We start from the raw sequence: 144,179 nt of genomic DNA on the forward strand, positions 1-144,179 counted from the left end.
TGACTTGGCCATTGCATAACATTCCACTTTTTAGCCTTAAAAAACTCTTTGGTTGCTTTTGCAGTATGCTTTGGGTCATTGTCCATCTGCACTGTGAATCGCCGTCCAATGAGTTCTGAAGCATTTGACTGAATATGAGCATATAATATTGCCCGAAACACTTCGAATTCATTCTGCTGCTTTTGTCAGCAGTCACATCATCAATAAATACAAGGGAACCAGTTCCATTGGCAGCCATACATGCCCACACCATGACACTACCACCACCATGCTTCACTGATGAGGTGGTATGTTTTGGATCATGAGCAGTTCCTTTCCTTCTCCATACTCTTCTCTTCCCATCACTCAGGTACAAGTTGATCTTTGTCTCATCTGTCAATAGGATGTTGTTCCAGAACTGTAATGGCTTTTTTAGATGTTGTTTGGCAAACTCTAATCTGGTCTTCCTGTTTTTGTGGCTCACCAATGGTTTACATCTTGTGGTGAACCCTCTATATTCACTCTTGTGAAGTGTTCTCTTAATTGTTGACTTTGACACATATACACCTACCTCCTGGAGAGTGTTTTTGATTTGGCCAACTGCTGTGAAGGGGTTTTTCTTCACCAGGGAAATAATTCTTCTGTCATCCACCACAGTTGTTTTCCGTGGTCTTCCGGGTCTGTTGTTGTTGCTGAGCTCTCCGGTGCATTCTTTCCATTTAAGAATGTTCCAAACAGTTGATTTGGCCACACCTAATGTTTTTGCTATCTCTCTGATGGGTTTGTTTTGATTTTTCAGCCTAATGATGGCTTGCTTCACTGATAGTGACAGCTCTTTGGATCTCATATTGAGAGTCGACAGCAACTGATTCCAAATGCAAATGTCACACCTAGAATCAACTCCAGACCTTTTACCTGCTTAATTGATAATGAAATAACGAGAGAATAGCCCACACCTGTCCATGAAATAGTTTTTGAGTTGATAGTCCCATTACTTTTGGCCCCTTAAAAAGTGGGAGGCACATATAGAAACCATTGTAATTCCTACACCGTTCACCTGATTTGGATGTAATTACCCTCAAATTAAATCTGAAAGTCTGCAGTTAAAGCACATCTTGTTTGTTTCATTTCAAAGCCATTGTGGTGGTGAATAGAGGCCAAAATATGAAAATTCTGTCAATGTCCCAATATTTATGCACCTGACTGTAATAAGAAACTGTGGCTTTGGGAAGAGTAAACTGTGTTCTCTTGCCAATATGGGCATGGCACTTAAGACAGAGCGTACACACCCATATACACTGCTCCACGGGGTTTGAACCTCAGCTATATGTCAGTAGCCTTCGTCGGGAAGGCCACGTTAGGAAGGAGAAAACATCATTAGTTAAGAGAGCAAGGTATTGCTTAGATATAATACTCCGGAGAGTCTGACAGCTGTAAAACACTTAACATCTGAGCTATTTGCTCCTGATGGGGCGTCCCCTCAGGTTCCATTAACTAGAGGGAGCAGGCCAAAACCAATAAGGTAACTAGAGATCTGACTCAGTAAGCTGGGTCTAGGGGTTTCTGCCCATTTATTTTCCTGTTAGTGTTTAATAAGGATGCACCCAGGGAAGGTTAATCTACACAGTAAGTAGCCATAGAGAGGGTTCAACCGCTTTTAAGGCCTTAATGGTAACTGGACAAGGCTGATCCATCTTCAGAAATTTAGGGACATATGGACAATCATCCTTCTCTAGGAAGAAGATTCTGGACTCTGACTGCCTATGTATGCTGTTGAACTTCAGAGACCAGCATCTGCTGTAGGAAGGTGGACACCTGGGCTAGACCTAGTACTGGCTGGGAAAAGCCCTGTAGCCCTAGTGGGGCTTGCAAATGGAGTCGGTTAGAGGCACCTGCAGAACTAATAACTGATGGAGCCTGTCTAGACAAAGGCACTTTTATACAAGTTTGAACATGGTCTAGGATGGAAGTCCATGTCAGAGGCTGAGCCACTGGGGAGCATGCATCACAGGGATCAGTAATTTGTATAGGAGAGGGAGTTATGCACTAATGTTCCTTACACTGGGAAGCTCCAATGCACAGACATAATGTGAGCGTGTAAAGAGATTCGAGCAGAGGGCGTGTACAGTGGCCTGAGAGGAAGACTGTTCAATGAACCGTAAAGCTCATGCTATATGTGGCTTCAGTATATCTGAGGGAAGCTGCCTGTATGGTGAGTAACTACCAAAAAGAAGGCACTTTATCCAAAAGTATACAAAAATAAGAGTTATGGCATACTTACCTTTGTTAACTCTTTATCACCAGGTCCATAGGGTCCACAGGGATTCCATGGGGAAAATGTGGTTGGAGTGATCCAGGCACCAAACAGTTAAGCTTTCAGCTTCTAGGATGCCTCAGGTGCTGCTCCATCTATACCCCACCTGTAGACATAGGCCTTCAGTTTTGTTAACAGGAAAGAGGAAGGAAAGAGAAGGAAGATCAATCGTACACTCTTACACAAGATGAGGGAATCCATGAGCGAAAGAAAAACAATTACCCATGCAGCCAGATGCATCAGGGTGGGTGCCATGTGGACCCTTTGGACCTCGAAGAAAAGGAGTTATCAAGGTAAGTCTACCATAACTCTAATTTTCTTCTTCAGATTCTATAGGGATCCACAGGGATACCATGGGGATATCCTAAAGCAGTACCCCTAGGGTGGGGGAGCCTGTAGCTCCTTAAGAACCAAAGATAAATCCCACTGTGCTACTGGTGGAACAAAAAGAGCCTGAACTCTCAGAACTCCTTGAAAAAAAATTCTAACACCTGGTAATGAGGCAATCTTCCTCTGCAACCAGACTGCTAGTGCAGAAACCTGCGCTCTCATAGCGGCCAGGCATAGACCCCAGTCTATACCTGTATGGAGAAAAACCAGTACCCTGGAAATCCTAAACACCTTAGGATCATATTTTCTGTAGGAACACCATTGACCAAAAGTATGCCAAACCCTGTAATAGAGGCAGGCTTCTGTGCCCTAAGCATTTTCTGAATTACAGAACTCAAAAAACACTTTACTCTTAAAATAGAAGATTCAAGAGCCACGCCATCAAAGCCAGATAAGGTAAGTCCGGATGTCGGCAAGGCCCCTGTGTTAGCAGATCCAGCCATAGAGGAAGAGGATACGGACTGTCTATGGATAGATTCTGTATGTCGGTGAACCAATGATGTCTGGGTCAAGCCAGAGCCACCAGTATTGCTGTTCCGCCTTCCTGCTTGAATTTCCTGAGAACTCTTGGGAGGAGGGAAATCAGAGAAAAGAGATATGCCATCTTACTTCCAGTGTGTCCACAAAGGCTGCTGATAGTTCTCTGGAACTGGACCCATACCTGGGGACCTTGTGGTTGTGACGTGAGGCCATGAGATCTATTTCTAGTAGACCCCATTTTTTTTACCAGGAGCTGAAACACTCCTGGGTGCAAAGACCACTCTCTGGTGTGTATATCCTGGTGACTTAGGAAGTCTGATTCCAAATTGAGTACTCCCAGTATGAATATTGCCAAGATGGCTGGAAGATGATGTTCTGCCCAAATTAGAACCTTTGTCACTTCTTTCATGGCTGAATAACTTCTTGTGACTCCCTAATGGTTGAGATAGGCCACTGTAGTTGCGTTGTCAGACTGGATCTGGACCGGTTTGCCCTGGAGCAGGTCCTCTGCCATGATAAGTGTTTTGTATACTGCTCGCAGTTCCAAAATGTTTATTGGCAGATGACTTTCCTGATTTGTCCATCTCCCCTGAAAGGTGTGATGACCTGTCACTGCCCCCCATCTGTGGTGAGAAGCACTTAATTTGGAATCCAGAATGGGCGCCCTTTGTTCATTTGGTCCTTTTTTTTCAGCCACCACAAGAGGGAGTGATGAACCTCTGGAGTGAGAAGGATCCTCTGGGACCTTACTAGATGATACTGTCCATTCCACCTGAAGAGAATCAATCTTTACAGAGACTTGGAATGGAACTGAGCATACCCCACCATGTTGAAGGTGTATACCCTTCGCTTGAGTAGCAGCTTGTGTATACGGAATGATAGGGCCGCAATCTTGTCCTTTGGCAGAAATACCCTTTGTGCCTGAGAGTCCAGAAGAGCTCCCAGATGTACCATCTGCTGTGTTGGGGAAAGCAATGATTTGTTTAAATTGATGATCCAGCCGTGCTTTTGTAGGCAGGCTATGGCCAGTTGAAGATGGTTTTGTAAAACAATCAGAGTCTGCGCCAATATCAGAAGGTCTGGTGAAACTGGACTGGTGAGGTGGATCTTTACAAAAGACAACACACAAACCATCCTTTTAATTCCTGAGGGGACAAACAGTCCATAAAGGATTTACATGAACCCAGCACAGGGGCCTCCACCTTCTGTTTACCTTTATCTTTTGACATGTTCAAAATAAAGGCAATAAATGCATTGTTATGTGACAGCCTTCATAAATCCTAGTGGATGTGAAGTACCCAAAGAAAACCTCCACCCCACAGGGATGGAGATAAAAACAGTGATAGCTATAATTGACAGACAGACATAAAAGAAAGTATCAATGCAGCAGCTAGCAAACAGTCACATACAATGCATATGTAACACAATTACAATAGACTCTAAATCAGCTACACAAACACCAGGAATAGTAGGATATAAAGCTCTACATACAGTACCTTAACCAAGGGAAAGGTATACAGGGAGACTGACCCAAACCCTCCTAAGACCAAAAGCTACAGCAGCATACCAATAGTGGACTGTTTTTCAGCATCTCATATACACGTGCAGGGTAGGCAGAGCAACCCAGATGCTCAAAAACCTTCGATGGTTCTGCATCTGTTGGCGGAGGAGCTGCTGAGGGAGCACCTACATGCCCTAAGCTGCATCAACCAGCCTCATGGTAGCAGATGCGTCTGCTGCCGATCCTCATCATCAGACAATCGGCTTCTGGTGATTCCATGTGCAATTCCTCATAAGTGGGGAATCACCTTACCTGACATGTCCGTGCATCCGGTTGCAGTCCGGGTCCCAACATCGCTGCTAGCACACTCAGCCGAGACCCGCCGGAATCACCAGCCCTGTTACTGGTAGAGTATGCATCTTAATTCAGAGGCTGAGTACTGCCAACCCAAATATATAAAATAAAACATAAAATAAAAGCTTAGGACTGCCGGAGCAGAAAGGTGCATCTTGATCCTGCCTCACCAAATGAACAACTGAGGGTCTGTGGCTAGGGGCAGAGTATGTATGGAGGAGGACCCAAGGCATCCTGGGAGCTAAAGCTTTAACTGTTTGGTGCCTGGTCTCCAACCAAAATATCTCCCATGGTATCCCTGTGAATCCCTATGTACCCTGAAGATTAAAGAGCATCTGTTTTTCTAAAGCGTTTGTACGATCCACATACAGTAGATACAGAGAGCACGAACAACATCCAGGGAGGCTTCACCTACAGAAAGGTCTGAAGACTGAAAATCTGGAACCACAATCTCTTCATTGACATGAAAATGGGATACTACTTTAGGAAGGTAAACCATCTGGGTACGAAAGACAGCTCTATCCTGGTGAAAAATCAAAAAGGGGAAGCGACCAGGGAGAGCTGCCAAATCAGAGACTCTGCGTGTAGAAGAGATAGCGAGGAGAAAAAGCATCTTCACTGTCAAACACTTCAAATCCACTCAGTCTCGAGGTTCCAATGGGAGAGCTTGTAGCCCCTTGAGAACTAAAGACAAATCCCACTGTGCCAACGGTGGGACAAAGGGTGGCTGTACTTGGAAAACACCCTGAAAAAAAATTGTAACATCCGGCAGAGAAGCAATCTTTAGCTGGAACCAAACTGACAGCATAGAAACCTGTACTCTCAGAGTGGCCAGGTGGAGACTAAGGTCTGGAAAAAAGCAAGTACCCGGGAAACCCTAAATACTTACTGTGGGATCACCATTGACCAAAATAATGCCAAACTCTGTAATAGATGTGGGCAGAGGAAGGCTTTCATGCCCTAAGCATTGTTTGAATTTTAGAGCTGGAGAAACCTTTGGATCTTAAGATGGAAGACTTAAGAGAGCCATGCCGTCAAAGACAGACAAGGTAAGTCCGGACGCAGGCAGGGACCCTGTGCTAACAGATCCGGTCATAGAGGAAGAGGAGAAAGTGTCTATGGATAGATTCCGTATGTTGGTGAACCAATGGTGCCTGAGCCAAGCAGGAGCTAATAGTATTACTGTGCCGCCTTCCTGCTTGAATTTCCTGAGGACCCTTGGGAGGAGGAAAATCAGAGTAAAAAGATATGCCAGCTTGAAGTCCCTCCTCAATTCCAGTGCATCCGTGAAGGTGGCTGAGGGGTCTCTGGTCCTGGACCCATAGCTTGGGAACTTGTGGTTGTGACATGAGGCCATAAGGTCTACGTCTTGTAGACCAGGAGTTGAAGAACCCCTGGGTGGTTAGCCCACTCTCTGGCAGAAGATGATTTTCTGCCCAGATCAGAATGTTGGTCACTTCCCTCATGGCTGCATGACTTCGCGTGCCTCCCTGATGATTGAGATAGACTACTGTGGTTGCATTGTCGGACTGGATCTGGACTGGCTGCCGTGTAGTAGGCCCTGCGCAAAGCTCCAGGATGTTTATGGGCAGGTGACTTTCCAGACTTGTCCATTTTCCCAGAAAGGTATGATGAGCTGTCACTGCCCCTCATCTGCGAAGAATGGCATCCGTGGTGAGGAGCACCCAATTTGGAATCCAGAAAGGGATGACCCTTGTCCAGATGAGCCTTTTGTAGCCACCACAAGAGAGAGAGCCGAACCTCCGGAGTGAGAAGGATCCTCTGGGACTGTATTAGATGATACTTCCTGTCCCACTGGGAGATAATCAATTGTTGCAGGGGCCTGGAGTAGAACTGAGCATATTCCACAATGTCAAAGGTGGATAGCATTGCCCACAGGACCTGCATCACTGATAGATTGGACACCTTTTGCTTGCGTAGCAATTTGCATACTCGCAATAATAGGGACAAAACCTTGTCCTCTGGCAGGAACACCCTTTGTGCCTGAGAATCCAGAAGTGCCCCCAGATGTACCATCTGCTGTATTGGAGAGAGAGAGAGGATTTCTTGGAAGTGATGATCCAGCCGTGTGTCTGTAGGCAGGCAATGATCAGTTGGAGATGGTGTTGTAGAACAGCTGGAGACTGTTCCAATATCAGAAGGTCATCTAGGTATGGGAATATTCTGATTCCCTGACACCTGAGGTAGGCCATCATAACCGCCATTATTTTGGTGAAGACCCAATGGGCCGTTGATAGACCAATGGGCAGTGCCTGAAATTGGTAATGTTGTTGTAGGACGGCAAACCGTTGAAATTGTTGGTGGGGTGGTGTAATAGGCATATGCAGATACACATCCTGAATGTCCAGGGAAGCCATAAAATCCCCAGGTTCAATCGCCAAAATAATTGATTGAAGAGTCTCCATACAGAACTTGGGTACATGGATACACTTTTTGAGGGTTTTCAGATTTAGAATAGAGTGATGAGACCCGTTTGGTTTCTGAACCAAAAATAGATTGGAGTAATAACCGCTTCCTTGTTGAACCACAGGAACTGAGATTATCACCCCTGCCCGCAGCAGGGAGTAAATGGTCTCCTGGAGGGCCAAAGCCTTGATAGAATCTGATGGGGGAGTTGTACAAAAAATCTTCTGGGGAGCGCGCCTCCGTAAAGTGAGGGCATACCCCTGAGAGACCACTTCTCGGACCCAGGCGTCTATTGTTGTTTGATGCCAGTAGTCCGCAAATTGAAGAAGTCGGCCTCCCACCCTTGGATCCACCAGGAAGTCTGCCCCATCAGGCAGAGGGTTTGTCATCCCGCTTAGAGGCTGGATGTCTGACCAGCCAGGACCTCTTCATTTGCTGCCTGGTGGTCCTGCGAGAACTAGACGGTCTGGAGGAAGATAAATCTTTTGCTCTTCCCTGAGGGTGAAAGGACCTAAAAGAAGACTGCAAAGACTTTGATATAGTTGTTGATGGCAGACCTGCAGATTTTGAGACTGCCAGATTAGCCACTATCTTATCAAATTCTGCTTCAAAAAGTATGTTTCCATTTAAAGATAAGGATTCCAGAGCCTTTTTGGATTCCGTACCTGCTTTCCTGGACCTTAACTAAATGCTCTATGAGCAACAACTGAAGCTGCTGATGCTTTAGAAGCCAGGAGAACAGCATCTATTGCAGCTTCTCCCAAATAGGAGGCTGCTTCCCATATGTGGGAGATCTATGTCAGCTGTTCTCTGGTAGCATTCGGTAGAGTATCTTCCAATGCCCCTGTCCTTTCTTCAACAGCCTTGGATATCCAAGCCACGGCCATAGCTGGCCGAGTAACAGCTCCAGACAATGAAAACACTGATTTAAGACATGTTTCAAGTTTTCTAGCTGTAAGATCTTTAAGAGAAGATGTTGATGGTATAGGCAACATAGCACTCCTGACTAAATGTGTCACATGAGCATACACATTAGGAGGGACTTCCCACTTTGTACATTCAGTAGCTGGGAAAGGATACATAGATGCTAATCTTTTTGTAACATGGAACATAGCTAGCCAAGCTATGCTGGTGCCCACCAAAATCACTAGTCCAGTTACTGGTGTTGTGGCGCCGGCAGGGGTAGATGGAGCAGCAGCACAGGTGTCCTTTAGGAAGCCTGGCGCTGCTTGCTCTAAAGTAAAAATAAATAAAATAAAACCTAAAAGAAAAAGCTTGGGACTGCATGAGCAGTCCCCCTGTTATAACAGTGCATCTGAATCCTGCCGCACCAAACTCAAAAACTGAATGCCTGTGGCCAGGGGTGGGGTATATGTGGAGGAGACCTGAGGCATCCTGGGAGCTGAAAGCTTAACTGTTTGGTGCCTGGATCACTCCAACCACATTTTTCCCATGGTATCCCTGTGGATCCCTATGGACCCTGAAGAAGAAATATGCAGTATAAGTATGTACAAACAGGTAGGCAATATATTGTATCTAAAATGTACTACTGTAAAAGCATGATCAAGAACTTGTGACCCTTTGTTGCTGTAACCTGTGCTCTCGTGTATATACAACTAAGAAACAACGGGGTAGGTGAATGAAGCAATGAAAAGAGTGGAGAAGTGTGCCAGTGGAGAAGTTGCCCATGGCAACCTATGATCTTTGAGGTTGTATGTATCAAATGCTTTCTATAAAATAAAATATATTCTTTAAAATGTTGAGTTCAGTCTGCACAAGAAAATCAGTCACCGTCCTATACAGAAGCACCTACATAAGTGAGGTAGGAACAAAGACTATAACCTGGTATCAGTCCGTCACTCCCAGCATGCATGTTGTTGCAAAAAGGGGATGGGCTGCACTAATGGGCAATTTTGGTATCTAAATGGGTCTGCTGCTTTAAGGAAAAAATGGGATCCTCCAATCCCCACAAAGTATAAACACAATCACAATTCCTAACACATAACCATTATCTCACTCAACAATCATAAATTAAAACCCTTTTTGCAAATACACTACAGCTCATTATCAATACACCACTCAAATAGTCAATTTTTTGGAAAGTAATGAACAAAATAAGCTAGTTTGTGATAAAGATATATTTATTTTGGCAAATGAACATGTTTTGTATTCATACACATTTACAATAAATTGATTTTTGATTTTTCTCTCTTCAAAGTATCCACCCTTAGCGGCGATCAGAGAAGGCAAATGCGGGGCATTGTCGGTCACCTTGTCTAAAGTTTCAGCTCTGGATTGCAGCCCACTTGTCTTATAGCAACTCCCAAAGGTGATTTTGGCTTGTTACTTGCACATCTCAAACCCACCTGTCCATATGATCGCAAAGGAGTACAATTGGATTGCAATAAGGAATCTGGGGTGGCCAAAAAATGTTCTTCAGCACCCACTGTCGTTGTTTTGACTGAACATACTTTCTGCAAAGACTGGAGGTATATTTTTGGTCGTTATAAGGCAGGTGCCAGAAAGGATGGCATGGCACGCCAGGATGTTGTGGTAGCATTTGGAGTGCATGATTCCTTCGATTTTTACAAAGTCAACATCAGCACCACTCCAAAACAGCCCCAGACCTTAATGGAACCTCCTCCATGCTTGACTGTGGGCTGAATGCAAGAAGGAAGCATGCGCTCGCCTGTTGCACAATGAACAAACTTGTGCCTCTTAGAACCAAACACCAAACTTTGATTTGTCTTTGAAAAAGAACCTTCTTCCACTGACTAATGGTCCAACTTCTGTGCTTTTTCACCAACAGTAACTTCTTTTTATTTATGGGCCTAAACATTGGTTTTCGGGCTGCAACACATCCCTTCAAGCCACTGGCTACAAGAAAGCGTTTGACGGTTGCAATTGACACGCCTTTTTTCCTCGTTTCCATCAGAGCAGCATAGATCTGACAATCTGTTTTTAATCTGTTCTGTTTGGAACACATACTGATAAATCTGTCCTACTGTTTTATGGTCACTCGAGGGTGTCCAGGTCGTTGGAGATCACATACAGTGTTGTTTACAGTATCTCTCGATAGTATACTACACGCCACCAAGAGAAACCTTCTCCAGGTAAGCAATTTCATGCAAACTATGCACTACATTTGCCAAAGCCACTATGGCAGATCGCTTTTCAGTAAATAACTCCTTTTATTATTTCATTTTATTTATAGGGCACCACAAGTGGACCGCAGTGCCGTACATACAGTACAGGGTGCACAGAAGCTTACTTTACAATACAGTAACCAAAATATAAACAAAGCACAAGTAACAAATAGCAACACAATTCTCCATACACACTACAGCTGGGAAGGTGAAGGCTGTCATTGAAGTGCTTGAGAAGAAGGCTGTGAGACAGTAGGGAGGAGGATCCTGCTCTAAGAGCTTACAATCTAGGAGAGAGGGGAGAAACACAGATGACATGAGGCATGAGAGTGTAGATGGGGACCTGAGTGCAGAAAGTAGGCAAGTTATAGATGGCTGAGGCAGGAGGGAGAGCAACCTGGTGACACAGTTATGTGGTGGAAGGGTATGCTTTGATGAATAGGTGGGTTTTGAGTGCACGTTTGAATCTCTGCAAGGTCAGGGAGAGCCTGATCGAGCAAGGGAGCTCAGGGCCTGATTCAGTCGATGGTGCCCTAGTGCACATGCACGAGACCCGGGGAGCGACGGGGAAGCCGTCGCTCCAGGTCTCGCACCAAAGGGGGCGTGCTGTCGATGTTGACAGCATGCCCCCTTTGGTGGGTGTGCCAGGGGCGTGGCTGTCATGGGAACGCCTACCGTCTGGGTCCGGCCCCACTGACATCACTAGTGATGTCAGTGGGAGTGATTTGGGCTCTGATAGAGCCAAAATCACTCCAGGGCTTGCGGTCACAGAGACCCTACCGCAGGGTCTCGTCACAAGCCCGATGGTTGCGATGGTCATCATCCAAGAGGCCGCTCCAAGTTTAGGTAGGAGGGCCCTGATTCAGAGCGAGCGCTCTGGTCAGAGCGTCCGGCTCTGAATCAGGCCCTCAGTCCAGTGAAGGGGGCCTGCATGGGCAAAAAATATTTGTGTCCATTTGAATTGACCTATGAACTATCCTGTAACAGCAGCACCTTTAAGAAGAACCAATGGAATCATGTCAAACTTGTCTATTGTATTGCCTATTCCTGTAAGAGTATATATGTGCACTCTCTGACCCCAGTCTTGAGTCTTCTAGCTGTGCTGTTGACGGAGGTTTCTAATTCTGATGACAGTATCTGGGCCCAGAGCGCGTGCATATATAACAACTGTACCTTGGGTCTGTATGATTTATTTGCGCTAATTGTCTTTAGATCACAGAGTGTAACCATCTGTTTTCTATTGAATAATAACTTTTTGTGCTTTGGAACCACATTCAAAGTCTGAAAGCATTTATTTACTGTGCGACTCATTACGCTACATAGCGACAATTTTAGCAGGTATAGACAGGATTGCAAAGAGGTTTTAATTAGGTATCCATAAGACATTATCCGGCTGTTAGCATACATCCCTACTTCTTTACCTCAGGAAGAGAAACGGTTGCGCACGGGATGGCATGGCCTCGCTGTTAGGGAATGTCGCACGTGCTTTGCCGGGAATGTCGCACCTGCAAGTCACAGCAGGTGGCCTCATTTTTGTGTAAAACACGTGTATCAAGTTAATCCTTTACAGAGAATCGAAGAATCTGGGGGTGTATTGAAATTAATTAGCTGTAGTGTAGGTATACATGAATAAAAAATATAGGGCCTGATTCAGACCCACTCGCGAGCGGCTGTCCGCTCGCAAGTGGGTCGATGTTATGGACTGAGCATGCGCACGACGGAGGGAGCTCCGTCGTGCGCATGCGCCAGACGCGACGAGCGAAGGAAAGTCCTTCGCTCGTTGTGTCCGATCAAAGGGGGCGTGCTGTCAATGTTGATTGACAGCACGCCCCCTTTGGTGGGCGTGCCGGGGGCGTGCCTCCCTGACGGGGGCGTTCCCACCGGAACGCCTCCCGTCAGAAGCCGGCCCACTGACATCACTAGTGATGTCAGTGGGAGTGATTTTGGCTCTGATAGAGCCAAAATCACTCCGGAGCTTGCGGTTGAAAACCTCAACCGCAGGCTCCGGCTCGCAATTTCGATGGTCGCGATGGTCTCGACCATCGCGGCCATCACAAAGCACGCTCGTATAGCCTGTGGGTGGTGACCCACAGCTATACGAGCGTCCAGGAGGACGCTCCATGAAAATGGAGCCCGGCCCTCATTCAGAGCGTGCGCTCTGCTCAGAGCGTACGGCTCTGAATGAGGGCCATAATACCTATATGCAGGAAGAGTTTCAATTTGTAATTGTAGAGAAATATACTGGAATTGTGATTGTGCATATGTTGTTGCACCATTTAATGGACATATAGGCATTTAAAAACAAGTAGTTATTTGTTCTTTGGAGTGCCACTAAAGCAAAACAAGATGGCATGTTAAAAAGGGATAATATATTTACATTTGCAACGATTTTCTAGTGCAACACCCAAATTATAAAATTAACAAATGAGTAATCTTAGTTATATAGTACTCAAAGGCCAGTGTTATGACTGAAACAGTAGCAATGCACAAAACGGACAGAATGTAATTTGTGTCCCTAACTGGAACCATATAGAAGCAATTGTTATACAAATAATCTCATTACAATATAGTATTTGTATGGCAAATAGTAAAGCTGCATACACACACAACGATTTTGTTACCAACGATTTTATGAACGATTTTCTGTCAGATTATCTGTCAGATTTTTTAATGTGTAATGAACGATTTTTATGAACTACAAATGATTTTTGCATATTCCCTTAATGAAAATCGTTGAGTTGACAAGTCTGACTGAACTACAAACGACAAACGACAAACTACAAACGTGAACGCGCATGAACGATAATCGTTCATCGTTTGACTCAGAAAGTGAACGATTTTTGCAAACGATTATCGTTAAATGATATCGTTTAACGATAATCATTAAAAAAATCATTGTATGTGTATGCAGCTTAAGAGTTATGGTATAACATACCTTAGTTAACTCTTTTTCTTCGAGGTCCATAGGGTCCACAGTATCTACCTTGAGGTATGTAGTCGGAGTGATCCACTGCACCAAACAGCTTACAGCTTTGAAGCTCCCCGCATACATAGGGCCTCCTCCCTATATACCCCACCCCACCCGCAGCCACAGGCATTCAGTTTGTAACTAAGGCTAATGGCAAGAGACGGAAAGTGGAGAAGGAAGTACAATGAATCGGTGATACAAAAATAAAGAACAGATCCCAACTGAGGCCAGGTGTGTCAGGGTGGGTGCCCTGTGGACCTAGAAGAAAGAGTTAACTAAGGTATGTTATACCATAACTCTTATTTTCTTCTTCAGGGTCCATAGGGTCCACAGGATCTACCTTGGGGCCAACCTAAAGCAGTTCCCTTAAGGGTCGGGACGCTCTTGAGCAGAGAGGAGAATCCACTGCCAAAAGGAAGCATCCTGGGAGGCAAAATTATCAAATGTATAGAATTTGATAAAGGTATGGGCAGAAGACCAAGAGGCGCCCACAATGGTTCCACAGACCGAGTACAATGTGCTGTCACCTTGTTCGGGACAGGGAGATCAACCAGTGAATAGACCTGAGAAATAGTCATATGCAACCAGCGAGCCAAAGTCTGTTTGTTAGCTGGCCAGCCTTGTTTGGGAAACCCATATAACACAAATAGCGCATTTGATTTCCTGATGGAGTTGGTACGATCCACGTAGAGCTCGGACCACATCCAGTGAAGCTTCACCCCTAGAAATGTCTGAAGACTGAAAGGCAGGTACTACAATCTCCTCGCTCATATGAAAACGGGATACCACCTTTGGAAGGTAACCCGCTCTAGTACAGAGGACAGCTCTATTTTGATGTAAAATCATATATGGAGAGCGACATGACAGTGCTGCCAAATCAGAAACTCTGCGAGCTGAGGAAATAGCGAGAAGAAAAAGCATCTTCACTGTCAACCATCTAAGGTCCACCTTATCCAAAGGTTCATAGGGAGCAACCTGCAATGCCCTGAAAAACCAAAGATAATTCCACGGTGCCACCGGAGGGACAAACGGAGGTTGCAGATGGAGAACCCCCTGCAAAAATGTTCTAACATCTGGCAGGGGAGTAATTCTGTGCTGGAACCAAACTGACAATGCAGAAACCTGAACTCTTAAGGTAGTCAGGTGAAGACCTAAGTCTAATGGGGGGTATCCACTAAGCGGTTTAAACAAGCGATTGCACGATAACGATGTCTTTATCGTGCAATCGCTTGCAAATCGTGCATGCATCGGGGATGTTTTGGACGGAAGCGACCTGCGATACTCGTGCCCGCGGGTCGCTTCCGACATCGCCCATACATGCAGGTCAACCTGATGATCTCATCAGGTTCTGCATGTGCGGGGATGAGGGATGTGCCAGTACTGAATGAGTGAACGTTCAGTCTAGGCACATCACTAGCTATACAAACGACAGCACGATTGCAATGTCGCAATCGTGCTGTCATTTGTATATTGCTTAGTGGATAACCCCCATAACCCAGCCTGAAGAAAATCAAGCACTTGTGAGACCTTGAAGATCTTAGGGTCATAATTTCTGTGGGAACACCAAAGAAAAAATTAATGCCAAATCCTGTGATAGATGCAAACAGAAGCAGGTTTCCTTGCCCTTAGCATCATCTGGATCACAGAAGTAGAGGAACCCTTCGCCTTTAAGATGGAAGACTCAAGAGCCATACTGTCAAAGCCAGCTGAGGTAAATCCGGATATAGGCAGGGTCCCTGCACTAACAATCCGGTCGCAAAGGCAGTAGAAGTGGATTGTCTATGGATAGACACATCAGATCTGCGAACCAATGTCTCCTGGGCCAGACAGGAGCTATTAGCATTATCCTACCGCCTTCCTGCTTGAACTTTCTGACCAACCTTGGGAGGAGGGAGATTGGAGGAACAGGTATGCCAACCTGAAGTCACTGCCACGAAGGCTGCTGAAGGGTCCCTTGTTCTGGACCCGAACCTGGGGACCTTGTGGTTGACACGTCATGAGGTCTAATCCCCACCTGTCTACCAGGATTTGAAAGACATCCGGATGAAGAGCCCATTCTCCGGCATGTATGTCCTGCCGACTTAGAAAGTCTGCTTCCCAGTTGAGGATTCCTGGGATGAATATTGCCAAGATTGCCAGAAGATGGCATTCTGCCCACAGCAGAATGTTCACCACTTCCCTCATGGCTGCCGGACTTCGTGTGCCTCCTTGATGGTTGATATAGGCCACTGCAGTCACATTTTTGGACTGAATCTGGACAGGCATGCTGTGAAGGAGGTCCTGTGTGTCATGACCAGCTTTTCTCGGCATGGTGGTCGACGGGTAATACCTATGAGGTCACTGTGGCGAGGGGCATTGGCTGCGCGTAGTTCTGTGCGGGCACATTGTCACTCTGGCTGGTGAGGCCTGGCGGTGCTTCCATTCCACTCGGCATGGGTGCCTCCATCTTGCCTCCGGCCATGTGATTCAGTTGTCAAATCCTGGTGGGTCATGTGCTCTCTCCAACCAGTCATGGCGCGGCACTTGGTATTTAGGAAGATCCAGAGCCTTACTTCTTTGCCAGTGCAACGTATCTCAGCAGCAGCTGAGAGTTCCTGAGCTCCTTGCAAACGCTACCTAGCCTGTTACCCTGCCTGCTCTAACTGCTGGACTTTCCCTGCACCCTCCATTTACCTTCCCCCTGCCTGAGTATCTGAGTCTGCTGTCACCCTGCACCTTGCCTCCACTTACACTCTGCTGGACTCACTTCAGCCTGCAGTTCATTTCAGCCTCACCACACCTGCATACTGGACTGTTCCTGCCTGTCACTATCTGGACATTCTCCCATTTGCTTCACACTACAGTTCTCAAGTGCACTTCAGTGCTATACCTGGACTATTTCTTTTGCCATATATGTCTACTAAGTCACTCCACATTTTCATTTAAATCTGCTTTAGTATCTGCTCCTGTCACCACCCCTGGTCCACAACAAAACCAGAACCTCACACTGTGCCAGAATGTGCGCTCTGTGCACTGCACAAAGCTCCAGAATATTTATCTCTAGGTGACTTTCCTGAGTCGTCCATCTTCCCTGAAAGGTGTGATGACCTGTCACAGCTCCCCATCCTTGCAGACTTGCATCCATGGTGAGGAGTACCCAATCTGGGACCCATAATGGGTGACCCTTGTCTAGATGAGTCATCTGCAGCCACCAGGTGAGGGAGAGCCGAGCCTCTGGTAAAATGCGGATCATCTGAGATTTAATCTGATGATACTGACCATCCCAATGAGATAGAATCCATTGCTGCAGGGACCTGGAGTGGAACTGGGCATAAGCCACCATGTCAAATGTGGATACCATGGGGCCCAGCACCTGCATTGCCAAGTGACCTAACACTTCTTGCTTGCAAAGTAGCCTGTGCATACGAGATTGTAGCAACGCAATCTTGTCCTCTAGTAAAAGAATCCTCTGACCCAGAGACTCCAGCAGCACCCCTAAGTGCACCATTTGCTGAGTTGGAGAAAGAGAAGACTTTTTCCAATTGATTATCCAGACGTGCTCTTGTAGGCAGACAATGGTCATCAGAAGATGACATTGTAATATCTCCTGAGATTGTGCTAATATCAGGAGGTTGTCCAAATATGGCAGTATCCTGACTCCTTGTCACCTGAGATAAGCCATCATGACTGCCATTGTCTTGATGAATACCCAAGGGACTGTGGCCAGCCCGAAGGGTAGAGCCTGAAATTGGTAATGGTGATGATCTACCACCAATCTCAGAAATCCTTGGTGAGATTGTGCAATAGGAACATACAGATATGCAACCTTTATGTCCAGGGAGACCGTGAAATCTCCAGGCTCCATTGCCAGCATAATTAACCATAGGGTTTAAATAAACGGAAATTGGGAACATGGATGGATCTGTTGAGAGACTTCAGATTCAGGATAGGGCGATGTGACCCATTTGACTTCTGAATCAAAAACACATTTGAATAACCCCTTCCCTGTTGCATCACAGGAATGGGGATTATGACTCCTGACCTCAAGAGGGCCCCAATATCCTCCCAAAAGGCCAAATGCCTACCAACAAACCTCTGAGGAGGATGCCTGAGGAACGTGATGGCGTAACCATGAGAGACCACCTCTTGAACCCAGGCATCTTCCAGGTTTTTAGCCAAAGGGATCTTCGAGCTGCAACTGAAGTTGCCGATACCCTAGTAGCCAAGATAGCTGCATCAATGACTGCTTCACCCATATACATAGCTGCTTCTTGCATCTGCCTGAGATGAGACAGCTGTTCTCTGGTGGTATTCGGCATGCTATCCTCCAGAGACTTCATCCATTCTTCCATTGCTTTGGCTACCCAAGCTACAGCCATAGCTGGTATGGTAATAGCTCCAGATAATGAAAACACTGATTTTAAATAGTTATCAAGTTTTCTATCTGTAACCTCTTTCAATGAAGATGCTGCTGGAATGGGTAATTTAGAGCTCTTGATCAATCTAGTTACATGAGCATCTACCAATGGAGGAACTTCCCATTTGTTACATTCACCAAGTGCAAATGGGTATCGAGAGGTTAAATTCCTTGTAGCATGGAAATGCTTATATGGAGTACACCATGCTTCAGACATGAGATTCGTCAGTTGTTCAGACTAAGGAAAATAATCTCTAGCCACCTTCTGATGCCTAAAGACTGGAGTCTTAGATTATGGCAGAACCTCCTTTTCCTCTATACTGAGGACAGATCTAACCGCTCTCACCAGAGAGGGGACAGCCACAGAGGATTGATGGTCTTCTTCCACTGAGTAAGACCCCGAACTCTGAGTATCAGAGTGTGATGAGGAGGTTGAGTCAGAATCCTGAGGCACCATCTGAAGAGAACCTTTCTTATGACCCTGCTTTACTGCCACTGGTCTATGCGCTGAGGGGCTATAGACGGCAGCATACTCTGACTAGTGTGAGCAGAAGAATCAAACCAACAGGGCTTCATGGGGGAGATCTATATATATATATATATATATATATATATATAGATGCAAATGCTGTGGGAACCCCATAGCAGGAGGCAGTATTGTGGCAGGAGCACGGGATGCTGCAGCCCAGTCCACCAAATGTGACAAAACCTGAGACCAAGAAGCCACCCAGGTGCAGGAGTACAAGATAAAAAAGGTGGCTGTTTACAACAGACACTACACAACCCATATTGCACAAAATCCTGCTCAGACAGGCCTGCCAAACAGGATTTACATGACTTCAGCACAAATTGGCACATCCTTCTCTCCTTTACCTTTAGACATGGCAATGTGTAACAAGTGTAAGGATAAAAGTATAAATGCAGTGTGACTTAACACTGAAAATCCCCACACAGCTTCAGAGGGATGAGGAGAAACACATTGATAGCTATATCTGACAGCTTTGAAAAAAAAGGCAGTATAAATACAGCAGCTAGCATTACAGTCACATACAATGCATAAATATAATCAAATGCTAATGCAAATGGATTCTGAATCAACTGAGCAGCCCCACAGGAATATTGGTAGGATATAGAGTGCTATATACACCTGACCCAGGGGAGAGGTATACAGGGAGACAGACATAACCTCTGAGACCAACAGTTTTCAGCAGCGCGCCAAGATGGTGAACACTCTAAAAGAGAATATGAAAATGAACACAGCAGGCCTGTCCATTGTCACAACAAGACCTGCAGATTTCTTTTTTTTTTTTTTTTTTTCAGGTATCTCACTATAAGCTGTTCAATCCTCTCGGAACAAGCTCACGAGCGACAGGTCCACACTATCAGCCTGGTCTCCGACTTGTTTCTCCACTGGTTGATTGACCTTTTTGCAGTGAGTGGAATGGACCCAGGTATCTCTCTCTGTCAACTTCAAAGATGTAGTACTCGTCAGAAGCACCTGGTATGGACCTTCCCACCGATCAGTCAAACAACCTGAACCTCAAGAAATTTCTGATCATTACATATTCTCCTGGTTCAACATCATGACAGTTAGTTTCAGGCATATCATTAGACAACAATTTCAGTTTCTGCTGCTGTTCCTTTAACTGCTTACTAATTGATATAAGATACTTTACAGTTACCTCGTTGTTACCCTTCAGGTCTTCCTGTGGACTTATTGTTCGGTAGACAACCTAATTTGATTATATTGCAAATGGGGACAGATTCAGAGGTCTAGGAGTGGTCCTTATGCTATGTAGGACCAAAGGTAACGCTTTTGGCCAGCCTAGTCCAGTCTCTGCCATGATTTTACTTAACGTATTTCTAATAGTCCCGTTCATCCTCTCTACCTTGGCACTGGCTTGCAGTCGGTAGGGGGTATGAAGTCGGCTATTAATACCCATCAGCTTACACATATTTTGAAAAACATCACCTGTGAAATGAGTACCCCTATCACTCTCGATGATTTTAGGGATACCGTACCTGCATACAAATTCCTGAACTATTTTCTTGGCAGTAAACGCAGCAGTATTAGTGGCCGCTAGGTAGGCCTCAACCCAGTTAGAAAATACGTCTGTGCACACTAATACATACTTAAGGTTCCTGCAGGGTGGTAATTGGATGAAAACAATTTGTATCACCTGGAAAGGTCCATCAGTCGGTGGAATGTGGGACGGTTCGGTAGGGATCGCTTTCCCTATGTTCTTTGTCAAGCAGGTCAGACAGGACATTGTTATCTTTTCTGCTTGTGAAGAAAAACCTGGTGCGCACCAGTATGCCCTCACCAACTTGCACATACCCTGTTTACCCAGATGAGTCAGGCCATGTGCTGCCTCAGCCAGGCTGGGGTAATATGCCTTGGGGGCTACTGCCTTACCATGTCGGTCCCTCCAGAGCCCAGAGGACTCTTGCCCACATCCCTTGGACTTCCAAATGGATTTTTCCTGAATTGAACACAAATTTTGCATCTCAATTAATTTCAGCATATCAATTGTTTGGAGTGACATAATTGTTTCAGTTGGAGAAAACATTTTTAACCCTGCTGCCCATTTTGCAGCTTCATCAGCTCTCACATGTATGGGCTTTGCATTTAATTACTGCCACCGCTTTGGGCAGTTGGATTGCTTCTAAAAGATGTTTTATGTGTCGGGAATGTGCAACTGGTGTGCCTGCTGCTGTCATAAAATTTCTCAGACGCCATAGAGCCCCGAAATCGTGCACCACCCTGAACGCGTACCTCGAGTCAGTGTAAATGTTAGCAGATTTACCTGCTGCTAATTCACACGCTCTAGTTAGTGCTACTAACTCTGCTACCTGGGCTGAGTGAGGAGGACCAAGAGGTTTAGCTTCTATGATGTCTGTGTCATTTACAACAGCATAACCTGTACATAATTCACCTGTGTCTGTTTGTCTATGACAACTCCCATCCATATAAAATGTTACATCCACATTCTCTAAAGGTGCGTCATGTATGTCAGGTTTAGCAATAAAAGTCTGATTCAGATATGTCATACAATCATGCGTATCATTATGTCTGCCAAACTCACCTCCCGCCAGCAACTCCTCTCCTTCCACCCTTTGTACATCATGTTGTACATATGGTAGGTATGTTGCTATATTCAGCGTACTGCAACGTTTAACAGTAATATTTGCAGGAGCGATTAGAGCTAGTTCCCATTTGGTGAACCTAGCCGAGGAGACGTGTCTGGTTTGAGCTGAGTTCAACAGAGCAGATACAGCATGGGGAGTGTAGATAATCATATCATGGCCCAATACTACGTCCTCACTTTTACTCACCAATAGAGTGGTAGCTGCTACACTTCTCAAACAGGTGGGGAGTGATCTCGCCACAGTGTCCAATTGGGCACTGTAGTATGCTACGGGCCTACTGGCATCACCATGTTTTTGTGTAAGGACACCTGCAGCCCAACCATCGGCTTCCGTACAATACAAATCAAAAGGTTTTTCATAATCAGGTATTCCCAATGCAGGAGCTCTTGTCAGACTATCCTTAAGATTAAGGAAAGCCTGTTCTGATTCCTCTGTGTGTATGACACGATCGGGCTTTGAGGAAGAGACTAATTCCTGTAAAGGTAAGGCCAAAATAGAAAAACCTGGTATCCACATTCTACAGTATCCACACATTCCCATGAAGGTACGAATTTGCTCTTGATTCTGCGGCAGTGTCATGTTTTGTATGTCCTGGATTCTATCTGTTGTAAGATGTCGTAACCCCTGGGTTAGGCAGTGTCCCACATATTTTACTCTGGATTGGCACGGCTGTAGTTTGTCCTTAGCCACCTTGTGTCCTGTATGCGAGAGATGAAGTAACAAAAGTTTAGTATCATTCAAACATGACAAACGAGAAAGAACATAGCAATAAATCGTCCACATATTGAATTAGAACAGATCCATTGGCAGGTTGAAAAGATTGTAAACAGTCATGCAATGCCTGGGAGAAGATACTGGGGCTGTCTATGAAACCTTGGGGTAGTCGTGTCCATGTGTATTGTAAACCTCTGTATGTAAATGCGAATAGATACTGACAGTCAGGATGGAGAGGCACAGAGAAGAAAGCAGAACAGAGGTCAATGACAGTGAAATGGGTTGCATTTGGTGGGATCTGCATCAAAATGACAGCTGGATTTGGCACTACAGGGAATTGGCTCTCTACTACCTTCTTAACACCTCTAAGGTCTTGTACCAGCCTATAACCCCTCCCACCACTCTTCTTCACCAGGAAGATGGGACTGTTGGCTACACTAGCTGTACGAACTAAAATTCCCTGTTGCAATAATCGCTCAATTATTGGAAAAACCCCTAATTCTACCTCCTGTTTTAGTGGGTACTGGGAAATTTTTGGAGCTTGCCTTCTGCTTTTTAAATATACCATTACTGGGCTTACGTTTGCCATTAATCCAGTGTCCTTTCCATCTTTAGTCCAAAGGGAGTCTGGAATTAGGGACATTTCATTTATCTGAGATGGATTTTCATTTAAACTTGTAGAGTGATACATTATCCTTTGGGGAGTGCCCAACATATCCCGCACCTCGTGTGCCATTCTCTCTGGGATGTCTAAAAATACACCATCAGGGGTGCAATATATGACACATCCCATCTTACATAACAAGTCTCTACCCAGAAGGTTAGTAGGAGCCGCAGCAGTCAGGAGAAAAGAATGCCTGGTATGCAACGGCCCAATAGTAACCTCTGTGGACTATGTTAAAGAATAATGTTCCACTTTACCTGTTACCCCCATTGTTGGTACTGTCTTGTTGGTCACCTGTAAATTAACGGGAAATTTTATCACTGACCTGGTCGCCCCTGTGTCTACAAGAAAAGGATATTCAGTACCAGCTATATCAACCATCATGACCGGTTCTTCCCTAGTACTTCCCATTAACCTATCTGTAGACTACAGGTTTGACCTGACCCCTAGCGTTGGCTACCATTCTCCAATAAAGCATTTACAGCTACAATTGGAGCTGGTGCCTGCTGAACATTTGCTGGCCTCTGTGCATATCCCTTATGGGGATATCCAGGTCTTCCCTGATGTGGGGTCCCTACTCTTTTTACTGTACAGTTTCTACTTTAGTGTCCTGGTTGTTTACAGTTAAAACATGTTTGTATATCAGGTGAAGACATGTGGTGTTGTGAGGTTTGCGCAGAGGGTAAAGGTGGTGGAAATGGGTAAGGATAGGGAGGGTAAGGGTATTGTGGGGGATAAGAAGTTGGTGGGTAGTATGGGACCTGTGGTTGCATCGGGTTAGTGGGATAGAGTTGCATTTGTTGTTGCGTGGGGTTAGTGAGAGCACATACTTGTTCAGAAGTGAGTGTGTGTGCAAGTGTGTCTGCTGGCTGTGATGTTACCGTCATTCCCTCCAGAGCTTGTATACTGACAGCCATTGCTTTTTTCGCTCTGGGCTTCTCTCTTCTTGGAGATGTTTTTATCATGTTCGATGGCTGTTTCCATTGTGAGTCCCCGCCAGCCAGGCTGTGAGGTCTGAACCCGGGTTTTTAAACTCTCCTTCAGACTTTCCACGAGTATCATTCCCCTGTGGTGAGTGCTATCTTTAATATCTTCTATCCCAGTGTACTGGGTGATAGCCTGCAGAGCCCGGTCGCAATAATCTTCTGCAGATTCACTCTCCTTCTGCTTAATGGTGAAAATTTTGTTCCAGTTAACTACTACTGGAAAATATATACCCAATTGAGTTACAATGTGGGAAATGTTACCTTGGTTTACTTGGTCTGTTAAGGGAACATCACTATTGAATACACAATCCGTGATAAATTTTGTCACGTCGGTATTGCGTGGTAGACAGGCCCTTAACACCACACGCCAATCTTTATTAGTGGGTTCATGTGAACTACCCAAATTTCTCAAAAATCTTTGACATTTGGCTAATTCCTTTTTGGGATCGGGGAAATCATTTATGACGGAATTCAGTTCTGCTCTTCTCCAAGGACAGTGCATTACTACTTCCCTCGTGGGCACTATACCGTTTGCATCTGCATTTCCATTTGGAACAGTTATTGTCCGAAAGGGATGCAGACCGGTAGCACTACTACCTTGACCTGATTATCTGGCTGGGGGTTTAGTCTGCTGCTGCTACGTATGGTATGAACAACTTCCTCTACGGGTGCAGAGGGCATTAACACTTCCCTTGCTGTTACTGATGGAGATGGCGGCACCACTCATGATTGTGGTGATGCAGCATCTATCATCTGCACAGCATGGGAAACGGCAGACATTACAATAGGCTCATCATCCACATCATGAACATTTTCTTTATAGTTGCTTAAGAGAGGGTACAAGTTTCTTGTTACATTTTTATGGGTATTTTTGGTAACTGTACTTGCACCTCCATCCACATAAGGTGGGGGAGGTGAGCGTGAACTGCTGGCAATACTCTCCACAACGCTACCTTGCCGCACGGGCGCGCCATTTTGCGGCTCACCCGTATTGCAATTCAGCATCACAGATGTGTTTTCTGGCAATGTGCTCGCGACGCTAGTTTGCAGCGTTTGCACATTTTTAAGCCACGCATCCCCCTCATGCTGCCACAGTTTTAAACATTCAAAATATTTAACCTGTTTCTCTCGGGAGCGCATCAGACTGATGTGATCCCGGACATTATCTAACACATTTTTATCAAAACTACCAATTCTGGGAAACAGTCTAACACGCTTCATCATCATTTTAAACCATACATCACAATACCTTATCGCATAAGTACAGTACTTAGTATGCATAATACGACGAGCCAATGTGATCGACACCTCCATTAGCAGCACATCATTGTCTAACATCTCTACTGTTTCGCGGCTCCCATTCTGAGACAACTCCTACGCTTTTCAATAAAGATTTAAACTGGTGAAAGACAATAGATACTTTCACTTACCTGTGGACTATTTAAGTCGTTGGCGCCCACACACCTGGATAAGATTTGAAAAAGGCAACTTCCACACCTATGGAAGTTTATATGTCGGCCACTTCCACGCAGCTCTCTACAACAACAACATGTACACCTGCTACTGTGTATAGAACGGTAAAGCTGCTTACCGAGCGACTAGCACTTAGCCCTCAAAGGTCATACGGTACCTTTAACTGTAGGGAACAAGTTACCTCTACCAACAAAACACTCACCGTTACACACTTTTTCCTGCGCAGAAAAATACACGTTAACCCAGATATTGGTGATAATTGAAAAATGTAAACCTCAACGGCTTTATCCAAAACACGTGGCATCACAACCGGAAGTACGTATACGCTATTGTGCGACCAGTCGCATACACAGTGTGACTACCACACAACCGTATGACAACCTTTAGCTGCGTACACAAAAGTGCGTCTTTGCTGTGCGCAAACCTGCGACTTAGCCGCGTACTCAGTACTGCGGCACCCCTTAAATGTAAGGTTCTATCAACAGAGGAAAACAAACTTTTTCCTCTCTTGTCCCTGGATTCTAGTCTGCTATCCGTCTCCGTGTGAATCAAGGAAGCTATCTTTCAGCACAAAGCGGTTGCAGGCAAACCCTGCATGTGGCCACTCCACCCTTTGCTGAAATATCGATAGCCGTATGTACCGAGTGAGCAGGTAAGTGACTTCACTACGAGCCCCCAACTAACGATACTAGATCAGAACCTCTATACACACCTTGCTATACCTTCTAATATTCTGCCTATACCTTCTAAGGATAACGCTAATTTGCGTATGCAGTCATACAGTAAATAAAGACTTAGACCTGGAATCTGTGGTTCGAAAGTACAAGTATTATTCAAGTAAAAGTTCAGTTACACGCAATTGATCCAGACACAATTTAGGCGCAAAAGGAATTATACAGACCCAAGTACAGTATACATACGCAGCGCTTCCGATACCAGGTGCTAGGCATCAGCAAGAAACCCCTCGTCTATCAGCATTCGGCACGAAGACTAAAACCCAGTGTTGGAGCACACATATTTATACCCCCCAGGAATAGGTAAAACAATAGAGACGTTTGATGCTGATGCTATTGGTTCCCAAGGGGGATCCATCTGTTACGGAGCATTTAACAGGCTGGTTCAAATAGACTCTCCCTGCCTCTAACAGCTGGGGGTCTCTCCTTTCCCACCCCCTGTAACATCCTAACAGTTAATAAATTTTGTTGCTTGAAGTCTCTGCGATCCATAACTCGAGAATGCATGATGCGATCTCCCCAACGATTACACCGGAATACTGTGGAAAGAGTACGCATCAGTACAAAACCAAACACGGCTTTCTTAGCATGTATAAAACCTTAGTTACCAAATAACTTTATTTCACAGCATTTATATTAACCGAACAAACTTAAATCTTATATCTTAAAGCTAATGGAACCTTGTAAGTGAATATGTAATGTGTGAGTGTACGGGATTTGATATGAAGACGCTAGTTAACTTGGTGCGGATGCAAGCGCATTTAGCTACTAAACGGCATTGTCATTCGGGGTCTTGTGCATTCGCTAATATGCGACTAGTTAACAGCGCTATTATGCGTATTATCGTGTATATGAGAAATGATGGGAGATGCAATCGCATGGTGCTAATAGTATTATCGCCACATGTACTAAAATGTGAGTTTATCTAAAATGGCGCTTAGGTGGCCATTCGCAAAATGGCGTCTTGTGATCTCATTTTCAATATGGCGTCTTGCGGCCAGTCGCAAGATGGCATTGCCGCGATTCAATTTTAAACTGAACTTGTCTTGAATTACTCAGCTTCGACACCGCGCACCAAAAACTGAATGCCTGTGGCTGGGTACTGTGTATAGGGAGGAGGCCCTTTGCATGCTTGTAGCTTCAGAGCTGTAAGCTGTTAGGTGCAATGGATCACTCCAACTACATACCCAAAGGTAGATCCTGTGGACCCGGAAGAAAATTAGGTTTATAAAGAAATAAAGCTCAGTAATTGATGGTAATTTAGGGCCTGGTTCAGAGTTTTACACTATTGCACAGTAGCTGGATCTTTGGACGCAGTTACTGTGCAATAACATGCTAATGCTGCAGGAGTCTTATGTAAATTGACACCTCCTGTGATCCGCAACTGCATCAGAGAATACAGCATTGGATCATGCTGCATGACCATTGGTCATCTGAGTAACCTTCAGGCAACGCGCACCAGTATCCTGGGATGCCGCCCCCCGGCCTGTCAATCTGGCTGCACCATCTAGGCACTGTAAGTGAGCTTGCAGGAGATCGGCGCATGCACAGATTTTCTAACAACGAAGTTGTAAGCAAAACCATAGAGTAGGAAACTGGCCCATAATTCTGATACCATTTGCATTTTTTTTACACGACTAGCCTTATAAAAAAAAAAGTTTTCCCACTTGTCTTTTAGCATATTCCGCCTATAGGATTCATGCTTTCTAGTCAGTCTATCAGAATTCCTATGTTTCCTATACATTAGCGGGGTCCTGTGGCGGATTTTACTTAGGCGAAACTGCAAAGCCTGCCTCGCCCCCAGGTTCTGATTGGCTCACCGGCCAGTCAGTCACAAAACAGGGATGACCATCGGTTGGTGAAACCATTGATGGTCATCCATTAAAGTTTGTAGCCAGCGATGGCTACTTGCTATTTTGACATCAATGATAAAACCACCGATGGCCACCCCTCATGGCTGACAGACTTAAGCCCCTCCTCCCGGTGACATCAGCTGTCAATCATCAGGATAGTAGGGAGAAGAGAACTGCATTGACTGCAGCCTATCATGATGTTGAAAATACTAACCTGTTATAGCACAAATTTGCCAGTAGGACAATGGTTCAAAAATCTTTTGAACTAGCACCTAAATGATATGTTCTCAAAGGGTTACCTAACTTTTAAACAACCCAGCCAAAACATACGTTATTAAAAGTTTTAGTGACTGCATCTTCTACAATGTACTATTCATAATTGTTGCGGTTGTCGAAATTGTATTGCTTAGCCGTCCTTTGTGCGGCCCAAAAATTGCCGAAAAAACATGCCGGAAAACATGGACGGGATACATTCAGAATGCCGATGGCTGAATCCTGATACTTATCAGATTACCGGCACCGGCCCGAAGGTAAGTAGCAGGGTTAGGCACTAAGGGTGTATGGTTAGGTTTAGAGTGCGGGGAGGGGAAGGTTAGGTTTGGGCACTGGCGAGGGAGGTTTCGGGTACCTAATTTACCTAGAGCCATCGGGATTGTAACCTGGTCGGTATCCCGATTCGGACCAAAGGGATCCCATACCCATCCCAACATGGACAGCTATAGATCTGTAACACTAATAATACACCCGTTTTTGTATTGCACTGCTAATCATACCGTCATATTATAATTTTGGTAAAAGTAACAGAAAAAAACCCCTAAAAATAATTAAAAAAAACTTTAGATCAATGTTGGGCAAATTTGCAAGATGTAGTCATGGGCATGTGCAATATTGAAACTGCATGACAAAGGGAACTCATTTTTTTTAGCTGAAAGGCTTGCAATAATTTATTTCTGGCTATTTAATAAAAATATTGTATAATACTTTTGGCAGCTTTATTTTTTTTTCTTTATTTTTATAGTAACGGGATCGACATCTTTGGGAAAAGTCAGAGCTGGAAGCAGAAATGTAGCCTTCGTGCTCCCCTGGCAGGGGTAGATTGGCGAGGCCGTGGTGGCTGCCACGATGCCCATCTAACGCCACAGGAGAGGGAGGTCTGGAGTGGGACCACTGAGATAAAGTCTGTGAGAGACCACAGAGACAGAGCTGGAATGTTGCAGCGTGAGCAGCCCAGTGAAGTGTTTAGCGCCCATGAGAGGGGTAAGAGATGCCAGCATATGTGTTTGAGAGATGGGGAAGAGGAATTTCCTGGGAGCTTTATTGTTAGGGGACAAGATGAGTCCCTTATGTATAAAAGCCCCCCAGCAGCCATTAAAAGGGGGGGGGGGGGGGTCACTGTGGTAGCAGAGTGACTATAGGAGCCATCCCTGTAAGAGAGGGGTGGGCTGCTGCTGAGAGTGTGATAGCTGCAATAGAAAAGTCTGTATACTGCTGTCCCATGTGAAAGAGAAGGGAAGTAGAGAGAGGCAGACTGGGTATGAGACCCTCCGTATATTGTCTAAGAAGAGACGAAGTGGCAGAGTGCAAAAGTTATGCGAGATATGTGTGTAGCTGTGGGACTACAGGCACCAGCCAGCATAGGGCCAGGTGGATCTGCACGTATGAAGTGGAGAACTACAGGCACCAGCCAGCATAGGGCCAGGTGGACCTGCACGTATGAAGTGGAGAGCTACAGGCACCAACCAGCGAAGGGTCAGGTGGACCTGCACATATGAAGTGGAGAACTACAGGCACCAGCCAGCAAAGGGCCAGGTGGACCTGTGTGTGTAAATCGGAAAGCATTTATTGTGACTGTGCTTAAAGACTGCTGGTGAAGAAGAGTGTGATGTAATGTAACCATATCCATAAGATTGTCATATACCATCTGACATGCCAAGTATATGAGCTGGAGGGAGAGAAGCTGCTATAACCATATTCTTGTCCTTTAAAGTCATGTGCAGGAGAGAAATAAAGTGGTATATTTTTATAAGAGAAGGTCTGGCACCCAATTTATTCAACAAGAACTGTTGCTGCATGTGTCTATCTATACTTGTATCTATATATGTGTGACTTATAAAGCCTGCATGGGCAGGAACCCCCTTCTCAGGTATTGCCCACATCCTGGAGAGCTAGCCTGAGGCAATAGGTGAATCACTCCAAATGCACCTATGTCCTATGTACCACACCGCACACACTGAAGGGGGGTTACATATATACATATATATATATATATATATATATATATACATGGACTTGACTATTATGTTGTGACCCTACTCCTAGCATCAGGATTTTGCAACCACCCATTTTGTGTCATCTCTTGTAGGCGTAACCTATTCCACCCAGGGTAATCATACGTAGTGCGCCCAGGACGGCTGCCTCATTTGGTACCTTTTGTCGGTGGAATAAATAACCTATGGAAGTTATTTCCCAAAATGTCTGCACCAACCCTGCAATATTGTGCTCTCTAGGCTTCGGGTGATTTTAATTATGTCGGTGTGGTTTTCTATTTTTTGCAACACCAAATCCTTGTACAATGTACCATGTTTTCTGATGTCTGCAAAGCGACTTTGAGTCCTATGGAAGAAAAGCGCTATATAAATAAAATTATTATTATTATTACTACTACTACCACCACCACCACAGGGATTACCAAACTCGGTCTTCAAGGCACCCCAACAGTCCATATTCTAAGGCTATACATGCTTAACACAAATGGTTTAGTCAAACTGACTGAGGTACTAATTAAGTCCTGTACTTATGCATTGATTTAAAAAAAAAAAAAAAAAACACCCTGGACTGTTATGGAGCCTTGAGCACCAAATTTGGGAAACACTGTACTCTACATGTTGTTTACTACTGGCTAATAGTATACCATATAATCATTTTCGCGCATTAAGGGCCTGATTCAGAGCCGGACGCTATTTGCGAACGGTCGTTCCAAAAAAGGGGCAGTCTATTTAAAATGAGCGCTTGCTCTTTGCGGTTTGTTGACTCCTCTATGTCTGAGCGAGCGAACGAAAAATGCGCTATTTTGTAAAGACGCCCGTTCGCATCACACGTCATCTCCGGTATTTATTAGATTAATCGGGTACATCGAAAGGCATCTGAACTGCCCGCAGTGCTTGTGGTAGGATCTTCTTCCCGCTATCACTACGAGCAGTTCAGGCTAAAAGACAACCAAGCTCCTTTACTAATTATGCACTCCCATTAAACGCCCGTTTTGACCGTTTGGCATGCCTGCGTTCAGATCTCCACTCCCCGTTTTCAAGCACCTTCCCCTATTACCACCCACAAATGGTACATTCTGTCAATCAAATTAGCAGCCCCTCACTGTTTTGCGAGCGCACGATTTCCGACTGTAGTGACTGTTTTGCGCATGCGCATTACGACCCATACGCATGCGCAGTTGTGCGAACATCGATCAGAGCGAACGAGCGGCCGCTTACGAGCGGCTCTGAATCAGGCCCTAAGCTCTCTAAATACTTGCTGTAAACCTCAGATACTACATTTAGTATTGGCTATTATGTGCCCTCTAAAAAAACTCACTTAATGTTACATTGCTGTAAGATGCAAAGGCGTTCATTTAATACCAGGATATAGGACCGATAAAATGAGTGTTATGGTAAAACTTACCTTTGTTAACTCTATTTCTTCGAAGTCCATAGGACCCACAGGGATGTTAGGACAAGACACCAGAGACAGTTAAAGCTGTTGACTCCCAGGATGCACTGGTCCTTCCCCCTATACCCCACCCTAAGCCAGAGGCCCTTCAGTTAGTTAGCAAGCCAATGGCAGGAGGACAGGCGAGAAGAAAAACCGGTACACAGAAGAAACACTCACACAAGGGAGACGGAGACCGGGGGCCAGGAAAACCAACCCAAAGAAGCAAGCCAGGGGCGTCAGGGCAGGCACCTTGTGGACCCTATGGACTTTGAAGAGAGTTAACAAAGGTAAGTTTTACCATAACGTTCATTTTCTTCTTCACGGTCCATAGGAATCCAAACGGATACCTTGGGGATGTCCCAAAGCAGTATTCAAAGGCAGGGACGCTCCTGAGTGGACAGGAGAATCCGATGCCCAAATGAAGCATCCCGAGAGGCAAATGTATCAAAGGGCAGAAGACCATGTGGCCGCCTTACAAAGCTGTTCAGCTGAGGCAACATGGTGAGCTGCCCATGAAGGTCGCACAGAGCGAGTGGGATGAGCAGTGATGGTAGCTGGCACAGGGAGACCCGATTGCAAGTAGGCCTGAGAGATAGCCATGCGAATCCATCTAGCAAGGGTCTGTTTGTTAGCTGGCCAGCCCTTCTTGTGGAATCCATAGAGGACCAATAGAGAATCTGTTTCCTAAAGGAACAGGTACGGTCCACATAGATCCTTAGTTTATGGACCACATCCAAGGAAGCCTCACCAGCCAAAAGATCGGGTAAACAGAAGGCCGGTACTACAATTTCCTCATTGATATTGGAATTTAGAGACACCCATGTTAAGAAAACCAGGGCAAGTACAAAGAACCGTCCTATCTGGATGCAAAATCAGAAATAGGGAGCGACAAGACAATGCCCCCTAGTCTGACGGGGAGAGGCAATAGCCAGAAGATGGTGTTCACTGTTATCCATTTGAGTTCCACTGATTCCAGAGGTTCAAACGGAGGGCCCTGCAAAGCCTGAAGAACCACAGACAAATCCCAAGTAGCCACATGAGGGACAAAGGAAGGTCGAATGCGGAAAACACCCTGTACAAAGGTGTGAACATCCAGCAGTGTAGCAATTTTGCGTTGGAACCAGATAGACAAAGCAGAGACATGAACTTTAAGTGAGACCAGGAGAAGTCCAAGGTCCAATACAGCCTGAAGGAAGGCAAGGATTCTAGAGACCCTAAAAATTTGCAGGTCATAACATCTGGCACTACATCACTGGAAGTATGCTACATTCTGATATATCTTGGCAGAAGCTGGTTTACGTGCCCTGAGCATAGTCTCTACTACTGTTCGAGAAAATACCTTAAGATCTTAAGAGGGATGTCTCAAGAGCCACGTCGTCAAAGATAGGCGACCCAAGTCCGGCTGTAGACAAGGACCCTGAGACAACAGATCCGGTCATTGAGGCAGCAAAAGAGGAGCATCAATGGAGAGGCTCTGATGGTCTGATGTAGTCTGGGCCATGAAGACTCACATCGAGCATAGCATCCCCTATATATGAAGCTGCATCTCTAATATGAGCAACAAGGGAAAGCATGGGTGATGGAGTGTCAGCACAGACGTGTCTTGGACAGTCTGATGCGGAACACTCAGGTGGTAAAATAAGTAAAAACTATTAAATCAAAATAAATAATAGCTTACGGGCTGCCTAAAGCAGCCGACTGTCTAAATGGTGTTCTGACTCCTGCAGACACCAGAACTAACTGAAGGGCCTCTGGCTTAGGGGTACGGTATAGTGGGAAGGACCAGTGCATCCTGGAAGTCAACAGCTTTAACTGTCTGGTCCTAACCTCCACCTAAACCCCAAGGTATCCCTATGGACCCTGAAAAGAAATATGCATATGTAAATGTTTAATCATTCCTTGTAATAGAAGATGATCAATTTGAAGAATACATAGTACAATATATTATAAGGAAATAAAGCAAAGAACCATCTGTGCAGTCCTTTATTATGTATAAACTAAATGTCACCTATTATGGAAAAGCTAAGACCATCCTTCAAACGTTTATAGGAGAAAACTGTCAAAAGGTGCAAATAGTCTTTGAGCAGAATGATTCCGAATAATAGATGGCTTTGAAGGAAAACACGCTACCATAATAGAGACACTAATAACTAATTTCCCAATATACAGAACATACTGTAAATCTATAGTTTTTTTTCAAACACCTATTTTGCAATATTCAGTAGTCACTCTATTTTTAATAGAGCCATTACCATTCTGCTCATAGACCATTTGTACCTTTGGACATTTAAATTTTCCCATAATAAACAAAAAAAAAAAAACCACCACATTATTACTAGAAGTTGAAACAGAAAAAAAAAAAAAAGAGACCAATATTATTTTGCTGCAAAAATAGGATGATATGAACAGCACAGCAGTCTCTTGGATTTGCATGTAAGAGGGAAGGTCACATGGGGTTTTTGCAAAGCATTGAGCATATAGTCCCATCAAAAGTACATTGGACTCCTGAGAGACATCAGTAATTTTAATAATTATCCCTGTTGTTTTTTTTTTTTTGCTTTACAAATAGTGATAGCCACTGGGAAGACCACAGAGCCTTAAAGAAGAGGTAACAGTATGTGCTTCCTAAATTCCACAAATTTCTAAAAAAAATAAAATAAATAAATTGTCCTGTGTGCTATAATAAATATGGAATGAAACTGTGTTACATTCTCAGGACAGGTCACTCACCTGTAATACTGCCTCATGTGATACAGGAGACCATTTTACACAGGTTATACTATACAATATGCCTTGTCCACCACATAGCAAAATACCAGTCTTTGCACAATCCCAGAATGGACTTACCCGGCATTTAGCAACTTCTGTTGCACTTAGTTAGAACAGAATTATTTTCAAACTACAATATTTAAATATCTTCCTGTGAAAAATTGTATTTTATGACGAGCAACATACTGAAAAGATGTAATCCAGCTAGATACAGTAACTTGTTCTTCTAGAAACTTCCATAATTCATTCAGAAATATCCCATGAGCCAAAAAGGAATGGTTTTCTTAAATGCTCACTTACTGTAACTTCAAACTGAGAGTAGACTGGGCAAGAAAAGTAATGTCATTGACTGTATATTTTGGTTTGTTTAATGAGCCCACTTTTATTTCATTGTACAACATTATTCCCCACCATTTAGTTTCTCAGCACACTGATAGTAAAATAGAAATTACGGAGTTGCATGAATACAATGAGATACAGAACATGTGAATTGTTCTGAAAAAAAAAAAAAAGTACTTTTTCTAAGAAAATGTAAAGTGTATTAGCGAGTGGACTAAAACACATTTTGTTAAAAATAAATTCTTTGAAGATCAGGATCGGTTGGACAATTTCTTTGAGAAGCAAAGTTCAGCTTTACAAAAAATAACAAAACAAAAAAACGGATCAAATAACTATTCATATATAACGTAATAGGACTTTCCACAGGCATGAAACATGCATACATTAATAGTTCACAACAATCTCGTAATGGTTGTATTTATCTGACGACTTTATGTGCTGATCCAATGAACATTATCCATCTTCATGCTCAAAAGAAAGGAAAGTTTGCAAAATGTCTAATTGCACCATTCCAAGAGGTCAATTGTTCATATGTCCTGTAATCAGGAGGTTCCTTGTCGTTTTTGCTGCTGACCTCTGATTACATCCAGCTGTTTTTTGCATTGCTGATAATAAGTCGAAAGACTTTTGTTTTCATCTAAAAGCTTTTTGTGTTCTTGTACCAAACGAGATGTGTTTTGTTGGTCTTTTTCATCCTGGTCAAGTTCCGCTATTAGTTCTTGCCTAGAACAAAAAGTTTTAGTAGATCATGTATTATATTATGCAGTGAATTGCTAACAAGTTTTTAGAGGAATATTACAATTATTGCTATCACTTACTAAAAACTCTTAAGGTAGCAGAGAAATGACAATATTAACAGTGCATTTTTTTACAGGTGGGAAAAATGACATTAGGAAGTACTGACATGTAGAAGCCATTTAACGGTCCCAGTAAAAGAGTGTACTCCACATAGATCTACAGAAATTAGTTATGGTGAAAAAGGATCAGAGTGACAATTCTTGACTACCATCTATCAGAGGAGGAATAGGACCTAACCACCAGCCATTTATATAGTTAGGTTGGTATACAGTAACAATTGTAATGGAGATTGGGTAACTCTATTGGAGAACATACCATTTAAAGCAGCATAAGTAATGTGGGAACATAACTTTATAAAAGGCTGGAAGACCCTCCTACATGCTACATGTAAAGTAGAGAAGCAGGACTTAAAAAGAAATGGAGGCAGTTTATAAAGTGGACAACCCTTTAAGGTTATGTTAACAGAACCGGTTACTTCCAGGAAAGTATGCACTTTGGATAAAGCTGCAGTACAGCAAATAAGGAAAGAAATTTGCTGATGCTTTGTTATTTAGAAGGTAAAATCTTCTTTAGAATTATAATTAACATTCATCTATAGTAATAGAGGAAAGATGGATAATTAACAGACAGATTTCACTGACGCACAAAGAGATAAAAGTTTTGCATGATGTCTAATTGTACAATAAGTCTTCTGTTCACTTCTGCATACACACACAGTCAGATAAAAAGGACAATATAAACGATATTGTTTATATTGTCCTTTATTTAGCCCCCTCCAACAACCATCGATGCGCAAGCACGGATGGTCGATATTGACCATCGCCCGTGCATGCAAGCCAACCTGGTCGATATCGACCAGGTTAGCCTGTTTACTATAGGGACCCCCGATCGTTGATCGCGGGTCGTTAAGTCCTTTGGGGGTTGGTGCATGTTGCTGGATGTTTGATATCGAACATCCAGCACATGCAGGACGATCAGACAATGATATCTGATCATTGTCTGATCGTCCAGTGTGTAACTGGCTATGTAAGCAAAATACAGTTTTGCAATGCAAGAAGTCATTCATGTGCGAGTGGGGCTGTAAAAGGTGAAATGGTTTAGTCAGTTTTTTGCTTTGTGTGTTTATATAATTTTGTGTACAGTTTATGTGGAGTCCATTCCTTTTACGTTCCTTAATATTCACCATCAAACTAGTGGTACCAGCACATATTTAGGGGCAGTTTTAATTCAATGCAAGCTGTCGGTGTTGCTTGTTTTTCCAGTTATTAGAAGGTAGGCAGACTTTGCTTGCGCCTCCACAGGCTCCAATCAGAAACTGCCTTCTGTATTTAATACTCAGAAGCCACGGGAACAGGCTCAGAGGCTTCCGCACTTATTTGAATCTGCCCCTATAGGTACTGTGTATATATTTTTTCATCTACACTGGCTACATGTACTAAGACTATATATATAATGAATGTGAACTCCCTTAACGTTTGTCTTGTTTTTTTGTAGTGTGCGTCACTTTACCAATTTCACAATTCTACTTTGCTGCTGATGCACTGATGCTGGGAAAGGTAATCAGTAGCAGGCTAAATACAAACGTTTCAGCAGGAAATTAGGAAAACAGTGCAGATAGAGGGACTTTGCTAGAGACTATATTGCAAAGAAAAGTAGTCTGGTACAGTATTGTTTAGCTTATTTAGACCCATCAGTTTTCACAATAATATATACTCCAATAAAGTTGCAGTTATCCCAGCGGGCTATGATTCAATTACAAAATAGTTTTATAATTAGGTCAATTACTTTCTAATCTGAAATACATTATATTATAAAAAAAGCCATCAGTAACGTACATACAAGTTTTACTACAAATAGAACCTAAATTTTGTAATTGGTACTGTGTCCCCCACCATACACTTACTTTCGTTGCAATAATAACGCAATTTCTGTCTGAACTTTCATATATTCTTGTGCCATTTTGCAATGCTGCTCAAACACAGCCATAGATTCTTTGGAGTTTGGACATGGTGCTAGAGGCTGAAAATAAAGCAGACATAAAAACCAATCAACAGATATCTCTACATATACCCCAGCTAGAATGTGCCGGAAATACTTTTACATCCGTAAGCTTTTAAAAATAAGTGCCCTGGGTTCTAAACTTGACTCAGACCTGGGGTCTGTTGCTAGTGATGTACCAGAGCACATCTGAGATAAAGATTGTACAGAGTGCTTGATACTCATCTATACAGTCCTATTGTCTATAGTATTTTGATCAACACAGAAAACCAAAAACTTAAAATTACCATGGTCTCTTATTGAGAGAATAATTTTGATTCTTGGATGGCTTTTCATGTAATATGGGAACAGACACACTTTTTATAAGGATGGATTATAAAGTGCATGTATTATACACATAGTAATGCACAATTGAGTGTTCCATTAAAAATGAATCAATAGCTCATGCAGGATAAAACAAGATATATTAACGGCTGGCTTAGCTCAACAGCAAATCAGTATACTTCTACAGCAATGTAAACCTACATAAATGTTATTTAGCATGCTTTTTTGCTATTGTACCGTTTTATAACGTAACAAAGTAACTGATTAAATTAGAAAATTAACTGCTCTCTATAGTCAATACCACGAAAGAAGTGGTGCAATAAATTAATATTTATCTGCTAAATGATGAAAAAAATACATTAAAAATAAACTTAGTAAATATGGAGACTGAAAACAAGATAAATTAAGTTGATGTTCTGCTCTAAGTTTATTAGGCTCTAAATCGCCTATTGCAGATTTTGCTTTATCATAAGAGTTACACGGCTTCAAAAATGTACTGGGTGAATCAATTTGTAAAATGAAATTCCCAGTTAAATGTGTATTAACATTTACAAAACGTATTCCTTGATTTTCTTTTTAACTAATGATTCTTTGATTGAATGTCAGGTTACTCTCCAGATCGGGTGTGCATGTTGCGGAATGGCAAGTGGCATATTATTGTAAGACTGGCATGAGACATTTGTATCAGTAGGTATCAAGTGGGAGACACTGGGAGGAGGAAAAATGGTAACCTCTGCTTTGGATAGGTTCAGCCATAGGTAGTGTTAGGGCATCTATGTAGAGAAAGCATAGACAGTGGTGGAGAGGTAGATGAATGAAATAATTAGAAAGATACTGACCTGTAACTGATGATCCAGGGTAAGGTATGCCATTGGTATAGAGTTATCTGATCCATTTGTATCTGAAACAAAACATTGCTATAATTAGTTTATAAACATTACAAATTTATTTTTTTTAATTTTGAACAACAATACCCTACATGGCACACGACAGAGCTCATTAAAGAAAGTTTAAACCAATCCTTAATTACAAAAGGGGTTTGGAATGTCACAATGCAATTCATCATTTAAAAAAAAAAAATTTTCATGACCAAAATCATCTTCAATATTCGTTCAGCTTTAAAAATGGTTCTGAAATCACTAGCTGAGTGCCCAAACATTGGCGCTGATGCAGAGATGAAATGCACCAATTTGCTAGGCATACGTTGCGTGAATGCACAAAACCAGAAAAAGGCACACGCAAGTACAGTGAATTAAATGTTATGGTATCTACCCTCTAAAATCGGCGAGAGGAGGTGTGGGGGTGTGAAGAATGTTCTCACGTAGGCACAGTTTATACAAGCTAAAAAAAACTATTTGTGAATAGAAACACGTGCGCTGAGCAGCCAATGGACCCTTTGAGTGTAGAAGTGTCACCCCACTCCCCAACAAATAGGTTTGGACATATGACGATATTGGCGGATGAGAAAGAGCTTCACCACGTGATAGAAAATGATGTGATCCGCTCCCCCCCATATAGCCAAGTGTCTACCTTTGAATGTAGACCACTAACTCCGGTAGGAAATTCATGATTTGGTTTGCGTTTATTTTCAATTTAGAATTTATTACACTATTGGTGTTTACTTTCTTTTTTTTTTTTTTGGAGTGTTCTTGGTAAAGAAGAAGTTGCAGAACATTTGGATTAGAAGATTCCCCAGTTATTTGATTTGAGTCTAGCGCCGCAGGAACTCTCTGGTGATATCTTTACAAAAAGTTTATACAAAGCCCATGCAGACCTGGATGTAAGCAAATATACCCCTTTTTAGAGAAGTGTTTGACAACTAGTATAACACAGGTGCAAGTACACATTAATTACAATGACCTGTACCAAACCAGGTGCATATGAACAGCACGGTTGGTGTAGTGGTTAGCATTACTGCCTTACAGCACTGAGGTCTTAGGCAGGGTACACACCTGAACGATTTATAATCGTTCCGATTTCCTGTCCAATTTCCCTTGAAGGCAGAACTTCCTAAATTGAGCGTACACACTGTCCAATTTCGCATAAGATTTGACAATTTGTTGAATCGTCAAATCGAATGCGCTGTACAGTGTACAGTGGGCTGATCGTCCGGTTGTCCGTACACACTGTGCGATTGGCACCTTATCGTATGCGTTATCTTATGATTGTCTGTGCTGCACAGACAATCATAAGACGTCGCAAACGACCAGCGGGAGCGCGCAATTGTGCGTACACACTATGCGATTTACACGATTCATCGTTCCAATTACCTTAACCGTGCCGATATCGTCCTGGTGTGTATGCACCCTTAGGTTGCGATCCCACTAAGGCCCTATCTGTGTGGAGTATGTATGTACGTACTCAAATGTTTGCATGGATTTTACCCAGGTGCTCTGGATTCCTCCCACAACCCAAAGACCTTAACCCTAGTTTGTGTCTACATGTAGTAGGGAATATAGATTGCAAGCTCTACTGGGGCAGGAACAGATGTGAATGACTAAAATATTCTCTGTAAAGTGTTGCAGAATGTTAGCGAGCTTTATAAATAACTTAAATAAGCTACACACAAACACACAGATGTGAGTATCTAAGGATGTGTACAGCTCTGCATACAGGCAGATATACACATTTCTTCTGTGCATACCTATGAGTGGCTTTCACTGCATTTTCTTTTAACTCCGCATCAGGCACAGAGTCCCTGTTGCACACAAACATTTTAAAAGTGCATGAATGAGTAAACCTAATATGGGTGTTGTACTGGGAACAGAAACAATGCTAGGATTACCCCTCCAATACTGATTTAATAAAGTATTAGTGTGGTGTCTTAAAGCCAATTAAATTGCTAGTGTATGGCCAGCTATGGGAATTCTCATGCAATTTTTAAGATTGCAGATGAAAAAAAAACATGGTTAAAGCCAATGAGTTCTCTGAGACGGTCTGCCATAACCAAATGGTTTTTTAAGGAACAGAACTGGTCATGAGGTTCTTTTTCTCCAACTCATCTGCCCTAAAGTGATATGTTCAGACACTGGGCACTCCCCCACTATGCATCCAAAGTATTTTTTTTTTTTATAAAAAGAGAGGGTTTGGGTATATATTCAATATCACCATGAAAATTCCCTTTAAAATACCAGACAGATCTAGCCACTCTAGAAAAACAAGAAATGATGATGGGAAATTGGTACCTGAATCATCGGGACCCCATGGAATAACACGTGGCGGCTTGTCAGGGGTTGGTCCTGAGGTAGTGATCATCCTAACGCTAGGACTGGAGGATCTGCTGCTACTTCTACTCTCCTATACACCAGCAAAGAGGTGGGGAAGTAGAAATCATCATAAACTATTAGAAATGGAATGGATGTAGCAGAGGTAATATGTAACAGGTAATCAGATTGTATGTATGTATGTATGTACGTACGTACGTACGTACTTACGTACGTACGTACGTACGTACGTACGTACGTACGTACGTGGAGGGTGAAATGGCAAAGGTGATATGAAGCAGTGGGACATTTAAAACTGCTATGGTGGGAAAGTTGTAAAAAAAAACAAACAAAATAAAACAATAAAAAAGAGCAGAGTGACAACAGCTAAAAAGTGTGTTCCTGATTATGCCAACAACATTTGGATGCCTCTTGCATCTACTTTTAACCAGAGAAACAAATACATTAAACCTGAACCATGAAAACATAATGTCTTTTTTCAAATGATAATTGTAAAGATGGCAAAGTAGAGTAGACTTTTACAGCCGAACAACATATCAAACACATACTATGGGGCATATTTAATTAGCCGCGAGACATCGCTGGTTTTGCATGCGAAAAAGTATCACGCTCGTCCCCGCTTATCCCCGTATTCAACTCCAAATCAGCGGAAACGGAACCCGGCGAATTCTAAACCAGCGAATAGTCCTGTCAGAATTGGGGAAATCAGCTGACACCCCCCAAAAGATGCACTGACATTGTGGATCACCATAGATGCCCTCGAATAGACCTGCTGAAAGTATTTGGGGTACTTAAATGCTCTCAATAGCTGATAATTAGCGTCTTTGCAGAAGTGGTGAAGAATAGCATTTAGCATTGTTTTTTGCAGAAAATAAGTAGTCCCAGCAAATTTGGGGTACATGAAAATGGGTGCTAGCATGTTTTGAAGTTGCTAAAGTGATGTTTTAAAAAAAACTTTTAAAAATCCACCTGCCGCAAACACCTGCAAACTTAAAAACACCTGGGGCATACTTGGGGATCCTCCTGTAGTCTATTTTGCTAGTTTTTAAGTTTGTCTCCCAACCTTGTTTTTTTCGCCCCCAAAATGAAAGTACTTTCTTGGGGTGTTCAAAAGTATTTTTTAAACTTTTGACACAGTTTACCTTTGGGGGGCAGTCCCAAGGGTGCAGGGTGGTTCCCGCAAGTTTGCACCCCAAAACCCCAATTCTGCACTTTTTTCCGCCTAGTTTCATAGGCGAACCTTTTTTCGCCTATTCCTAATCCATTGACTTTCTGCACCGACGGAATTGAATACGGGGATAAGTTTCCGCCTGGCGAAATGACGTCACCGGCGAAAATCTTTTCGTCGCAAACGGCTTATCGCAGCTAATTGAATACGGCCCTATGCTGTGAAGCCAAATCTAAAGTTCGCAAAGGCTCCCTGCTCCCTAGTTAATCTAAGAATGTATCACTCTTGTGACCTTTTTCAATGAAGTGGGGCCCACAGGAATAAGTGTACTATTATATATCTATATAATATACACACACACACACATATATATATATATATATATATATACACACACACACACATATATATGATATATAATTTATACACACACATATATGTACATGTATATATATTTACACACGCGCGCGCTATATATATATATATATATATATATATATATACACACACACACACACACACACACATATATATATACATACACACACACACACACACACACACACACACATACCTACGTACACGCATACCTACAAATATAGCTCTTCAACAAGTTTTAAGTTTAAAAACAAGAATCATTGCTATAGTAGTTTAAAGAAAAATTGCAATATTATAGAATACTAAAGAATTGTCTTTTTAAAGTTACATGGTACTGATATATTCAATTTTGACTCAATAATAATTATTAGCTTCTACTGTGATCCTAAAATCTGGAAATGAGATAAAGTCAAAGTGGCTGTGGCTAGCTTACGTTCTGTATTTCCACCTCTATGACTAATAGTGACAGTCATGAAACAAATAGAATACATGTAAATGGAGTACAAAGTTGAATGCTTTTCCTCAGGTAGACGGACATCTTATTAATGTCAATCAGTAAATGCAAACATCATCCAGCTACATGTTAAAAATTGAATTAAATTCTGCCGGCTTATTAAAGTAGTATCTAATATTTGGAAACAGGACTAGACATGTTTACAATACTGAACATGTCTTCTTAGGTCATTAATGAAATGTAGACCATTTTGAAATGTTTATGTACAAAACCTTTAGAGATTGTGTCTTGGGCTACCATTTTAGCAGGCATAATATTATATAATGGAACTAAGTTTGTCTGATGTAAGGGCTACAATCGGACAAATGTTTTTTTATATCCCATATCCTACAGCTGCCATGCCAAACAGTCCTTAAATTATTAAATACTAATGGAGTTCTAAAAACGCAATTATAACTATCTATATGACAATGTCAGTATGTACAGGTAAAATATGATCACTAGTAGTAACTGCTAAACACAGATAATAGAATTACATTAATCGAGAAGTGTTGTCCCTTACCTGACTGGACTCTGTTCCAATAATAGTGAGATCTTGAACAGATCTGCGCCTTTGCTGCCCGTTGCCTGTTGGATATTAAGCAAAAATAATTTACCAAACGCTGCTTCCACACGTAACTGAAGGGTCACAAACTGTGTAAGCTTGGAATTTGTACAAGTCCATAGGCAGAAGAAAAGAAAGGAATCAACACAGGGGATTGGAGGAGACAGCTGCAACATTTTAACTCCGGCAGCACTGGCCAAAAGAAAGTATATCAAGACAATGCCTCCCTCCTATTAAACCAGTTCCATCATCCACATGCGTTTGCTGTCCATGGCTGATGACTACATCCATTCCCAGGGCCTTAGGTATACAGCAGCATGGCTGATCTAATGTAACAGCAGGTGGACTGCAATAACTGTGCCTACCTTTATATATACATGCCTTATATGTCTTGCTTTCAGATCTCTTAATTAAATAAATTTTCCCTGCAGCGAAAATAGGCTTTAATCCCATGCTCTCTGCCACTCCTACTCTTGATTTCCCAAAAGTCACATCTTGCCATCTATAAATGACAAAGAATGTGGCAATCCCTCTCTCCTGCCTGAGGCACACCTGCCAGCACCATTCAAAGTGACAGCTAAGACATCTTTCCATCTATGTCCAGGGCGATAAAAAGCATATTTTCGAATGTGCTTACGTTTACATAAAATGTGTGAGTTACCAGGATCATTTACATGCCTTTCTGGACTGAGGCATATGTAGTGTTTGTGTTGTGTGTTAAGATGAGAGATCAGTTGTCTAAAGGGAGACCCTGAATTGCTACGAGCAACAGCTGAGACAATGCTCTGAATTCCAGCTTCCTGATATGGAATGACGTAATGGTTCATGGTGGCTATACATTATAGCTTGCACTAAAACAAATTTTTTGCTTCCCACCCAAAGCATCTGCAACTCATAGCAGCCACAATTTCTCAGTACTATGTGCTGTAGTTAAACAAATGATCTTTTCATATAAAATGATACAACTACTGGTGCACAGTCAAGAGAAACAGCTCAATTACATCTATTTCATCAAGGTAAAGAGTGAAATCCGGTTTTGCTTTAGAGCTGAAACAAGGTCTCGCGAATGTATAAGGAAACATATTCCTCTAAGCTGAACATACATACATACATACATGTTATTTGTAAAGTCATTTACTATAATCTTGAATGTCATTGTTACCAGTAAATCACAGCATTCCTTAAAACAGTGGCTAGCGTTTACGGAGTAAGTGCATGTCATTCAGCAACAGCACTGCTCTAAAATTAGCAGGAATCAATTAGGATGGCAGAAATATTTGTAATTCTTAATTTGATATAGAAGCACATGAAGAGTGGCGCACATGCTGGATTGGAATTGGAACAGAACTCACAATTGTCAGGGTTGGATAAAATAAAGAACAACATTAAGTGTGAACCATTGAAGAAAATGCCATGACAATTAATAGGCATGTTTAGTGGAAACAATGCTAAAACCCACTTACCATTGATGCGTAAAGAATCAAATATATGCTTCCCCAGTAATATATCTTTGCTATGATATTATAAATAGAACAAACTGTAGTTACATGGAGGGGGAAAGGGGAGGGGGGGGGTTGTTTGTGTAAGACCATTAAGATTTTTTAGACAGTCATCAATTAATTTAAAGTAGTAGTCATTCGGCTACATATCAAAATACATTTCATCCTAAATACAACTTGAGAGCCACTGGCTACATGGATTGACTCTGTATATATACCCACAAATCTGATTATGGGTCACTAAACCAGGCTTTGAACCGGTCAAAAACTATGGATTATAATATAAAACACAAGTGGTAAATTCTTAAATATCAGTCATGTAAATATCAGGACCGTGTCTATGTATTGGGGCATATTATGAAAGAGAAAAATAAAAATAAATCAAAAATGTTAAAAGCAGACTGCCATAAAAAAGAACTATGCCAGCTTTCGACTTCACAATTGCCTTATTTCTAACCTGTGTATGTTTATATTGTGTACAGTTTTTATTTTTATTCTTCTAAAAAAAAAAAAAAAAAATACATTCTGCCCACAGCTGCATGTTTTTCTATTTACAAAAAATCCCAACCCTTTTGAGGCAAAGCAAACCTAATTTAAGGTAGTTCTGAAATTGCTAACATTCTTTTTGTTATACTGACTGGTATTTATGTTAAGTTACTATTTGCATATTCAGTTATAAGTAGCAACAATTAAAAACACGCACTGTTAATAGCTTGCGACATGTAATAGTTGAGGTAAGCAAAACTTGTTACATTTCGACATGCAAATTGAAGCAAAAAGCATTTGGTGTTACTTTGAGGTGATTATTCTTTGGCTTGACAGATCATTACCATTCTGTAGTACCTGTTATGATGATCTCAGGGACATCCAGAATGTTGCCAAATGAAGCAGTTTTACGATGGCCTCGTTTATGCTTGGTACAGGCTGCGAAAACACATACACATGCAAACTACAAGTGGTACATAACACAATTCACAAAAGCATGAAAGTGTACAGCACAATGTTACACAATGAAGTGCATGCAAAAAGAACCATGCAAACTGCAAAAGTTTCTGCTCTGGATGGACAAAAAAATACACAAAAACAATACACAAGATAGAAAAGGGCAACACAAATGAACATGCACAAAACAGCATGACAGCAGACACAAACTTACACTAACTGAGACGTGAAAACATTTCCCTGAGCCAATCATTGGGTGTTTGGAAATAATGACTAGTTTTACTAGGAGCTGCAATTAGCTGTAAAATCTTTAAGTCTGAAGCATATCAAAACAGTCATACCAATAATAGGTGGTAAAACAATTTGGATTAAACTAAAATGGCTCAATAACAGACTACAAGATTGCCCTCCCATGCCACAGGTACCCTTTATAAACTGAAGAGTTTTTGTAGTGTGCTGTAAAGTGTCTGATTACAAAATTACTGTAATGTTACCTCACCACTTGTGTGGAATTATAACAGATAAGAACATTAATAGTAACATGCAATGGGCTCACAATGAAAAAAGGATTTGTACTAATTCTAAAATCAAATACTCAGTTCATCTGGGGGACACTACAGACTGGGTTAAAGCGGAGATTGAGAAGGCACTAAGTAGTTAAACTATTGGACCTGACACTCCACCCCCCTCTAAGCCCTTTCACCAACTTCAGCTAGACCGGTTAAGGTGTGTACACACCTGAAAGATAACTGCAGATCGAGCGATTTGCAGATATATCTTTAGATGATGGTCGTTCATACACACTGAACGGCCATCATCTATCCGGTAGCCGTGGGTCCCTCTGGCAGGGAGGCAGGGCGGGGCCACTCCCCCCTCCTCGCGGCTGCCGTTGTGTGTAGAGGTGGTCAGCAGACCGCCCATACACACTTGCCGATGGACAGATATGTCTGCAGACATGTCTGTCCAACAGCTGTGCAGCACAGCCAATGCGATATGTCTGAACGTCGCGGTTCACAGACATATAGTCTGTAGAATGTAAACTGTTTTTGCAAAGGAGCAGAAGAACAAATACAGTCTGTACACACTAGCCGATGGCCAGCAGATATATTGGCCGATCAATTGATCGGCTAATATATCACCCAGTGTGTACCCAGCATTAGGCACAAACAACCAGAGAGTACAAAACATCCTCTTTCATCCTGTCCAGGATGATGCAAACTGTGGAATTTCCCAGAGCAAAACTAAAGATGGTGTCGCGTACAGCTGTGTACAAAACTGGCATCTTTGCCACAAACGTGTTGAAGCAACAATATTTGGTAAAGGTATGCACCGAGGACCAAGTAGCCACCCTGTCGTGCTGAAAAGGAGCCAGCTGAAGCACCTCCAAGACCAAATTAAGGTCCCACAGTGGGACGGGCGGAACGTACATTGGGCTGAACCATGTAGTAATCCCAGAAGAGAGGAGCTGGGATCAAGAAGGCAGAAACCTGACCCTTTAAGGAAGAAAACTGGAGACCATTAGGCAAATAGGCATATAAAATGGAAAGGAGACGTGGCAAGAGGAACTGGGAGGCCGGGACTCTCTGGCGCTCACACCATCTAATTAAGTTTTACACACTCTGTGGTAAATGGTCGCTGTGACCGGTTTAGGAGCCTGAAGTCATGTCTTTCTACGGGCACGAATTAAAAAAACTGGCTGGCTGGAGGAGGTGGAAGAGCTTAGAGGGGTAAGGTAGTTTAACTATTTAGTGCCTACTCCTGCAGTGTTCCCCAGATAGGACAAAAGAGGAAAAACAGATCAATTTACAAAATAACTTTCAATAAAATAATATGCATCACTTCTATTAACTGCAACTTTTTCTCCAAAATAATTTGGCACTAAGAAATCATATTTACATAAGTATTCACAGCCTTGGTCATGAAGCTCAAAAATTGAGCTCAGGTGCATGCTGTTTCCACTGATCATCCTTGAGTTGTTCCTACTGCTTAATTGGAGTCCATCTGTGGTAAATCAGTTGATTGGACATGATTTTGAAAGGCATACACCTGTTTATATATAAAGGACCCACACTTGACAGTGCATGTCAGAGCACAAACCAAGCATGAAGTCCAAGGAATTGTCTGTAGACCTCCGATTGTCTCGAGGGGAAGGGTACAGAAAAATATCTGAGGCTTTGAAGGTCCCAAAGAGCACAGTGGCCTCCATTACCCGTAAACGGAAGAAGTTCGGAACCACCAGGACTCTTCCTATAGTTGGTCGGCTGTCTAAACTTAGCGATCGGGGGAGAAGGGCCCTAGTCAGGGAGGGGACCAAGAACCTGATGGTCACTCTGTCAGAGTTACAGCATTCCTCTGTGGAGAGAGGAGAACCTTCCAGAAGGACAACCATCTCTGCAGCAATCCACCAATCAGGCCTGTATGGTAGTGTGGCCAGATGGAAGCCAGTCCTTAGTAAAAATCACATGGCAGTCCGCCTGGAGTTTGCCAAAATGCATCTGAAGGACTCTCAGACCATAAGAAACGAAATTCTCTGGTCTGATGAGACAAACATTGAACTCTTTGGCGTGAATGCCAGGCGTTATGTTTGGAGGAAACCAGGCACCGCTCATCACCAGGCCATACCATCTCTACAGTGAAGAATGGTGGTGGCAGCATCATGCTGTGGGGATGTTTTTCAGCGGCAGGAACTGGGAGACTAGTCAGGATAGAGGGAAAGATGAATGCAGTAATGTACAGAGACATCCTGGATGAAAACCTGCTCCAGAGCGTTCTTGACCTCAGACTGGGGCGACTGTTCATCTTTCAGCAGGACAACGATCCTAAGCACACAGCCAAGATATCAAAGGAGTGGCTTCAAGAAACATTGTGAAAGTCCTTGAGTGACCCAGCAGAGCCCAGACTTGAATCCGATTGAACATCTCTGGAGAGATCTGAAAATGGCTGTGCACCGACGCTTCCCATCCAACATGATGGAGCTTGAGAGGTGCTGCAAAGAGGAATGGGCGAAACTGCCCAAAGATAGGTGTGCCAAGCTTGTGGCATCGTATTCAAAAAGACTTGAGGCTGTAATTGCTGCCAAAGGTGCAACAACAAAGTATTGAGCAAAGGCTGTGAATACTTATGTACATGTGATATCTTAGTTTTTTTTTTTTTTTTTAATTACATTTGCAAAAACCTCAAAAAAATGTTACACGTTGTCATTATGGGGTATTGTGTGTAGAATTTTGAGGACAAAAATTAATTTATTCCATTTTGGAATAAGGCTGTAACATAAAATGTGGAAAAAGTGAAGCACTTTGAATACTTTCCAGATGCACTGTAGGTAATCAGCAATAGTTATCTGAAGTCTGCTGGTGCCTTATAATATTTTATTGTATATAAATTACCCTAAGTAATATCTCCAGTCTTTACATTGAGTGTAGGCATGATTAATCAAAGTCCTAAATGTTTGGTATATGCTACATGTTTGTTTAAGCCATTTTATTGCTAGGTCTGCATTGGCTGGCAAGTGGGGGGGTTTACCATTAATTAGGGTGCACACTTTGCTACATCTCTACTTAAATATCATTCACTAGGCTGCAGGCCTAGGCTGTAGTTAGCAGATTCATAAGTTCAGATTTCACAAGTGTAAAATAGAATTTAGGGAAAATGACAGCGTTAAATCGAAGTAAAACAGAAGGAGAATATTTTATCATCCAAAACTAAACTACAATCAACACTGTATATAGACACCTATGGAGCGTGTGAGTTCACTTCCTCTTCACAACACATGCTGCCTGCATAACCAGGAAATGCAACACTGAACTCCTTGTTTGATCATTGTAAAGAAATTACCATGTTACTTGCTACTATTTGTGCGCCCTCACTTATTTTTTTTCACTAAAAACTATTAATACCAATGCCAAGTAACCTCTAATCTTGCATATATGATCTGATTTACCATTGCTTTTTGCCTAGCCTCACAACTTCGAACTACTAATAGTCTCTTTTTTTATTACTAACTTTCTAAACCCATTAGATCACATATATTCCCCTCATTAAAAAAACAAACAAAAAAACACTTTTGGAGTCGAGCATACATATTCACCAACAGTGTTCTTTCACCAGCATTTTTACAAAATCTTTATCACTGCTGTTCTCATACAGACACTATTCCTACTTCCAGTTTTCCTCCCCGTTCTTACCTCATCCACACCATGACCATGTTTTCTTCAAACTCTCCCTTTACTCAGCGCCTACCTAAGCCTTTATTCTTCTCCCTGGTCCCACCTCTATCCTCCCCCCCCCCAGTCTCCTCCATTTCTTGCTCCCCTTGGCTCCTTTCCTCTGTCTGTATTCCTCCCCTCTGCTTCCCTCCCCCTCCTCTCACTCCACTTTTATTCTTTTCTCCCCCCCCCATAATGGTCCTACTACCCCACCACTAAGCTCTGCACCCACCCTCCTCTCCCTTTCATCTCACTACACTTTCATCTGCATAGCAGCACAGCAGATGGGACAATTTGATGAACGGCGGCCGGAAACGGCGGATTGTGCATGCACTCTATACAGTGTGTACGATATATCATTGTGATCCACGTTGGAAATGATATATTGGATGATAGTGTGCCTTGCAAAAAGTATTCACCCCCTTTGCATTTTTCATATTTTGTTGCCTCACAACCTGGAATTAAAATGGATTGTTTGAAGGTGTGTATCATTTCATTCACAGAACATGCCCAAAACTGAAGTTTTTTTTTTTTTTAATATTGTGACTGAAACATCTCCACAAAAAACTTCAGCGTGCATAACTATTCACCCCCCTAAAGTCAGTACTTTGTCGAGCCACCTTTTGCAGCAATTACACCTGCAAGTCGCTTTGGATAAGTCTCTATGGGCTTGCCACATCTTGCCCATTCCTCAAGGCAAAAACTGCTCCAGCTCCTTCATGTTGGATGGTTTCCGCTTGTGAACAGCAATCTTCAAGTCTAACCACAGATTCTCAATTGGATTGAGATCTGGGCTTTGACTAGGCCATTCCAACACATTTAAATGTTTCCCCTTAAACCACTCGAGTGTTGCTTTAGCAGTATGCTTCAGGTCATTGTCCTGCTGGATGTGAACCTCCGTCCCAGTCTCAAATCACAGGCAGACAAACAGGTTTTGCTCAAGAATAACCCTGTATTAAGCACCATCCATCTTTCCCTCGACTCAAATCAGTTTCCCAGTCCTTGCTGCTGAAAAAATTCCCACAGCATGATGCTGCCACCACCATGTTTCACTGTGGCGGTGGTGTTCTTGGGGTGATGGGGGGCATTGGGTTTGCGCCAGACATAGCGTTTTCCTTGGTGGCCGAAAAGTTAAATTTTAGTCTCATCTGACCAGAGCACCTTCCTCCATACATTTGGGGAGTCGCCCACGTGCCTTTTGGCAAACTCAAATCATGTCTTATTTTTTTTATCACTAAGTATGGCTTTTTTCTGACCACTCTTCCAGGTTTGTTGTGGTACCATGTTTTTTTCCATTTGATGATGATGGATTTGATAGTGCTCCGGGGGATCATCAAAGATTTGGATATTTTTTTTATAACCCAACCCAGAACTGTACTTCTCAACAACTTTGCCCCTGACTTGTTTGGAGAGCTCCTTGGTCTTCATGGTGTGATGCCTCCTGCTTAGTGGTGTGGCAGCCTCTGGGGCCTTTCAGAAAAGGTGTGTTTATACTGACCGATCATGTGACACTTAGATTTCACACAGGTGGACTTCATTTCACTAATTATGTGACTTCTGAAGGTAATTTGTTGCACCAGAACTTTTGAGGGGCTTCATAGCAAAGGGGGTGATTACATATGCACATGCCAATTTTCAGAATTTTATTTATAAAGATTCTTTTTTATATATTTTTTTTTTCATTTCACTTTAGCAAATTAAGACTATTTTGTGCAGATCCATCACATAAAATTTAGATTAAAAAAAAAAAAAAAAAAAAAATTACAGGTTGTAATGTAACAAAAAAGGTAAAAAGCCAAGGGGGGTGAATACTTTAGCAATGCACTGTAGATCGTTTGGTGTGTAGCCAGCTTTAGTTTGTGCTGTCTATTGTGGAAATTTCAGTTAACACAGACAAGGTTCCAGCCCTCAAGAACCGATACAAGGACATAGCGTCTAAACACCTGAATACCTGGTCTGTTTGCTGGATCTTGAGCAAAGCTGCTTCCCTCTATTGTACTACTCAAGACGTTACTGTTAGCTTTCTATTTTCAGGATTATAGTGTTGCCATTTTCACCTTCCAATGAACTTTGCAAAATTTATACCATGATATTACGCTGCTATTACACTGGATGTTTCTCTCTGTGGGTTGATCTTTTATAGCAAATTAATGGCACTTAAGTGTTAGTTGGTTTCTATAATGGCTGTTTTGTGCCTTAGACATGCTTTTTTTTTTTTTTTTTTTTTAAAACAGCAGTTTTTATTTCTCTGTTATGTGTTCTACTTGTGAGTTTTTCATTAGGCGTGAGTATTTGCAGTAATAAACAGTTTGCTTAGTAATTTGGTTTCTTCTGTGCTCTTTCTTCCTAAAATACAAATAGTACTGATAGCAGTATTAACCACGGCTTTCATCATAGACCATTTTCCCATTTAACATGGAATTTTAATTTAGCGGATGTTTACAAACTGCTTGGTGAAGTTAGAAAAAAAAATATATTAGGTGTACTGTGGTTTACGGTGCAAAGAACCACCAAGAATCAAGTCTCCTTTGAAAGGACTTATTCTAGCTCATGTGGTAAAAGCAAATTATTATGTTTTTTTTGACTATGGGAATATCAATGTACGTATATGACTTGCACAACAAGGAGCCTACAATAATAAAACTTGGTAAAATAAGACGTTCTCTTAGAACAGCAGTATTCCATGCTGTACTCAGTGTCCCAGTTACCTGTGCTAGCAGCAATTCTTGCTTCCAGTTCAGACATGTCCGCACTCATTCTTTTGCTCTCGGATGTACCAATTATTGAGGGTGGTTTCCCTCGAGCATCAGACAGGCTTTCTACACTGCTACCTCGTGAGGGTGGCAAGCTCAATCGGCCCGATTCTACCTGCATATGGAAGGTTCATTTATCAGAAAACATATGTACATCCAATGAATGTAAGCTGGGACAAATGTAAGTAAACATCAAATGGGTATATTTTGTGACTTTTTAAAACATAACGTGTGTATTTTCTATTTAAAGGAGACTGTTTTATGTATGTTGTATTCAAATCTCACATTTATCTTGGATAGCTTATCTGTAGAACAAAGCATCAATATCAACTGAAAGATTAACAGATTTGGGGAATCCAGGGCAGTTTTGTAATGCAAATCCTCCCTAAATCCAGACGCCCTCTCCCCAAACATATAAGAAATATATTAATTTATGATGTACAGAGCTTTAGTAGAATTCATCAGTACTATGATCATTTATTCTGAAAACTCAAGAGATAAAAATCTATATCAAATTCAGAATATATGTATAAAAACACAACTTCCCAGCAAAATTAGGCTTATGGTCATATACAGTGTTTGACTAGTTTTTATTTTCTTATTGATCAGAATAATAAGATAAATGATGAAAGTAAAATATAATTTGTACTGCATATTTGTTTAACAGGAATTTCATGCCAACGTCATAAAATACTTCTAACACCATACTGAAACATCCCGATATAATCGTATTAGCCTGTGAATTGTAGGCATCGGTGACTTCCTGGCTATTCTGACTGATGTTTTTAAATAGCAATAATTTAAAAAGGCAAAACCAAACAGATTTTGCCTTTTAAATATTTGTTACTTTAAAACATCGGTCAGACTCGCCAAGAAATCACCGATACCTGCAATTGTCAAGCTATTACATTTACCTCATCTAGTCATTGACTAATAGAATGTTGATATTGGGTAAAATCTAAACCAATAAAGCAAAACATGTCAGTTTTACTTGTTGTGCCCTCACAAAACATGTTCTGTGTAAAGAATGCCCAAAACTTAACAAAAAATGGTCTGTCTACATAGTGTGGACTCAATTAGACTTGTCCTCCACATTAGTAAGAACTGCACTCACTGATTTTTGTTCCTAGCCCCACAGGGCTTGCATACAAAAATTTGCAAGTCTGGGGATAGATCCGGACATGAAGGGAGCGAGTTGCCAAACGCAGGTAGTGTTTCCACTCTGTTGCGAAGACAACTCGGCCCCTCGTGGCTAACTGAAACGACTGCTTAATGTGCTTGTTACAGAACGAAAAAAAAAAAAAAACCCCACAATTGTCCTCCTAAGCAGTTAATCTATGAATTAAAAAATTGCTTTCTGCAACATGAGGAACAAGATTTGGGGAAGCTTCAATTAGCCAAGATGTTTACCCCGTGGCTAATTACCAGTGCCGGCTTACGCAATTAGCGGGTTTTACCCCGCGTGTTAAAACCAAGAGGTTGACTCCATGATAAAAGGACCCTGATGGGGTTTAACCCAGTGATTCCGCATTTTACACAAAATCAATGAGGTGGCACACGTTAACCTAGGGTTTAGAGCGCGGGGAAAAGGCAGTTTTATAGAATAGCACCAGGCAGGGAACCCAGAAATTTTCCCCACAAGGCAATCCCTGCGGCTAATTAGTTTCCCCCTTAAAGCAGAATACAAATTCATTTTGCTTTACATATAGGGTTTATTCTAAAAGCCCAGTATCATTAAAGCACATAGAAACAGAGGACAAGATGAAACAGATGCCGTTGATGAGAATGTTGCACATGATCAGCACATACTTCTAGTCACAGCTACATACAATAAGACTTGAGTGTTTGGGCAGGATGGAGCTCTAAATGAAAGAAATGTCTATGTGCTGTATAACCCATGCTATAATTATAGTAACGTATACTTGAATCATGTTGGTTGAAGAGTAAGAGAAAAAGCAGATACACTTACTCCTGGCTTGGACTGATTTTTCAAGTATGCCAACTTGGACTGTATTCGTTTGATTGTATCATTGCTTGCACTAGCTTGGAGATCATCAAAGTCACTTTTATTACTGTTTGTAGAAGTTAAGTCAATACATGATCCTGCCGAGTTAAAAAACATATTAGGCTAATAAAATTATGGTTTTTTTGCATTGACAAATAAGGAGTGAGCAAGTCAGTACAGTAGAATTGTTTCTCAAATTTCCACCCAGGCTTTATCATCAGGTAATTTGGTCTCAATTATAGTGTTACAGTCGAATTATTCTGGAACACATTTCATGTCTTACACATCTTGAATATTGTCTGCTCAAAATATATATGTATTAACTACTTTCACAAAACAAACTAGACTGCAATACAAGACTATAGGACTTGTGCAAGTAGGCCCTTTTTATAAGCCAGTAGTACATTCCATCTTTTTGGTGAAAGCAATATATCCAGCTCATTGCAAATTAATCACTGATCACTAGAAGTAATCGGACACCAGTAAACACAAGATTGTGTACTCTGGATGAGTTCCTGATAGGGATCACTGACCCCTAACCCAAGTGCACCTTATGCCATGTTCTCCACTTGATAAAGTACTCATGTGTTCAAGACTGCAAACTTCAGTTACACATATTACACAGAGGACTAACAGTATATTTCATAAATTCATTAATAAATCAAAAGCATTTAATGACGTCAAATCAATCAATTTTCTCATTTGTATTTAGGCAATTCAAAGTTATTCCATGTGTTGGGTTCCTGCTCTTTTGTGGAGTATAAGCATGGTTAGTAAAAGTAAATGTTTTTTATATCGAATGTATTGGATAATTAGACTATACATTTTTATTTTCGATCAATTGTACAGATGTGTCATCATACACCTAGTGTCTACATGCCATATGGACACAAGACGTCCGACATGACAGACGCTCCAGGAGGATTAGTGGTACCATACTTTTCTTTAAATATTGTGTCTTCTATGCATTGCAGACGCAGCGAAAAGCCACCTACAGTGTACTAGAGACGCTAGGCTGCGACTTTAACTGCACAGGATTTGGTTTTACATACATAGTCGCAGAACTTGCCAGGAGAAAAATATGCGGCTGCTTGCATCAGAGCCATTTTTACACAGACTCAGACACACATGGATATACAAATGTTGCACATCAAATTGCCTTGTGTAATCTAGCAATGTAGATTTGTCGTTCACAGCTGTTTTATTCGAGCGAAGATGATGCACATTTTGAGCAAGAAAGACTATGGGCACGGCCAAGTCGCCAGAGACCTGGCACACTGACAAAGGCTATTTGGTATGACTGAAGCCACCGTATTATAAGCACACACATGTATATAGACATGCTCTCGTGCACAAAGCCCCAAGCACCAGAAAGTATATGCATTTTCACTAGTTGCAGATTTCGCACCACTTAAGAGTAAGAAAATGCGGCATAGCAAATTCTATTACTGTTTAGCTGTGTGTGTATAGGGACGGAAATAAGGGGCGGACGGGTCCATTAAAGAGCAGTACAGTAGTGCCCGAATGGTTAAACAAACAAACAATTACAGATCTTTAATAAAATAACACCACATAGGGCCATTTTATGTCATTAGTCCAAACTATAAAAATAAAATGATAGCATCTACGTGAAATAGTTAAACGAATCTTGAAGTGCGCTATCCTCTTAAGTACTAGTCACCGTCATTGTGATCTTGCACCAGACCTATGTTAAGTGAAAGAGGTGCATAAGAAAACATGACTATTTACGTCCAACTATTCAAAACCTGCAGTTGCTTTGTCATGCCCTTGTAACAATGCCAGGTTACCCCTCTTCAGTTGCAAGTGGAGATGTGACTGAATACATAACGCTGCATAGACTGTATGTGTGTGCATACAGTTTAAGAACATTCAAGATACACTTCACAGGCATCCACTCAACTCAGCACCAAGACAAATATGATTATAATGCTATTAAATGGGTTGACAAAACCGTATTAGAATCTCACCTGTACTTGTGGCAGAATTGCTTTGTCCCCCATCAGAGTATTGACAAGGATACTGTAAAGATTCATCAGCTCCAGGAAAATACTGCATTTTCAAAAAAAAATAAAATTGTGAAATATTTAAATTTATTATAGTTAATTGTTGTAACGTAGCACTATATTCTAAAGTGATTTCCAAAGCACAATTCACATTAGTCCCTGCGCTTCATTGGAATTTACAATCTAAATACACACACTTCCATGGTTTTCAGCAACTAATTAAACTAGCAGTATGTTATAGCGCTGTGGGAGGAAACCTGAGCACCTGCATGGGCAGAATATTGAAACACCACTCATTTAGTGCCCTGGCAAAAATGTAACCCATGGCCCCAGTGCTTGTGAGGGAGCAATGCTCATCACCACCACTGTGAAATACATTACTTTCTACACATGCAAGAGTTTTTACTTGACGTTTTAATTATGGATAATGGGGAGGGAGACTACTAATAAAACAAACACCCTTAGACTAACACATACAAGTGAAGGGTCAGAAAGCTTAGTAGAGTTTATTGTAAGTTAGTAGGCTAAGAAGCATCGTAAATGTTTTTGTCATACCCAGGCTCTGATGTCATGAAGGTCAAATAATTATTATTTTAAATAAGTCTAATCCATACCAAGCAGTTGTAAACTGGAGTTGCTGATTTAAGGACACAATATACTTTCTTATACTATAAGATAAAAAGTAACAATAATGCTGCTAAACACCCCCCCCCCCCCAATCACACACACAAAAAACCCATCTTGCCTGCATAAGATGCGTCATTATCTTCACAATCTCTTCCATTGAAGGTCGTTTAGATGGATCTTTAGACCAGCAGCGAGTCATTAAACTTTCAATGGGCTTAGGTAAATTTTTAATTAGAGGTGGTCGAGTACCTGGGAATTCATAAGAGAAAGTAATTAAATGGATGGATTGAAAGCACTGGTGAACGCACTGTACTAATAAAAAAAATAAAAAATAAAAACACGGTTATGGGGAAATAATACGCATTATGCAAGTCTATAGGGGGCTCAAGTCAACACAAAACATTTACATTAAGCATTAGTTTCTTACTTTATCCAGTTTTTAATGTTATAATTATAGCGGAAATGTTTTAGGTCATTAGGGACATAAAACTTTAGCTAAATTATATGTTGGTGATACTGCCAACAGTTAAATAAAATCATTCAACATAACCTGCAAGAATTCTTGTGAGTGAATGTTATTTTATTGTAAACTCAAGGTTATTGCCATGTCATTTACTGTGGGCTTGGTAAACTTGTTGCTACTATATTACACATAATACCACCTATATTTATTTCTTTATTTGGCTTAATAAACTACTCAAACTGTAATATCCTGGTATGTAATGGATAGAAATAAACTAACATGCTTCTGAACATAGAGAGACATAGCTCACCATTGTGAACTGCCCACATTATGCGAAAGGCAGGACCTCCAATTTCATCAAATGGTTTCCTCCTGGTTATTACTTCCCAAAGAATGATGCCCCAACTAAACACATCACATTTCTCACTGTAGTTACTACCTAAAACAAAATGGAAGCACAACAGTATTCAGTTATCAGTTTGAGTTTCTATTTTCAGTCACGGCAAAAGGTACTGGCTAGCACTAAAAAAAATAAAAAAAAAAATTGACCTGTCCAATCGATCCTCTATTCTCCTTACCAAGTGCCCAACAGTTATTACAATTCATCAATTGGCACCTAATGATCATATATTGAGATTTTAGATTTGGAAAGAATGAAATTTAAACTTTAAACTTAAGTAGTGTGTATATACTATAATTTATATATATATATAATATATATATATATATATATAAAATAAAGAATTTGAGGAATACAGCACTCACATCCCTTAGTAAGGTCATTCAGCAGGGTGCTCCACTAGGGAGAAAGGCCAAACAGGTACTCCAGTAAATATCCAAGGAGGCTAAATAAATAGCCAAATGAGGGCACTCACCGCACTAAAGAATAATGATTCAATCGGATTTATTCAAATAATGATATTCTACCATCAATATAGTCGACGTTTCGACCCCTAAGGGTCATTATCAAGACACAGCAGCACTGACAAACATCCAGCATGTTGACAAAAGGCATACTGGTTATACCCCATGAGCTCACTTATAAAGCCTGGAGGATCAGCATTAGTTCAATTACACTAATTATAATAAAATTCACCTGAAGTACTGCATCACACTCTACAACAATGTAGGCACACACACATTAGCAGAGAGGGCAGGAACAAAGAACACCTCCCCATTGGCATTAGGAGCGCTGTCGCGTACAAAGCTGCATCGTTCGGTGAAACAACGAACCCGGAAGTGTCCGCGAACGTCAGACACTCATATGGCTGTGTAACTACGCAACCAATCAAGCTTGCGGGTCAAGCGGCTTGAATGCGTGTCGCATATCCGGAAGAGTCTGCACGCGCTGTAGCCACGCTCATATAATAGTACCACTTGGCAATACATCTTGGTAGCCAATCGAATAACAGCACATCCATGACAATCATCATAGAATTGTAGCTGAATAAACTATAAGGCTAGCGAATCAGGCAACTTACATAAATATCGCATCACCAAAACTATCAGCGCACACTGAGGCTCAATTAGTGTTATACTGTTGCTAAGCAACATATCAAACTGGTAAACCAGGCGACTGCCAAACCTAAAAATACCAATGGGTGTCCTGCCATCAATGTGAATATCTATCCATATATATATGGATAGATATTCACATACAAATATAATCTATCCTTCTATCTCGTTCATATACTTCGGGAATCCATAAATTATCCATTACTTGTCATGACTGGCCTACAGTGGGTACCATATCACCAAAAAAAATGTAGAAACAGCATACATAAAAAAAAAAGTAGAGATATGGTAAGGACTCATCCTCGTCATCTTTTTCTACGAGGTCCATAGGGTCCACAGGGTGACCTTGGGGTATAGGTGATGCAGAGTAATCTTGGCACCTTACGCTGTAAATTCTTCTTCCAGTATGCAACGGGTCTCCCTCTATACCCCGCCCCGGGACGGAGGCTCCTCAGTTACATAGCAAGCCAAAGGATGGAGGAGGATAAAAGAGAAGAAAGTCTGGAACACACTAGAAATCACATTCTCACACAGAAGGAGACGGAAAACAGGTGACCAGAGCAAAGCCCAACTGAAGCACAGGTGCATCAGGGTGGGTGCCCTGTAGACCCTATGGACCTCGTAGAAAAAGAGAACGAGGGTAAGTTCTTACCATCTCTACTTTTCTACTTGAGGATCCATAGAGGCCCACAGGGTGACCTTGGGGATTCCCAAAGCAGTATCCTCAGGGGCGGGAACGCTCCTATGCAGAAAGGAGAATCCGCCACCCGAAGGAAGAATCCTGAGTGGCAAAGGTATCAAAAGAGTAATACATCAAAAAGGTCTTAATAGAAGACCACGTGGCCGCCTTACAAAGCTGTACAGCTGAGGCACCATGACGAGCTGCCCACGAAGGGCCCACAGTCTGAGTAGAATGAGCAGTAACAGAGGGTGGGACTGGAAGGCCCTCATGAATGTAAGCCTCAGAGATAGTCATTCAAAGCCATCTAGCCAAAGTTAGTATATTGGCTGGCCATCCTCTCTTGTGGAAACCATAAACAAACAAGGAGTCTGATTTCCGAAGGGAGCTGGTACGATCCACATAAATCTTGAGGGCACGTACTACATCGAATGAGGCCTCTCCTGCTGAGAGGTCTGGGGAATTAAAGGCCGGCACTAGAATTTCTTCATTAATGTGGAAACTAGAGACCACCTTAGGAAGAAACCTAGGGCGAGTTCGAAGCACTGCCCTGTACCTGTGAAAAACTAGAAATGGTGAACGACGAGAGAGCCCCCAAATCAGAAACTCTTCTGGCAGAAGCAATGACCAGAAAAATAGTCTTGGCAGTAAGTAATTTGAGATCCACTGAGCCCAGTGGTTCAAGGGGAGGACCCTAAGGACAACAGCCAATTCCCAAGGAGGGACAAAGGGGGGCTGGCAACGAAGGAACCCCTGCAGAAAGGTGCAGATATCAGGAAGAGGAGCAATCCTTCACTGGAACCACACTGAAAGGGCCGAGATATGGACCTTCAGTGTAGCAAGGCGGAGACCAAGGTCCAAACCCGCCTGCAGGAAAGCCAACACTCTGGATATCCTAAACACCAGGGGGGTCATAACTTTTTGGACACCATTCAAAATAGGTATTGCCATACCCTGTGGTAAATTCTGTCAGAAGCAGGTTTACGTGCACTGAGCATGGTGTTAACCACACAGCCGGAAAAACCGTTGGACCTTAAGATGGATGTCTCAAGAGCCACGCCGTCAAAAGACAGACGACGCAGATCTGGGTAGAGGCAAGGACCCTGAGACAACAGGTCCGGACGTTGAGGCAACAGCAATGGAGTGTTGATGAAGAGACTCCGAAGATCTGAGTACCATGGATGTCAGGGGCCACCAGCAGGACCATGCCTCCCTCTTGTATGAACTTCCGAATTACTCGAGGAAGGAGGGAGATTGGAGGAAATAGGTACACAAACTGGAAAGTCCACTTGACTGACAGAGCGTCCACCAAAAGAGAACTGGTGTCTTTTGTCCTGGACCTGTACTTAGGCAGCTTGTGATTTAGTCGCGAGGCCATGAGGTCCACGTCTGGAAGGCACCACCTGTCCACTAGGAGCTGAAACACTTCTTGGTGAAGAGACCATTCCCCTGGATGCATGTCGTGACGGCTGAGGAAGTCCGCTCCCCAATTCAGCACTCCTGGAATGAACACCGCCGATATGGCTGGTAGATGGCCTTCCGCCCATGTCAGAATGCATAAAACCTGTCATTGCCGCCTGACTTCGAGTTCCTCCTTGATGGCTTGGGTAAGCCACAGTTGTGGCATTGTCTGACTGCACTTGCTTTCGGTGAAGCAGCAGCCTGGCTTGTTGTAGGGCCCTGAGGACTGCACGAAGTTCCAATAGGTTGATTGGAAGCGCAGATTCCACTGCGGTTCACCTTCCCTGAAAGGAGTGTGGACCTGTCACTGCGCCCCAACCCCAAAGACTGGCATCCGTCGTCAGAAGGACCCAGTCTGAGATCCAAAAGGGACGCCCCATGGTGAGGTGGATCGTCTGTAGCCACCAAGTCAGAGATAGGCGTACCTCCAGAGAGAGCAGCATCATTTGAGTCCGTATATGATGGGGAAATCCGTCCCACTTAGAGAGGATTGACTGTTGCAGAGGCCGGGAATGAAACTGGGCATACTCCAACATGTTGAATGTCGACACCATGGATTCCCAGTAACTGCATAGCCGAGTGGACTGACACTCGGCGATTGTGAAGACACCTGCGTCTGCAAAGTGGAGATCTTTTCTGCTGTCAGAAAAATCCTTTGCGGTTATGAATCCAAGAGGGCTCCCAGATGGAGCATCCTTTGAGACGGAATCAGTGAGGACTTCTTTCAATTTATCAACCACCCATGTACCTGGAACACAAATATCGATAGCTGCAGGTGGTAGTGAAGCACCTCTGAGGACCCTGATAGTAGCAAGAGGTCGTCTAGGTAAGGTAACAGACGGATCCCCTGCAGCTGCAGATGGGCTGCCATTACCGCCATGACCTTTGTAAACACCTGAGGTGCAGTGGCAAGGCCAAACGGCAGAGCCTGAAACTGGAGATGCTGTTGTGACACACCAAATCCGAGAAAACATTGGTGAGCTGAAACAAATCAGAATATGCAGGTATGCATCCTGAATATCCAGGGATACCATAAAATCCCCAGTTTCCATAGCCAGTATAAGTGATCATAGAGTTTCCATCCTGAACCTGGGTATGCTGAGGAATTTGTTCAGGGACCTGAGAATGAGAATAGGACGGTAAGCACAGTTTGGTTTCTGGACTAGAAAAAGGCTGGAATAAACCGTTCCCCTTTGGGACAACGGGACCGGTACAATGACCCCTGCCTGCAGCATGGATTGTACCACTTCTTGAATAGCCAAAGCCTTGACCAAGTTTTTCGTAAGTCCTGTGTTCAAAAGAATTGATGGCGAGGCCTTCTGTGGAAGGCGAGGGCATACCCCAGAGAGACCACTTCCTTCACCCAGGAATCCGTGGTAGTTTGACACCAGTACTGGGCGAACTGAAGAAGTCGGCCTCCCATCCTGGGGTCCCCCAAGATGAGGCCTGTCCCATCAAGCAGAGGGCTTGTCATCCGGCCGCCAAGCCTGATGTCTGGTACTCCAGGGCTGCTTCTTAGGCCTGGCAGATTTCTTGGTGGTGGATAGCCTGGGAAAGGACTGAGTTCTAGCCTTACCTGAGGCCCGGTAGGTCCGAAAGGACGGAGTCAGAGTCCCCAAAGAGGCTGGAGCAGAAGGCAGACAAGCCGACTTAGCTGCTGCTGCTAAGGTATTCAAAATGTTGTCCAAATCAGGGCCAAACAAGACTTTACTGTCATAAGGCAAACACTTCAACCCCTTCTTGGATTCCGCGTCGGCCCTCCAAGAATGGAGCCACAGAGAGCGGCGAGCCGCAATGGCCGCCGCAGAAATCCTGGCATTTAGTAAGCCAATATCCAAAGCTGCCTCATTCATGTAGGTAGCAGAATCTCGGAGGTTGCCCACAAGATTCAGCTATTCTCTGGTAGCATTTGGGGCTAAGGACGTTTCCAGGCGGTTAGCCCAACATTTCATGGCCCAAGCCACCCAGCAAATGACCATAGCTAGTCTGCACGCAGCCCCCAAAAGGGAATAAACAGATTTAAGGCGATCTCTACCTTCCTATCTGTAGGATCCTTCAGGGATGACATGGAAGGCACAGGCAGCGTTGCATTTTTTACCCAGCATGTGACAAGGGAATCCACCACCGGTGGAGTCTCCCACTTGGAAAAATAATTCTCAGCAAAAGGATAAGTCGAGATTAGACGCTTTTGTGGCTGATACTGCTTCCCTGGCGTTTTCTATGCTACCTCCAAGTGATTCACCAGTTGGTCAGTCAACGGGAATATAGCCTCAGTCACCTTTTCTTCCATGAAATATGCATGCCTAGACTCGGGCGCGGGAGGCTCATCCTCAATGATCAAGGCTGCCTTCACAGCCTGTATCAAACCAGGAATATATATTTTTGACATGATCCCTGCCTCTTGAGGAGGGGGGCTCAGAGTCAGACTAATCAGGGAGCAGTCCATCGGATGATATCTCATCGTCCTCACACACAGTAGATTGCAATGACAGCAGGACCCTCTTAGTTGGTCTACTGACGGGTGTGCCATTATGCCGTACCTCAGTCGCACCTTGTCATACAGCGGGAACTGTATTAACCCACTGGGGGGTTAACACCTGTGTGGGTACAGATGGTTGCAGCAAGTTCTGCGCTGGCAAAAAATACTGCTGTTGAAGACCAAACTGTGGAAACAAAGGAGGGCCAGCCAAACGCCCCGCAATGGTTGTCAGTGCTTTTGCAAAGCACTCCCATGGCGGCGTCTGCTGAGTGGCAGAAGTCACAGAGGGACCTGGTGGGGTATAACACCGCAAACGTAACTCCTCAGAGACTATGTCCCCTGCCCCTAAAACCGCTGTGCATTTCTTACAGAGCAGTTTAGTAGGAGACAAATTAGGCATATCACTCTCACTGCCAGTCATAGTGAAGAGGATACCACTCAATAGATGGGACTGTATAATAAGGTCACAGCCTGCAATTTTTAACCACAACCGCACAACACCACTGTTATGGCACAGAATAGCAGAATAAGTACAGGGATAGCAAAATATAGCTGACAGTTTTTAGAAAGAGAAACTCAGACAGACAGCGCTAGCATACAGTCGCAGACAAATGCAGAACAACAATACCTGCACTTAATGACACTTACTGGACAACTACAGAGACTTAGCATCTAGTAGGACAAAGTGCTACATACACTGACCACCAACAGGAGAAGTATGTAGAGGGACCCGTACTCCGCACTGCCTGCCGAGATTTGCGACACGCAGTCAGGAGAAAACCTCATGGGGGGTGGAACCGGAAGGAGGAAGCTGTCACAGTTCAGCCAGACCGCAGTGGAAAGGCGCGCTGTACAGCGTGTCGGAGCCGGCTGTTAGACAGGAAAGGCTGCCTCCCCTGGCCAGCGTTTAACTCCTAGGACGCTGGAGCGTTTCTGCCAACTGAGTCCTGCGCTTTGTGGAAGCGCAGGACTCAGTGCCTGGTTCCACATGCTGTCAACCCCAGGGAGTCCCCAGCCCTGGAGGAAGACGACTGCGATTAAGCACACAGCGGCACGTGTCGCTTACCTGCTGACATCCGGCCGCAGTCTAGGGATCCTCCAGTGTCTCTGCTAGCAAAGACCCCAGAGGCCCGCTGAGATCCCCGGATCAGTACCGGCGTCTCGGTGCCACCGGGGTGATGACGCGGCAGTGCTAACTTCCACTGGACTGTACGTGCTGCCGCACTGGAAGAATCTTCAAATTTATGGGGCTGTTTAGCAACAGCCCCACTGCAGTGTTCAGTGACAGACTCCGGCCGGGCACCCAACAAAACTGAGTAGCCTCCAGCCTGGGGGCGGGGTATAGAGGGAGACCCGTTGCATCCTGGGATAACAATTTACTGCGTAAAGTGTCCGCACGACTCTGCATCACCTATACCCTAAGCAGTGGCGGATCAGTGTGATCGCCCCCCCTAGCAGAGTCCGTCCTATATTATGTTTCAGCAATGCTGCTGCACTCCTGCACTGAAATGGTTATGGTCCCACTCCTACCTTTAGCTGTACACACACCGAAGCCTTTCATCTGCAGACAGGTCATCAGTCTTTTTGCATGATCAGGCTGCCTGTGTGCTGTGAACGGAGAACGGAGGTGGTGGGGGAGGGCTGCAGTATCCAGAGTTATTTTTTTGTGCAGCCAGCTCCCAGCCTATAACTGGGCTAAGGGCACACAGCTCCTGCACAAGCCAGGCACAGAGTGCTGGGGGGCTTTTTTGTCGAGATCCTGGAGGAGGGGGCTGCTGAAAGTTCAGCTCATGGAGAAGCAGTTTGCAGAGTAGGACATGTAATAGTATTAGCAGCAGCAGCCTATTGTGATCCTGTACCCTCTCCCTGACCACACTGCAGCCTCTCCTCACCCAGGTAAGTGGCTGCAGATCTGGGCACCCAGCCCTGGCTGGCACATGGCTATTGGCACCTTCCAGCACCTACTTTCAAGTTTCAGCAGGATCTGGTGCTGTGTCCCAGGCTGCACATTTCTGGAGGAGAGATGCCAAGGGATGGGTGCCCTGCAGCTTGCCAGACAGCTCTGCTCTTGTTATTGTTCTTACTGTAGCCTGTCAGTTTGTATAGATGCATTTAGCACACTTGCATTATACATGTACAGACACACACAGGACGGAATGTACTAACGCTAAAATATGGTCAAAACTCCAAAATGGGTAGTTTTTGGAGTTTTGACTGCATTTCCCATATGTACAAAGCTCCAGAGAAAGAAACTTTCCGTAGCATGTGCCCGATAGGCTGCTAGGCAACACCATATATAGATGGCGTTGCCTATAGAAGCCTATGGGCTTCTTTCAGCAGAAATCCCCAAAAGGATCCCTCCTTTTCCTCAAATGTGCTGGCTGACTGTCAGAAACCTAAAGTCGTAACTTTGCATGGGACAGCTCTTAACGTCAGAGCTGTCCTGTACATAAGTAATCATGCATACGGCGTTAACAAATGCTGGTATGCATTCGATAAGGGGAGGGATGCACATGATACATCTCACCTACAGTGGCTACATGTGATACATCCCTCCACTTAACGGGAACATACCGGCATTAATAACGCCTGTATGTACCTAGAAATGCAAATAGAATCGCAAAGGACAGCTCTCTGTTCTTTGCGGTAGAGGGACTTTTGGGTTTATGACCCTGGAGTCCTTCTGCGGGCGGATGCTGGTAGGGATCTGATTGGATCTCTCACAGATGCAAATGTAAAAAAGAAGCCCATAGTCTTCTGGCATTACCCATCGGGTCCAAGGAAACATTCCTGAGCTAGGTACAAATGGAAATGTGGTCTAAATGATGTTTTGACTGCATTTTTTACCTTAGCACATCCCACCCATATAGAAATTGGAATTATCAAGTAAGTACCAGAAAGGGGAGGAGTCAGGATAGATCATTAAATCGCCCACCCTACAAGAAAAGTCTAGATCCGCCCCTGACCCTAAGGTCACCCTGTGGACCTTCTATGGATCCTGAAGTAGAAAATATGTACTTTCAGTGTCCAGTGCAATAGAGCACATATTGGCAAGAGATACATAAACATAATTCTAGATTTCTACTAAGTGACCAATCACGTAGGGCGGGTGGGGTGTCATCCAGATACTCTACAACATTCAAAACTAAAACCGCCCGAACTTATTATGATTCACCACTTTCGGCTACAATTAACTAGTTCATTAGTGCGTAGCTTCTCTGAGGCATTCAGGCAAAAGAGTTGTGGATGCTCTGAAACCTCTAAAACTTTACATACTGTACATTCTTGATATTTGCTGCCTAAACCAATATCTATATTGTGGAGATATCCAGGTATATTGAGCTTATTTTTAAATATAAAAGAACTAACAATCCCTCAAAACATTTACCTTCAAAAACTTCAGGTGCCATCCAAGCAGCACTGCCTTTGTTGTTAGTCATGTGAGTCTGAATATCACAGGCTGTACCAAAATCACAAATCTTCAAAACGGTGCCTCCAGCTACCAAGAGCAAGCTGTAATCAAAAGGCACACAACTCATTATAGCAGTAATTGTGTGATAAATAACTGCGTTTCTCACATTTATAAAAAGAACACAACACAATAATAGTGGACTAGAAACACAATGGAAATGAAATAACTAAATGTGCCAGATTTGTTTTGGATTTACATGAATGCAATAAGAATAAAAAAAAAAAAAATGTAAACAAAAAAGTACAATAACCAGAACAAACAGAAGTGCCTACTTTGGGCCGGAACATTTTCTGGCATTTGATATTGTAACCATGCTTTACTCTTCCTCCAAGATACAAAAGTCTAAAAGGGATCTAGGGCAAGGAGAGGAATAAAACTAGCATTTCTGGAGAGCTCTAGTGACATTTCTAAAAATTATTTACGTAAAAATGTAAATAAAAAATAAATAAGCACAGAGCATATATAAACATACAAATATATCAACTTACTTTGGCGGTTTAAGGTCCCTGTGAATAAGAGCCTTTGGTTTCATGCTGTGTAAATAGGCCACTCCTTGCGCACATTGCAAACACCAACTCATCGCATGAGCAGCTGTGTAGTAAGGCAGCGGTTCAGCACCATGCAGAACTGCAACGTAAGGATAACAAAGTAAGGACAGAAAACACCTTCTGTTGGATTACTGCAATGGTTTGCAAGCCCTCCGCAGATTTCCTTAGGGCTCATTTACAGTTGGACATAAGTGTGTTTTCTTGTATAAGATACAGATTCTTTACAGTACATGCACACTACTTTTGTACTTGCAGGACATGCTCCTTTTGCCTGGAGGAGCAGAAGGGATGGATAAGCATTGGCCCAGTGCAGCAAAGGCTTGTTTACGTAATGTCAACAAAAATTAGACGTGGACCCTTCTGCAGGTACACCACTTAGGAGGAGAATTGTATGCTGGTGCTGAATGAATTAAGTGAGATCAAGCATGGAGCTTGGACATTAAGTCCTGGCTTGCAGTTAGAGGTTCAATTAATTTCAGAAGTGTTCAATGGAGGTTGGGGAGTAAGGCTCTATGTAGGTCAGTCAATTTATTCCAGACCAGACATGGCAAACCATTTATTGATCTCAATTTATGCACAGGTATTTTGTCACACTGAAACAGGAAAGGGCCTTCCCCCAAACCACTGCCACAAATTGAGAAGTGTACAAGTTCATGGAATGTCATTCTATACTTTAAGATTTCCCTTTACTGGAACTCAAAGGGTCCAAGATCAAAAAATAGCCCCAGACCAGCTTTCACTCCGCACCATATTTACAGTATGCATTCAGGTAGGAACCATTCCGCGGTCATTCACAAAACTCAGTTTCATCCATTAAACTGCCAGTGTGATAGGTCACTCCAGAAAATGCATTTCCACTGCTCCATAGTAAAATGGCGGTCTGCATTACACCTCTAACAGCCAACGTTCGGAATTGTGCATGGTGATCTAAGAGTTGTGTGCAGCCTTTCAGCCATGAAAACCCAAACCCTCAAGTTCTAGAAGAACAGTTCTTGTGTCGAACTGCAATCAAGAACACACAATTGTTGAACGCTACAGGCTTCAGCAATCCTGTTAATGTTGGCTTGATTGACCTACTGCTGGTTTTTGCAATTAGGCGTTTTATACTTCAAAATAACAGTCCTTACAACTCCAACAGGGCAGAAATTTGACGAACTGACTTGTAAACGTGGCAACCTATGACAGTGCCATTTTGAAAGTCATTGAGCTATTCAGTGCAATATATTCTTTATACATTTTTGTCAATATAGTGTATTTATACAAGCGTGCAAATAAAAATTACATATATAATAGAGAACCATGCTTAATAGAAAATAGCAAGAACAAAAAAAGGTAAATGTTGAAAGCATGTAAAACATTTTTAAATGCTAGTCACAGGCAACCAGGTAACAAACAAAATTCTATGGTTCATTCGGGGTGACACTATTCCTCTATAACAAATGTATCGTTAGTTTTCTTTATTTTTTTTACCTGGGAAGAGACCTTAATTCTATACTAAAATGCATTAAAGCACCTTAATAATTATAATTTGAAATTCCTCATTTCACTGTTCACAAATAAGTTTCCATGCTATGTTACAGACACTTAAAAAAAAAAAAAGGTATTAAAGAAGCTTGAAGATTAATATTCCAAAAGGGCAGATGCACAGAATCGGAAGTAACTGCTCAACTGATGAGTTGTTTCCCAAGTAAGCAATTTCCTTTATTAAAACACTTTGCAAAGAAATGCATCTTTTAACTATGACCTATCAAGAGGTTGCCCAAGTTGAAAAACTTCAACTTCTATTTTCCAAAACATTCTAGGAGGGGTGAATCCATTGCGGGTGCGAGTCAGTGCGGAAATAGCCGCACTCAACAGCAGCCTGAATCCGCTCAAAACTGCTCGCAGCCCTATGGGCTGAAAGCGGAACATGAGGGGTGCGAGTTGTGGTGCCATTACTGGCATTTTAACGCTGTGGCAATGACAACTCGCACCCTTAAGGGATATTTAAAATTCTTTCATCCAATATAACTTTTATGCTAATAAGGTAAAAAATATGGAAAGTTTGTCGGAGATCAGGTGGTTAGTGTCACAAAATACAAAACGGAGGGACAAATTGGCAAAAGTTTTTTAATAAGTACTCCGTTAACAACACAACTCCCCAGAAGGTAGGTAATCTTCCACTGTTATAAGACTAAAGTCTTAGGGGAGAATTCAATCATTTTTGGGTGACTAGCTCCCGGTCGCTTTAGACGGGAGTTCATTCAGTTGTTTATACTAATGGATGCAAATGCCACAGGCGCCCATTATTTCTGCTTACACTCTCCTGAGGGGACGAGCAGAAACCCGTGAAAAGTCAGGCATTTGGGCAGCACACCCATCACATCCAAACCCGATGCATTTGGGCACGACAGCGCAATAAGTATGTGCTTCCGCGGAACAACAAATGAATATCACTAGTCGGGCTTGATAAAGCTCATAAAAGGAGGGAATTCAGTTGTTTTAAGTGCAAAAAAAATAAAATAATATGCATCAATTTTGTGGGGAATGTTAATTACAATATATGTAAAAGCATGTGTGTAATGTATGAACAAGTTTCATTAATAGTCCAATAAACTAAGTGACTTATGCTCTAGTATACAAAAGCAGATTACAATATATAGGTCTTGTATACTTACTATTCAATTATCAGTTCCATGAGCACAAACAAAATATAATGAAAAAAACTTTCAGATAGCTTTTCCAGACATTGGGCCCGATTCAGACCCAGTCGCTAAGCCGCGGACGCATGCTATTGGCGATTATCGCCCATCTGCGCATGCGGCAAAATACGCATGCGCGAACCAGTCACTGCGTCCGGGAATCGTGCGCTCGTAGTACACAGACTGGACACTACTTTGAGTGGCAGAATGTGCCGTTTGTGGGTGGTAGCAGGGGAAGGTGCTTGTGAACAGGGAAGTGGTGCTCTGAATGCAGGCATTTCTGGGCGTCAAAAAACTGAGTTTTATGGGTGTGCATAATTAGCATGGAAGCGTCACTGTACACGTCACTTGGTTGTATTTCAGCCTGCAGTGATCACAGTGCTTGCGGCGGGGTAGGGTCTACGTCAAGTGCTGCATGCTGCTCCGATGGCTCTCGATGGTTCTGATTAATCATACACTTCCTGGAGATGACGTGTGTTAAGAATGAAAAGTGAGCGTCCGGCGTACGTTCGCTCTGCCGTCGCTCTCTATGACATTGAGGGCGTCCTTACACCAGACAGTGCGATCGCGGAATTTGCATACCTGGCCCATTTTGGTTACGAGAGAGTGCAGCTTAGCGTCCGGGTCTGAATCGACCCCATTGTTTGATGCACCAGAAAGGACATATATTTCAGGTTTACAATGAAGGGAACTGAACATACTAAAACAACCACTAGAGGGGGAGATCGTTGTAGAAAATTTTTGTAAAAGGGATTATGCAGTGTAATTATGTGTGTATATATACACATGTATATATATATATGTATGTATATATATATATATACACACACATATACATACACACACATATATATCTATCTATCTATATCTATATATATATATATACACACACACACACACACACACACACAGATACATACTAGGGATGTGCAGGCTCGGATAGGTTCGAGTTTGCACGTGGAGTTCGGATTTTTCCCTCCAAAAAAACGGAACTCAGAAAGAGGCAAAACGTCATCTTACATGGACGAACATCATTATTCCTGGACTTTTGTATCTGTGCTGCCATTGCCTTAAGGTAGCCTGAGCCAAGCCAAATGAGGAAATGCACAAAGATGTTGCCAAGTGAGACCGGGCTGCAGGAAGACACTTGTTGAGATACAGAGGATAATTTATAAGTCTGCACCTATTTGTCAGAATCACTTCAAAGTCCTGTCTGCTGAGTCATGAAAGAAAGAACATTAGGACTTCTAAAAAATATAAACAAAGTTCATGCTTGACATAAAGATTTGTTTAGAAGGGTCATTGACAAAGCAGAAAACATTGTGTGACATGTGCCTATTTTCACCTATTATACAAAAAGTGCATGGATTTTTTTGCAGGACAAAATAGGGGCATCTGCCAAATAAAAGTGTTTCAATTCTCGGTTATGAAAAGCAATGCTCATTACTGTGTGCCGTGTTATTAGCCCGCATGGAACATGCAAGTTTCTCTTTGTGGGATGTGATTATTTAAGAGGCTGAAGAGTAGGATAAGCTCAGAGTGGGTAAATCTGGGTACACACCTGTGTGATCTCTCTTTCAATACGATGGTTCAATAGACTTCACTACTGATCTGAAGTCCCCTGATCACAGTGCCAATACGTGCGTACACACCTAGCGTTCCTGCTAGGCTGTTTTAGCGGGGCACTGCGCCCTGCCTGATTTCAAAAGGGAAGAATGCACCCTGCTCTTTTGCCGGTGCCCCACTAAAACATGGAGGGTGCCGTCCCCACCGCTGAATAGATGCCGTGCACAAGCGCACGCCATCTATTCATAGGGAGAGGAGGGCTTGAGGTAGTCCGGCCAGAGTTCTGGTAAAAGAATCACAGGAAAGTGAATGGCTGCCATGCGCATCTATTCACACTGCGGGGCGAGCTTGGTGGCAGTCCAGCATCTCAGAGTGTGCTGGGCATGACCCCTACATACAGTGATGAAAAGGGGGTGTGCTTTAAGACCACGCTCCCTATTAAAGGGAACTCGCACTTTCTGCCCTTTTCTGACAGGCGCCCTGCCCCCTGCTTGCCCAGAGTTTCCAAATTGAACTTAAATTTTTAACTTTGTTAAACATCATATTCAACAACTGTACTATGTAAATGTAAATCAAACATATGTGTAAGGACAAGGCTATACTTCGACCAATGAGTCAGTTATCATAAACAGACACCAGTAAAAGAAAAGCTATAAAATATGCTGAGGGTATATTGATTTATATTTGACACTTTCCAACGTTACCTACAACTACGGTTGGAGGAGTGGGAATGTGCTAAAAGGTCTCTTATGAAGACATTATAGTAACACAGTTTAAAAAGATTTCATTCTATTGACGCAGAGAAAGAAGAAACAAAAATCACTATTGTGACAATTTTTTTTTTTTAGCCTCATGAGTATAAAAATTACCACAAAAGGAAAATCTCTTGCCGTCAGCATCTCATGTCCTAAGGAACGTCACAGCTTAACCGCTCAACAGTAAAGAAAGCCTCCTATTCTGGTGGCTCACTAAAAAGAGGACACCTTCTCCTCAGCATGACAAATCTTCCTATTGACAGTGAATAAATGTACACTATATAATTAGGCCCCACTAAAGTAAACACACCTCACTGCCTTTATTAGCCAGGCTGCCCATCTCTTAACACTCTTCTTCTACTGAGAAGGTCAAGACTGTTCACCAGATTCAAAACGTGGTTTTAGTAAGTGACTTCTACAATAGTAAGACTGGGTTTGCATGACTTTTCTTCCCTTATATTCAGCCTTGTAAATGCTGCCTAGCACTGTGAACGGATACTGAACTATTAACGAAAACTCCCATTTCTATGACATCCAATAATTATGAAAGCAGGAATCAAAACATGTAAAAACTACAAGCCTAGATTACACACATCTGGTTAATTCAACATATGATAGCAGAAAATGTCAAACCTAAGAAAGTAAGCTAAAAGCAAGGTATCATATCAATAGGAATAAAGACTAAAATCTACCGTATATACTTGAGTATAAGTCGAGTTTTTCAGCACATTTTTTGTGCTGAAAAAGTACCCCCTCGGCTTATACTCGAGTGAAGTGAAGTGTAGCGCTGACCGGACGGAGTTCGGTCAGCGCTACACAGCACAAACACACAGCCGCCGGAGCCGGCAGCTGTGTGTTTGCTGTAATCAGCAGCCGCTGAGAGTCTCAGACTCTCATCGGCTGCTGTTGCTCCCACTGCGGGAGCCATCTTCCGGCTCCCGCAGTGGGTAATGGGAGACACGTCGTCATGACGACGTCTCTCCCATGCAAAGCGGCCGGAGGAGCGGATAGCGGCGGGACCAGGAGTTTCAGGTAAGTGATTATTTTTTTATTATTATCACGTCTCTCTCTACTGGGGGAGGGGGACTACAGGTGGCGATTACTACAGGGGGCACTAAAAGGGGGGGATTACCACTGGGGGTACTACCAGGGGGAGATTGCTACCGGGGGCACTAAAAGGGGGGGGGATTACCACTGGAGGCACTGAAAGGGGGGATTACTACTGGGTGCACTACCAGGAGGGATTACTACTGGGGGCACTGAAAGGGGGGATTACCACTGGAGGCACTGAAAGGAGGGATTACCACTGGGTGCACTACCAGGAGGGATTACTACTGGGGGCACAACCAGGGGGAATTACTACTGGGGCACAACCAGGGGGAATTACTACTGGGGCACAACCAGGGGGAATTACTACTGGGGCACAACCAGGGGGAATTACTACTGGGGCACAACCAGGGGGAATTACTACTGGGGGCACAACCAGGGGGAATTACTACTGGGGGCACAACCAGCTGCTGCCATTTCCCACACTAGGCTTATACTCGAGTCAATAAGTTTTCCCAGATTTTTGGTTTAAAAGTAGGTACCTCGGCTTATATTCGGGTCGGCTTATACTCGAGTATATACGGTAAGTAGGATACATCATGACATAATAACACCTTTATACTTAAAGATGTCATCTTGCTGGGTCAATGTAAATAAAATAGTTGTTAGTAGAGACAGTAATAGAACAGAAGCTTAAAAATAACCCAAAGTACCAAAAACATTTTACAAAAAAAGCTGATGATTGTGATAATCATGTGCATTGCCCAATCGCAACCTTTATGCAGACAAATATATTCCAAACTGCAGCATACCACCGTTCTTTTCCTAGATGACATGATCTGCTTGCAGAGAACTGCAGACTGAACTAGATTCTTAAAGGATAAGACCACATGGAATTATCACCACCTCCTGAAATACACATTTACTTTTAACTATTAAATTAAATGTGAGTGTATTATCCTATTTTGGACCAAGTATTTCAATCTAAAAAAACACACCTTATAGTTCCTAAAGTTTATTAAAAAGATAGTTGCTACTAGTAACCAGGTGGAAAATAGTGAAAATATAAACTGTAAGAGGAAAATGCATTTTAACAGTGAGTGATTGTCACAGGTGAAAAAAACAGAAGTATAGAATGTAATTATTATATATTTGTGGCCAAATAGAGGTGTTATACGATGCAAAGAAGATTGATAACTTACCATTATATAATGAGCCTCCTTCAGCATATTCCATAACTAGACATACCTAAAATAAGTAAAAAAAAGTAAATTCTAAAAGAACATTACAGTAATTTAATAACAATTTAAAATAGCATAGCTGGGACTGCCACACTAAGCTGGCTACACACTACATGATGTGTACCTAGTGATGGCGCAATACATTGCGCGATGCAGGGGAAGATGGTGCAATGTGTTGTTCCAAGCTGCATTTAGCAGTTTGGCATCATTCATTGCATCATTCCATCTGTGCTGCACAGCAGACAGGACGATGCGATGAAAAATTCCCACACTATGCGGTCACTGATATATTGTGCAATGGATCGCATAGTGTGTACCCATCTTACGTAGAAATATTAATCAGTTATAAAATGTTTACTGTGAGCCCACACTTATAAGGCCCTGAAATGGACAGGTTCTCTATGCACAAGTGTATATTACACAGGAATCTGAACAAACAACATAACCTAGACAATGTTATATATACTGTTCATTACAGCTGTATAGTTTCTTCTAGATGCCTCTACATGCCTGCATTGTTAGCCATCTTCTGTGTAGATATAGTCATAGGTTAACAGTGTGAATGTCTTCTCACCCTATACATAGACTGGCTGTCTCTCAATTCAATCTTTTAATGAACAAAGCCTGAAAAGGTCAGTGCCGGCGTATAATAAAGTGATTAGACAGCATTTTTGTTTGGTTTTTTTTTAAACAAAAAACAGGACAGAAAAAGAACAGAAGAAAGGCGCTGAGGACATTCATTGTGTCCCCCATGAAATCTGAAAAAAGGATTAAATCTAAGTGCAAAAAACTAAATTTTCTCCCTTGTCTTTGGGGCATCATTTGGGACATCCCAAATCGGTTTCTAGGGCAGGAGAGCTCCTGGGCACTGTGTAGTGCCTTACATCCAAAACAGGCATCAGTGGGTGTCATAACTACAGAATTTTGTGACTGTTTGCGCAGAAGTAGTGGTGACTGCTCTTCGTGCCTCACAGCCAATGAGGCAATCACGATCCTAGCAGAACAAGGTTCAACATTATCCAGAACAGGCTTGACTGCCCAATGTAATCCTGGCAGACGACCAAAGTAACTTGACCGAAGAAATCCACTGGGTGATGGTCAACCTCAAAGGACAAACAGATTCATTCTGCACACCTTGTTTGTCAAGTACTAAGATCCTGGAAAATATTCAAGAAGTTAAGTGTCCTCTTAATGAAAAGGGCAGTCACGGTGCATAACCAAATTTATTTTTTGATTCATGTGGAACCCGAAACCTGTTTTATATTTGACACTGTCCACCATTGCCCTGTCCACATGGGAAGGACGACTAACAGGAGAGAGCTCCCAGTTAAGACACCCTACTTACTGTGGATATAACCAGGAGAAAGACAGTCCTCCAAGGTATGGAACTTCTGGTCCACAGAGACCAGTGGCTTAAAGGGTGGATGTTGCAAAGCCCCGAGTACCAGATTAAGGTCTCAAGGTACCACCGGAGGAAGGAAAGGAGGTTGAACAAACGGGAATGAAGGAATCTCTGGACCTTCAGGATCAAAGCCAGCTTTGGTAAAAAAAAAACAAAAAAAAAAACGGACGACACAGAAACTTAGACATGCAAGGAACTAAGGTGTTAGCCCGCATCTAGCTCTTCCTGCAAGAAGAAAACAAGCCTCAGACAAAAATATATGACATGTGAAACTCCTTTCACTCAAACCAGGAAATAATATGAGATATGGTAAGAACTTACCCTTGTTATCTCTATTTCTACGAAGTCCATAGGGTTCCACAGGATACCTTGGGGTATAGGTGATGACATCAGTCTTCAGGCACCACAGAGTTAAAGTATTCAGCCTCCCAGGATGCATCTGGGTCCCTCTCCTATACCCCGCCCCCAGGCCAAGGCATCTCAGTTACGTCACAAGCCATAGGCCGGAGGAGGAGAGGAAAGAGAAGAAAAAATCTGGACACTCACAAGAATCACATTCTCACCATAGGGAGACGGAAAAACCGGTGACCAGAATAAAGCCCATCTGCAGTACAGGTGCGACAGGGTGGTAGACTTGTGGAACCCTATGGACTTCGTAGAAATAGAGATAACAAGGGTAAGTTCTTACCATATCTCATATTTTCTACTTCAGGATCCATAGGGTATCCACAGGATACCTTGGGGATGTCCCAAAGCAGTATCCTTTAAGGGTGGGGACGCTCCTGTGCTGAGAGGAGAATCCGCCGCCCGAAGGAAGCATCCTGAGAGGCAAAGGTGTCAAAAGCGTAATACCTCACAAAGGTATGGACAGAAGACTATGTAGCAGCCTTGCAGATCTGAACTGCAGAGGCACCACGTCTAGCTGCCCACGAAGGACCCACAGACCTAGTGGAATGAGCCCTCACCAAGGAGGGAACTGGAAGACCTTCATGAAGATAAGCTTCTGAAATTGCCATACGAATCCAGCCTGCCAAAGTCTACTTTGAAGCAGGCCAACCCTTTTTACGGAAGCCATAGAGGACAAACAAGGCGTCCGACTTCCTAAAAGAAGAAATGCGGTCAACATAAATTCTCAATGCCCGCACAACATCTCAAGTGGTGTCACCCACTGACAGTCCAGGTGAATTGAAAGCCGGCACAACAATTTCTTCATTGATGTGAAAACTGGATACCACTTCGGGAAGGAATCCCGGACGAGTGCGAAACACCGCCCTATTCCTATGAAAAATCAGAAAAGGGGGTCTACAAGAGAGAACCCCTAAATCCGAAACCCTTCTGGCCGAGGCAATGGCCAGAAGGATATATTTTTTTAGCTGTAAGCCATTTAAAGTCCACTGAGTCCAGTGGTTCAAACGGCGGTCCCTGGAGAACTCTCAGGACCACAGCCCAATTCCAAGGCGCCACCGGTGGAACAAAAGGTGGATGAATGCGAAGGACACCTCGCATAAAGGTGTGCACATCAGAGAGCGCAGATGAAACCAGACTGACAGGGCAGACACCTGCACTTTCAGAGAAGCCAGGCGAAGCCCATGATCCAGTCCAGCCTGTAGGAAAGTCAACACCCTAGACATACGGAACTCCCTAAGGGAATACCCTCTAGGTCTACACCACCGGAAGAAAGTATGCCACACACGATGGTAGATTCTTGCAGAGGAAGGTTTACGGGCTCTTAGTATGGTTTGCACCACGGAGCTAGAAAACCCTCTGGATCTTAGCATGACCGTTTCAACAGCCACACCGAGTCAGGTCCGGGTGAAGACAAGGACCCTGTGACAGCAGCTTCGGTCGTAATGGTAACCTCAGAGGAACGTCTACTGACGACTCTGGAGGTCGGAGAACCAGTGCCGTCTGGGCCACTCGGGAGCTATCAACAGTAGCGTACCTCCTTCTTGATTTGAATTTCCGTATTACCCGCGGAAGAAGGGAAAACGGAGGGGAAAGGTAGGCAAACTGGAACGTCTACTGGACGGACAGGGCATACACCAGAGTCGCCTTTTCGTCTCTTGTTCGAGACCCGTACACCGGCAACTTGTTGTTGTGCCGGGACGCCATGAGGTCTATCTCTGGAAGACCCCACTTGTCCACCAGACTCTGAAAGACGTCCTGGTGTAAAGACCACTCTCCCGGACGCATGTCCTGCCTGCTGAGAAAATCCGCTTCCCAGTTGAGGACTCCCGGGATGAACACTGCCGATAATGCTGGGAGATTGCGCTCCGCCCAGACCAGAATACGGAACACTTCTGCGAGTGCTGCTCGACTTTGGGTTCCTCCTTGCTGGTTTAAATAGGCCACTGTGGTGGCGTTGTCCGACGGGACCTGCACAGGGTGACCCTGGAGAACCGGCTGTGCCAGCTGGAGAGCTCTTGACACCGCATGGAGCTCCAAAATGTTTATTGGAAGCTCCGCTTCCGCCCGAGTCCACCTGCCCTGAAACAAGTGTGGACCCGTGACAGCTCCCCAGCCCCGGAGACTGGCGTCCGTTGTTAACAGGACCCAGTTCGCCACCCAGAACGGACGACCCTTGTTGAGTTGGCAAACACCAGGTTAGAGACAGGCGAACGTCCGGAGTGAGCCCCATCGTCTGGGACTTGAGACACTTAGGCAATCCATTCCATCTGGACCGGATCAATAGCAGCAGAGGTCTGGAGTGAAATTGGGCGTACTCCACCATGTCGAATACCGACACCATTGAGCCCAATAACCTCATTGCCGAGTGTATCGACACTCGACGACACTGCAGACAACTGCGCACCCTCAACTACAAAGCAAGGATCTTTTCCTCCGTCACAAAGATCCACTGCTGCCTGGAGTCCAATAAGGCCCCAAGGTGCAGGATCCTCTGAGACGGGGTGAGAGTGGACCTCTGCCAGTTTGTCAACCAGCCGTGACGTTGCAGTACCGCAATAGTCAGATCCAGATGGTGTAAAAGAAGCTCTGGAGACCCCACTATCAACAGGAGGTCGTCCAGATAAGGCAACAATCGGACTCCCTGCGTCCGCAGGAGAGCCGCCATGACCTTGGTGAATAAACTTGGAGCAAGCACCAGGCCAAAAGGCAGTGCCCGGAAATGGAAATGTTCGTTGCAGATTGCCAATCTGAGGAACTGCTGATGGCGCAAAAGAATAGGGACATGCAGGTAAGCATCCTGGATGTCCAATGACACCATGTAGTCCCCAGGTTCCAGTGCCAGAATAATGGACCGCAGGGTCTCCATCCGAAACAGAGGCACCCTCAAGGACTTGTTGAGGGCCTAACATGCACTGAAACTCCAGCCTGGAGCATAGTGTGCAAAACCTTCCGCAGTTCTGAGGCTATGCTCCGGTCTAGCGGAAGGCCTGTGGTAAAGAACCGGGATGGAGGCCTGTGCCGAAAGGAGAGGACATACCCGTGAGAGACCACCTCCTGAACCCAAGTGTCTGTCGTAGTCCTCGACCAGCACTGGGCGAACTGAAGCAGGCTCCACCCCACTTTGGGGTCCCCCAAAGGGAGGCCTGGACCGTCAGGCCGCAGGTTTGTTATCTGACCTAGGAGACGGACGTCTGGTACTCCAGACCTGTTTCTTGGGTTTGGACAATTTCTTGGTCCCAGCCTGCCGTGGAAAGGACTGTACTTTAGGCCTCCCTTGGGCCCTGTGAGGCCCAAAGGATGACCCACCAGCACTAGAAGGAATCGTAGCAGACGTAAGACATGCAGATTTTGCTGCTGCCAACGTAGCTACTATTTTGTCCAGATCTGGATCAAATAGTACCTGTCCAGACCTGCTAATCCCTTTTTGGAATCCACGTCCGCTTTCCAAGAACGCAAGCATAAGGTGCAACGAGCAGCCACGGCTGCAGAGGAGATCCTGGAGGTGAGTATACAAATATCTCGGAGATTGCCCACCAACTCGGTCTGTTCAGCCGAACAGTCAGAGTCCAAAGACGCCTCCAAATTATCCGCCCAGCGCTCCATAGCTCTGGCTACCCAACACACGACCAGAGCCGGTCTGGATGCTTCCCTGCAAGGGAATAAATGGATTTGAGGCAGATCTCCACCTTGCGGTCAGTGACATCCTTCAAGGTTGACATCGAAGGCATAGGCAACGTGGCACTTTTGACTAGGCGTGTGACATGTGAATCCTTGCGTAGGGGATTCCCACTTAGAAAAATAATTGACCGCAAACGGATAAGCCACGGCTAAGCGCCTCTGGGGCTGAAACCGTTTACCTGGATTTTTCCACGCCTCCTCTAAATGATCAGAAAGAGGGAACACCGTAGCCTCACCCTTAATATCCATAAAAAGGCATATATGAATGTGGCCACCAAAGGATCAATATCCTCAATAACTAAAGCCGAGCGGACCGCTCGAATAAGACCAGGGATATACACCTTGGACTTAGCGTCCGGCTCTTTGGTACGGAGAGGTTCTTTGTCAAATAGATCCAGAATCTCCCCATCATCTGACGTCTCATCGTCATCCCCAAAGGAGCAATTAAAGACGCCACCGGCCGATTATGAGGCCGCAACACAGACTCCCCCTGTAAAACATCGGACAAATGCTGAACCAATGTAGTTAGAATATTAACCCACGCAGGCTCCGGAGAAACCTGGGAAGGGACAGGGAGACTGTGGGGTACCATCAATTATCTCGGGAACTCCCGCATGGGTGACGACACCACTGACTGCTGGGACAAACCCGTCTGGGTAAACGCAGGTGGCGGAGCTAGCTGGCCCACAAGGGTTGTAAGCGCCTTAGCGAAACAAGCCCAGGGAGGTTCCTGTACCGGGACCATAATCGGCCGTAACACTGCCAGGCACTGGGGACATAACCCCTCCGCGTTACCCTCCCCCTCCGCTATTGGTACCTTACATTTAGTACACATGAGCTGGAGAGGAAAGTCAGTCTCAGACATGATGGTAAGTATGTGACACTCACACCTATACGTATTGGTATAGTGTGAATAACGCCCTGCACACCGCGCACCGCAAGGGCTTTGAGCAGAGCAAGATCAGGGACAGTAATAAGGCTGACAGTAGAAAGTGAAAGTACAGACAGCAGGCTAGCAGATTAGTCACATACAATGCAGAAGAAACAAATCCCTGCACTATTATCGCTGGTTCTCAACTACTCAGACCCTCAGGCTGGTAGGACTCAGCGCTGCATACACTGACCTGTGACAAACAGAGGAGAGGTATGCTGGGGGACCCAGACCGCAATGCCACCGCTCACAGGCTTCCAGCAGCGTTCACCATGCTTCTAAGATGGCCACCGAGGAGCAGAGGATGAAGGAGGCCGCCGGCCTGGGGGAGGAGCGCTGACACACTATGGCCAATCTGAGCAGAGAGGCTGTGTGCAGCAGGGGAGGCGCCGGCTGTGAGACAGGGAAAGCGCGCTCCCCTGGCATGCATTTAACCCCTGGGACGCCGCAGCACATGCCGCTCAGCAGCGGCCCGCTGTCCCAGGGGGTAGTGGAAGCGCAGGTTGGTCGCCTGGCTACACGCTGCAGCCAGTCCCCAGGGAGCCCCCTGCCTGGGGACTCAGGACCATGTGATCAGCGGGGACCCACCGCGGGACCCCGCTGCTTACCTGCTATCCCCTGGGATCCGGCCATGGTCCAAGACATCTGGGGGCACCGCCAGCCGTGACCCCAGATGTCTACCAGCATCCCCGGATCAGTATCGGCGTTCTGGTACCGGCGGGGTGTAGGGGAGACGGCATGGACGTCAGTACTGACTGTTCATGCTGTACTCCCAGATGTGCAGCCAGCGCTGCCTTTAAAATCAACTTCAGGGGCTCTTCATAGCCCCCCTCTGCACAGTGCCTCCGACTCCGGCCAGGCACCGACGAAACTGAGATGCCTTGGCCTGGGGGGCGGGGTATAGGAGAGGGACCCAGCAGCATCCTGGGAGGCTGAAAACTTGAACTCTGTGGTGCCTGAAGACTGACGTCATCACCTATACCCCCAAGATATCCTGTGGATACCCTATGGACCCTGAAGTAGAAAAAGTGGTTATTCCATATCAAGCGATCCAGTGCAAGTTTACAGTAACATTTACTTTTATTCTCTGCACACATTTAATCTTATATGAATGTCACAAATAAACATTCTTGTAGTTTCATTTGAAAAGTTTTGAAAATAACAGAATGCAAACATTTGGGCATGTTTTTTGAGAAGCATTTTACCGAAGACCTCACACAAAAAAAAGAAAAGTGTAATATATAAAGACTGTCATATCAGAGATCACACTTTACGGTTCATTACAGAAAACAGGTGACGTCAAATAGCAGAACGACAATGAGGAACAAATTTGATTCCATACAATTAAACGGATTTTCTAAGTCCAGGATTTAAATATTTAAAAACCAAACTAACATTTTAGGAATGACAGGCTATAATTTCATATACATGACTAGAGTTAAGTCAGTCAATATTTCAAGGTCATAGACACAAACCTTTAAAACAGATAAAACAAACCATGCTTAAAAGTAAAAAAAAAAAACTGTTTATATTTTTTACAGTATTGACAATTTTAAAATATCAAGGAATAAAGTTAGGATCTTAATGGGATCTTAAGTTTTCAGTAATTTTTGGCTGCAACATTTTACATATTTTCATATATTTCTATAATTTACTTAATATCTACTTTTTTAAAGTCTTATAACAGTCTATTTAGAGGATAGCTCTCTTTTGCACATTTCAATCAAAATTTAAAAATCTAAAAATGGCACTGCTACAGCAACAAAACCTACTACATGCACAAGTATAAAACTAAAAGAATGCATCATAGTTAAAGAATATAGCATGCTTAATACAGTAGAACAAACTTATGCCAATTATTTATCTTATTAGTTATTTTAGAAAGATCACATTCTTCCATTGATTATTTTCTGGCTAATAATCTTCCCATGGTATTTGCTACAGCGGACATCTCTTTTTGGGTTAAGGTATACAGTAGGTTTGGCCTGTCCCAGTTCTAGGTGGAAGTTCTGCCACTTTAAATGTGGGTTCTTTACTTGGGTATAGGTATGATGTATAGGTATGATGGTGCTCCAAGAAAATGTGACAATCACTTCTCCATTACCAAAGTCTGTTGACCGTACATAAGGCCTGATTCAGAGTGTACGCAATGCTGATATTTACACAGATTGAGTGATTGTTTGCCACTGTACTAAGCACACACAGCAATTAGTTTGCGATTACACTCGCCCATAGAATTCAATCGCAAAGTGAGCGACAGGTAGTCAGCAGTTGGAAGGGTAAAGGGGGGTGGCTAGGCAAACACAGGCGTGTCTGACCGTTTAAATGCATTTTCATGGGCGTGCATAAATTAGCTATTGACATCCCGCTTGCATTCCCCGTCTGGGGCCCCTTCCTCTATCCCCGATGGCTGGCAGCAGCAGCAGTAGACTTTGGGCACTAGTCTGTCTACTGCATATGCGCAGGTCGCCGGGAAAATGCGAATGCCATTTTTCGGTGATTTCCTCGCTGTGCATGCGCAAAACGCTGAGAAAATGGATGCGACGACCATTTTCCAGCATTTTATGGAGGGCTGAGACACCCAACACGGGACTTCAGAGAGGTAAGTATTAGAATATATGGGTGCTCCCCGCAGTGCAGTGTGGGCCCTCCCTAGACCCGCACACCCTCCACCCATTAGACATACACCCCTGTGGCTGCCTGATCTGCATCATTATTACTGATGTTTATGCTGGTGCATGAGGTCAGACAGGTATGAGAAGACAGACGTAGGCATCCCTATGTTCGGGTAAGCTTCGGATCAGGCCCATAATACAAGTGACCAGCAATTATATTAAAATATATATATATATATATATATATATATATATATATATATATATATATATATATAATATTATATATAATATATATATATATATATATATATACATACACAATTAAACGGTATATCGCTACCATAGCTCCCATCTGAAGTGTCCAGGAGCTATTCAAGTGTTTGGGGCGATCAGCCCCAAGGTTGCATTTATCGTGGATTTGTGCTCACAACCACCTGGGGTACAAGCAGATATCTGCGTAAAGTAGGGCTTTGGGGTTCGTCGCAAGTACCATGTGTGCACGCTGGTTTCAATACAGACAGGGGAGTCCCGAAGAGAGACTCAAGATAGGCGTCGAAATAAAGACGCCTAGCTTAATCCCGACGCTGGAATGCCAGCCCGAATGATGTAAGTCCTGCGCCATTCTCATTAGCTGTGGGGGGGGGGTTAGGTTTAGACACGAAGGGGGGAGGGTTAGGTTTAGACACGAAGGGGGGAGGGTTAGGTTTAGACACGAAGGGGGGAGGGTTAGGTTTAGACACGAAGGGGGGAGGGTTAAGGTTTAGACACGAAGGGGGGAGGGTTAAGGTTTAGACACGAAGGGGGGAGGGTTAAGGTTTAGACACGAAGGGGGGAGGGTTAAGGTTTAGACACGAAGGGGGGAGGGTTAGGTTTAGACACGAAGGGGGGAGGGTTAAGGTTTAGACACGAAGGGGGGAGGGTTAAGGTTTAGACACGAAGGGGGGAGGGTTAAGGTTTAGACACGAAGGGGGGAGGGTTAGGTTTAGACACGAAGGGGGGAGGGTTAGGTTTAAACACGAAGGGGGGAGGGTTAGGTTTAGACACGAAGGGGGGAGGGTTAGGTTTAGACACGAAGGGGGGAGGGTTAGGTTTAGACACGAAGGGGGGAGGGTTAGGTTTAGACACGAAGGGGGGAGGGTTAGGTTTAGACACGAAGGGGGGAGGGTTAGGTTTAGACACGAAGGGGGGAGGGTTAGGTTTAGACACGAAGGGGGGAGGGTTAGGTTTAGACACGAAGGGGGGAGGGTTAGGTTTAGACACGAAGGGGGGAGGGTTAGGTTTAGACACGAAGGGGGGAGGGTTAGGTTTAGACACGAAGGGGGGAGGGTTAGGTTTAGACACGAAGGGGGGAGGGTTAGGTTTAGACACGAAGGGGGGAGGGTTAGGTTTAGACACGAAGGGGGGAGGGTTAGGTTTAGACACGAAGGGGGGAGGGTTAGGTTTAGACACGAAGGGGGGAGGGTTAGGTTTAGACACGAAGGGGGGAGGGTTAGGTTTAGACACGAAGGGGGGAGGGTTAGGTTTAGACACGAAGGGGGGAGGGTTAGGTTTAGACACGAAGGGGGGAGGGTTAGGTTTAGACACGAAGGGGGGAGGGTTAGGTTTAGACACGAAGGGGGGAGGGTTAGGTTTAGACACGAAGGGGGGAGGGTTAGGTTTAGACACGAAGGGGGGAGGGTTAGGTTTAGACACGAAGGGGGGAGGGTTAGGTTTAGACACGAAGGGGGGAGGGTTAGGTTTAGACACGAAGGGGGGAGGGTTAGGTTTAGACACGAAGGGGGGAGGGTTAGGTTTAGACACGAAGGGGGGAGGGTTAGGTTTAGACACGAAGGGGGGAGGGTTAGGTTTAGACACGAAGGGGGGAGGGTTAGGTTTAGACACGAAGGGGGGAGGGTTAGGTTTAGACACGAAGGGGGGAGGGTTAGGTTTAGACACGAAGGGGGGAGGGTTAGGTTTAGACACGAAGGGGGGAGGGTTAGGTTTAGACACGAAGGGGGGAGGGTTAGGTTTAGACACGAAGGGGGGAGGGTTAGGTTTAGACACGAAGGGGGGAGGGTTAGGTTTAGACACGAAGGGGGGAGGGTTAGGTTTAGACACGAAGGGGGGAGGGTTAGGTTTAGACACGAAGGGGGGAGGGTTAGGTTTAGACACGAAGGGGGGAGGGTTAGGTTTAGACACGAAGGGGGGAGGGTTAGGTTTAGACACGAAGGGGGGAGGGTTAGGTTTAGACACGAAGGGGGGAGGGTTAGGTTTAGACACGAAGGGGGGAGGGTTAGGTTTAGACACGAAGGGGGGAGGGTTAGGTTTAGACACGAAGGGGGGAGGGTTAGGTTTAGACACGAAGGGGGGAGGGTTAGGTTTAGACACGAAGGGGGGAGGGTTAGGGTACAAAAAGGGAGGGTTAGTGTGGGAAGGGGCGAATGCGAATGCCATTTTCAAATACTCACCCGATCCGTCAGGATACCAACCATCGCGATGCTACTGTCTGTATTTTGACAGGAGGCATCCCGACAGCCGGCATTACATACAGATTCCGAAATCACATCCTAGGATTTATAAAATTAACCAAATATTTTATCAGTTTTTTATTTTGTAAATTTAAAAAAAAATTAAAAAATAAAATTCTCAACTTATATAATGCAGCCTAAACTGCACGCTTAACTGTTGCCACCTCCAAGGTAGAAGACAATTCATAAGCAGAAAGAAAAAATAAACACTGCCAAGACTAGGGGGTATATTTACTAATGGTGGGTTTATAGAAGTGGAGATGTTGCCCATAGCAACCAGATTCTACTTATCATTTATCTGTCACCTTCTAGAAGATAATAGCTAGAATCTGATTGGTTGCTATGGGAAACAACTCCACTTCCAAAAACCATCACTTTAGTAAATATATCCCTAAGTGTTTTAATGTGGTAGGAATATATATTGTCAAATCCACTGGGCATGTACTGATGTGAATGGACAAATATTCTCTGTAAAGCAGTATGGAATATCTATGTACAGGTTGAGTCTCCCATATCCAAAATGCTCGGGACCAGGGGTATTTTGGATAACGGAATATTCCGTATTTTGGAATAATTGCATATCATAATGAAATATCTTGGGAATGGGACCCCAATATACACACAGAATGCATATATGTGTTATATGCACCTTATACACAGCCTGCAGGTCATTTTATACAATATTTTCAATAATTTTGTGGCTCAAGCAAAGTTTGTGTACATACATGAAATAAATTTATGTTTCATTTACACCCTATACACACAGCCTGAAGGTAATTTTATACCATATTTTTAATAATTTGTGCCTTAGACAAAGTTTGTGTACATTGAACCATCAAAAATCAAAGGTTTTATTATCTCAGTCATGCCAAAATTATTCCGTAATTCGGAATATTCCGTATTTCGGAATATTTGGATATGGGAGACTCAACCTATACTATATAAATAACTGGTAATTAATAACTGGTAATACGATTCCAACTTGAATTTGGAATGGACTCTCTCGAAACATCAAGTTTTGAAAATATTAGGCCATATGTTTTCTTGTAAATCTGTTTTTAAATGGCGCAGTCTGTGACCTTGAAATGTTAACTTCCTTAAACCTAGTCATGAGGCATTTCAAATCAAAGCCTGTGAACAATTGTTTTTCTTTTTAAATATCTCTATTTTGGCCTGCAAAAATTAGGTTTTTGTATGCTTACACATAATTTGTATATTTTTGATATTTTCAAACCCTTCTAAATCGAATCTACACGAGATAAACCAAAATTATAGATTTTGTAGTCTGCGTCATCAGAGTGCAATAAAAACTGGGAAAACTGAACTCCAAGGACTGTTGAGCTATGGTGGGAGGATGACAACCACCAGCCTGATCCTAAGAAGAGTTGCCATGACTGCCATCAACTTAGCGAAATCTCTCACTGATGTACACAGACTGAAAGGAAGGGCTCAAAACCAGAAAAGCTGTGTCTGTACAGCAAACCTTAGGCGGCACTAAGGCCCCACCCATCCTGAGACATGGAGATAGGCATCCTTGATATGCATAGAAGGTGCAATCCCCTCTGCTCCATGCTGTTTATCAGTCCCCAGAGAAACTTTTTAATATATCCACTGGGTAGTGGGCATTTAGGGACTTTATATTGAGAAGGAGTGTATGTATATATATATATATATATATATATATATATATATATATATATATATATATATATATATATATATATATAGAAAGAAGAATACGACACAAAGGTAAAATAAAGTCTCAACGGCTTAACAAAGACATTTTTGGTGGACTGCAGGCAGATTAGTGGTGAAAAATAATTTTGGGCAGACTATAAAGGTCCAACACATCTCTTGCACCGTAAGACCCTCCAATGTGGGTAGGGTGTACCTCATGCCAGTTGTCTGCTGGACGACAAGCTGCACAAACTTGCTTATATTTTGACACATTTATCTATAGTGAATCGCTGGGTGTGTACAGCGGATATTTCTGAATGACGTCGTTCACGGACATATCCCATCTGCTGTCAGCAGAAGGCTGATGTATCTGAAAGATATATTGGCCATCATGTGATCGCCCGTACACATGCTGTGGGACCCGGCGGTGATTGACAGCTCAACTGTGCGAGCGATTTAAATGCCCGCCCATTTGAGCGGTCAAGCCCGGCACATTGGGCAGACTAATTGGTAAGTGTGTATAGACTTAATCGCATAAAGCTCCGTGTAGGTCTGTTGCTTTCTTCCCCCACAGCTGTCGGCAAAGGTTCCTGACCACCTTTTAGAGACTGCATGTGCCAACAGAGACTCACTGTCCTATCCGGCCTGCCTCCCTGTCACAGCTGAGACACCAACCTCATGGCACTCTGCCTTCTCCACTGCACCCTTGGCGGCTGCCCAACCCTTGAGGGTTCAGAATTCTCTCCTGCCTCCCTCAGCAGCCACCTTATTCCATGAGAAAGTACCAATTACATTTTCAGGTGGGCTCTCCGGAATAGAGAAAAATATTAAATCAAATGAACTATTCAATTTGAAAGTGTCTAGGCTCCTCAAAAGCTACTAAGTTCCAGTGTCCCCAAATGATCATGGGTAAACGCATTTACAATGCCTGCCATATCTTAGCAAAGACAAGTTAGCTCAGCATCAAAATGTAAGATCACACAAGCTGTGAAATGCTTTTAAAAATGTCCTCATATTTTCACCCAACCTCCTTACCTTTGCTCCATCTCCACCCTTAATTGTATGTGTCTTAGTAACAGGTGGTCTGAGATAGCCATGTTAAAACCCTGCATTAGTCTTAAAAAGCAGAAAGTTGTTCATTCCAGCAAAAGCTCACTCATGCCGTTACCTTGGTTATATGAACATTTATAATGAAAGCTCCATACTGTTCAGGCACTAGCACAATACTGATCTAAACTTGAGGCCTGCATAACAGGAGGGGTCAGGGCATATAAATCAGTACTTAGTGAAAACATGCACAGCGATCTGCACGGCCACAAATATAATGACATTTTATTATAAAGAGAAGGATTACAAAGATTTGTAGAACTTACCGGGTTTAGGCAAGCACCGTACAATTTCACAATATTTGGGTGATTCACACGTGATAACTGGCGAAGCTGAAATTAAATAAATGCCAATTTAAGAAGAGAGAAAGAAACATTTTGGTTATCCATTTTATTCACTAACAAATTTTGGAGCAATCAAATTTGTGTTAACATTATGCATGGCTTATAGCAGGTATATTCAACTAATGTTGGGTACACACTGGACGATATACATCGCCGGTACAGCCAACGAACGATATACTGTCCCAACCCTGGAACGGTGTGAACCTAGTCATTCACAGATATATTGCTTCAGCTGTGCAGCACGGCTAATGTGATAGGCAGATGCTCACGATATATCTTTATGTGTATGGCCGATTGACCCACCCATAGCTGACCACTGAAAATAACGTCACAACTGGTTCCTATGGCCACACATATCGGCCGGCCAATTGGTAAGTGTGTATGCACATATTGTTTGTGCAGAGCACTTACCAAATTGATGTGCCGGACGATCCATTGTTCACATGTGTACCCCACATAAGATTTTGAGTGGGCCACCCAGAAATTTAAGGATGGGGACATGAACATTTGAGGTTTTTTTTTTAATAAGAACACAGCTCCATAACCCCTACATGTCACCAGCGTCACCCAACCTGCTTCTATCCAGTTCCATCCTCCCTGTATCTCTACAGTGCTATTGTTCATGCATCTCACCAGCACCATACACCTCTCCAGCACCATCCCCTCACGCATCTCTCCAGCCTTACCCCACCTGCATCTCACCATCATAACGCCCCCGTCCCTTTGTATATTTATGCCCAAGTCACCTCTGCCCCCACTTTATATCTATTAATTTAATTTTTCAGCCCCAGGCACAGTCACTGAGTATTAAAAGCCCCTCCCACCCTTTATGTATATTTATTGATTTACTGTCCCACATAAGTTATTGCTGACCCTACCTAATATAATTTAATTTGTCAGCGCCAGACCCAGTCACTGTTCCAGCGCAAATAACCTGACCCAGTTTTTAGTTTAGTTGTGGACATCAATATGCAACTTACAACAGAGTTCAAGCACCTGCAACCCAGGCACCTCCAGGCAAACATGTTCATGCCTGTTGACGGGCACCTTTGGTCACAATTTGTGATTACACACCCACGCCATGTCCTAACTGCACTTTCGCTGGGTCTGCATACTGACCGACCATTGCCACTCATTCCAGCTTTTGTCCTAGTCATACACAGATGCAGGTCATGTTTACAACCAAGGGCGGAATTCAATTGTTTTCGCGGCCCGCATCTCCCGTCTAAAGTGACAGGAGATCGCAGGCTGCTATTCAATTGTGCCAGCTTTTCACGCTGATCGCACCCAAAGTGGTTGGGTTTAGCCGCGTAAATCGGCTAACCCCGACCAAAGTGCTGGGCGCGATCGCGAAAAGTGATGTTTGGGCGCCCAAACATGTCACTTTTCGCACATTTCAGCTCTCATCCCCCAGGGGCTGCGAGCTGAAATGTAGCGCTTGGCAGCTGATCGCGCCCGACAGGAGCAAGAATAGAATAGCTCAGTCGGGCGCGATAGGGGATGAAAAGAATTGAATTCCGCCCTAAGAAAAAAAATACACCCGTGCACACAACAACAAGAGCAAGTTGCTGTCAAAAAACCCTGTAAAAAGGTCCTGTATCTGGTATGTCATATCTTCTTTAGTCAGTTAAAATTCTCACTCTTCAAAGGCTACTACAGGCAATGTTTCTACACCGACATATGATCTGTCAAATCATTTTTATTTCTGCAACATGTATATTTAGTTAATATTCCAATGCAGAATGACAAAGGGGAAACATTTAGAGATATCAGAGTCACCTTTAGAAATCAGTGACCATTCTGTACATTACGATCAGAGCATAACGTCACAAAAGAAAGTGCCTTTAAAAGGATTGGAACATCAATAGACTGAAATGAAAGTTTTGAAAAATATGAGATATGGTAAGACCTTACCTTTGTTATCGCTATTTCTACGAAGTCCATAGGGTTCCACAGGATACCTTGGGGTATAGGTGATGACGTCAGGCATCGGGCACCATAGAGTTAAAGCTTTCAGCCTCCCAGGATGCACTAGGGTCCCCCTCCTATACCCCGCCCCCGAGCCAAGGCATCTCAGTTACGTACCAAGCCATAGGCCGGAGGAGGAGAGGAAAGAGAAAAAAAAAGATCTGGACACACACAAGAATCACATTCTCACCAGAGGGAGACGGAAAAACCGGTGACCAGAGCAAAGCCTATCTGCAGTACAGGTGCGAAAGGGCGGGAGTCCTGTAGAACCCTATGGACTTCGTAGAAATAGAGATAACAAAAGTAAGGTCTTACCAGATCTCATATTTTCTACTTCAGGGTCCATAGGGTATCCACAGGATACCTTGGGGATGTCCCAAAGCAGTATCCTTTAAGGGTGGGGACGCTCCTGTGCTGAAAGGAGAATCCGCCGCCCGAAGGAACCATCCTGAGAGGCAAAGGTGTCAAAAGCGTAATACCTCACAAAGGTATGGACTGAGGACCATGTGGCAGCCTTGCAGATCTGGACTGCAAGAGGCACCACGTCGAGCAGCCCACGAAGGACCCACAGACCTAGTGGAATGAGCCCTCACAGAGGAAGGAACCGGAAGGCCTTCATGAAGATAAGCTTCTGAAATGGCCATACGAATCCAGCCTGCCAAAGTCTGCTTTGAAGCAGGCCAACCCTTTTTACGAAAGCCATAGGGGACAAACAAGGCGTCCGACTTCATAAACGAAGAAGTGCGGTCAACATAAATCCTCAAGGCCCGCACAACGTCCAAAGTGGCCTCACCCACTGAAAGATCAGGTGAGTTAAAAGCCGGCACAACGATTTCCTCGTTGATGTGAAAACTTGAGACAACTTTAGGAAGGAAACCAGGACGAGTGCGCAGCACCGCCCTGTTCCTATGAAAAATCAGAAAAGGGGGTCTACAGGAGAGAGCCCCCAAGTCAGAAACACGTCTGGCCGAAGCAATGGCCAGAAGGAAAATTGTTTTAGCTGTCCGGCATTTGAGGTCCACTGAGCCCAGTGGTTCAAACGGCGGTCCCTGGAGAGCCCTCAGGACCACAGCTAAATCCCAAGGCACCACCGGTGGAACAAAAGGTGGCTGAATTCTGAGAACACCTTGCATAAAGGTGCGCACATCAGGGATTGCAGCAATCCTACGATGGAACCAGACGGACAGGGCAGACACCTGCACCTTCAGAGACGCAAGGCGAAGCCCATGGTCCAGTCCCGCCTGCAGGAAGGCTAAACACTCTAGACAGACGGATCTCCCGAGGGGCATAACCTCTCGATCGACACCACTGGAAGAACGTATGCCACACTCGATGGTATATCCTTGCAGAGGATGGTTTCCGAGCCCGTAGCATTGTTTGCACTACAGAGCTGGAAAACCCCCTGGACCTTAACATGGCCGTCTCAACAGCCACACCGTCAAAGACAGCCGAGTCAGGTCCGGGTGAAGACAAGGACCCTGTGACATGAGATATGGTCGTAACGGCAACCGCAGAGGAATGTCCACGGACAGTCCCTGGAGGTCTGAGAACCAGTGCCTCCAGGGCCACGCGGGAGCTATCAAGAGGAGCGTCCCTCCTTCCAGTTTGAATTTCCGGATTACCCGTGGAAGGAGGGAAACCGGAGGAAACAGATAAGCAAACCGGAACGCCCACTGGACGGACAGAGCATCCACCAGAGACGCCTTTTCGTCTCTTGTGCGAGACTCGTACACCGGCAACTTGTTGTTGTGCCGGGACGCCATGAGGTCGATCTCTGGAAGACCCCAACCTGTCCACCAGAAGTTGAAAGACGTCCTGGTGCAGAGACCATTCCCCCGGATGAACGTCCTGGCGACTGAGAAAGTCCGCCTCCCAGTTTAGGACTCCCGGGATGAAGACTGCTGATATGGTCAGAAGATTGCGCTCCGCCCAAACCAGGATCCGGGACACCTCCACGAGAGCCGCCCGACTTCGGGTTCCTCCTTGCCGATTTATGTAGGCCACGGTGGTAGCGTTGTCCGACTGGACCTGCACTGGGTGACCTTGGAGAACCCGATGTGCCTGCTGGAGAGCATTGAAAACCGCTCGGAGTTCCAAGATGTTTATTGGAAGCTCTGTTTCCGCCCGAGTCCACCTGCACTGGAACAAGTGTGGACCCGTGACTGCTCCCCAGCCCCGAAGACTGGCGTCCGTTGTCAACAGGACCCAATTCGCCACCCAGAACGTACGACCCTTGTTGAGATGGGTCGTCTGCAACCACCAGGTTAGAGACAGGTGAACCTCCGGAGTGAGCACCGTTGTCTGTGATTTTAGAGTCTGAGGCAGTCCATTCCATTTGGACAGGATCAACTGCTGCAGAGGTCTGGAGTGAAACTGGGCATATTCCACCATGTCGAATACTGAGACCATGGAGCCCAGTAACCTCATCGCCGAGTGTAGAGACACACGGCGACTCTGCAGACAACTGCACACCCTCGACTGCAAGACCGAGATCTTTTCCCCCGTCACAAAGATCCTTTGCTGTCCGGAGTCCAATAAGGCTCCGAGGTGCAGAATCCTCTGGGATGGGATCAGGGTGGACTTCTGCCAGTTTATCAACCAGCCGTGCCATTGCAGTACCGCAATGGTCAGGTCCAAATTACGTAGAAGGAGCTCTGGAGATCCTGCCACAAACAGAAGGTCGTCCAAGTACGTTAACGTGCGGACTCCCTGCAGCCGCAGAGAAGCCGCCATAACCGCCATCACCTTGGTGAATACACATGGTGCTGTCGCCAGCCCAAAAGTTAACGCCTGGAACTGAAAGTGGTCGTTGCGGATTGTAAACCTGAGAAACTGTTGATGGCGTAAAAGAATAGGGACATGCAGGTAAGCGTCCTGTATGTCCAACGACACCATGTAATTCCCAGGTTCCAGCGCCAGAATGATGGACCGTAGGGTCTCCATCCGAAACCTCGGCATCCGCAAAGACTTGTTGAGTGCTTTGAGGTTGAGGATCGGACGATACGACCCATTGGGTTTCTGCACCAAAAACAGATTGGAATAGAAATCCTGGCCCCTCTGGGAGAATGGAACAGGCACTATAACTCCAGCCTGGAGCATAGTGTGCAAGACTTTCCGCAGTTCCACTGCTTTGTTACGGTCTGATGGAAGACCCATGGTGAAGAATCGGGACGGGGGCCTGTGCCGAAAGGAAAGGGCATACCCCTGAGAAACCACCTCGTGACCCCAAGTGTCTGTCGTGGTAACCGACCAACACTGGGCGAACTGCAGCAGGCGGCCTCCCACTTTGGGATCCCCCAAAGGGAGGCCCGGACCGTCAGGCCGCAGGCTTGTCATCCGGCTTAGGGGCCGGACGTCTGGTACTCCAGGCCTGTTTCCGGGGCTTGGACGATTTTTTGGGGCCAGCCTGTCTGGAAAAGGACTGAGTCTTAGGCCTACCCTGGGCCCTGTAAGGCCGAAAGGACGACCTACCAGAACTGGAAGGGACGGCAGCAGACGGAAGACATGCCAACTTGGCTGCCGCCAGTGTGGCTACGATTTTGTCCAGATCCGGACCAAATAGGACTTCTCCATTAAACGGCTGAGCTTCCAAGCCCTTCTTGGAATCAGCGTCCGCCTTCCAAGATCGCAACCATAAGGTGCGTCGAGCAGCTACCGCAGCCGAAGAAATCCGAGACGCCAGGGTACTGACATCCAAGGCCGCTTCATTGATATAAGTGGCCGAATCCCGGATATTGCCTATCAACTCGGTCTGTTCAGCCGAACAGTCGGAATCGAGAGAGGCCTCCAAAGTATTAGCCCAGCGCTCCATAGCTCTGGCTATCCAACAAATGACCATAGCCGGCCTAGCTGCCCCCCCCCCGCAAGGGAACAAACGAACTTTAGGCAGATCTCTACCTTAAGGTCCGTAGCATCCTTCAAGGAAGACATGGAGGGCATGGGCAACGTAGCACTACGGACCAGGCGTGTCACATGAGAATCCACCTGTGGAGGTGACTCCCACTTAGAAAAATAATTATCCGCAAACGGATAAGCCACCGCCAAGCGCCTCTGAGGCTGATACCGTTTGCCAGGCTGTTTCCACGCCTCCTCTAAATGGTCCACTAACTGACCTGAAAGAGGAAACACTGTGGCGTAACCCTTAATATCCTTAAAAAAGGCATATTTAGACTTGGACACCGGAGGATCTTCATCCTCAATCACTAAAACTGTGCGGACTGCCCGAATAAGCTTATGTGGCCGCAACACAGACTCCCCTTGTAACACGTCCGACAAGTGCTGTACAGAACTTGTCAGCGAATTAACCCACGCAGGCTACTGAGAGACTTGGGGAGGGGTATTAGGGAGACTGTGGGGTACCATCAATTGTCTCGGGAAAACCTGCATGGGTGACGACACCACTGACTGCTGTGACAATCCCATCTGTGAGAGCGCAGGCTGCGGAGCTAACTGGCCCACCAGGGTTGTAAGTGCTTTGGCGAAACAAGCCCAGGGCGGCTCCTGTACCGGGGCCGTGACAGTAATTGGCCGCGCCAATAAATAACACTGCCGACAGTGTTATTTATTGGCGCTACCCTCCCCCTCCGCTATTGGTACCTTACATGTAGTACACCGAAGCTGGAGAGGAAAGTCACTTTCAGACATGATGGTAAGTATGTGACTCCTCACACATACTTTTAGTATAGCGTGAGATCCACCCTGTAATCACCGCACCGCAAGGGCTTTAGCAGAAAAAGATCAGGGACAGTGAAAAGGCTGACAGTAGAAATGAAAGTACAGGCAGCAGCGCTAGCAGAAGTCACATACAATGCAAAGAAAATGAATTCCTGCACTATCAGCGCTGTTACTCAACTACGCAGACAAGGAGCCTGGTAGGACACAGCGCTGCATACACTGACCTAAACCTTAACGGAGGAGAGGTATGCTGGGGGACCCAGACCGCGATGCCACCTTTCCAGGCTTCCAGCAGCGCTTACCATGCGTTCAGAGAAGATGGCCACCGAGGAGCATAGAGCAGGCCGGCCTGGGGGAGGAGTGCTGCCACAGGGCCAGTCGGCGTGTGCAGCGGGGGAGGCGCCGGCTGTGAGACAGGGAAGGCGCGCTCCCCTGGCATGCATTTAACCCCTGGGACGCCGCAGCGCTACCGCTCAGCCGCGGTCCAGCTGTCCCACGGGGGTAGTGGAAGCGCAGGTTAGTACCTGGCTCCACGCTGCAGCCAGTCCCCAGGGAGCCCCCTGCCTGGGGACTGTGGACCGTGTTCAGCAGAGTCCCACCGCGGGGCCCCGCTGCTTACCTTGCTGTCCCCCTTAGATCCGGCCATGGTCCCAAAACATCTGGGGTCACCGCTAGCTGTGACCCCAGACGCTTACCAGCATCCCTGGATCGGTACCGGCGTTCTGGTACCGGCAGGGGTGTAGGGAAGACAGCATGGACGTCAGCACTGACTGTCCATGCTGTACTTCCAGATGTGCAGCCACAGCTGCATTGTAGAAAGCTTCAGGGGCTCTTCTAAGCCCCCCTCTAACAGGTGCATCCGACTCCGGCCGGGCACCAAACTAAACTGAGATGCCTTGGCTCGGGGGCGGGGTATAGGAGGGGGACCCTAGTGCATCCTGGGAGGCTGAAAGCTTTAACTCTATGGTGCCCGATGCCTGACGTCATCACCTATACCCCAAGGTATCCTGTGGATACCCTATGGACCCTGAAGTAGAAATACCAATGTAATATGTAATTACTGTGTTTTGTTAAATACCCAAAAATTTATTTTGTAAGTTTGTAGTCCGCATTATTCTCACTCTCTCTCTTTTCTCCACACCGACTATGCTCTGTCTTCCCGCTGTGTATACTTACCCTTCCAGGTGCAGTGCGGTCCCTTGGCTAAGGTCTGTCCCATCATGCAGCAAAGGGAGCGGGTTCACACTGCGCATGCATGTAGGATACCGATCAGACCTTACCAGATTATGGGGGAATATTCAATTAGCCGTGTTACTTTAATGCCAACTAATCGATTCCCCGTCTAATTCATTTAGTTATTTTTTTCCAGGTGAAACAAACCCCCCAATAAGAGCAGTTTTTTTCGCAGCCACGATTGCAAAAATACATGGATCCGGGAACTTATCCCGGATTCTGTGTGTTTTCGCCAAAAAACGGGACATTTCTCGGCGGGTAATTGATTTTCCAGAAAAAAAATAAATGCGGTAAAGTCCAGTTTTTACCGCACAAAAAACACTGACGGGTGAAGAGAATAACATTGTTTATCTAGCTACAATGGCACCTATCAAGGGATGGGATATATTAGGCAGAAAAACACTTAATAAAAATTGGTGTGTTGGAAGCAGTAAAGATGGGCAAGCGTGAGGGTCTGAGTGACTTTCACAAGGGACAAATTCTGATGGCTAGACAACTGGGTCAGTGTATCTCCAAAATGGCAGGTCTTGTTGAGTATTCCCGGTATGCCCACATACAAATTTAGCACTTAACATTTATAATAAAAACTAGTGACGATTAATCCGGTATAACCTCTCAGGTTCATTTTAGGAATGCCATAGACTTCATTCTAGCACCCTGCACTTGTCACAACCTATGCAGTTCTTCTTTCCTGCCTGGGGTGTCACTCTCCACTCTGCTTCTAGCACACTCAGCTAATGCAGCAAACTGCTGTGAGAGTGACCAAAGTGTGCTGGAAGCACCAGAGCAGAGAGCGACACACCAGGCAGGAAAGTGGAACTGCATGTGTTGCAGAGGTGCAGGGGGCTAGAATGAACACTATGCTATTATACCTGTACAGTGTTCCTGCTAGGCTCTTTTAGCAGGGCAGTAGCCTCTTTTCTACAGCACCATGCTGACTGAATAATCAGTGCTGATCTGATCCAGTAACAGAGCACAGGGGACTTAGCAGGGAGAGAGACCCCCAATGTCTGCTTTATATATGTGCTGTTGATCCAATCATGCACATCTCACTGACTGCTCCAGAGACGCACTGCATAACCCCATTGATTGCAATGCTGCTCTCTGCCTGCAGACTTCACAATCATTGTTCTTACCCTCTATGCTGCACACAGGATTGTCTAGTTATTTTGTTGGGCCTTGGTGGGGCACGTGGCGAGGTCTCATGAGTATTGAAGTGGCTTATTGGTGGCCTGTTGGCACATTAGTGCCCATAAATCATAGTACACCATACAGCTGTAGTGACACACCGCCTACAAAATTTGGTCCTTTACAATTAAAATGTGCTCTCCTCAGTGATCAGCACCCTGCTTGAAAAAAAATTATAGTATTAACTGGGTCTCTATTTTCTAAGCACAGTTACAGGTTGTAAAGTTTAAAGGCATCAAAATAGCAAATACCAGCTTAGAGGAAATAACTTCTATTTAACTTATACCTAATAGTTAAACCATGTATTACTCAAAACAATGAGACTCCTTTAAGTAATGCAATAATCAATCTCTTCCAGCTGAATATAACAAACTTGTGTTATTTATTTTAAAGATCACATCATAACCAATGTAGCTGCTCAGATTTGCAATTAACATTTTTTTTTCCCCCCCAACAAATACATCATGAGATATACCTCAACAATAAAGGCCTTCCTTTCAGATTCACTTTCAATTTGCTTGATAGCCACGTCTTTTTCTCGCCATTTTGCTTTGCAGACAACCCCAAAAGTCCCTCTTCCAACTACCTGTTAGGAGAGGGAGAAAAAAACGTAAGATTTATAATATAATATAAGAAAATACAAATTATAACTCTGAAGCAGCAAAAACAAGTAACGCAAGTGTATTAGAAGCAAATTTGGCAATATATGTAGAGCACAATAAGAAAACACTGAACTACAAAACATGAATTAAACAAAAATTATGTAGCCCTAATTATGTAATTACAACTTTCTTTACTCCACTATCAAAACATACTTCATTGTGTTACAGAAACATCTAACAAAGCCACAGTTGTGAAATTCAGTTCTAAGTGCAGAGCTATAACATTACACATCCTCCCTGATCATACAACAAAACACTTGCAAATAACTCAGGGAGACTGAACAACATGACAGATCATAAAATAAATGGACAGTTGTGCTTTTTTTCTGCAACAAAACCAAAAATGGACGCCATAAATCTGCATGATGTCCCACAGAGACCCTGCACAACTAGATCACGCAGAAAGCCTGTGCAACTCCAATAGTTATGTGTCCTAAGCTGACAATCCATCTTCCACCTGACCGTTGTAGTATTTTTCTCCCCAGATGCTAAGTTTGTCTCCATGCCTCTGCACGGAAGAGTGTCAGAGGATTCACTGAAAGTAAAATAAACCACATCAATTGCACCTCCCTGATGAACTGTTCTGGTAACCCTGTCAAAGAAATCTGACATTCCGTTGACATAATCACTCCTCAGGGAAACTCTATTGCCTTGTTTTATGCAGATTACTGAATACAAGATAATCAATTCTTTTTCTCTCCTGCAGCATTACCATAAATTTACTTACTAGTGAAAGAGCCCCTTCCCATGCCTCTCTGATATAAGAAAGCAGAATTAGGCTCCAATACACTATGCATTCTACTCTATCCTGCTGCATGATTATATACATTGTAAAAGCTGACAGCTGATTTTTGAATGATTTCAGGGTTAGACCTAGGGTACAATTATGGTTAGGAATAGAATCAGGCATTCTCCCCTCCAGAACGGCTACATGCTCGGCATGTCTCCTGCCAACATTCAGAACATGTTGTCAAATTCATTTCTAATACACCTCCATATGCATTTCTGACTAAACTAAACTGTACATACAAATTGATGACAGACAGCATGGAGTCAAAATACAAAAATATAGGCATCACATTGCTCCACAGAACCGGACAGTAGTGAATATAGAACACAGGGACATACAAGTTCCAAAATAATGAACGTAAAACTGATAACTGAGGGGCCGGCTTGTGACAGCATACAATCTAGTTACGAAATTTTTATACCAAATATACTTAACATACTAACATAGAACATTATAATTTTAATATTGACAAATAAGCTTTTAATCAGAGCAAAAAAACAGAACACTTGTCTGGCATGGTCCCATTGGATGCGACCACATGCAGGAGGACTTTCCATGACGAGGTTGCATCCCAGCGACACAGACGCTGCTCTTCCCCTGGCATTTTCCTCAAACTCGCTTTAGTCATACCTCTTCCCGGAGGGATATCACCTGTCTTTTGTGCATCCTAGAATGCATTGCAATTGGCATTCTTGAGCGTCGGACAAATACCATAACTTCAGAAATAGCTCCGCTACTTCCTGCTCAGAGGGGACTGATTGGTCCCCTTTGAGCTTCAAGTCCCACGCTCTGCATATGTGCAGTGGCGTGGGTGGGTAGATCTAAACACACTGGGGTGTGGACATATTTATACTTCAGAAGTATGTGACACTGGGGGATTACAGGTGATGGGAAAATGTAACAAGGAGTGATAGGATAATGCTACATGGGTCTTGGTAGAATGACAGAAGACTGCCAGACACATTCACAGGGTGGTGCTATATGCCCCCTAGGCATATTTTATTTGCTAAAGAATTATTAACTTAGCTTTTAAAATTAGATTTCATCAACCTAATTGATAAAAAAAAAAAAATAATTAAATTACAAGGCACCCATCTAATGGCCACAAGAATGAAATTACTAGGCACCCATCTAATGTCCACAAGAATGAAATTACTAGGCACCCATCTAATGTTCACAAGAATGAAATTACTAGGCACCCATCTAATGTCCACAAGAATGAAATTACTAGGCACCCATCTAATGTCCACAAGAATGAAATTACTAGGCACCCATCTAATGGCCACAAGAATGAAATTACTAGGCACCCATCTAATGGCCACAAGAATGAAATTACTAGGCACCCATCTAATGTTCACAAGAATGAAATTACTAGGCACCCATCTAATGTCCACAAGAATGAAATTACTAGGCGCCCATCTAATGGCCACAAGAATGAAATTACTAGGCGCCCATCTAATGGCCACAAGAATGAAATTACTAGGCACCCATCTAATGGCCACAAGAATGAAATTACTAGGCACCCATCTAATGTCCACAAGAATGAAATTACTAGGCGCCCATCTAATGGCCACAAGAATGAAATTACTAGGCGCCCATCTAATGGCCACAAGAATGAAATTACTAGGCGCCCATCTAATGTCCACAAGAATGAAATTACTAGGCGCCCATCTAATGGCCACAAGAATGAAATTACTAGGCGCCCATCTAATGGCCACAAAAATGAAATTACTAGGCGCCCATCTAATGTCCACAGGAAAAAAAAACAAAAAAAACAAAAACTTAATGAAAAATGTTTTCAGGAAAACAAACAAACAAAAAAAAACACAACATACTGTAAGCATACCTGTTCAAGTCAGTCAGAAGTGGTAAACACTGTAAACTGTAAGCATTTCAACTTCATTTACCCTTAATTCAATGTATTCCAATGCCCTCTCCACTAATACCTTGACTATATTAAAGTCTGTAACAAATCTGTGTAATCCCTGACATAAGGAATCTACCAAGCTGCTTAGGTTTACAATGCCAAATTTGTCAAGCACTTGGGTTCCTTGCTAGCCAGTAGTGGGATTATCACATTATAACAAACACAGAATCACTAGGCAATTTGGCAAATTGCTCAGTAAACTTATTAACAAATAGGAACATGAGAAACGTTGCTTCCTCAACCCACCCCCCCCCCAAAAAAAAAAAAAACGGAGGGGGGGGAGGAGGAGAATTATGTTGCAGGGCTATTGTGGGTTAGTAAAATATTTCTGAAGAGGAGGGGGGGGGGGAACAAAGACAATTTTAATTAGCAAAGGCAAAACTTTTTTAATAGTGAAGAGGTCACAGTGATAACAGAAAATCTGACTTGCATATAGTCATTGTCAATTTACAATGTACATAGATGACATGACAGAGGAGTTCTCTTATCCACCAGTGCTACAGTAAGTACAGCTGCAAATGTGACATTTACTAAATGTCATCAATGCCAAAATGAGACTAAGTACACAGGGTTTTATAGCAATGTTTCTTAGAATGCAGTAGACTGTTTTGAAGCAGAACGATTTGGCTGATGTCTGGGCACTGGCAAGTAGTCAGGAGATTGATGCAGGCGAGGGTTCCCGAAATGGGTGTGATGCTACTTACAGCATTTTAACTGTGCTAGTGTTACAACTTTATACATGGTGGTAAGCGCCATGTTTAACGTTATAAGACCCACACATTTACATTGCAGCATTACACATTTGTCGGGGTCCTGGCAGTCATTGTCAGGTTGACTTCCTCACTGTCCACATAGTGAGAGTCAATCTCCAGTACTGAAACACAAAATACAACTAGGATAGATGCCCATTCTACTGCAAAACCATAGGTCATAATGCAGCTTTACATTTTCATATTAAGTACAAGCCAACACATAATTTATTTATTACCAGTTATTTATATAGCGCACACATATTCCGCAGCGCTTTACAGAGAATAGTTGGCCATTCACATCAGTCCCTGCCCCAGTGGAGCTTACTCTCTATAATCCCTACCTCATGCTCACACACATACACACTATGGTCAATTTTGTGGGGAGCCAATTAACCTACCAGTATATTTTTGGAGTGTGGGAGGAAACCGGAGTACCCGGAGGAAACCCACGCAAGCACAGGCAGAATATACAAACTCCACACAGTTAGGGCCGTAGTGGGAATCGAACCCATGACCTCAGTGCTGTGAGGCAGTAACGCTAACCATTACACCGTCTATAATTCAAATATATCCTTTAAATTCATATTTAGGATTGGTCACCTACAATAAATGTAGGGAAGCACAATTTTCTAATCTGTAATGGCGCATATCCAGTACAAAATAAATTGGACGATTTGAACGATAACGTTCATCGTCCGCAATATCGAGCAGTAGATAGTCAACGACCAGCGATGCGCGCTCCTGCTGGTCGTTGACGGCATCTTTCATTGCCCGTACTTGCAGGGCAACCTGACGATATCGTCCAGGGTCTGCAAAAACGGGGTTGAGGGAGGGTGACGTCAGTGAACGATCAGTGTGGGTACTCAATGTCGTTAATGACATTGAGCATATCAGTGTCACGGAAACACTAGACGATATCGCTCATGGAGCATACAGTCTAGTGAATGCCCGCCTTTAGGCAAAGGTACTCGCCTCATTCTGCATTAGGCCTCAAAAAGTTGTACATTTTTCATAGGACACTTGGCCTTGTATTTCTTGTCATACCGCAACCATGCAGCAAAATTAAATAAGTTAACCCCCAGCAGGGTTGGCTGGTTTAAACCACCTTGGTTTATATAAAAAAAAAAAAAAAAGAACTCTGTTTTTGTCATTATGCTGTGACTACAGGCACGGCACTGTGACTCCTTACAAAAAAAAAGCCTATTATAAAGGGAATCCCCCTGGTATTATTCCACATTATTGTTGGTTATGGGTCTTCATTTGAGTGAGCTTAACCAATACAGTAATTCACACAACATAGAAATAGGGAGGGTGAACCCGATCAGAGAGGTACTAAATCTGCCTAGCATCAGCTAAGACTCTAACATATCCTCCCCTAACAGTCCTGTAGGACAGGAGGAAACCACAATGAACATTATCAATCTTAAAAGGGTAAACAACTCCAACACATTAAAGAGGCAATACACAGAGAAACAGCTCATGGTTTAATTTTCTTCATGTATTTAAATTCAAAATTTTCAGTCATACTGAGTGGAGTGGAAGGAAGAAAAACCTAGGCCCTCCGCTATTGTGTATGCAGCTGCGAATCCGTACGGAACGCATCTGCATATGTACAGTATGCTAATGCCTGCCACACTGCAGCGGGCAGAGAGATGCCCACTGCTTTCTCACATTTGCACTACGTCACACTCAAGATATATACATTGGTACTATAGACACACATCGGCCCCTCACGCACAATTTGCACCAGGTCTGACCTGCCACAAACTGCAAGTCTCATCGCATGCAGTGAGTACTCAAGGGTCGTATGCAATCACAGTGGCTAATGTATGCATGCCCATGAAACGGCGCTCAAACGGACAGACGTCTGTGTTTTCATGAACACTCCCCCGTCAAACGCCAAACGCTCACAGCCTGTCACTCACGCTACAATGGCTTCCTCTGTGTGCCTGTAATCACACGGCGATCGCAGTGCGAGTTTTACGCATGCGCACTAGTTGACTATCGGCTGATCTGCGAACGCTTCTGAATCAGGCCCTTAGTCTGGCTCTCTTTTCAGGAAATAAAAAAATCCTAATAATTTTGGATTGTTTATGTTAGAAAGCATTAAAACATGGTTGATCAAAGTTTCTAATACTTAGCAATGTTTCACAGTATTAATAAGCAGGATTAAATTTTTTTTTCCCATTAAAACATTAATGCAAAAAAACCTGGTTTAAAATAAAAAAAATAAAAATGTTTTTTTTTTCCCAGCCCCCTAATATTCTAGGCCAGAGGTTCTCAAACGCGGTCCTCAAGGCACCCCAACAGTTTAAGTCTTATGCTGGGCATACATTATACAATTATCTGTCAGATATCTGTCCAATCTGGCTGGTTGGAATGGAAACCTGGTAATGTATGGAAGCAAATGACAGTCAATCAAATGACCTGCCACATAAACTGCAAGTGGTTTTCCAGTGGTTTTAAACACTGGAAAACGGACAAAAACCAATTGCTCAAATTAGTTAAAATCGTGTGTTTTAACCAGTTTGTCTGAACGACCATTTTTGTCTTTCCAGTGTTTGTGAGCAAATGGTCAATTGTCATTTGCTCCCATACATTACCAGATTTACATTCCAACCAGCCAGATTGGACAAATAATTGTATAGTGTATGCCCAGCATTGGAGATATCCGTGGTTGAGCACAGGTAGTTAAATCAGACTGACTGAGGTACTAACTAGGTCACCTGTGGTAAAGCATGAATATCCTTAAGCATGAAGATCCTTAAAACTTGGGACAGCTAGGTTGCCTTGAGGACAGAGTTTAGGAACCACTGGCCTAGACTGTTTGAGCGCTCAAATGCAACGGGCGCCGGATGGAGCAATTCAATTGTTGCTCCGTTTGGGCGCCAGTGACACGTGTGTGTGTGCCCAAAACACGGTCTAACCACATATAGCAGCTAAACCTGTCTAAAGTTGTGCTTTGGGCAACCAAACTCCCGACTTATAGCATATGTCTGCTCACCACCCCGGGAGGCTGTGAAATGTGTGCAGCTGCTGCTAAAGCAAATGAATCACCCTTTATTGCATATTTACAGTTGGAAATGGCACAACGGCAAACCAAATGGGGATAACTGCATCTCTAATAAGGGGAGATAGCATACAAAAAAAGCACTTCTCTATGGGACACAATAGTATGTGTGTACAATATCAGAAATCAAACTTTATTTAAATATTTGACTCACCAGGATAATACATACAAAAAAACATATTTGCGTAAATTGGTATCAGTTTGCATTTATTTGTAGTTAGGGTGTTACGGTTAGGCGCTAGAGGGAGGATTAGGGGTAGGGATAGCAGAGAAATATCGGAATGTCGGATGATCAGAGCTCTCATCCAGAACTGACGGTCACATGACCACCGGGACCCGGAAAATGTCACTGGAGATGCCACAGCTGCCAGCAGGGGGTAAGTCATAGCTGGGCCACCAGGACATATCACTGTCTACATGATGAATGTCAATATTGACATGACCATGTCGACATTTTGTACCCAAAACATATATACTGAGCACCAACGTATTAAATGGTAGCGCTTAAGTTCATTATCCATTTTGCATATGGTTTAAGTAGTGGTGTTTCTCTATTTTGAATCTAACCATTTAGAAAGCGCATGGCACAGACCATTTTTTTTTTTTTTTTATTACTATAAATTATTTGGGTGCAAACACTGAATCTTGGCCGATTTTTTATTATTAAACCCCATAAAGAAGTAGCACCATGGTGGTGCATGGATTAGCTTGCTACCTCACAGCACTGAGGTTTTTGGTTTAATTCCAACTAAGGTCCCATCTGTGTGAAGTTTATATGGGTTTCAATCCACTATCAAAAAACATAAGGGTAGGTGAATTGGCTTCTGACTGTTAACCCTAGTGTATGTGTGTACATGTGATAGGGGACAGATTGTAAGCTCCATTGAAGCAGGGACTGATGTGAATGACTAAATATTCTCTGAGATGCACTGCGGAATGTGTGCACTACATACAGAACAGTTAATAATGCTGTGTCAGTATCTATATTGCAGCATCATACTTAAGGCTTAATTTACTGCTTTGCTGGGTACATACTATGCAATATATCGTTCAAACAGTCGACAAACGACATATTGCATAGTAGTGTATTACCGGGTTTGTACAGAAGATAGGTATGTGAACTACGTTGTACACAGACATATTATCATAATTTATTTATATGGCGCCACAAGTGTTCCACAGCGCCTTAAAAAGTACATAAACAAATAGGTGACCAGTGACTTACAATACAATGCAGGACAAGGACATGGATAATACACATAGCTACATTATCGACCAAAGGCAGGGCACCGGACCTCGAGCTAGGGCACTTCTGCGCCCGCCCCCTTTTCGTCACTCCTGGGGCATGCCCCCAAGCACTATCCATTCACCAGTGGTGACCGCTTCGCCGCTGTTTTGACCACCCGCAGGTGGAGGCAGAACCCGCAGGCTGTCTCATAGGGACACCGCGCTGGAGATCAGGGTGCTTTCTGTCCTTCAGAAATAGGGAAGGGCGCGGCGCCCCGCTAAAAAAGCCTAGCGGGAACGCTAGACCAGAACACCCACATAAGCAACCAAAGTGGTGCCCTAGTGGGGAGTAAGAAGTAGATGAAAGTAAAGTAGGGAGAAGCACAAGAGGGTAGAGGGCCCTGCCTGTAAGAGCTTACATTCTAAAAGAGAGTGGCAGACAAACAGGTGTGACACAGATGGGGCAGACAGGGAGGAAGGAACATGTAGCAGCAAGTTGGATGAGTGCTGGAAGACTTTAATGAAGTAGTGGGTCTTGAGAGCCCACATATGTGGTGGCTGTGCAGCACAGCCAATGCAGATATATCGATACATCTGGCCGTCTGTAGGACCGACTCATCGACCAACCCAGGAACTGCCAACAATGCAGTCACTACCAGTTCCAGCGGTCAGACATGTCTGGCAGCGTATTGGTGTGTATGCACATTGTTGTTTGTGTATACCACTTACCTAATCAGTGGATCTGTTGGCCGCTGGATCAATTGCTCAGGTGTGTACCCAGAATTATACTACTTTTCCACCAAAACCCCGACTTCAACCCGGGACACTGAGCATGGAGTGAGCACGGGCCAGAGCTGGGATTTACCCCTTTTTACACCAGTAGCAGGACTTGGGTTATTTCCCAGGTTCAGACATTCACACCGGACCTGGGACTTCCGGCGTTTCAGTGGACATTATGTCATCTCCATGCGCTACTGAAGCCAGCCAATCCGCTGGTTTGGGACACCACCCAGGTCAAACCGTTTACCCGGGTCCTCCCAGGGATTGACCCTGGTTGCGAACAGGGTCAGATTCCCGGGTCCCTCAACACAGGTTTTTTTTTCAGGGACTCTTATCCACATAAGGTGCATACACACTAGACGATATGCTCCCTGAGCGATATCGTCTAGTGTGTCCCCGGCAGGCTGTGCTCAATGTCGTTCATGACATTGAGCACAGCCGCTGAACGATATCATTAGCGATATCGTTCAGCGCCGGGCTCTCTCACCCATTCCCTGACATGCAGCAACCTGACGAGGTCGTCAGGTTGGCCTGCATGTCAGCCCGATAAACGAGGATGACGAACGACCCGCGGGAACGCGCGTCATCGTCATCGTTCATCTTTTTTGTGTTAAAAATGGACGATAAAGTGGACGACTGAACGATAACGATATCGTTATCGTTCAGTCGTCCACTTTAATCGCCCAGTGTGTACGCACCATTAGCCGCGACCCAGGTAGATTGGGAAATAACCTAGGTTATTGTGTCAGTGGAAAAGGGGTATTAGTCTCCATAGCTGTACACCATACCACAATCTCGCTTATATGCAACTGAAAAGTTCAGATCTGGCCTTTCACTTTGATTTGTTCAAAAAATATAAATAATGTTATAATAGTAAAAATTAGAGCACACCAAAATTATTATTTTTTTAAATACACAGCTTAATAACACTTAAAAACCCAAACAAACATTACTGAACTAATAGAAAAAGTTTTGCTCTAGCAATAAAGCTTTATGTTTACAGACATTGTGGCAGTACCACCATGACACTTGCTAGCACACATTATGGCAAACAGTGACCTCTTTGAGGTATGGGGTGATAATGACCTTAATCATCAGCCGGGGTGCTTGCCCTTTCATAAAGTGACCCGTCTAATTATTTTAGACATGGAAAGGGCTGCCTAGGCAAAACGAAAATGGAGTATTTACTCTCTATAGATCTGCACATAAAATGCTAAATGAACTAAGAAAATAAAGTAACAGAACAACAAAACCGTAGAGCACACAGTGTGTATATTGTCAGCACACAGTGTGTATATATACATGTATGTAGCAGTAATGACAGCCTGGCAGCTGCTGTCACTGTGCATACAGTACAGTACCATCCAGACTGCTACATCCACCGCCACCCACCGATCACCACCTGGGGGTCTCTCCTCCCCGGCCATCCTCTGCCCTCGGCTCACCTCTTCCACCTCTATCTCCTTGTAGTCGATCTCCTCGAAGTTCAACACTGGAGGCGTCTCGATCATGTCAGCGGAAGAGGCAGACATGCCTTGCCTTCACCAAGCGAATGAGGGCCTCGGACAGAAGCCGAGGGGTCAGGACGCTGCTGCAGCGGCGGTTACCGGACTGAGAGGTCCGGGGCCACCGTACACTTGGGCTTCACGGGCGGCCCCGGCCCTGCGGTTTCCAGGTGATCCCCAGTGGACCGCCCACTCTTGGCCGGATATGTGTCCGGGACTGGGGGGGAAGGTGGAGGGATAGCTGCGGCGGCCGCTGCACTGGCACCCCCCTGATCCGACCATACAGGTAAAGTCGGAGGCTGCAGCAGAGGCCAGGAGCGGAGTAGCGGTGAAGGGGGCGTGGCTAACGCAGGACGTCACTCCCGTACAGCAGCAGCAACTGGGATCACAGGAAAGGATTTTTTTTTTTTAACAAACTTTATTGAATATATAACATAAACAAGAAAGAAACAAGAAGGAAGCGATTTGACAATATGTGGTTATAACTACTTTTTTTTTTAAAAGATGGCCAAACGTGGACATTGAAAATGTGAGTCCATACTTGCCAACTTTACCTAATCTTTATTGACTGGGTAAATATTTTAAAGCTTTGTTCCGGTTTTTCCATATTGACCAAATATGAAAAGATTGTAAACTGAATGCAACTCTTGCTATATTGTGTATTTTTATTATTTGGTCTCTATAAGCTAATATATATATTGATTTTTTAGAGGTCCATAATATTATAAACATACTTGCCTACTTTTGAAAAAGCATTTCAGGGAGATTATGAAGACAACACCTGTGAGCGCAGAGGTAAAGTGGACTGTACTGCTACATCTGAGAGGCATGTCATACAATGTACTTGCATACAAATGTAAACGAGCCCCAAAGCAGTTAGTAAGATTTACATATTGACGAAACACACTGATACTTTTCAGGGTTTGCTCATGTATTGTATATTCAGGGGTGTATCTATAATGGGTGCAGGGTGTACAGTGCACACAGGCCTCTGAGTCCAGGGGGGCCCACACCGCACATCTTGCACCCATTTTTTTAATACTTACCTCTCCGAAGTCCTGCGTCTGCTGTAGCAGCGCTGCACAAAACCCCTGGAAAATGGCTGCAGTGGCTATTTTCCTGGCGTTTTGCGCATTCGCAGTAGGGAAATTGCCATGTAAATGACTGCCACGCCATTTTCCCAGTGATCTGCGCAGACGCAGTAGACTCTGGGCACAGACTAGTACCCAGAGTCTATTGCTTCGTCAGTGCGCTGCTGGCCGCCGAGGAGAGAGGAGGGGGCCCATGACGGGGAATGAACAGGGGCTCCCTCCTCTCGTAATACACCCCTGTGTGTATTACAAGGGGTTCCATATAAGTGTCCAAGAGAAACCCTATATGAAAATGCTTGTAACCAATGCAGAGAAATGGCACTGATTATACCATTTGAATGTATTTATCTCTAATTTCTTTTTATCCAAGTATATGACAGCTACATAATGGGAGTAACGTGCAATCCGGGAGATTTCTAGACTCTTCAGGGAGTCAGGGAGATTGCTACTATTTCAGGGAGTCTCCCTGACAATCAGGGAGAGTTGGAAAGTATGATTATAAACTAACTCCAAAACATGACGCCTTCTACCAGGTACAAAATGCTCTGTTCCTGGACTTCATACTTAATTTATGATTGCCGTTACTTGTGTTCAAATACAGGTGACTGCAATCATACATTAAGGGTGCAGAGTGGTTTCCACACCTTTGCATCCCAAAACAGCGATTTTGCACTTCTTCTCGCCACTTATTCATAGGCAACTCTATTTTGCCTATTACATTGCATTGCATTTTCGCTTACGTGAAAAGTGTTTGCAATTGAATATAGCGATACGTTTCCAGCTGGCGTAATTACGTCATCCGTGATACTTTTTCACGAATTCCGTCTTTTCGCCGCTAATTGAATACGGCCTTAAGTTGGAAACCTACAAGAAGAGCATTTCTGTATCTGTAACTTTTGAACAGCCTAACTAATGTGACCTTTCTCATTCCTATACCAAATAAGCAGGGCTGTAACTAGGGGTGTGTCTTTGGCAGGGCTGGCAACAGAAATCATGGTGCCCGGTACACCCATTTATTTAGGGTCCCCCCATCCACGGGTTCCTGGCATATACAGGCCACTCACTTGAGAGTATTCCTTATCTGTAATTTCTGTGGGGAACCTCTGAAGAAATTGTTCCTCTCTGGGCAGATGGTGACTTCAGTCGGTATTCACTATTCATGTAGGAAATCACATGGTCCGGAAGAAGCCTGCTTGTGTAGGAATATAATTAATGTCATCGTCAAATAGCAGAGGTTTGACCAGATAATACATAGGGGTATATACTAAAGTGAGATGTTGCCCATAGCAACTGATCAGATATAGTTAACATTTAACTAGTACCTTCTAGAAGATAATACCTAGAATCTTATTGGTTGCTATGGGCAACATCCCCATTTCTAAAAACTCTCACTTTAGTAAATTTACCCCATAGTGTCAGAAGTTTTGGTGCAGGGCAAAATGTGAACTTCCCTGATCAAACAATTTCTATTATTAAATTGTATTTGCTAATTTGGTACCATTAATATTAATAATGTTTCTTTAGAATGAAGATTCTCATCCCATGAGTCTCATCCCCCTTGTGTCTCTCCAGCCTTATTCCCACATGTCTACCCAGCTACCTTCTTTCTCTCCAGCTCTAGCCTCCCATTCTGTCTGTCCATCCCGAGACCCCTACTGTCTTTCCAACCCCCAGTGTCTCTCCAACCCCCAGTGTCTCTACAGCTTCCACAGTGTCTATCCAGCTTCCACAGTGTCTTTCCAGCTTCCACAGTATCCCTCCAGCCCCCACAGTGTCTCTCCAGACCCCATAGTGTCCCTTTAGTCCCCACAGTGTCTCTTCAGCCCCCATACCTTCTTCTTTCTACTTCAGGGTCCATAGGGTATCCACAGGATACCTTGGGGTATAGGCGATGGCGGCAGACATCCAGGCACCACAGAGTTAAATTTTCAGCCTCCCAGGATGCACTGGGGTCCCTCTCCTATACCCCGCCCCCGAGCCTCAGGCCACTCAGTTTTCGTAGGTGCCTGGCCGGACCAGTCGCACCGTACAGAGGGGGGTCTTTTTAAGGCCCCTGAATATTTCTTTGCAGCTGTGGCTGCACAACTAGGGTGCTCCAGCATAGGACAGTCAGTATTGACGTCCATGCTGTCACTCCTACACCCCGCCGGTACCAGAACGCCGGTACTGATCCGGGGATGCTGGTAGGTAGCTGGGGTCACAGCTAGCGGTGATCCCCGGCTACCTGGACTGTGGCCGGATACACGGGGAACAAGGTAAGCGGCGGGGTCCCGCGGTGGGCACCCGCCGGTAACACAGTCCTGTTTAGTCCCCAGGCAGGGGGCTCCCTGGGGACCGGCTGCGCGTGGGGCCAGGTACTGATCCTGCGCCTTCCTCTAGACCACCAGGGACAGCGGGCCGCAGCATGTGTGGTACAGCGCGGCGTCCCAGGGGTTAATAGCACGCCAGGGGAGAACGCCTTCCCAGTCTCACAGCCGGCGTCTCCCCCGCTGCACAGTGCCATTCCACAGCGGTCTGAGCAGGCTGTGTCAGCGCTCCTCCCCCGGGCCCTGCCTTCTCTCTGCTCCTCGGTGGCCATTTTCTCACTACATGTGCTGGGGATGGCAAACGCTGCTGGAAGCTGATACAGATGCCATTGCGGTCCGGGTCCCCCCGCATACCTCTCCTTCAATTAAGGTCAGTGTATGCAGCACTGTTTCCTACCAGGCTCTGGTCTGTGTAGTTGATCGCAGTGCTTGTAATGCAGGATGTTATCTGTGCATTGTATGTGACTTAAATGCTAGCGCTGTTTGCCTGTACTTTCATTTCTGACTGTCAGCCTTTTCCTATCCCTGTTCTTCTGCTACAGCCCTTGTGGTGCGGTGTTGCAGGGTGTTTATTACCTCACAGTAAACGTGGTTTTTCTGTGTGGGAGGTCACATACGCTCCGTTCACACTCCTCATGTCGGAAAGTGAACGAGGATATCCTCTTCCAGCTATAATGTACTGATATCATGTGCAGTTAGCGGAGGGATATGTAGACGCTGAGGGTTTATGGAGGGCATGTTGTATTATATATCACGCCCCATTTCTGTCACTGTGCCTGCACAAAAAAAAAAAAAGGGACTGCCCTCGGCTGGCTAAGATGCTTACAGCCTTTGTGGACAACGCCCCCTGCGTTTCCCCATAGGGGTTATCGCAGCCTGTGGTGGTCTCATCACATGCAGGGGTCCCTGGACAGTTGATGGTACCCCAGTGTATCCAGTTTTTCGCCCCCCCAGGTCTCGCAGGAGCCTGTGTGGGTGAATTTATTGTCCAAATGGTATAGCACCTGATGGACGTTTTACAGGGGGAGTCACCATTTCGGCATTCTAAACGGCCTTTCGGGTCTCAGACGGGTAAAGACATGACGTCTGATGACGGTGACATTATTGACTTTTTCAGACACGAGCCCCTTAGTGCAAAGGAGGCGTAGTCTGGGTCTAAAGTCTATATACCTGGCCTTCTACGGGCAGTCCGTGCGGCTTTGGTTATTACATATCCCCCGTGGCTAAATCCAAATATGCCTTCTTTAAGGATAAGGGTGTTGCCACTGTAATTCCTCTATCTGGTCAGGTGGATCATTTAGAGGAGGCGTGGAAAATCCGGGTAAGCGGTTCCAGCCTCAAAAACGGTTGACCTTTTGCATACCCCTTTTGCGGATAATTACATTTCCGAATGGGAGTTACCTTTACGGGTAGATTCTCATGTTACACGCCTAGTGAGGAGTGCTATGTTGCCCATGCCCTCCAGGTCCTCTTTGAAGGAGGTTCCAGATTGCAAGGTGCAAATATATCTAAAATCCAATATTCCCTTGCTGGAGGGGCTTCCAGGCCGGCTATGGCCGTGTGCTGGGGGGCCAGAGCCGTGGAACACTGAGTAGGTAACTGGATCTCTGCACACTGACTCTCCAGCAGAGCAGGTGGATAGTGGCAAATTCTCAGAGACTTTGCCACGTTCATAATGAGACGGTCTTACATATAGCCTACTCCTTTCCAGAATCTCCTCGGCAGCAGTAGCGGCTTGCCGCTCCCTGTGGTTGCGCTCTTGGAAAGCGGACGCAGATTCCATTTGGAATGCTTTGCCTTTTACGGGACAAGTCCTGTTTGGCCCTCGTCTGGATGCAATTGTGGCCCTGCAGGCAGCAGCTACGTCTGCGTGTCTGCCATCGGCTACAGTCCCATCAGGGTCTGGGGCTTTGTCTTTTCGGCCCTGTGAGGCCAGGGTAAGTCTAAAATACAGCTTTCCAAGACAGTCAGTAGCCAGGAAATCTGCTCAGCCATAAGAACAGGCTTGGAGTACAAGACGTCCTACTCCCAAGTTGGACTATAAGCCTTCAGCCTCACAGGACGGGCCTCCTCTCGGGAGCCCCCAGAGTTGGAGGCCGGCTTCTCCAGTTCGCCCAGTGCTGGTGTCTGACCACCACGGACACTGGGGTAAGAGAAGTATTTTCTTGAAGGTATGTCCTCTCCTCCCGGTAAAAGCCTCCCAGACGGTTTTTCGTTACAGTTCTTCTGTCAATTCAGGACAAGGCCCTGTAATTTTTGAGGGTGTTACACTCTATGCTCCAGGCAGGAGTTATAGTACCTATTCCGTTGCCCCAAAGGGGAACGAGGTATTACTCCATCCTCTTCTGGTACAGACACCCAATGGGTCTTACCAGGACATTCTCAACCTCAAATCCTTCAACAAATTCTTAAAGGTTCCTCGGTTCGGGAGGGGGACCCTGCATTCCATCATTCAATGGAGCCTGGGAATTTTGTGGTGTCGTTGGATATATTCAGGGTGACTACCTGAATATCCCTCTTTTCTTAGCACACCAGTGTTTTCCTCAGGTTCGCAGTGGTCGATAAGCATTTCCAGTTTCTGGCATTGCCCCTTGGTCTGGCCTCACGGTTTACCAGGGTCATGGTAGTTATGGCAGCCCACCTGCGGATGCAGGGGGTCCGCTTGTTACCCTATCCGAGTGACCTCCTGTTGTTACCACGGTCTCCAGAGATACTTCAGTGCCATATGCAATGGACAATATCTGTGTTGCTACGTTAGGGCTGACTGATAAACTGGAAATGGTCCTCTCTGATTCTTCACAGAGGATGCTCCATATCCCAACGTCTGAGGATCTTTGTGATTGAGGAAAAGATCTCTGCATTACAGGCAAAGGTACGCAGTTGCCTGCAGAGTCGCCGAGTGTCTATTCACTTGGCAATGTGGTTCCTGAGTTCCAGGGTGTCACTGTTCGACATGGTGGAGAGTACCCAGCTTCACTCTAAAGAACTTGATCCTCTCCGGATGGGATGGGTTGCCCCATAGGATAAAGTCAATAGGCTTTCCCCGGAGGTTTGTCTCTCTCTGGCCTGGTGGCTGCAGAAAGCTCACCTAAACAAGGGGCACCCCCTTTGGGATTGCGGACAGGGTCCTTCTGACGACGGACGCCAGTATCCGTGGCTGGGAAGCAGTGACGGGTCCACACTTGTTCCAGGGCAGATGGACACCAGTAGTTTTTGCGCTTCCCATAAACATCTGAGAACTCTGAGCAGTATTCAAGGTTCTCCAGCATGCAGGACAGGTCCTCCACGGAAATACCGTGCAGGTACAGTCTGACAACGCCATCATGATGGCTTATGTAAACCACCTAGGAGGTTCCCGAAGTCAGGCGACATTAACAGTGGTGTCCCGAATTCTGGCTTGGGTGGAAGGCTATATCCCTGCCGTCATCGGCAGTGTTCATTCAAGAATCCTCAGATGGAAAGCAGGCTTTCTCAGCCGTCAAGACGTGCATTCAGGGAAATGTCCTCTTTATCAGGAGGTGTTCAATCTTCTGGTGAACAAGTGGAGCCTTTCAGAGATGAGACTCTTCTGATAGACGTAGGTAGGTCCAGTGGACCTTCCAAGTTGTGTACCTCGTCCCTCCGTTATCCCTTCTTCCTCCAGTAATAGTAAGAAGGAGACACGCTCCTGCTGATAGCTCCAGCGTAGGCCAGATGGCACTATTACTCAGATCTTCGGAGCCTCTCAGTTAACACTCCGAAGCTGTTGCCTCTACGCCCGGACCTGTTGTCTCAGGATCCTGGCTGATACCCAGACCTGGGTTGTCTGTCCTTGACGGTGTGGCGGTGGAGACTGCCCTCTTAAGGTCTAGGAGTTTTTCCAGTTCTATAGTTAACAGGGGCTCTGTCCATGCTAAGAGCTTGGAAGTTTTTATCTGCAAGAATTTACAATTAGGTATGGTATACTTTCTTTCAGGTGTCGCCCTAGAGGCTAGGCTCCTCGGGTATTCCGGATATCCAGAGGTTGGCTTTCCTACAGGTGGGCTTAGATAACGGTCTTCGCCTTGCTTACCTGAAGGTGCAGGTTTCTGCCCTGTTAGTACGGTTTCAGTGTAGGATTGCTACTCTTCCTGATGTCCGCACCTTTGTGCAGGGTGTACGTTATATTCAGCATCCCTTTGTTCCACCTGTGGCTCCTTGGGATTTGGCTGTGGTCCTTAGGGCTCTCTGAGGACCGCCATTTGATCCACTGGGCTCAGTGGATTTCAAATGGCTTACTGCTAGGACTGTATTCCTTCTGGCTCTTAATTTGGCAAGTAGGATCTCAGAATGGGAGGCTCTGTCATGTAGACCTCCCTTTTTCTCATCTTTCCTAGGAACAGGGCAGTGCTTGCCTTTACTTCCCCAGTCCTGTCTGCTGGTGAGGCCTATTTGGCTGTGGTACGGGCGCTAAGAATTTAAGTTGACCGTACCAGTCCATTTAGGAAATCAGACTCTCGGTTTTGTCCTTTCTGGTTTCCATAAAAAGGGTTGGCCTGCCACTACGCTAACTTTGGCAGGATGGATTCACAGGTCTTCCTGTTCCATCCTCTATTAAAGCTCTTCCACTAGGTCTGTGGGTCCTTCGTGGGCAGCTCGACGTGGCGCCTCAGCGGTGATTGGCAGCCACGTGGTCATCTGTCCATATTTTTGTAAGGTATTATGCTTTTGATACCTTCGCCTCTCAGGATGCTTCCTTTCAGCGGCGGATTCTCCTTACAGCACAGGAGCGTCCCCACCCTTAAAGGATACTGCTTTGGGACATCCCCAAGGTATCCTGTGGATACCCTATGGACCCTGATGTAGAAAATATGAGATATGGTAAGAACTTACCCTTGTTATCTCTATTTCTATGAAGTCCATAGGGTTCCACAGGACTCCCGCCCTGTCGCCCCTGTACTGCAGATGGGCTTTGATCTGGTCACCGGTTTCTCCGTCTCCTTCTGGTGAGAATGTGATTCTTGTGTGTTCCAGACTGTCTTCTCTCTCTTTTTTGCTCCTGCTCCGGCCTATGGCTTGTAACGAAACTGAGTGGCCTGAGGCTCGGGGGCGGGGTATAGGAGAGGGACCCCAGTGCATCCTGGGAGGCTGAAAATTTAACTCTGTGGTGCCTGGATGTCTGCCGCCATCGCCTATACCCCAAGGTATCCTGTGGAACCCTATGGACTTCGTAGAAATAGAGATAACAAGGGTAAGTTCTTACCATATCTCATATTATTTCTTCTGGCTGCCTCCCTTGGCTCCTCCGCTCGGTCCTTCAGCTGTGCTGCGCGAGTGACGTCATGATGTCACATGCGCTGCACCTCTACAAACAAAGAAAAACTTTATTGCACCACCCACTGCCAGTGCAATCCAACAGCTCCCCCCCAGACATACCCTGAACCGCTGCCTATGTTGCTGCTGCAGTGATCAGAAGGGGCCCACTACATGTCTGCACTCTGCTGATCACTGCAGCAGCAGCGCAGGCAGCATTAACACTCCGGAACCCCCTTGAACCTCAGGGCCTGGTACAGTTGTGCCCCTAGTCTCCCCCTGTCGACAGTCCTGGCGATTGGTACCTGTAATGGGCACCCAGTATCCTGGAAAGGAGACAGTGAGCAGCTTATGCCTATTCTTTGGTCGAGTACCGGGGACTCGCTCAGGGCGCATTAGTACTTTGCTACAGCACTCAATATAAGAAGCCCCTCCCTCCGTTCTCTCATCTGGCCACGAGTTTTCAGAAAACAAGTGCATTGCAGATTGTCCATCATGCTTTAATCTTAAATGTGAACTGTGGGCCTGATTCAGACCCGGTCGCAAGCGCTGAGCACTCGCAACCGGGTCGATGGTGGCCAGGAGCGCATGCGTGAGACCCAGATAGCGATGGGCAATCCGTCGCTCCGGGTCTCGCACCAAAGGGGGTGTGATGTCGATGTTGAGTGACAGCACGCCCCGGGGGGGGGGGGGGTGGCTGCCCAGACGGAGACGCCTACCGTTTGGGGGCAGCCCCACTGACATCACAAGTGATGTCAGTGGGAGAGCTTTCGGCTCTGTTTGAGCCGAAAGCTCTCTGGGGCTTGCGGCCACGAGACCCTACCACAAGGGTCTCGTCGCAAGCCCGATGTTCGCGATGGTCTCGACCATCGCGACCATCATCTTGGCTGCTCGCATTAGCTGTGGGTGGTAACCCACAGCAATGCGAGCGGCCAGGAGGCCGCTCAATAAAAAAAGAAAAAAGACGCCTTGATTCAGAGCGAGCGCTCTGTCAGAGCTTCCGGCTCTGTATCAGGGCCTGTGTACGGTCTTATATGGGCCATACATCTACAGGCCGATTATCCGTTCTGCTGATCCGATCGGCAATCTGAAACGCTGATTCTGATCATTTTGGGTCAGAATCAGCGAATCGGGATTGTCCAACATGTTGGATTTCACCAGTGCCCCAACTCCAGCATCGTCAGAACGGAGAATTGCCCCGATAACTGCCTGATATATGGGCCCCATAAGTCCACCAGGGCTGGGAATTTTTAATTGAGATGAGATTATACAAAAGTAGAAACTGATTGGAATTGAATATTTTAAAATATTTAATAAAGGTGACACTCCTTTAGCTACTCCTTTAACGGTGACAGCTGAGGGTGGGGGTTGAGTCGGAGAACAAATTACAGTCCCAGTGTATTGATAATTCCTTCTGCTCACAAACCCTCTCCAATGTCATTTACAGTTGGTTAGCTCAGTTGATGTGCACTTCTGTATGCCCCTGTGACAAACAGCTACATGTAGCAGCTCCAGTGGCTCTGGCTCGGGGTGTTCCTAGGTGAAATTATTACTAAATAGGCATATCATGATGGACATTGTGGTGCGCTAAAGTTAGCCAAGACAGTTATGCATTTGACGTACTTAGATGTGCCACCTGTGATTATTTTAACATGTTGCCAATTATGAAATTCACATTTTAATAAATCTTATTAAACATGGTACCACATTAAATGGTGGATGCTATTGTAAATTTAGGTACCAAATAGAATTTTTTAGGAGTTTTCAGTGCAGTTTAGTATATGAGAACAAAGAGAAGGGGCACTTAGGGGGAGATGTATCAAACCTTCAAGAGAGATAAAGTGAAGTTGCCCATAGCAACCAATCAACTTCCAACTGTCATTTCAAAGACTGATTCATCACGGATCGCAATTGCAACAGCGTACGCAGATCGGCCAATGGTGCGTATGTAACACTCTAGTGTTGTGTGTGACTGTCCCCCTCTAACAGGAACTCCTCACCTTTTGTAGTCTTTGGGCCTTCACATGCCACAGCAGAGAAACGGGTGACTCCCAACCCTTACAGTAATTGACACAATAAATAATACAAAGCTTTTTAGTACACTGGTATGCTTCACATTTGCAGAATTCATTGGAAACAAAAGTTAACATGCAAATATTATACTTTAATACAGAATCAAGCTAATAACCAATTACATATTACAACCAACACAGTAGAAATATATGGAAGTTGGAAAAATCTTGTCATAAATCTACTGAATCTACTATCATACAGTACATGCAATAACACTATCCTAAACTACGATTAGTTCACCGGAGATACTTTTTAAACTCAGTTTAATATATAAATTTAACTGTTAACCATAAATAACTTTCTCGTCAGTCTACAGCCTCAGTCTTCCTTGGCCAATCTTTCGATGGTGCACTTACGGAGAAGTATTAGTTGATTTTACTTTAACTAACAAAGGCCCTCATTCAGAGCCACTCGCTAGCGGCAGTACGCTCGTTCCGAGCGATGTTCGCACATCTGCGCATGCGTACGGATCGTTATACGCATGCGCGAACCAGTCAGTGCGGCCGAAATTCATGTGCTCGCAATATAGCGAATGCCTGCTATTTTGAGTGACAGAATGTGGAGATCCGAACGCAGGCGTGCTTAAAGGTCAAAACGGGCGTTTTATTGGTGTGCATAATTAATACAGCAGCGTCATTGACCACGTCACTGGGTTATTTTATAGCCAGAACTGCTCGCAAGATTGTGGTAGCAAAAACCAACCACAAGAATAGCGAGCAGTTCATACGCTGGTCGATGTACTCGATTAATCTAATAAATAGCGGACATGACGTATGGTGCGAGCGGCCAGGGGGCGTTTTTAACAAATAAACGAGCGTATGTTTTGCTCGCTCGTTCAGACTTAGAGGTGTGAACAGACTGCAATTTGCGAACGGATCATTTGAATAGCCACCCCTTGTTTTTGAACGAACGACCGCAAATAGCGAACGGCTCTGAATCAGGCCCAAAGTTAGTTTACTTTGGTTAAAGTCTACAGTATATTGCCAACAGTTGTATTAATTCTGGCCTTTTATCCTGCAAAGTTTTAGTCTTTCCTGTGCCTGACATCATTTATATGCATCAATTTGTACTGTCTGAGTGCACGCCCACTTCCTGCCGTTGGATACAGACTATTTGATAGCTTTGGTGCAGCAATGAAGTACTTTTATCTTTAAACTTATTTCTTGATAAAGCTGCTCCTGAAGAATCGGTCAGGAATTTTGATGGGCCACTAACTTACACCTGTCAATTCTGCAGATGTCAAACGGTTGACTGGATTTCTTGCTAGGCAAATAACTTTAGCGATAATAGATGGCTGCAGGTTAACTTAGATACAGATATGCCCAGCTACATTCTTGCCGCTGGCATGGCAAATCGCACCATGCATGGCACGAGACGCGCGCCCCGAGCGGATACGCGCACTGCGTTCGCACCCTTGCCTCTATAAGAATGCATGGTGCGATCGCAATGCGCGCCATAGCATACCGTAGCATATGCAGGTGCAAGTAATTGCATGGAACGATGTATGCGCACGTTTGTTGCACGATCAGCAACAATTTAACTTGGCGCATCAGTATATACGTCTTATCTGACACCAGTCTCTCTGACCTATTGAAAACTGGCAGCTGTGGTATGTGTGTGGTAGAGGGGATAATAGTGCTCCCAGCTGGGTTGCAGATCTCTACAGCTGTCACCCACCGCCTTCAAGTTCGCCTCCGGACCGCCTGCTTCCACATATTCTACAAATATTACAAAATTAAGTTATAGAAATATCAGGGATGAGTATTGGCAAGAGAACCTATTTAGGAGCATTGCACTTGTACATCGAATTGTGGCCTGATCATGAAACACCACATGAAACACCAAGTAATAAAAAATGTTCAAGTCTCCTGCGCTCCTGGACTGCAGCCTAGTTCATGCCCTGGAGCACCACACCTTCAAAAACATAGAAAAAGAAATATGGGCGATTCCACTGGCGCTGTCCTTTTGAAGGGATCACGTCTAGATGTGGCCCTTAAATTGTAGTAATCCCATAGAGAAAACAAATGGTTAATCGTAACCAAGTCTATATTTCATCACATAGGTGAAGGTAGTATTCTCCGCTCACCTAGTCCCAATTATATACGTTCCCTGAAAGATATCTTTATAAATCCACCCTCACGATTCAGGTAAGCTTCTGTCACTAAAGACAACAATTGAAACCAGGCTCACCTTGATATAAATATAGACATTCCTATAAAGGTTTCTTTAGGCTTCAGTATGGAGAAAATGCACCATGCAAAAACGATCTCCTTTGTATATATTTATTCCAAAAAAGTCTCATAAAAACAGACATAAAAATACCAGCACAGTTTAAAGGAAACACTTCGAATGATTGGTCCAAATAAGTTTAGAAAATTGGATCTCAATCCAATTTTCTATACTTTTTTGGATCAATCATTCGTTTATACTCAGTCCGGGTGAGATATGGATACGTGATTGTGGGATTACTCCTATATGCTGGAAGTGTTTCCTTCTTCTTTTTAAACTGTGCTGGTATTTTTATTTACATTTTTTTTTTACTTACTGCATTTAGCACTTACCTAAAAGGTCCAATAAATTAGGATTAAGAGAAGCCTATATATATATACGTCACTTACTACAACCTGTCATTGCACTAGCAAAGTTGCAATTTAATTTCTCTGCCAGTGCTTCAAATAGTCTTGTTTGTTTTGCCTGTTTATTGACTTTGACCTTGTCTCTCATGATTCTACATTCTCCAACCCATCTAGCTTGATTTAGGCCTTGATTCAGCACAGGACGGATTTGCAAAGCCGCACACAAGCAGCTTTGCAATTCCGTCCTTGCTATTATGTTAATGCAGCAGGAGGCGTCATGTGTGCCTCCTGTCTTTATTTTAATATTTTCTTTACTACAAGTGCCAGCAGACCCTTAATGTTTAGACTATTTCACAAGTGCCGGCATGAAGGGGTTGCCGTGCTGGGTCCTGTAGTCCGCCTGTAAAGAACAATATTATTTTCTATTCTTACACCATTAGCCACGCACTCACACACCACCAGGGGTTCGGGGAATAGAACCGGACTTTCAAACTAGGCCTAGGGGTTCCTTGGAAATGGTGGGGGGCATTTTATTTATGTTGTCCTGACTTCCCGAGGAATTCCAGGCTTGGGCTGACCAGTTTGGGGCTGGTTTACGGTATGGCAGGAGGACCCCACACTGTGTGTCCCAGCTATAGTGTAAGCCCCCTGGCTAGTTCAGCCCATTGCTGTTTTTAGAAAACCAGAGGGACCCCACACTGGTTTCCCCCCCCCAATTTTCCAGTACCTGACCAGGCTGAGTGGTCCGGGGCTGGTAATGGATTTAGGAAGGGAGACCCCACACATTTTTTCTTTAAACTTTTTAAACTATTTCTAGCCTTTTACACCTAAGAAGCCTGCACAGATCATAGTGATCTGTGCAGTGCTTCTCCCACACTTGCCAACCTCAGGTGGGTCTATTGTTTGAGCAGGTTTCTTTTACCTTCGGTTTTTGGTAGTTTTTAAAGCCGACCTTTAAGGCGGGTATCCACCTCCCGACAGTGAAAAGACTGAACGGTAATGATATAGTTATCGTTCAGTCGGTCACTACACTGCAGGGTGCCCACACTGAACGATCAATCATCTGCAAACATGCAGAACCTGACGATATCGTCAGGTTGACCAGCATGTTTGCACAATGATGGATAACAAAAAAGCACCTATTGAACTGCGCAGTTTGTCAAAGTATATATATATGAAATTCTGTAGTGTACTGATATTATGTTGGATAGATAAAGAAAGGCTTCCTTTATAAAAATAAATGAATTTAATCACAATGTTGTAATGAACACATATACCAATTATTATATACCATTCAGACCTTCGCTCGCGAGCGGGTCTGAATGACCCCCAATGATAGATGTCTAAAAGATGCCTAAAAGACCAAATTTTCGAACGATTATCGTTATCGTTCAATCGCTCATTTTAATCGTCTAGTGGATAGGCACCTTTGGTAAATCTGTGGATCCTATTCCAAGTAAAAGTATTGCTTAATGGTCCGGTTTTCTAAAGTCGGGTGTTTGGTCAGTTTTCTGTTGGTTTTGACTTTAGTAAATATGTGGTTTTGGTCTATTTGCAAAATCTATGGGAAATAGTAAAAAAACGCAAAATTGACCTTTAGTAACTTTACCCCCTGGTCTCAATCAGGTGTTAATCAGAATTGCCCAATGTGGCAAAATTTACAGTACTGGCACTTCTACTGCAGAAAAGCTGCAAAATAAATGTACTGCAAATTAGCTTGTGATGGAACTTTAAGCTAAATATCTTGTTACATAATAAATTGATATCTGATTAATGGAAAGGCATTGCATTAATCTGTATTCACTGTCATTCCTGAAAGCATACCAAGACTTCCTTAGCCTTGTGTCATGGAGCATTATCTAGTGTTCATTCTAGCACCCTGCACCTGCCACAACCCATGCAGTTCCTCTTTCTTGCCTGGGGTTTCACTCTCTGGTGCTTCTAGCACACTCAGCTAATGCATCAAACTACTGAGATACAGACCAGAGCGTGCTAGAAGCAACAGAGCAGAAAGCGACACCCCAGGCAGGAAAGGGGAACTGCACGGGTTGTAGAGGGGGCTAGAAGGAACACTGTTATCTTCCTAAAAAAACATTCACAGATAGGTAGGATGCTGAAATAATTCAGCAATATTTAAATTTAAGTTGATATACAATCATTGCTTTACTCAAATTAAGACATACACCTTACATTGGTACCATCAGCATGAATTATTGACACTAATGCTTTATGAATATATGAATTATTGCGGTTTTGCCATAGTTTGGACCGCTATAAAAGTTTAAATCAGCAGGAAATAAGATTTGTCAGACTAGCATTGTTATCTCATCTTGGAGTGTCCAGGGTTTGTAATATTTAGACAACTGCATCCACACTTTACATTGATTGGTGACCGACCAAAGTGGAGAGGCGCTGCTGAATCTTCAGCTGCCCTGCACAGCCATTGACAATGCTTATTGAGTTGTGTGTTCTGACTCTTTCAGTACCACTGTTGTGTATAGCTGTTTGATGAGTGAATGAAGTCTGTATGTTACTCTGCGCAAGAGGAGTCCTCCTCCATTGGTTCCTCACATTATCAGTTTATTTTTCACCATAGTTCTTCCATTGGATATATATCATTTGAATTGTGGCCTCAATAAACCTGTGAGACAAAAGAGACAAAAGAATTTGTGAAAAACCCAATGGTTTCTGTTGCAGTTATGTAAACTTTATAGATTATTTTTATTTTTTTTAATAAAGGTGAGGGTAGCTCATTGTCAGTTCACATATAATGATCAAAACCTGTCCATTAAGAATACACTTTTCACCAATGACCATATTTAAAATCACATTAATTTGAAAGATAATCCATTTCTAATTAATACAATAGTCATTTACATGCCTGATTAATTAAGAAAGATGCAATTATGTTGAACTGCAGATATTCATTGACTGTATCTATTTACAATGAGATCAATCTAATTCGGACTACAACATACATTTGTAGATATCATTGTCAAAAAGTAGCTTGTTATGATACTGGCCGGGAGCCTCCCGAAAATCCTGTGCCACTCCCGGACCCACAGAAAGGCAGGCAAGCCTCAGCCTACCCCCCACTGTTACAAATAAAAAACCCCTGCAACGATTCGCTTCATTTTGACCCCGCCCCCTGATCCACAATGCCGGTAATCTCTGCAATATGTAGCTGGGGCGGGGACAAAATAATGCAATTGCATGGCCACGCCCCTACTCCGCCAACAAAAGTATCGGGTAAGATGTCCGACCACACACCCCCTATGCCGGCCACGCCCCCTGCTATGCCGATCTGGTTGCTCCCTTCCGGAAGGGGCAGCCTGAATGTCTGCAAGAATGCTACAACCGCTATTTATTCATTATTAATACGCTTAAATCCTGTAAGTAAAAAGACCCTTCTCTTCTATGTGCTTTGCTCATCATCCCTTACAGTACTCGATGCACTTCTGTGTAAAATCATCAGCTATTACATCTCGTTTATATCAATTCACTGATATTGTTTCAAAATATTATGCAAACATATTAATCACTCAACTCCCTGCTCTGTCTTATATTAGGTTAGCCAGCTTTTGTTTGATGAGCCTCATCATGGTAAAATGATGCTTGTTCATTATTGCTAATAACAGTAACTTTTGTGTCTTTTTTTTTTTCTTGTAGTTGTTTACTTGAATACCCTTTGTGCTTAAGAGTGGGAAGAGGTGATTCTGTCCAATTTATAAATTAGAGTTATTATATAATGATCTACACAAATAATAACACCCTCAAACATATAGTATTATAAAACTACATCTCCGCTAATGAAGGTCGGGTGAGAACATCATGAAATATTGTGCTGTCATTTTGAAAACAACACATTTAAGAAGCTAATTCATCATCTACAATGTGTAAACTAAAGGAAAATTAGCTATTAACTCTGAAACTAAATTAGAAGAAAATGTACTTTTGTAGAGACTAAAAAGAAACTATAATAGATACTTGATAAAAAATCATTATTATGAGTTGGTTTCTCTCCACGGCAACTAGAATAAGCAATGCCAACAGCATTCCTGCCTGCATTTGATAAAAATAAGCATTCTTGTTGTTACTTTGACAGTCAAAGTTGGGAAAACAAGTGTAATGGTTAAAATATATAAAAAATGGTCTCTATTTAAGCTAAAATGCCCAGAGTAGCTTTCATTGGCCTTGTTCGTACGATAGTTTGAATGCCTAAAACAATATAAATGCAATTATATTGTGTTTGCAGAACCAAATATATCTCCACATGCGTCCAGATTCGCATCAGAATGTAAGCATGTCATATTTACGCCAAGGGCAGAAGTAGCATATTTAAAGAACTCTGCTGGCAGCAGGAGTTAAAGTAGGCTGGAATGAGGCGGAACTGCGTTCCGTCACTCCTATTTGGAGACAGAACCAGTTCCGTCTCCTCCGTCCCACCACAGCCTGGCGCTGCAGGAAAGCTCCAGTTGCCGGGCGCCCGCTGAGATTTTGTTACCTGCAGGCGCCTGACTCCTGAGCTCCGGCTTCCGGCTCCCCCCGCGGGCACTATGAGCGTGACGCCATAGTTCCGAAGAGCCACCTGGTGGACCGGATGGCAGCGGACACAGGTAAGTATTGTGTTTTTTTTTGTGTGTGTGTGTGCGCGCCACTATTACAGAGGGCATTACTGCAGGGGGCATTACTATTGGGAGCACTATTACAGGGGGCATTACTATTGGGGCACTATTACAGGGGACATTATTACTGGGAGCACTATTTCAGGGGGCATTACTATTGGGGGTATTACAGCAGGAGGCATTACTATTGGGAGCACTATTACAGGGGGCATTACTGCAGGGGACATTTCTATTGGGAGCACTATTGCAGGGGGCATTACTATTGGGGGCACTATTACAGGTGGCATTACTGCAGGAGGCAATACTATTGTGAGCAGTATTACAGGGGGCATTACTATTGGGGGTATTACTGCAGGAGGCATTACTATTGGGAGCGCTATTACAGGGGGCATTACTGCAGGGGACATTTCTATTGGGAGCACTATTGCAGGGGGCATTACTATTGGGGGCACTATTACAGGTGGCATTACTGCAGGAGGCAATACTATTGGGAGCAGTATTACAGGGGGCATTACTATTGGAGGTATTACTGCAGGAGGCATTACTATTGGGAGCGCTATTACAGGGGGCATTACTATTGGGGCCACTATTGCAGGGGGTATTACTATTGGGGGCACTATTACAGGTGCCATTACTATTGGGAGCACTATTAAAGGGGACATTTCTATTGGGGGCACTATTACAGGGACATTACTATTGGGGGCACTATTACAGGGGGCATTACTGCAGGAGGCAATACTATTGGGAGCACTATTACAGGGGGCACTATTACATGATTAAAGGGGATATTACTATTGGGGGCACTATTACAGGGAACATTATTACTGGGAGCACTATTTCAGGGGGCATTACTATTGGGGCTATTACGGCAGGAGGCATTACTATTGGGAGCACTATTACAGGGGGCATTACTGCAGGGGGCATTTCTATTGGGAGCACTATTGCAGGGGGCATTACTATTGGGGGCACTATTACAGGTGGCATTACTGCAGGAGGCAATACTATTGGGAGCACTATTACAGGGGGCACTATTACACTATTAAAGGGGATATTACTATTGGGGGCACTATTACAGGGGGCATTACTATTGGGGGCACTATTACACGGGGCATTACTGCAGGAGGCACTATTACAGGGGACATTATTGCAGGGGGCATTACTATTGGGAGCACTATTACAGGGGGCATTACTATTGTCAGTATTACAGGGGGCATAACTATTGGGGGCACTATTACATGGGACATTGCTTTTGGGGGAACTATTTACAGAAGGCATTACTATTGGGGGCACTATTACAGGGGGCATTACTGCAGGAGGCATTACTATTAAGAGCACTATTACAGGGGGCATTACTATTGGGGTCACTATTACAGGGGACATTCCTATTGGGGGCACTATTACAGGGGGGATTACTATTAGGGACACTATTACAGGGGACATTACTATTGGGGGCATTACTACAGGGGGAATTACTTCTAAAGGGGTCATTACCACTGGGGGCACTACTACAGGGGACATTTCTATTGGGGGCATTACTTCTACAGGGGGCAATACTATTGGAGGCATTGAGGGCATTACTGCAGGGGGCATTACTACTACCGTGGGTATTACTACAGGGGGAATTACTACTGTTGGCATTACCACTGGGGGCACTACTACATGTGGCATTACTATCGGGGGCACTACTACAGGGAGCATTACTACAGAGGCATTACCACTGGGGGCAGTACTACTCGGGCCACTACTACAGGGGGCATTACTACAGGGGTCACTACTACAGGGGTCATTACTACTGGGGGAATTGCATAGGGGGCACTGCATAAGGGGCACCACTACTGTGGGCTCTGCATAAGGGGTACTACCACTTTGGGTACTACATAAGGGGCACTACCACTGGCACTACAACTGTGGGCACTGCATAAGGGGCACCACCACTGTAGGCACTGCATAAGGGGCACCACTACAGTGGGCATTGCATAAAGGGCACCACTGCTGGGGGCACTGCATAAGGGGCACCACTACTGGGTGCACTAATACTTTGGGAAGTATGTGCATTAGGGGCACTACTACTGTGGGTATTGTGTAAAAGGGGCACTGCTGTGTGTCATAACATGAATAAGGGAAACTGCTATGTGGTATAATGTGAGTCAGAGGCACTATGTGCAGTGTAATGTGAATAAGATTGTGCTACTGTGTGGTGTAATTTGAATTGGGAATACTATTGCGTGACCACGCCCCTTTCTTTTGAGACCATGGCCCTATTTTCAACGCGCGCCTACAGCGCGGGCAGTCCATTTTTTTAAAAAGCGCCAAGGGGGTGCATTCCACCACTTCTCTAGGATCACTTTAAGCACTGACTGGCAGGAGTATTTACACTTTTAATTTTAGTAGGGAGCCAATTAACCTACCAGTATATTTTTTTGGAGTGTGGGAGGAAACCGGAGTACGCAGCGGAAACCCATGCAAGCACAGTGAGAGTATACAAACTCCACACAGGGCCATGTAGGGAATCAAACCCACAACCTTAGTGCTGTGAGGCAGTAATGCTAACCATTACCATGTCTGTGTGCTACATCTGTGTCTGTAGCACATAAACCTGGTTTGCTACTAGTCAACCTAATTAGCACACACTTGCACCTTACTAGCAGCAAAAGATACACCTCCATATTATTGTTTATCTTCCGATTAAAATAGCCTGTATTTGTGTGACCACACCCTCATTGAACTTTGTCTATGTGAAAATGACTTGTTACAACAGCCCAGTTGTGCCTCTTATTACTGTGGCAAAAACACTGAAAAGATTGCCAGGGGTAGATATATATGCCACAGGTTTTTAGATTCTGTCCGGTAGACAGATAATGATTAGCAGCTTTGATTGCCAGACCACCTGTGAGAGGCTGATAATGGGTGTCAATCTCTGTATTCATTCTCCCACTGCCTGAGGAACAAGACAGAGGCCTATTAGGAGAACTGTGATTACTGAATGTAAGTCCTGTGCTAAAGACTTCTGGTTTTGTTAAAGGGCCGTTAGTTAGGTCCCTTTACTCCGAGAGAGGGAATCATTTTGTTTAGTTAGAGCTGGACTGGCCAGAATTTACTTTTATGTTTTGTTTATTTTTGTGCTCTAATAAAATTACCTGTGTTTACTTGCAGGGGCACACGCTGTGTGCTGGGCTGCTGTGTGGGTGGGAGGAGTGAGGTAGGGAGGGGGAGAGTGGCGCCGGGCCCCTCTAGCAAGCCCGGCCCCGGGTAAATAGTGCCCCTGTTTACTTGTACCAAGGCCCTGGACTGTTGTACTATTACTTGGCTGCTTCATGACAAGTGCAACCGTTTAATCTAGGAGACAGCACTACCCTGATCTTGCCAGAATTATTATTTTGTTTATTATTATTATTTATTACCAGTTATTTATATAGCGCACACATATTCCGCAGCGCTTTACAGAGAATAGTTGGCCATTCACATCAGTCCCTGCCCCAGTGGAGCTTACAATCTATGTTCCCTATCACATGCACACACTAGGGTTAATTTATGTTTGGAGCCAATTAACCTACCAGTATATTTTTGGAGCCACAATGCGTAAGTGTAGATGCAATCAATATTGTATGACATGTGGAATACAATTTCATGCTACTTTTTCTCTGAAAATGGGCTTAACTCTGCATCAGTCCTGTTTATTTATGGTATACTGACACATTAATATTACTACTTTATTGTGTTTTACATGTGCTTACTTTTAAAATAAACACTTACGTTTTTAAGCACCAACAGTAGTCACATATATAAATGCTTTTTGATCTGCAACACATCACACCAACATTTATTAGTTGAATGCTTTTTACCAATGCAAAGTAAGTATTTTTCTTGAGAAACACTACAGTAGTAGAATTCTTTTAATGGTTATAGCAGTGGTTCCCAAACTGTGCACCATGGCACCCTGGGGTGCCTCTGAACACTTGCAGGGGTGCCTCAGGTTGGTGGTCCAGCAAAAAAATCTAATTCTTTATGTTCATTGTAATGTAAATATGTGCACAAACAGAAGCACAAACCTGTCCACCACTATATAACCAAACCTAAGGATGACAGGTAAGCACAATTTACTTCACTATATTTTTTTCTGCATTTCTCAATAACAAACTTTTGGCTTAGGGGTGCCATGAAAACAATGCTGATGCACTAGGGCGCCGCGATTCAAAAAAGTTTGGGAACCACTGGGTTATGGTGTTGCTGTTTATTAAAATGCTTACATTGCTTCCATTTCTTACACTACTTCCTCTATGCATTTACCACTGTAATTGTTATGTGAGTGCCCATTTACATCCTATAAACGTATTTTCCATTTTACTACTAATTCCTTCATAGCAAAATTACCACTTTAATTACACATTTAGAAAAAGATATTACTTAAACCATTTTAATTAACAAATTCGCTGCCAGACATGATCCAAAACCAGCAATTTATTATGAACATAAATAAATTTTAAATTTTAAGTTAAATTAAACTAATATTAAATTATCGAGGCGCAATTGAGACGTGAAGTATCAGAAATGTGCTGGGTGTTCCTGGATGATGACTGGGATGTGGCTAGTCAGACTGGCGAAAATGGTCTGTCTTATGGGCATGTTATGGGAGTGTCACTGTATTGGTTTAAAAATCAGACTCATAATCGTTTACATTGGAGGCCATACTCTGATGGAGAATCTGTACCTAAAATGGGGCTGGTGCAAGTTTCAATGGTGCGACCGATGATTGTGTCTAAAGATGCACCAAGCGGTATTTCAGCATCTAAAGCTGCCGACAGCGGGCGTCTCAATCCTTGCACATGCAGACTCAAGGATGTGTACTGGGGAAGGGCTTGTAGCGGTATTTGCATATAGTTACAGAAGCAATACCGACAAAAGACACACATTAATGCTGCTGCGTCTGAATTAGAATCAGGCCCTATGTATGTGCTTTACTAGTGCCTACAGGCAGGGCTGTAACTAGGGGTGTGCAGCTGCACAGAGTGCAGGGCTCTGTAGGCGGCACCATCGCCACCCCATGGCCCCTGCTCTCTGACTGTAGAGTACCATAACTTATTCCAATATCTTACAGATGCTCCAGACACTGCTGCAGTTCTGGGTGTCAGAGGCCCCGCCCATTTATGCATGACAGCATGCGCAAAGGGGGCGGCACAGGACACTCAGAGCTATTTTTGCAGCTTTCCTTACAGGTTTCTTTCAGTAGCTCTAAACTGTTTTCGATGTAATTCAGCTATCAATCGGTGACGGGTTTACAGTAATAAATCTGTGCAGACAGATATTAAAAATGTACTAAAACAATTTGAGAATTTAAAAAAATTGATGTGGGGACCCCATCCAAAAGGATAACCAGCCCCGGACCTCTTAGACTCGGCTGGCATTGCAAAATAAGGGGGGACAAACCAGACTTGCCTATCTTTAGGCTGTCCCTTCCGGGAGGGGACAGCCTGGACGACACTCTTTTCACAGCAGGTGGGCGGAGCGGGGAGCGTGGCGGCTCAACACGTCATCGTGGCCCCGCCCCCCGCTGTTCAGAGCCCGTAATACAGGCACTGTACTGCAGGGGGCGGGGCTTCGATGACGCGATTTAACGCGAATCGCGTCATCTGATCCCCCGGGCTGTATACTAAGTGGCCGGCAACGGGGGGTGCGGGATGGCTGCGGCTGGTTCCGGGGGATTTGCCTTGCCTTCCGGGTGGTCGGGAGCGGCACCCGATTTTCGGGAGGCTCCCGACCAAATCGGGAGGGTAGGCAAGTATGGGACAAACAGCTCTATTTTTTACACAACAGCACTCGGCTAAACCAGCCAGGGCTGGTGACACTTTAGCGGGGAGACACAGTGTGGTGTCCCCCTGTCATTATGTCAGCAAGCCCAGGACTGGAAATCCCAGTGCTCTTCTGTATACAACTGGCGCCAATGGGTAGGGAGTTAATATAGTATAATTGTTAATATTGTACTTTACAGGTGGACTGCAGATCCCAGATGGCTCTTGGAGAACCACAAGTGCCAGTATGCCCATGCATCAAGTTCCTGTAATCTACCTGTAAAAAAATATTAAAATAAAGACACATATACTGTAGAGACAATAGTTGAATAAATAATGACTCCTCCACACATTAAGATAAATGACATCATGCTGGGTCACATTTCACCAGTTCCCATGCTCAGACAAATAGCGTGGCCTCATTCATTCCTATGGAAAGTGTCCACAAATTAACTCTCAATAACGGCAGGGTTCCTGAAAAAAGGACAGTGTCACAATCATGCACGTTATCTGGTCCCAAAACACAGGATGGTGCAAACTGTAGGTTGTATCAATGTATATTCTCTGGGGAAAATATGCTATTTTCAAACTGTATGTCAGTTGCAATGTAATTAGCAGTCCAAGCCATTGAACTGAGTCAAGGTTGACATCAAAGGGCATAGCTCTGTTTATTTACCCCAGCATGATCTGAAGGAGAAGTCTGTGTTTTTTTAGCCTTATCATCCCATTTGAGAGCACACATTATAATTATTTTTAAAGCTAGAGATAAAGTGACATTACCCAGGTTACAGGACATTGCAAATCAACAAACCCATCTTATTTCCTGCCAGATGAAATACCAGTCACATATGATTAGGACAAGAGGTATATTAGAAATTATCTCAGGCCCTGCTAACCTGACAGGGAGACCCTGTTTATGTGGAAACAAAAGAGGTGGATGTCCAGAAAAAGACATGCCATCCAACATTATTATTATTATAATTTATTTATATGGCGCCACAAGTGTTCCGCAGCGCATTAAAATGTATGAAAACAAATAGCTGACAAAAGACTTACAGTACAATACAATACAGGACAAGGAACATGGATAATATACATTGCCACATTAGCGTCCATAACACCCACAAAAGCAGCAGAGCTTAAGCAAACAAGTGTTAGGTGCCCTAGTGGGGAGTAAGAAGTAGATGAAAGTAAAGAAGGGAGAAGCACAAGAGGGTAGAGGGCCCTGCTCGCAAGAGCTTACATTCTAAAAGGGTAAGGCAGACAAACAGGTGTGACACAGATGGGGTAGACAGGGAGGATATACTCACGGCCAGGTCACCAAATTCCAGCTGATGAGAGTATCCAGGATATGACTCCAGATCATACTTTGTTACTATTGCAGTTATTTCTGAAAATGTTATCAGCTCAGCTCCTATCATTTCAATAACATTCAATGTCCATTTCCAGGGAGCAGCCTTCAGGTTGAGATGCACCAAAACTAACTTTCTTGTGAGCTCCTGTACAGCAGAGATATACAGGTTATTGACATTACAAAATATGGGGGAAGGGGGTAGGGGATAAATCTCACCGCACTGATCCAAGATGGATCAAAATGTATAAAAATAAGGTATATCCTGATTGTAGTGGAAGATGCTATCACCACCTCCTATATGGGTTCTGGTACAAATACTGCCTCAAATAAGGTGGGGTGGTGGTGCTACCCAGAGTAATGTAAAGGGTAATGAAAAGCAATAGGTGTTGGTTCAAAGAGAAGAACCTCGACCAAGACTCTATAGAGGGTGCACTCAAATAGCTTCAATTATATCAAAGCTCAAAAAGTATAATATAAAACATAACTTTTATTAAATATAACAATAGAATAAAAGGACTTACACAGATGTCAAGTACTCTGACACAGAGTTGTGAAAAGAGTGAATCCAGGTTGTGAAACCTGGATTAAGAATAGGCGAAATATGGAAAAACATATACTAGACAATACAACATGAAACATGTAATACAATATAAAAAACACCAGGTCAATAGGTGTTTATTGGAAAATCCAATAAAGTAGCAATATTAATTTCTTCTTGCCAGCAAAAAGTATATCAGAGAGCAATAGAGAAAATAGAAAGTTAGGGGCATCAGATTCAACACCGGACTCTGCTGCTCCTTTCACACTTGAAATAAGTGGAGGAAAAGGAGTGAGAGATATGCCAGTATTGTAACCCCTAAGAGTAATTAGTCAACAGTGGTCTCAGTCGTCAAACCCAATTACTACTATCTGCTGTCATATCTATGACATTGGACAGCAAATGAGTGAATAGATAGTAAGAGATGTGGAGCACTGGGAAGTGTAGAATATAATGGAATTGTTTCCAATATGACAGAAAATTGGATTACTTCTCAACCTAATATCATTGGTTTCTGGAAACTTATAAGTAAAAAATAATATTGAAACCTGTGAACCCTAAGTTAACAGTGTAATAGAAAAGTGGGGGCTAAAGATTCCACAACCAGGCTCTGCTGCTCGGTTTCAAGCGTAATTGCAGAGGAGGAGGAGTGAGAGCTCTGCTGGTGTAGTAGTCCCAAGAGATGAAAGTCAAGAAGAGGTTGCCTTTATCAACCCCAATTTCTACTGTAAGTTTGTCATACCTGCCGGCATTGGACAACAAATTAGTGAATTATCAGATTGGTATGGGAGCCTCTTGGATTTAAGACAGTAAAGTCACACTCAAACTGTTATTCAGTGGGTTTTATCACTGGTATATACACAAGGTCGTGTTAATGTGATCTCAAAATTAAATATATTGGTAGCGATAATGCATCAAAAAGGTATATTTCAATTACATGCGACAATATGGTTCAGTCAAATAGTATCTCAAATCCAATATATTCAGGCATCAAAAATATGTCGCTGATGGTGATTGACTCAACATGTGTCAATATCGATGCAACGCACACATAATCAATATGACCTAAGACAATGTTCTTGTTCCAGAATAACTATATTATCTGTAAAGAATTGCTATACATCAAAGAACATATTACAAAGATATTAACCAGTGATGGATGGTCCCAATAATATACATCAGTCTTATCAGAAGGCAATATGATACCTGTTTGGCTACTGGCCGCAGGTGTTTTACTTCTGATGAAGTGGGGCACATCAGTGTCAATTGCCCCAAGAAGAAGAAATCAACACCCTTTCCTATGGAGGACCCGACAGGGAGACCTGTGCCAGCTATACTATGTATGGAAGGGCCCTAAGGATGCTCCTGGGACAACTGCAAGTGGTCCAGTTAGGCCACCAAGCTGCACTTGGGCTATTAGACTCTAACGCAGATCTGACTACCCATCCACCCAGTACTAGTGAGCCTAGACAATATTATTCCAGGTAAGATTTGCTGTGCGGGGAGTGAGTGGTGTGCACCCATAGGTGCCTATGACTTGAATGCATCTTGACTGGGGAGTAGGGAGAGGAGTGCGGGCTGTTGGGATACTAGACAATTTACCTGCCACGGTACTCTTTGGAACAGACCTGGGAAAGATGCATACCGCCTATGTCATTGAGAGTAATGTTGTTACTGCTGCAAATTTAAGAGCAAGACTCGGCCCTAATTATAAATATTATGAACTGACGAAAAAAATGTCAGTCAGGACTTAGCATAAATGGCATAAAATTTTATATCAAAAACAGATGTTCAAAATCTATTCAAATGCATTTGCATAAAAACACATCAAACAATCAAATGTCTACGTAAATTATTTTCCTTTAAATTCAATAACCAGCCATTTAAACATTAAAGGTCCACTCTGATAATGTATATCACATGTTTCTTTCAATGATTAATAAGAATACATCTAGACAATGATCATCCTAGATGATACAGTGGAAACGTATTGTTTCAGTCACTGTTACATGGAGACCGAGCTTAGTTAATTAATTATGCTTGGGTTATTGTTTTTTGAAAGTTCCAGATAATTACCCAGTTCCGTATCGACAGCAGGGTGCCGGACAGATCTTAATATAGTCCTGACCTGTGTGGCTTGCAGTCAGTGTACCTTTCCTCCTATGTCCTAGATGTGTGGACGTCATATACTGGAGAGGGACCCGGTGTGCAAGGGGTCTCGCTGCTGCTATAGCTTGGTCGATAGTCTTTAATCACCAGCGAACTAACCATCTTTCACTCTGAAGATTTTATCTAATTTTCATCTTAATCGGTAAATTGTCATCCCTTCAGAGTCTTCTTCTGATTCAAGGCTTTGGAGTCCTCTTCTGAGCATAGTCAACTGGTTCTTCTGGATATGGTGAAATCTTGAAATACTTACCTGAAAAGAACAGTCACATAATGTAAGATAGAGATTTTGTTTTCGTTACGTATGAAGCACAAAAGAAGAGTTGGCCAGCATCATAATACATTTGTAGCCAGGTGGATCAGATCAACCATTCAGCAGTTGTATTTGACAGCTGAACAGTCTATTTTGGCTCATTCCACCAAATCAGTTGGTGTTTCACGGGTGGTTAGGCATGGATCCACTGCCAAGCAGGGGCAGAACTATGGGAGACAATGGATGCACCTGCTGCTGGGCTCCAAGCACTGAAGGGGCACCTCCTCCATTGCCCACAATATATTCACCCCACTTAGGGCTGCAACTATGTACCCGGAGTGTACCATCTCGGCCACCCAATACATGGCACCTCTTCCCGGGAACCTAAGAAGCCACTATACTCTAGTGGAGAGCTACGTCTCAGTCCATCAGCTGCCACCTCCGTCTATCTATAGCCTGTCCCTACTCATTGGTGTCGCTGCTTCTCAGCAGCTTCTTATGTTAGTGTGACATGTCCAGCTCCCCCCTCACCCACAACTCTCTGTCTCACTCCCCCCTGGTGGCAGCCCTAGCTGCTCAGACTTGTGCAGCAGTCCTGGCGCATCCCCTCACCAACAACTGCCCATCCCACTCTCCTGAGGACAGCCCTAGCCGTGGGCTCGTGCAGCAGTCCTGGTGCCCACCACACCTACAATTCTCCATCCCACTCCTCCCTGGCAGCAGCCCTAGCTGCTCGGATCCATGCAGCAGTCTCGGTGCATCCTCTCACCAACAACTCCCTGTTCAACTTTTCCCTGGGGACAGCCCTAGTCATGGACTTGTGCAGCCATCCTGGCGCCCCCCCACACCCACAACTCTCCGTCACACTACTCCCAGGCCTAGCCGCAGCAGTATTTTGAGTGGCTGGCCCGAGGATAAGCGAGACTCCAGATCTTTCAGGAGCTGGATGTCATCAAGGATGCATTGAACGGAGCTGCGGGTAAGAGGACATGGAAGGTGACTAAGTCTAGGGGGCAGATCTTTCGTGGAGCAACTTCCCAGCATGTGATGCAGTCGGCAGTAGACTGGGCATTTTGTGATTTGTAGTCCCACCACAGTGGCAGTCTTACAGTATCTTGACTCCTCAAAGCCACCACTTCAGGTGGTTTTCCCCTCCATCAAGGGGTATCAGGAGGGCTCCCCACCCCACATCGTGTGGCTTTCGCATACAGATGTGTCCACATACTGTACATCTGTCCTCTGCAAAACGCATGAACGTAGAGTGATTCGGTAGTGCCAATCATCTTTTCATGGGAATTTTTCTTTTGAAATACGTATTATTCGCACTGCGATGTGAATAGAATGCACAAGCAGCTTCAGCTGATTAAAATGATCTGTGGCATATCTATATTCTGTGTGCAACTGTGGGTGTATCTGCATGCTAAATGCTACATTACAGTGTCAGCGGCTGTGACGGGGGGTACCAAATTATAACTTGCCTCCAGGCATCTGGGATGAACTTACGCCACTGCTGCCAAGCAGGTGTGTCAGGCAGCCACTTGGTCCTCTGGGCTTGATTCATTACCCATCGCAACTGTGATTGCGCATGCAGACGGTCGATTGTCGCGTACTGGGCATGCGTGTGCATTGCAGTGCATGTGCGCAAAGACTCCATTGTGTACACACTGCGGGTATGCAGTGACAATGCTGACCCATCACAGAGCGATTGACAAGAAGTGAGTGGGGGTGGTGACTGGGTGGTGGTCGGCGTAACCCAGGCGTGCAAGTGCAATTGAACGCCGTTAGAGGGGCGTGCATAAATTGGCCACTGCGATTCGATACGAAGCTTGGGCTTTCACTGCGTGCGCTAAGGTTAGCAATTCCTGAGTAAGGTCAGACCTCGTGCAACTGTGCATGAGCCTCCGATGGTACTTGATGTTACCGATGGTTTCGCAGACGTGCTAAGTAGAACCAATGTGTGTAAGGTAAAATTGGCGTCCTTATGTTAGACTGCGACGGCATTGCGACAGCAATCATTAGCATATTTTCACAGTGAGATTGCGTGTGTAATCACAGCTGCGATCGCAATAGCGATCCATAATGAATCATGCCCTCTATCCACACATTCACAACATATCTATCGGTTTCCTGTTTTTGCAACTGAGGATGCTTGCTTTGGAAGAATAGTTTTGAATGTACCTTTCCCTAGAAATAGCATTGGAACTTCTCCATGGTGGCGGAGCAGAAAACAGTTTTTTTGGCACTCACTATTAAATCCCTTACTCCACTCCATCTGGAGTATCTTGTATCTTAGGTGTCCTTGAAGAAAGGGATTTAACAGTAAGAACCAAGAATCCTATTGTTGACAAAAATGATGATTTAAGTTACTACAGTATGTCACTTTCTTTACTGTTGCTGTTACTAGTTACAAGTTAAACCTATTGACAAAACAAAGAGATGCTGTAAATTAGTGCTGTGACACTGTGAGGAGAGGGGCATAAATGGCTGTAATCAAATTGTCTGCTCTGTCTAAGGACATTACTGGAAACAATAGAACAACAATAGAAAAGCACAGCTGTTAAAGTGGAGCAGACGACAAACAGTTTCAGGAAACATTTTTTAGTTTTCTTTACTTGGTATTTTCAAGTTACTTACTGTAGAAAGTGGTATAAGCTGTTATTTTCTGTTTGAAAGATCACTGTATATTCTCCCTGTGGTTGCGAGGGTTTCCTCCGGGTACTCCGGTTTCCTCCCACACTCCAAAAATATACTGGTAGGTTAATTGGCTCCAAACTAAATTAACCCTAATGAGAGCATGTGGTAGGAAATATAGATTGTAAGCTCCACTGGGGCAGGGACTTATGTGAATGGGCAAATATTCTCTGTAAAGCGCTGCGGAATATGTTTGCACTATATGAATAACTGGTAATAAAAATAATTGTATATTTCATGAATGCATGTCTCTGTCTGGACACCCCTTTTCCCCTCACATAATCAGTCAATGTTCACTAAAGGTATGTGATCAGTAAACCCTATCTTTAAATAAGTTAGTAACCTGTGTGCTGCCAGGAAGATCATGGGCCTTAGATTTTTAGAGCCTTTCAAAGCACAATGAAACCAATTTTACAAACTAACATTTTTTGTTATTACACTGTTACTAAGTAGGCTATTAATAATTGTTATGGGAAACCTTAGATTGACATTTATTACCTCAACTGGATTGCTGGCCATGAATCTTGGTAGTCAACAGAGACTGTTTATTTCTATGTTAGTTCCATTTAATGGATTTTTCTTTACTATTTTATTATTAAAGAGTTTATTTCTCTCTTAAAAATGATTATTAGAATTCTGGGCAATTGTACAATAATGACTAAAAACTCAACAACTTCATACAGTGATTTATTTTTTTATTACTTACTAGGGCATCAAACAATATGTCCTCCATTTTGTCAGTGCAGAAATATATGTGGGACATCATATTTTAAAATACTACATTGATTATGTTGTGGCCTGACATGAATAAGTTTATTAGGGTAAAGTATTGCTAACTAAAACTGTACAGGAAAAGGTAAAGAAATACTGCTAAGATGGCATCCAATTGAGTTTTCATCCATGTAGGCAGTGTTACGTTTTAATCAAAGTTTGCTGCATATTGTGCAGTGATTTGCATGCCTTGAACTGTGCTCAATCTGCACATTCCGTCCTGATGAATTTCAGAAAGGGTACATGCTTGGATGCTCCTGTTCAGTGATACTGAAGCTGTTAAGTAGTGGGAGAAGGATAACATTATCCTACTTATGCTTAACAAAAAATATGTACCATCGGCAAAGAAAATTAAATGGGATTTTAAGAGTGCAAGGAATAACAGGATCAACTGCAGATACAGTTCAGTGACTTAATCTGAGCACAGTAAAAAGACGATATATTAGGATAATAGGATAAACAGAAGGAAAATCACATGTTTATAACCAAGTAGTATATTAAATCAAATAGAGAAACTTAAAAGGAACACCCTATACTTATAATATTCAACTACTAGGTGATTAATGTAGCACTGAAGTTAAATAAAGTTATATATGTTGTTAATTACTGAAGCATGCTATAGATTGATAAATGCAACCTAACAGACAAAATGTTAAGTTGAAGAGATACATTTCATTATTCCCATAAATAAGGCATGACAACAGTAACATCTGAGGAATTACACAGTCTGCTGTCCAATACATTGTATTTTTCTATATTATTCAAAAACTTGATGCCCCAGCCAATAAGAGTTCTAAAAGCAAGCATGTGCACAAAGGTAGAAATTTCCAGTGAAGAAACATGGAAATAGTTTTGACTTTGATGTTACGCTAATATTGTTTCCATCGTGCACATTTTCAGGTGTATCCAGAAACCTATAAAGCCAGGTAAAGACTAATTTTACTGAGGCATTTCCTAAAGACTGTGTAGATGGCATGGGCATTGAAATGCACAAGGTGGACGTGTTGACACAACTATGTTCATAAAGAAACATTGAAGATTGAAGATTTCTTGCAGTTTGAAAAGGCCCCTAAGGTCTTGGTCTTATTGCACTGAATGGATACAAGCTAAATGCTGGTTGGTTGTTGTTGGTTCAGTGAAAACAACATAAAAACATACATCTTAAAAAGTGCAAGTGAAGAGAAGGAGCAGCAAGTAGCCACAACCGATATATATATCAATGTTATAAATCTTAGCTGCCTGGAGTACAAAATACATGGTCTAAAAAACAGTTCCAAGGTAATAAATAGTCACAAAGTAACTGATCCATAGAGAAGTAGCAATCATGGTCTACCAATAGCTCCCATGTAATCAATTACAAGGGTAGCATATACCACATGCATTTATCCAACTCTCTATTAGAGCGAGGAGTGAGATGCCAGCTTACAATGTTTTGTGTGTGAACTGGCAAATTCCTAGTTAATAACAGAAACAAAGGGTTTTTGTGTCTAATGACTAAGCAAATACAGTGTTCAGTGGGTTGGAGAGAATGGGCAAAATGTGAGAAGAGATTGTAGAGGCAAGTGCAAGTTTTTGTTATAAGAGGGAATGATATGTGTGCTACATAAATTCCTATATACAATGGGCCTGATTCTGAGTTGGGTCTAAATGAGAGTAACAAGTAGTGAATTCAGAGACCAGAGTAATATAAGGGGTTCAAATGGGATGCAATCGGGAAGCCGGTTGACATTATACCGACTGTCATATCCCGACGAGGGTGAAATTCCCGGCGTCTAGATGTTTACACCGCTCATTTCCCCGACGCCGGGAGACCGGCGCCTGGCATCCAGATCGAAGGGATGCCGGGCGCCGCGAGCGGATAGCCGCGGTATTTCCATGTGGCCGGCGGTATTTCATACCGATTCCATTCAAATCACCATAATTTATTGAGAAACACAATGCTCCATACAGTGGTTAAAAATTGGTATAGGTGCAAATAAGGGGATGGTAGATGGTGGGTAACCAAACTGGTCTATAGAATGTATAGGCTGCTATGTGATAATGTAAAGGGGCAAAAAATGGTGGAGGGGGAAAAAAACAAATAAATAACAAGAGTCAGTAGTCGTGAGGAAGGTGTCGCTCAACCTCCCGCTATGTAGGTAATGTGTATGGGCTTCCAATGGATAAAAAGTCCCAGTGAGGCCTCCCCCCCTAAGTGAGCTCTTGAGTTACCCTTCTTTATTCCCTGATTCTGAGTTAGACATATCCGTAGATAGCATACTGCTTGGCGACTGCGCAGGATCAGCCGTACTGTTACTGATGGATATTGCCACTACTAATGAATTAATACGTCCATCAACAGACCACACTTTCTGTGAAATGGGCATTTTCTGGGAAATAACTGGGCAGTGACCGTACATTCACACAGGACTCTTCTGTCTTATGGGAGTGTGTGGTTGGGTGACTTTCGCGATTGTAGCTTACTGACAGAGATGGGACATCTGTTTAAGTCAGGTCTTTTATACCCAGCATGGGGCTGGTGTGATTCCAGATACTAATGATGACGGCTGCAGTCGTAAAAACAGTTGGCGGTTAAGGCTTACACATTCAGTCACACAGATTTTTAGTATTCTCGCATTAGGGTAAACTAGTAAGCAAGCTGCTACGGCCATATGGAAAAGCAGTCACAGTTGCTTCCGACTCAAAATCAGGCCCATTGGGAGAAGGAAATGAAGGCACATAAAGGTAACACATAATGGGTTCTATATGACAAGAAACGACAATAGTAAATATTTTCTATCACTACTACTACTACGAATTAAAATTTTGCCAGGGTAGCTGAACAAAGCCCTGCTGTCCACAGAAGCTGGTTGGCAGGATTAAGGCTGGACTTGTCACTTTGCCAGGGTAGTGTAGAAGCAGCAACAGATCTTAGAACACCAGATGAAGCAGACATTCTAGACTGCAAGCAGGGATACTGTCAGAGTTCAGCCGGGGATCGG

The 144,179-nt window shown here is 44.1% G+C and overlaps 1 protein-coding gene across 2 annotated transcripts; it reads right to left on the reverse strand.

Annotated features, from left to right (window-relative positions):
* Positions 1 to 34,352: 34,352 nt before the first annotated feature.
* Positions 34,353 to 110,083, reverse strand: MAP3K7 (mitogen-activated protein kinase kinase kinase 7). Of its 2 annotated transcripts, XM_088472057.1 has the most exons (17): positions 109,638 to 110,083; positions 99,460 to 99,570; positions 89,844 to 89,909; positions 75,211 to 75,256; positions 67,900 to 68,038; positions 67,328 to 67,452; positions 58,116 to 58,244; positions 57,461 to 57,591; positions 56,680 to 56,761; positions 54,656 to 54,789; positions 52,642 to 52,801; positions 45,630 to 45,710; positions 43,246 to 43,310; positions 40,645 to 40,756; positions 38,299 to 38,360; positions 37,041 to 37,156; positions 34,353 to 35,062 (listed from the first exon to the last, which is right to left on the reverse strand). In XM_088472057.1, the coding sequence occupies exons 1-17, from the start codon at positions 109,722 to 109,724 to the stop codon at positions 34,882 to 34,884; spliced, it is 1,827 nt and encodes a 608-aa protein (XP_088328183.1). In that variant the 5' UTR covers positions 109,725 to 110,083; the 3' UTR covers positions 34,353 to 34,881. The 2 variants fall into 2 exon arrangements, with proteins under 2 accessions (XP_088328183.1, XP_088328192.1); XM_088472066.1 differs by lacking the exon at positions 45,630 to 45,710.
* Positions 110,084 to 144,179: the final 34,096 nt, after the last annotated feature.

Source organism: Taudactylus pleione, unplaced genomic scaffold (assembly GCF_031769625.1).
Source record: "Taudactylus pleione unplaced genomic scaffold, aTauple2 ptg000015l, whole genome shotgun sequence".
NCBI classification, from domain to species: domain Eukaryota; kingdom Metazoa; phylum Chordata; class Amphibia; order Anura; family Myobatrachidae; genus Taudactylus; species Taudactylus pleione.

Coding starts and splice junctions, on each gene's coding strand:
- MAP3K7 (XM_088472057.1), bottom strand. CDS start 109,724: ATGTCTGCCTCTTCCGCTGACATGATCGAGACGCCTCCAGTGTTGAAC. Junction 57,592..58,115: donor AATGTGGGCAGTTCACAATG/GTGAGCTATGTC, acceptor ATGAATTCCCAG/GTACTCGACCACCTCTAATT. Junction 52,802..54,655: donor AAAATCAGTCCAAGCCAGGA/GTAAGTGTATCT, acceptor TTCCATATGCAG/GTAGAATCGGGCCGATTGAG.